This window comes from Rhamphochromis longiceps, linkage group LG7 (assembly GCF_057381845.1).
Source record: "Rhamphochromis longiceps isolate RC_006_pf linkage group LG7, R_longiceps_female_GT1.1, whole genome shotgun sequence".
Lineage (NCBI taxonomy): Eukaryota > Metazoa > Chordata > Actinopteri > Cichliformes > Cichlidae > Rhamphochromis > Rhamphochromis longiceps.
Genome location: NC_140563.1, coordinates 30640522 through 30784700, shown reverse-complemented (window position 1 = coordinate 30784700; position 144179 = coordinate 30640522). Strand labels below are relative to the sequence as shown.

Here is a 144179-nt window from a genome sequence, read left to right as displayed (position 1 = left end):
CAATCTCTCAAGAAGTGGTCGGAATAAAGAAGCACCATCATAAAGAATGGATCACAGCTGAGACCTTGGATAGGATAGCCATGTCTGGGCCCAAACTCCACTGCAGGTCCCTAAGTCAAACGATCACTGCAGCATTACTGAGAGTTGAAAAACTGTCTAAATCCTGCAATAAAATGATCAGCGTTGCTGCTTTACCAGGTGTAACAATTAAGTTCAACATCCAGGCAAAAAAACAACAACAGAATTTATGAAATTTAACGGAGTTAGAAGTTAGCAGGGAGTTAGCTCGCTAGCTTCCTTAATACACCATGTTCTGACTGAGAAATTGCTGAAACAAATTAAGACGTACAGCTCTGCTATCACTTCCGACATAAATGAAGACAGGAAACTAAACAGCAGTGACGTTTGTAGGATTACTGAAGTTGGTTTAGCTGGAATATAATGATATGCTAGTGACAAAGCTATGTTAGCATACGACTGTGCAGTTTTACGACTGCACAGCCACTAACAACTCCAACATCATTGTGAAGTTTGCGGACGACACTACAGTGGTGGGTCTTATCACCAATGGTGATGAGACGGCTTACAGGGAGGAGGTCAGCGCCCTGACCCACTGGTGTCAAGACAACCATCTCACCCTCAGCGTCGCAAAGGCAAAGGAGTTGATAGTGGACTTCCGGAGGTGCAGAGAAGTACACACCCCTATCACCATCAACGGCGCTGCTGTGGAGAGAGTGAGCAGCTTCCGGTTCCTTGGTGTACATCTGGCTGAGGATCTTACGTGGTCAGTACACACAAACAAAACAGTGAAGAAGGCACAGCAGCGCCTCTTCTTTCTCAGGAGACTGAAAAGATTCGGCATGAGCCCCCGCATCCTCAGGACCTTCTATCACTGTGCCATTGAGAGCATCCTCACTGGATGCATCACCACCTGGTATGGCAACAGCACCGCCTACAACTGCAAAGCTCTCCAGCGAGTAGTGTGGTGCTCTGAACGGATAATTGGAGGTGAGCTTCCCTCCCTCCAAGACATCTACAGGAAGCGGTGCCTGAGGAAAGCGGGGAGGATCATCAAGGACTCCAGTCACCCCAGCCATAAACTGTTCAGACTACTTCCATCAGGAAGGAGGTTCTGCAGCATCCGGTCCCGTACCAGCAGACTGAGAGACAGCTTCTTCCACCAGGCCATCAGACTGCTGAACACGTCATAGACACCTCACCTTCACTACTGGAACTTTAACATTATGCACTCCATACTGTACAGTAATGCCACTGTTTTGCACATGTCTCACTCTGTATATTTTATATATTGTTTACTCTATTTAATTTGTAAAATATGTGTACACACACACACACACACACACACACACACACATATTGTATCTTTCTCCACCTCTGAGTGAAGATAGCTCTTTCTTTTCTCTCCCTGTGAAAACAGCAGCTGGACCTTTAGCTAGAGAAAACTGATAGAAACGTTTGAAATGACCTGCTAAGACATGTTACATCTTGATGTTCACTTGTCTGCAGTAAGGCAGAGTACCTAACTTTCAGACTCCTGCAGTCATTCAAGTGCTGTGCCAGAAAAAGAAGCAAAGAAAAAACAAACAAACATTCCGAGTAGGGATGGGTACTGGTAATGGCACCGGTTCTGACATAAACGGTAGTAACCAGACCGAAAAGCAGCTCACATTTCGTTGCTTTATTTCTGTGCTTTTTTTTCCTGAGATGTCACACACTTTGAATTCTTGTTACGGCCGAGACCGTTTTGGACGAGTGACAGGACTCAAACGCGGGACGCCGAACAGCTCGTAAGTAGATTTTAAAAATAATGTTTAATGTTTCCAAAAATATTCATAAACAAAAAGGTGAGAGTGGACAAGTACGACGTTCCACCACTGAAACTAAGTAATGATCTGGTCCGGGTCAGAGAGGACAGCTATTCCGGGGATTGGACTGGAAAGCAAGTCACATTCGATCCAGGAAAAGGTCGGGGTCACTGTAACAGAGTGCAGATGTTCAGATACGGATAAGGAGACATATGAATATGTTGCTGGTTCAGAATCCTTCTTCGTACTGCGTACTTGCCAAAGGAGGTCGAAGATGACGTAGAGGGGTGAGTAGTCCGGGTGTGAAATCCAAAAAACTCCTGGCGTGGAGGCAGAGAGGCAGGTAGATAATTCGGGTATAGCCTGTGGGACTGCCAGATGGTCCAGCATCCAAATAGGTGCTCTTCAACAGGGGTTGACAGTTGGGTGTAACTGAGAGAGAGGCGCACAAAAAACAAACATACAGTGAGGCAAGGTGATTCACAAAATAAATAGGGAATGATGGTGGTGGCCTGCACTGACTGATGTTAGCAGAGAATCTGGCGAAGAGAGATTGAGTACGCTGGCCTTAAGAGTCCCCGGCTAAATTACCCACAGGTGTAAGCGATCAGCAAAAACACTGAGGCCCCTCCCCGGGGTGGAGACGCCGGCTCGGAGGGAGACACACTGGCACACACCCGGACCATGACAATTCTAGCCAATCATTTTACCTTTCCGAGGATAGTAGGCGGGTCCAGGTACGTACGTTCTTTTAGAGCAGAGCTACAGATTAAAAATGCCCAAAGGAGGCTAAGCTGTCAAAAGTCTGGCTGTACTTCACAGCCAAAGATGCAAACTCAGCAGCCTGCAACAAGTGCTTTAAGGTGATACTGTGCAAAGGAGGTAACACCTCAAATCTGATGAAACACCTGGCGACGCATTGCGGGGTTTTTTTTTAAAGCCGAGAAATGCACCGTATTTGATAGCTTTCTGCGAGACCTCACACCGAGCACATCTACTGCGGGTGTGGTGCCTGTTATCAGACCCGGAGTTAGCAACATCCCCCAAGAACCCGAAGAGTAGAGTCCTGGCCCCTAGCCCTGCCAGTGTAGCAGAAATGATGACGGATGATGACGGCAAAACAGCTGTTCTTCTCTGGGTGAGTAGCTTAATGTTGTTTGTTGTGTACTCTAACCACGTTATTAAATTAATGCAGGTAAGGTGAACTAGCAAACACTGTCGTAGTTACATGCGGCTGTCTTCTTGTTTGATGGCAGATACTCCCTTCACCCTGGCCAAAAAGGCTAAAATGACCAAAGAAAAAGAGGGAAACAGTTAAACATGAGAGGTTTTTGGGCAAAGTTTGTGGGTTTTTTTCCCCATTGTTTAAGCACCGCTTCCAGCCAAGAGTGATGCCATAAATCCCCTATAGCTGCAGAAAAGGCTAACATTGTTATCTTTTTACAAAAAAACAGCTGAACATGAGAGGTTTTAGGACAAAGTGTGTGTTCTCCATTCTTTAAGCACCGGTTCGAGCGCCGTTTAAGCACCAGCACCGTTTCAAAAGTACCGGTTTGGTACTGGTATCGGATAAAACCTAAACGATACCCATCCCTAATCCCGAGTGATTAACACACAGAGGATTTCCTTTCATGTGTTACCATTTAGGCTCAAAGTGATTTGATGTTTGAAGGCTTACAGTGACAAAATAATAACTTCCCTCAAATATATGTTAAACGAGCCAATTTAGAAAACATAAGGAGTTGGAAGTACAAATATTTGTTTAATAATGCAGGGAATAAAAATAAAAAGCAGTCAGAAAAAAAAACCCCACATACTTGAGAATTCTGCTTAAGTACTGCACTTAAGTACAGTAACAAAGTCATTTGTTACTTCTCACCTTCACCTCCTTTAAGCAAATTTTAGTGTAAGTGTACTTTGACACTTGCTTTTTAAAGCCACCAACGGTGTCACGGTTCTGGTTCAGTGAGCCAGGGTTTTGTATTTTGAATCATTATACATTCTTTTGAGTTCATTATTTATAATTTCCAGTCTTTTGGTTTCAGCGTTATTTAGAGTTCTTAAGCTGGGCACACTGTGTTTGGGGGGACCGGCCTGAGTTTCGCCTTAATCGTGTGTCCTGCATCGTGTAGTAAACATGGGGTAATGAGAAGCAATTAACACCTCATGTCCAGCTCCCAATCAGCAGTCGTATGGTTGCAAGAAAATCAAACCTGTTTGAATTCCCCTTGGTCTCATCATGTTTAAAAACTCCCTGTGCTCTCTTCCTCTACCTCATTTCCCTTGTTATCATTCTGTGTATTTAAGCCCTGTGTTGTTTTTTGCTGGTTCGCCTGTGTGCAATCTGCTGTGTCTCATCCCTGGTGTCTATGTCTCAGGCTCCTTGTTCAGGTTTTTGTGACGATTACTACTTTCCTCGTGTTCTTTTGTTAGTTTATCCCAGTTTAGGTTTTGTTAGTCTAAAGTCTAAACTAAAGTTAGTTTAGTTTCACTAAATAAATTCACTCACAGCTTGGCACTTGGGTCTGCTTTCTCTTCTGTCCATGCGGTTGCTTCACTAACCGTGACAAAAGATGTACTGTATTTTCCACACTATAAGGCACACTTAAAATCTCTATTCATCACTGATGAGTGTAACACAAACACATTACACAGTATTAAAAAACCTGCTTACCCTCTGCACAGATGTCTGAGAGACCACCCAGGAATGGTGACACTGTTTTCCAGAGAACTTATTATTCATTATGTTAGGAGCTTAATTTTGCATGGTGGTGTACACTGGTAAGAAGTTAAAAACCTTCATAGTGGAGAAAACCCAGGGTTATTCATGAAGTTACCTGGATAAGACCAATCCTGCTTCGCGGTACAGGTCTTAAACTTTTACAGGAAGGAAATGATAAAATCTCATTATTCAGTTTCAATTTTTTCAATTTTATATACTGTATACAACGCCAAAATAACAACAGTTGCATCAAGGCGCTTTATTTTATTGAGGTAAAGGCCCAAAAATAATACAAAGAAAACAAACATTTATTGACCACTTATCAGCAGGCACTTTGACACTGATAGAATCCGCGTTTTCATTTTTCTTTTATGAAATTATGTTTTTAATGTAGCGCTTGCATTAGTTCTGCCTGTTTCAATTCCGGCCAACTCTTCCAAGCTTCTTTAGTTTAAAATTGAGTTTAATTCAAAAACAAAATTAATGCTGCAAATTAGGGCTGCTCAATTAATCGAATTTTAATCACGATTACGATCTGGGCTTTCAACGATCATTAAAAATGACTGAGCCGATTATTAGCCCCTCCCTCATGCTTTACTCTCGCGCTGCTCCGTGTGGCAAATCAAGCGCACCGCTCTGCATTCCGAACACCCGTCACAACAATTAAGAGGACCCGAGGGAAGCTCGGGAAGCTAAGCAGAAGTTATTTGGAGAGGAGTGGACTGCCGTTGGTTGAAAAGAGAGGTAAAAAAAAAAAAAACTTCAGTGGTGTGGAAACATTATGGGTTCGCGGAGTCAGACGTGGATCAAGTAGACACAGTGTGTAAACTTTGCTATGGTGTCGTAGCTGCACCACAGAGCAACACTGCAAAGTTTAAATTTTTCATTTATTTCTTATATTGCAAACATTTGCACTGTTATCAGTATTTGCACACTATTTTATATTATTTTTTAAAGTCATTATTCAATACATTGTTATTGTTAACCCTTTAAAGCCGGTCAGAGCAGCATGCTCGTTTTGTATAACTATTTTTAAATCCCTGTAGAACCTGAACGCTAAGCTAGCACAATAAAATTTTTTCCATATGAAACCGGAGGAGTTGTACTTACATCTTATGCCATCAGCTTGTCCTAGGTCACGGTTTCCTTCCACATATAGCTTTGCAAAAATTGCATAAAAAGCGCTTGCAGGAACAAAAACATAATATTCCAGAAACACGCTTTGCCGATCTGATCAGCTGTTCTTAACACTTCCCACATTGAAAAAGACGTCAACGCGAACTATCGCAAGTGACGTCATTTTCGCGGAAAATGTAGTTTTTTTACTTGTAGGCCTTAGAACTCGAATTGCACTGCTGGAAATAGTTTATTTTGATGCACATGCACATTCTTTGCAAATTTTTGTTTTTCCTGCAGTATATAAAAATTGCTGTATCTCCAAAAATAAAACTATGAAGACACTCAAAATAAATTTCCTGTTGTTGTAAACTATTTTTTGCAATTTTTTTGTATTTAAAGTTTTGAGGGATAAACCTCTTAAATTTCTCCAAGTAGAAATATATGTAAAAAAAACAAAACAAAAACGATTTTCAATTTTTTTGTAGTTTATTGCACTTTTTTGCAATTAATGTAGTTACTATGGACTTAATACATACACATTTTTAAAATATGGGCTATAACAGTTGTATTGATGTATAGCAACTTGAAATGCTCCCACAAATGGCACTACAGCATGTAAAAAAAAATAATAATATAAGCTCTGGCGGACTTGGTTCTATGGTAGATCTTAAAGGGTTAAATAAATATCGTCAAATAATCGTGATCTCAATTTCAGTGAAAATAATCGTGATTATCATTTTTGCCATAATCGAGCAGCCCTACTGCAAATTCATCCAGCAAATTTCCAAAAAGAATAAGTTCAATACACTGCCAAAATATTTTGTTTCAGGGTATTTATATATTTTACAGCTAAGCTATGTTATATATAGTATTTCTATCTTGTGCAATATAATACTTTTATAATCCATGTAATATAGTGGAGTATGTCTTGCACATGCTAAAGTAATTTTGTTGTTGTGCTGCCTTACTTTACAATAACAAAATGTCCTTTTACTGCCAACACTGCGGCCAACTGAGTGAGAGGCAGTTAGATTGAATGCCTGGCAAATATCTGAGCTAAGGTAATGTAGCTACGACGGCCAAAACATTTGTTCACTCTCACTTTTTTTTAAATTCCAAAAATGTGTTTATGGATTTGCTTTAACCATATATGGATATATACATACACACAAGGTGCCAAATAGACAGGTAAAATGCACTGAGGCAATATGTTTTAAAACTGTAACATCAGAGCAACAAATTTAGTCAAAACATTCAGAGTAGATCAGCTAATTTGACTGCAGTAATAAACAGTCTCCTCGTCAATCTTGGGTAGTTTAATGTCATGAAGTCCATTTCTTACTTTTTATTAAGCAATCATGTGTATGTGGGTTCCTTGAGTTTTCCATAGAAATACCAAAAATACATCTCCCATATAAATGAAATGACTATGATTACGTTTGTTCATCATTTCTTTATATTTCAAAAACAACAAAAGGTTTCCCCACATCTTTTCAAAGGCAGAGTACCAATAATCATAAAAGTAAGGACAACATAGACAAACAGGCTTTCAGATGTGGTCTGGTAATGGATTTCCATGATTTGGCAATGCTGTATTTTACCTGTAACGATCAATAGATTGTGTTGTTTTGGTGAACTTTGCTTAATTGATTTTATACACATAAGGATTCATGAATAAGTATTGTGTAAAGAGAAGGAGCCTGAAAACACCTAGGCCGAGTGATTTCACTCACATGTAGGTGTGTTTTTTGAATAAACACACCTACATGTGAGTGGGTGATATTGTTTGAGTCTATTCATTACTTAATTTCCTCAGGCCTCTTACATTCCAGGAGATTAGTTCAAGATTGGAGTCACTGCTCATTCAGTTAATGCCCCATGTAACTTAACCCTGACTGCTTTTTATCTTAACTCTAAGAGCTTGAAATTACAACTAGAAAAACACTGCACCTTGAAAACAATGAACTCTTATAAACAAAAAAACAATCCTAGGCTTTCCAACATGTGGAAATCTTGTATTTCTCCCTCCCGTCCTCATTACAACTTGGTTACACTGCTGGTCTGTTACAAGGAGCAGAAAAAACATCCTGTTGTTGACTTAAAGGTTTAAACTTCACTCCAATCATATTAACTGAAAACAGTGGCTAACTAACATTTATCAGAATAAAATTAGTTGAATGTAACGTGTCTAAGGCCGCCTGTATTATAACTGTACATCTATGGCCACAGCATATTGTTTGCTCTGAAGTGAGATCATTCATCAAAACTGCACCTTTCAGATGTTGCAATAACCTGGAGTCAATGTGAGTTTATCTGTCATTTTGTTGTCCGTTTCTCCGTATGAATTCTTCCACCTCCGCTGGTGTGTGGAACAGATGCCTGTTGAGGGAAAATCCTCATCGTTCCTGAGAAGATCGGTCCAAATTTTATTTTTAGTTCAAGGAGCTGCTGTTTTACCTGGTTTCCGCTGTTTCTGAACCTCCCCCAACAGGTCAGGAAAAAACATCACATGTTGCAGTCTAGTTGACAGTCATTGTGTAACCAGGTACCGTAGTCCTCTGCAACGTCCACGACAACTCCTCTGATGGTGACAGGGGTAGGAGGAGGAGCATGCTTCCTAAAGTTCATGATCAGTTCCTTTGTCTTTGTGATGTTAAATTGTAAATGGTTTAACTCACCACTCAACAAAGCTGTCCACCACCATCCCTGATACAGCCCACAACGGCAGAGTCATCAGAGAATTTCTGTAGATGACATGACTGAGACTTGTACCTGAAATCAGACGTGTAGAGGGTGAAGAGGAAGGGTGATAGGGCAGTCCCCTGGGGTGCCCCCTTGCCGCTCAGGATGTTGTGCTGTGGTCGATTTGTTAAATAGTCTGTAATCCAAGCTACCAGTGGGCCATCCACCTGCATTTCCGTGAGCTTATTCCTCAGCAGTGATGATCAGAATGTGTTATAAGCACGAGAGAAGTCAAAGAACATGACCCTCACAGTGCTCCCAACAATGTCCAGGTGAGAATAAGCCTGGTTCAGCAGGTAGATGATGGCATCTTCCACACCGATACGGGGTCAATAAGCAAACTGTAGGGGCAAGCCAAGGCTCCACTCCCAGATGCAGGTGTTTCAGGATGAGTCTCTCGATCGTCTTCATGACGTGTGAAGTCAGAGCCACTGGCCTTTAGTCACTGGGGATCAACGGGTTGATGTTTTTGGGGAAAGGAACCAGGCAGCATGTCTTCCAGAGTGATGGGGCTACAGTTTCACATTAACGTTAAAGATCCGTAGAAATTCAGACAGCTGGGCAGCACAACACCTGAGGGCCCGTGGACTGACACCATCAGGGCCAGCAGCTTTACTAGAGTGGAGTCTGCACAGTTCCCTTTTGATGTCATCTGCTGAGGGGGCAGGAGACTTCCCCAACCATCCCAACACCTCTCTTTTGTCTCAGGCCAGTAATGGCCCGCATTCCATTCCACACCTTCCTGGTATTGTTTTCTTGCAGTTTGCTTTCCAGCTTCCTTCTGTAGGACTCTTTTCCCTCTGCAATCTTGGCATTCAGCTCCTTCTGCACCAGTTTCAACTGTTCTTTGATACTGTTTCTGAAAGCTCTTTTTCCTGGTGTATTGTGTATTGTTTTATTGTCTCTTGTTTTGCAGTCCACATATTGCTTGAACGTAGATAGAACAGTGGAGAGGGTTGTGTGGTAAAAATCGTCCGTTACAGCCACAAACGTGGACGGGCTTCGATTCAGGAGGTCCACTGTTGCAGAGCTGATGATGTCATACGCCTGCGCCATGTTAGCATCAGTGGCGACGTAAACAATGATGATTATGGGAAGGGAAAACTCTTGCAGTAAATATTATAAATAATAATACTAACAGTTCAATGTGTTTATTACACACCTTAACCTTACTGGGGGAACATCAATGGTTGTAGACATAAAGCTGCCCTGCTGCCAGGGTCCCTGTCTGCTCTCACCCACGTAAATCCGTTTAGATCCACCACCTGATCCGGGATGTTTTTATGCAGCAATGTCTCCGTGAAATACATAACACAGCATTCTCTGAAAACTTTCTCTGTCCTTGTTAGCATCGCAATCTCGTCCATCTTATTTACCAGCGATCTGATGTTACCAGTCACTACTGATGGGAAAGCAGGACAAAATCTTTTCATCTTCAGTCGTTCTGCTTTTCAGGCTCTGCAGCCATGGTAGTTCCTCTTGAACACCGTAGGTATCTTGTGCTGAACACCAGTGCGACTGTGCTGTCGGAGTCCCATAAAGTTACGTTGAAACCAAGCACACCATTGTTTTTCTTGTGACATTACCAATAAGTTTGATGTGTCACATGGCCCTCTTCCTATTGAAAAAACAAAAGTTGTATCCAAGATGGCCGACTTCTAAATGGCCACCATGGTCACCACCCATCTTGAGGAGTTTGCCCCCTCACATATACTAATGTGCCACAAACAGGACTTTAATATCACCAACCATTCCCATGTTATTATGGTGTATCCATATAAATGGCCCACCCTGTACTTTGGTGTATTGAGAAGTCCTTTGGTGTCCCATTGTTAGGGCTTGCATGTCAGAGTGCAGTGATTCAGTCTCTGTCTGGAGACACCACGTTTAAGTTTAAGAGAAATATCTTGTGCAATGAAATGCTTGGTTATGTAATATATTCAGAGTGACACATGAGAAGGATTGTGTAAACAGTTGCTTTTGTACTGATGACACATTTGTTGTTCATAATCCCCTGAGATCACACTTTCTTAGTTTATTAAAACTGAACATCTGTGTCTCTGTAATAGTGATGGGATTTCCAGCTCTTCAGGTTGTTTTGTTGCTTTAATTAATTTATTATTAACAATAATATCTTTTTTTTTTTTTTTTTTTTTTTTTTGGTGTGGGAAATGCTTTTATTTCTTTTCTTTTTTTTCTTTTGCCTGTCCCGTTTGGCTCTTTTGCCATCAGAATTATTGTCTAAAGGCAAAGAAAGATGCCCAACGGATTTACTTTACCAAATTGACCATCCCAGCCTTGCCGTAATGGTCCATTGGATTCACCTTTTATTGTTTATTTTATTTTCACTTACTGAATACGGGACAGACTTGACTGGGGGAAAGAAGGGGAGAAAGAAAGAGGGAAAGAGAAACAGCTGAGAAGAGGGACGGGGGAGAAGGGCAAAAGACAAAAACCAACAGAATGAGCAGAAAAAAAATGCACATATCAATCACCTGGATCACCTGCTGAGAAAGAAAAAAGAAAACAAGCAGAAGAGAACAAGAGTAATAGAATAAACAACATCACAATGATATATGGGAATATGACAGTAAATACTAAATATTAAACATTATTGTGCAGCACATAAGATCAACAGAACACAGTGTGCTTTGAGGTAGCAGCCAAAAGGGTGTAGTTTGTGGGTGTGATCACCCGTGTGTACACCTGTGAGCATGGACGCGCTTGTTTTTTTTTTTTTAAAAGGTTCCTTCATGTAATAATCTGCTCGAAGGTGTGGCCACAGCCCCATCCTCCAGGGCATAAAGCAGGTATGGAGGAGATCAAAACTCCAGACATCCAGAGGCCCCCAGAACACAAGAGACCAAGGAAGACCAACAGAGGGGCAGCTGCGCCACTGTCCCGGAAAGAGCTGAGGAGAGTCCCAGATGAGGGCTCACTCAGCAGCCGCGGAGCAGAAGCCAGGGGGGGTTGCAGTGACGCGCCCGTGAGCTCCGCCGGCAGCCAGCCGTGCCTGAGTGACCGAGCCCCAGGCCGAGAGGCCGGGGGCACCCCACCTCCGAAGTGGCCCGAGCGAGCCCCAGGCTCCAGGCCCCGATAAGCGGCCGCCAAGGAGTGAGCCGGTGTGTACCTGGACGCCCATCCCCGGACACAAAGAACCACCAACGCACTGATGTCTGAGGGAGTCCGCCACTGGCAGGGGAAGTGGCAATAAAAAAATAATAATATAAAATTATGCACAAAAGGAATTAGTAATGTAAAAAAAACGTGGTTTTCTTTATGTATGTTTATATATAAATATTTATGGGGGCCCCTAGAGACGAAACACGTACAAACTCCAAAACACATCTCTAACTGAACTTCCAAAACAGAGCTACCTAGATCACTTAAATTACAAAATCGAATGCATATGTCTATTGTTTTTGGATTAATACACAAACAATCATATATATAATATATATATATATTCAAATAATTAAAAAAAAATTTAATTTACCTGTTACTACCACACACCCAATCCGATTGTTGGTACTTCCTGGCTTGTGTAGCCACTAGGTAACAAAAGCTCAACACGGCCCCTAGCATCCTGGAGCACTTCTGTTGTGTTTTGGAGTGTGTACGTGCTTTGTTTCTAGGGGCCACTGTAAATATACTTTTATTTATTCACTCCACATAAAATGTAATAAATAAATTATAAAATACAAAAACCAACTATTTACATTTCATAGATTTCAACTTTTAACTACTTAAATTTTTTCCTTTTAAACAAATTTAAAGTGAAACAATACAAAACACTGCAAACCACAACGCAATAAGATATGGGGGGAAAAGGGGGGCCAAGAACGCCCAGATCTTTAATTAAGGGAAAGGTTGGCATTTAGAAATATTAATATCACACTCAACTGACTGTGTTTTATCTTCCCATTGCACTGATGGGTGGACAGTTCTTAGGTGCCTGTGCATGTTGTTTGTGGAGCCGGCTCTATATGATATCCTTTTCATGGCTCAGGGGGTTGGGAAGCGTATCTGTAACCGGAAGGTCGCCGGTTCAATCCCCGGACTCTCTGTCCTGGTTGTTGTGTCCTTGGGCAAGACACTTTACCCTACCGCCTACTGGTGATGGCCAGAGGGGCCGATGGCACGATATGGCAGCCTCGCTTCTGTCAGTCTGCCCCAGGGCAGCTGTGGCTACAACTGTAGCTGCCTCCACCAGTGTGTGAATGTGAGAGTGAATGAATAGTGGCATTGTAAAGCGCTTTGGGTGCCTTGAAAAGCGCTATATCAATCCAATCCATTATTATTATTATTATTTTCTTGTAGACTCTACACTCTGCATTTGTTTTGTCAATAAGATTGAAATGGTTCCAGACTTTGCTACTTTTCTTGGTGTTACTCATTTTCTTTACTGTACCTTTCCAATGTGACGATGTTGTCTCTTGTTCCCGGCTGTCTTTCTTTCCCTCTCCCTCCTGCTCTTGTTGTGTGCTACGGCTGTTGCAAGTGTAACTACCGCCCTGCCCCCTCAGCTCAGCGCTGAGCAGAGGGGGGAGGGGCGCAAACGCAAGGCTCTGTTTGCCGTCTCTGCTCAGCGCAAACACAAGGGTGACTTGCTGCGTGAAGCGAAAAAAAAAGTGAAAGAGAGGGGAAGAAGAAAGAGAGAAAGAAAGAAAAAAAACCCACGGCTCCCAATAAGGAGCCGGCTCGCATCGTTCACTTCAAAGATCCGGCTCTAAGAGCCATTTCGTCCGCGACCAACCCATCACTACTCTGTAACTTGATGTTATTGTGTCCTCCGTTAAACTGAAGCATTTTTAAGCACATCAGCTATCTAATTACAGATCCACAGAAACACTGGTGGAAATAATGGTTTCATAAAACAATGATGTGATAATCTTTCTCAATCTGTTTAAATGATATGAAAGCTCACAGCAGAAGATTGGAAATGCGCTCCAAACTTGTTGTTTCTGAGATAAATCTAGATTATTCGTAAAAATAGACATGTTACACAAAGATTTAAATTTTTTTGGAAGTAGTTATGGTGATGTTTAGATATAATTTCACAGTTTTCTCCCTGGTTTCCAATTAACAATGAACAAAAATTAATGAACCCTTTTTCTGGGAATTTCACCAAAACATTGAGTTTGTTTTTAAGGTAACATCTTTTTCCTCTACACAACTAAATGCCCTGACTGACACCTGTTCCGCTTTAAAGTCAAGAAGGCCAGGGCCCTATTTCAGGAAGCCGGTTTAGAGCAAAATCTGAGTAAGTATACCCTGAGTTAACGAAAACTCTGGGTTTTCGGTTTCACAAAGCGAGTTTAGATTAATTCTGAGCGAGTTACTATGACAACACACTCCGTGAAGCTAACCTGCCCCCTAGCAGGTTTACTTCAACTAACCCTGACGTTCTCCGCCTCTTTGTCGGAAACCTGACTGTAGGAAGTGTCAGACATGGCGTGTCCCTTCCTTGAAGAGCCAGTAGATGTTGAAGCCCAAATTCTCCGCAGAGCTCTCCGCCGGGAGAGAGTGATTAGAGCGCGTTTGGACATTTTATCATTTCCTGATGATTTCCTGTGTGAACGTTACCGTTTTTCAGCACAATCTATAATTTATTTGAATAACATCCTCAGGCCTAATATTGCTCATGTGACACATCGCGGACATCCTCTCAGTCCTGTACATATTATTTGTATTGCACTTCGGTTTTTTGCAAACGGGAGCTTTCTGTATAATATTGGTGACGCTGAGCACGTTTCCAAGGCTACCGTCTGTCGGGCAGTCAGGAATGTTACAGTTGCACTGAAACGTCTCCTGTACTCGTTTGTGGTGTTCCCCGGTCATAGACCCACAAGATTTATCAAAGAGGGATGCCACAAAATTGCAGGTATCAGGATGAACAAAACTTAATTCATGATGTGGTGATACTTGAACTACTACTTAAATTTTACATTTATTCCCACGGTTCCCAGGCGTGATTGGCTGTATAGATGGCACTCACATTCCAATCATTGCTCCTTCAGTAAATGAAGGAGACTATGTGAACAGGAAGTCTTTCCACAGCATTAATGTGCAGGTACATAGTTCCCTGTAGCATTTCAAACTAACAAATTATTTCATTATAGTAATGGATGCTAATTTGTGTTCTCTGCACTGTGAAGATCATATGTGATGCTGCCAACATTATCACAAATGTGGAAGCCAACTGCTCAGCCTCTGTGAGTGGTGGTGGTGGAGGACCCCCACCTGTTTTTCAGGCCTCCGCTTTTTTTCTGTTGGCTATAACGGGTCACATTTGAGCATACAGAGTAAGCAAATATGTACTTGTAATGTGCTCAGATAATTTCAATAAGTGCTTACAGAGGGGAAATTAATGTAGCCTCTAACTGCAATTGATTTATATAGGACAAACAGACCAAGCACTATGGCTCATAATACAATTACACCTTACCTGTTTGGACTATATTTTTATATTTCATTTTTACTTGCTGCCAGGAACGTTTGGGGCCTGTTGGGTTGCACCTGCGCTCAAATCACATCACAAAATCAAATGTATGAAATAAAAAATAAAATAAAATATAATAAAATAACGTGTTAAATGGGTGGAAATCCCTAGATCAATGTTTAAATTAACACTCATGCATTGACTCTGTCGGCCATGTTTTGCCATGCATGCTCCCTTTCTTTTGCAGCTGAGGCTGTGTTACTTTTTTTCCGCAAAATTTGCATGTTATCGCCCACCCCCGTGACATCACGCTCCAAAGCCCTATACTGCCATCAGAATTTCGGTCTCAAGCGCTGTAAAATACATTGACCGCGCCTTCTTTCCCTCCGTCTCCATGGTGACTCGCTTAATCTGTGCTCCACTGATCAGGGCTTTATGTATCCTCGTGCGCCCGCGTAACTTGGGGTTAAAGCAACTCCGCGTTGATTGAACTAATTGTTATCAGCCTTTCTGAAACCGAATATTCCGAGTTGGACAGTTCGGGGTTACTCAACCCTGAGTATCGTTTTTCACTCTGAGTTTTCTAAACCGGCTTCCTGAAATAGGGCCCAGAAGCTTACTGACACCAGTTTAACTGTGGAGTTTTGCCATAATGAAGAACCAGACACGCTTTACGGTAAAACACATGCAGGTTTTTTGCACATCAAACGGGTGGCCCCTACAGGAGGATGATAACACTCTGAAATCATCGATATCTGGACAAAAACATCAAAGAAACTTTGAAGGATAACTTGAAATATCACTAACCAAATAACACACCTCCTAAAAGACCTCAATCTATTTACACACATATATGTTTTGCGCTTCACATAAAGAACGAAGAGGCTTTCAGCTTTATCTCATTTTGGTCATAACTTGTTTTCTTCACATTGTGTTACCAACAGTCAACAATCTGTGGGAGTAAACCTAAACCAAACTACAAACCTAGATTGGGTTGTTGGTGACCTGTTTGTATTACACATCTGTAGGTACAGTACCTATGAATCGTTAGGATAACACCAACTGAATGTCTCTCCATCACATTAATCCAGGGCCGTGCAGAGAGGTTTAAAGGGGCGGGTGCTCAAAGTTAAAAAGGGGCACATTGAACCAGGCTGAATAACAACAACACACATTCATCAAGAATCTAATATGGGAAGGGCAGGGCTGTGTTGATCTGAGACTGTAGACATTAAAAAGTTCATAGGAGAGATGGTAGCTGATTAAACAAGTGTCATGAGATAATAACAAAATGCAAAGATTGGTGACAGCACTTGGAACCATAAGGCAACAAAAAACTGTGAGAAATAATTTAGGCTCTGCCTGTGATTCACTCTTTGCTTCTCTTCTTCCTTCCATCCCATCATTTCATATATCACTCTCCACTTGCTATGTGAGAACAAGGCACAACTTGCTATTGCAATAAACTACAATCTAATTATCCACACCTAACAACTCTTGCACTTAATCTAAATGATGACAGAAAAATGTTATAGCACTGCCTTTAGTAGCCTCACACAGCTCCTACTGTTTCCTCCTCATGTCCTTACCAGGCATGTCTGGACAATGTTATATCATGAGTAATTTTTTTATTTTAATTCCATCTAAATAAAACACACACACACATGCACACACAGTGACATTTTAGACCTTCTTCAGAATACTGTATATACTATGGGCATCATGGTGCTGATCCAGAATCTTTTTTTTAAATTATTTATTACTAGAGCTACAATAATAAAGCAATGAGGAGGGGGAAGTAATAAATATGAAATAATGTCATTATGATGATTCCATTTGTTTCACTATCCACTCTGTGCAGGGGCAAAGCTTATTACATTTTTAAACTGTAGAGATACAATCATTTTACTGCTGTAAAATCCAAATTTTGTCTTATCTAGAATATAAATCTAATATAATCTGCTTCTTAATTTATGTTCTTTAAAATACAGCTTGTGTTTTAATATATTATAATTATAATAATTATTATGTGGACATGCATATTAGATCATTTTTTAGTGAAATATAATCCCTCCAGAAAGGCAGGAAAAGCCCGGAAACTTACTTTAAAACTAAATATGTTCCCTAAAACGGTGACAGATAGTGATGTGCGATACCACTGATTTCCTTTCCGATCCGATACCAAGTAATATTCAGGGTGGTATCGACGATACTGATCCGATACCGATACTTTGTACTAAAATGTATTTTATTTATTGTATCTCAAATTATAGCGTCATAATGATTACAGGGCATCAGATTACTTGTTCTTATCACTTAATAATGCAGAGTTCATCATATAGAAATAAAAAAACTGAAGTTGTGCCTATTTGAACACCTTGCCTGCCTGCAGCACTAAAGGACTCCGTGAGAGACGTCTGTCTCGCCCTAGCAGCACCTGTCCCTGTCCTTCTCTTCAGTTCGCCTCAACATACACTCCTCATATTCTGTGATATGATTTACTCTGAGGTGTTTGACAAGGTTAGTGATGTTGCCATATGTGTTATCATACATGCCAACCCTCCCGATTTTTCCGGGAGAATACCGAATTTCAGTGCCCTTCCCGAAAATCTCCCGGAGCCACCATTCTCCTGAATTTCTCCCGATTTTCCACCCGGACAACAAAATTGAAAAACCATATCGCAGAATTCATAGCGGGCCCAGCCAATTCCAGTTTCCAACAATGGCGGCAGCTACTTAGTTTTAATATCACTCTTATTTCTCTTTCTGGGTCGCAAAAAACTTTTAACATATTTTCAGGTGAGAATGTAGCTGTGTAAACTTCAAATATCTGAGCCAACTGACACATTGTTTTCAAACCCCCGCGGTCTTTCGCTACTCGGGTTAAACATGATATACAAGTCACTTTGATAACTTAAAAATGTTCTTGTTTGGCTTTTTCAGTGTTTTATTTGTTCGTGAGTAAATCGGTTTGGCTGAGATTAAAGTTATTAGATTAGATTAAATTAAACTTTATTAATCCCTCAGGAGGGTTCCTCCGGGGTTTTCACACAGCTGAAAAACATCAAACAGAAAATGATTAAACAGAAGTGTGAGACGGTCGAGAGTTTACGTCAGCGCCCAGTTGTATTCACCCTCCACCGAGGGGGCTCGTGATGTACAACCCGGCTTTCCTTAGACCGCGAAGGCCGGGTCCTCAGGTGGAAGCAGCCTCTGAATTTGGACACCCCCGCTGTTTCCGGGCCGGCCAATAATAACGGTGATTTAACGTATTTTAACCGATAAATAAACCCTGTAAAATGTATTTACTACACCCCCCCCCCCCCCCCCCAAACAGACCTTTTGAATGTCTCCCTAGTAGGCTACGGCCACAACACCTCACTCTTGGAGCACTTTTTTGCCACATGTATCGCAATCCACATCTCAGCTGTTTGTGGAGGTAAAATACGTCCGCACAATTACGCTCAGCCATTGTTGTGAGTGCGCACGCCAAGGCGCTGCGAGACATTTATACATCCGTATTTCGCACATGACTATGAAAGGCGGAAGAGGAAGTAGTTCCTTTGAATGTAGACAATCCGAATGTTATAGTTTCTTTCCACTGTGTTCCTGTTAATGATAAACTACAAATTTACTCTAAATTACTAAAATATCGATATTTTAATGTGAGAATCGATTCTAGAACATAAATGATTGGTATCGGAGGAATCGATATTTCAGGATCGATCTGCACATCACTAGTGACAGAGCTACAGACCCATGACAGCCTTACACAGGTAGCCAGCAGCTATGACCAGCACTACTTGTGCAGTTAATAAAAGGACAGGTAATGTTTGTCGCGCTGTTGCACACACAGCACGCTCGTTTGTTTCAGTTCGTCAGTTGCAACAAGACAGCTTACCAACGTGTACGTAATAAGCTAATACTCCTGGGTGCTACACACTACAGTGTACGCTGTACACCTACTTACTGGTTTTGTCGCATCAGTCTGTGTCTCTGAGTTAACTTGTGTTTCTCCTACAGCTCCGGACGGCTAAAAATGCGCGTGCTCTTTGTGAGCTCGTTCGCGGCTCGTAACCAGCGCGTTCTGCCGTCAAGGGCGATCATTGGTTAAATGTGATCATGTGACTGATGCAAGCCAGATCCTTTTATTTAGCAAAACTGTGATTAATAGTTAAATATTATTGTTGAGGGGCACAGACAGGACTCCGCACGCACACACACATTAAAAAAATAATAATAATAATTTTTTTTTTTTAAAAGTTGCCTCAACAAAAGGGCACTTTGGGAACCCACCAGGAAAGGGGCGGGTGCTCAAGCCCCTCTAGCCCCCCCCCCTCTACACGTGCCTGCATTAATCCCCATCTGAGGTTTTGTTATTCTGCCTCTTCACTTTCTTTTCCTTTTCTGATAATGAGGCTGTTTTTTGGGGTAGATTTGCCACATTAGCTCTGATTGTGAATTTATCCCTTACACCATGAGATAAAATAAACCAAACAACACAAACTCTAATTTTTGTGATTTTGTTGGCGTTCATGTAGGAAATCCGCTCTTTCACATGGGAAGGAAAATACTTCTAAAGGTGAATACTGCTGGACCTCACACCATGAAGTAGCAATGTTGTTAGTTTTCATTTATAATTGCATCTGCATATCTTTCCTTAGTTATCATCCTTAAAGTCCTTAAAGTTATCGTCTTGCATCTGAAGCCAAAATCTTGCGTAACAGTTACTTTTACTGAAAGAGGGGGAAAAGAGAAGACTTAAGGCTAGCTAAAATTAGAGCCTTTTACATTCAGTTTCATAGATGTGTTGTCCTTGTGCTAATGTTCATACCAAAAAGACCTGTCATAGTTGTTAACCACCCAGTGATGACATGGACTTGGGCTATAGTTTAGGAGCTGTGGTGTAGGGGCTCAAGTTGTTCAATCATCCATCCATTTTGATTATGAATTAATGAGTTGGCCTAAACCTAATCATACATTACATTTTGGAAATCAACGCTATGATGTAATTATTGTGTAGCTGTAAGGTGTAACTATGGTGTAGGAGCTACAGTGTAGCGAGGGTATAAGACTATGGTGCAAAATATATGGTAAAGATGTAGCGATGTAATGCGGTACTATGTAATGCATTATATGATCAGCTGAATAAAAAGTATTATTTAACAGTGCAGCTGAAGGAAAGCTTAATAAGAGTCTTAAGAGCTCAATAAGTATTGCTAGCAGCATCAGACACTGCAGGTGATTGTTACTGAGGGGTTAAACACATGGTTTGGAGTGCAGAGTCCAAACTCTTTTTTTTCCTGGGGATTCTCAGTCAATAAGTTTCTTTTCTTATGAACTAAAGCATATTTGACCTGATATTCAGGTGTCACAGAAACTACAGCAGGCACATAGAAATATGCCAGGGCCAGTTTCATTGAGCGACTTTAAATTAGGTTTCTATTGTTATTCTATGGCAGCCATGAAAGCTCATGGGGATTCCCCTTGTGATAGTGCACGCAGGTCTGGTATGCATGTTTCACTGCTGATGTAACCCATGCATAAGCACTTTTCATCATTTACTGTGACTTACAGATTACAAACAAAGGGATGTGCAAGACTTCAGTTTCACAAGATGAGTCACCTCTTTTACCTTTTTATGTAAAGCTTTGTTGACACATGTACTGCATACCAACTTTGCATATGAAACTCCCTGTCACAGCTGCTGGGGCAGTGTTGCCAGATTGGCTGGTTTTGTACCTGTAGGGCTGCTTTTGAGTTTAATTTACTGGTAGGGTAAATTGATTATGGCTAATCTGTGAAGCAATATTTCTGCTGCTATTCAGAGATCTTCAGGATGTAAATTTCTAGGAATCAGAGGTCTCATAGAAAAGAGTATAATATTTGATTATCATATTCTTCCACCAAAATTATTATGGGTCGTGACTGAGCTGGAATCTATTCCAGCACAAAAAAACTTGATTGGTGACTGGTGGTTAAGAGGTTCAGTTGCTGTGAGATTGTTTAAAAGAATATCTCAATAATAGGCTTATTAGTTGACTAAACAGACTATTAACCCTAAAAGGTGAATGCTTTATTGATGTGTGTTCATCCATTCAGTCATTTCGCTGCTGGTTCAAACAGAATTTTACCTCCACTAGCTTTTCTGGAGGGTTCACAAGCTCGCCAAGACACATGAGCTCTTCAGTGTATCCTGGTCCTGCTTGCTTTCTCATTTAGATGTGAGAGATCAGGGTTTTAATAGTTTTGCAATTTTCATTCGTTTTTATTATTTAGTTTTGACTTCAGATTTTCAATTTTATATCAGTTTTAATTAGTTTTTACTAATTGTTTGCTAGTTTAGTTTAGTTTTTATTTTTTTGAAAATCCTTGGTTTCAGTTTAGTTTTGATTAGTTTCAGTTATAGTTTTAGTTGTGTTTGCAATAATTACGTGCAGCAAAATCCCAGTTTCATCATATCAGTCATGCTCTTCTGCTTATCCTCGGGTATGTTGCTATTCCAGCTACCATACCCTGCACCCTGGACAGGTCACTTGTCTGTCGCAGGGCTAACACGCAGAGACAGACAACTCACATTCCCACCTATGGGTTCTTTAAATAAATAAATAAATAAATTAGGGCAGATGAACAACCATTGATACCAGGCAACTATAAAATGTATATCTTGGCCCCACTGAGACTATTAACTCTTGCAGCACCGGGTGTTCGTAATTTTGGTTCAAGTGAATTGATAAACTTTTTGAAGGCAGTTGACTCACACAGTTATGTAGACATCCCAGTCCTGTTGTCTCGGGATGAATCACGCTGCCTTGCCTGGGGTTAGCTTCTGTTTTCTGGGGATGAGGGTTGAGTGCGCTCCCTTACCTTCTCAAGGTAAGCTAGGTTAGCCTTCTTGTGTGAGCTTTTCAAGTGCACTTTAAGGTTTGTGGGATTTTTTTTCCCTTTAGAAATGTCCCTCATAATTTGTCTCTTTCCACTACAAGACAATTGCTTTATCCAAAACACAGTCATATTCAAAGTAATCCCAAATTGGACTCAGGCGCTTTCTCCCGACTTTTCCTGACATGATTCTGCGCGAGGACGGAGCAACACAGACGACTCGACTAACATACTGCCACCTGCAGGCATAATGAGACAGCAAGACAAAAATCTGGAAACTCAACTTCATTTTCACTCTTGACTATTGTATGACACGCACACATCAATGAAACTAAACACATTTTTGTTATGAATTCAGTTAATTTTAGTTAGTTTTGTGAACACTCATTACAGTTTTAGTTAGTTTTCCTTTTTTTGTTTTTATTTCTGTTAATGAAAATGTTTTTTCACTTCTAGTTTTCGTTATTTCGTTAGTTTTCGTTAACGATAATAACCTTGTGAGAGATCCTGAACAACCGAGCTCGGCACCCTGCCTGTGCACCTGAAGCCAGACACCCTTCTGAGGAAGCTTATTTCCGCTCCTTGTATGCATGAAACTCATTCTTTCAGCTAGTTCCTGAAGTTGACAGGTACAGATGAGGGTGGGAATGTAGATCAACAGGTACATTAACAGTTTCTGTCATATCAGACAGTGCACGCATGCATTTCAGTTTCCTGTTTGAAGCTCTCTGAATTTGATTGAATTCTCTCTCAAATACCTGACTGACAGATACCCAATGCTCTAGGAATAGCATATGCTTAGGTGTTACAGTCGCAGCCTACAGCACGAGTCAGTGAATGTTGTGAAATATTACACCTTTGTTTGCTTTGCTGTTTTTCTTTTAAATAACAATTCAAACTAGCAAATTACATACACACTTAGTATTTTAGATGTGTGCTTTGCTCAAATGTTTCTCCAGAACTGATGGAAAGAAGTTAGAGAAAGTGGAATATGCTAAGACTTCCAGCCTCTGTCTGCCTCTTGATAAAGAAAAAGGGAAGTCATTTGTTATATTTAAGACTCAGTAATCAAATGATACAACACTTAAATGTGGGTTCTCTCTCAGTATGTTTCCATTATATTCATGCAACCAACACACTGAGTACAGCTGTGCCACTAACACTTGAAGAAAACAAAGATGCGATCAGAGTGAAATCAGATGGATTCTACAGGAGAGCATTTATTTTATTAACTGACTTTGTTGCAGGTTTAAACAGAGCCTTAATATGATATTCAGCCCAAAATTCCTACACACCTCAGAAAATGCTCATAGCGTGGATGTAAAATGTTGCATCACATGATTAAATAAACTGAAGTAACAGAAGAAAAATAATGAGCTGGTTCTTATCGGGGTCTTGTTTTCTTTTTAGAAGGTGGAATCGCTGTCATGAAGTGCTGCATGACAAACATGAAAATGGGAACTTTTGAGCTTCCACGTGTGTGACACAGCTTTACGGCAAACTAGAAAGCCCTGCTGAGCAAATAGTAGATGATGTAATTCATCAAGCACGACAATATCCAGGAAAGCATCATTCTGCACCATTAAACCTTGTATTCTTAATAGGAAACCCGCTTTATTTGCTTAACTGTAAATTTAGTGGAAATTTGAGCTCCTGATTTTGTTTGTGAAGTTCTTTTTTTTCTTTCCCAGCATCAAGTAGGTGTAACAGTACCAGAGTGCAAGTACGGACACCTGCATTTACTGTAATCCAGCTTTATTTAAAGCAGAAGGGCCCGTAAAGACAAACTGACATGTTGGTCAATGTTGCCTCAGTGACTTAAGTTACCTTAAATGTTATTGCTGCAGGCTGCGGGCTAGCACTAAACTGGACACTGAATTAATTTTTTCTTTTTAACTGAAAAAAATTCAAACAAATATAGAAATGTGTGACTGTCCTTTATCTACATGCTTGAGAAGTTATAATTGGTTGTATAGTATTGTTTAGTACTTCCAGTCCACTCACACCTCATTAAAGTTACTGCACTTTTGTTTATACACACTCAAGATTTTCCAATATGTTTCAAATTAAAAGCCCTAATCTGTGGATTGAAATGCTTCATTTTCTACAAGGATTTTTATTGTGAAACAGCTGAAAGAAAATTGTGGAGAAAAAATGTAGTTAGAGCTGATAAAATGTGCAAAATTATGACTCACATTGTAATAATTATTGCATGGAATTTTTCTTTAATGGATCAAACAAGGCCTGGGTCTTTGAAGTTTTCACAGATGTCAGAGTATTTGCCAGAACTGTGTAAGATTCCACACAACAACAGACACGTTTGCGCAGTCAACAAACTGTGCGCTTCATTACACTCTGTGTACACATTACGAAATAAGAGGAAATCTAAGTAATAGGCCACATCAACATAACCTGACTCGTACAGTCACAGGTTTCTTTCTGATAATCATCAGTATTACTAGAAATGAGTCAAACAGGCAGTTTTGCATAAGTTTTTTCACACAGCCTCAGATCAGGAGATGGGAAGCCAGCTGCAGTTTGGTCTCTGCGTATAACAGAGGGGACCGTCACACTGATTTCTCTGGTCTCATAAAAATTAAAATACCGTAGCTGTGCAGGTATTTCCAGAATTAGGTTCAATCTCTTGAAATGGCAGGACACCTACAGAGATCATCATGAAAACCTCAAGACTCCCATCCACATGGTCGACATAAGCACACAAAACATTGGTGCCTACTAAAGAGGCTTTTGCTTTCATCTGAAATCGAAAGTTACCAGGACTGGCTTTTGATACTCAACAAATGCTGTGTGGAGATTAAAGCATTCACTAACTCCTTTGTACCATAACAAAGGAGCTACGAGAACATCTGGTGTAAATAAAATTTGTGTCATAATGAAGTGTAGGCTCATTTTAGTTTTTCAGCACTCCTTTTCTTTTCTATGTGCTCCTTCATAAAAGTCCAAATTTAAATGACTCAACTTTTTTCTTCTTTTTTGAGTTGAATAAACTGAAAAATGTAATAAAATAACTGTATCATTATTGCCATTCTGTAGAGTTAATTGTATCAAAAGACTGTCCAAGAACATCTGAGCTCTGGGGGAATTTATTAGCCTGGTAATTGGCACTAATTATCAGATACAGTCTATGGATAGAGCTTGCTAACTAAGTTCTCCACTATCTCACCTTGATAAATCTTTATATTATTTTATCCAGGTGGTTAGAAGATACCTGCACAGCATTTTCAAACAGTGCTGGGTTATTAGCATAGAAGTCAGTGCAGGGGTTCCCTCTGTGAGCTGAACCAATACACAAGGAGCACAAACTGGGGCCAACAGCAGGTCTACCCAGTCCACATGTGTGACGGTGGATAGAGGTTTTTGCAGGGGTGTGTGTGTGTGTGTGTGTGTGTGTGTGTGTGTGTGTTGCTTGGTCCATTAGCTCAGCAGTTCTAGGTAGGTGACGGGTACTTTGCCCTTTTCGTTTCCTCGTTCTCCGATCAGCCAGTCGGGGTCCATTCCTGGTACGGTGTAGACGGTAATGAGCTGAAGAGAGAGAGACAAAAATAAAAAACTAAAAACATACACACATACAGGTTACAGTGACCAATGTTACGTTAAGAGGAAAGAAAATAATAGCTAGTGACGTAGCATAACTGCAATCCCGTTGCTGCTCGTGCTCACGTTTTTCATGCCAGCCCATTATCAGGAATTTCCCTGACTTCATCTCTGTGTTATCATCTTTAAACACTTCCTCCAATTAGCACCTGTGCCAGCATTTCTAAAGGTCTGCTAAGGGAAACCCATGTGTGAACAAAAGGGGGCAAACTGAAAACAGCATTACATAATTATTGTACCATAACAAAGGAGGGCATCGATGCTTTTTCATACCTGCTGCTGGGCGTTTGGCTTTTTGTCAGACTCTGGGACCATGGTGATTTTTGTGAAGCCATTTTTCTCATTGTCAGGTTTTAAAAGTTGTGATTTTGATTTTTATGAAGGAGACGCTCTCATGACTCATCAAGTGACATCACTGAGAGGCCAGTCTGTGGCATGCAGTCTGCTGGATCGCTTGGAAACCTGGCTGAGTAGGTCCTAAAAAGTACCTGGTACCAGATACTACCACCTAATGAAAAACCCTTAAAAATTACCTACACCCAGCTAAACTGAGTAGGATGCCACTTTTATGTTTATGTGTGTTTTATTACCAAATTTTCCTAATTTGACTTTTTAAAAGTCTTACATTGAGAACAGCTCAGATGATTGCAGGTGTTCATAATTTTTTTGTGAGTTGCGTCTGTAGTCACTGAAAATCTCTTTCCTCTCCACAAGGTGTTATATGGAAGCTTGAATGTTTATGAGTTTATAGTTGAGTTAAACTCAAAGGAAATCTGACACAACCCACCGCAAGTCTAAAATATTACCCAACTGTGACCGAGGCCAGGGAAGTGCTAGAAAAGTACTTTAAATACATGAATCACACTTTTTGTTTTCCATACATGCTGATATTACAGATAATGTCTTGTAGCCTGTAAGAGAATATGCTGTCAAGTCTTCCCACACAAACATACAGTACAACATTGCATGAGAAGAGGAAGTGAGGCTGAACTTCTCCCTGGAAAATAAACTGGATGACAGGATTAACTTAACTCCCTGCAGATGTGCTGTTGTTACAGTTAACATCCAGCTGTTACTGATTCATTTGTCATGTGGGATGTCAATGTTGTTGTGGTGTTGTTTTGTGGTTTTATTCTTGTTTAGGGCGGCAGCTAGGCCAGACAAATGTTCTACATCCAGCAGTGTGAAGGTGGGGGCTGATGGTGACTACTAGTCCTCACCTGCTTTACTTGTAATGATCAAAGTGGACCTCTCCACTGTGTTTATGGGTCATTGTTACCAATCTGTGCCATTTAATGACATTAACCTTTAAGAAAAATACACTCGTCAAGTTCAGGATATTCTGCTTTGTCCAAATTCTCCACATGTGACGAGTGTCAAAATGTCGTGTCCATTACAGTCATTATACTCTATTAAAGTATTCTGAATGCAGTCACTTTCATAATTACATTTTCTATGTATGTATGGAAGGAGTCATTCAAGTTTTATATTGATTCTACTATTTGACATGACAGGTATACCAGTCCACTGACTGAATTGAATTATTCATGTCCATATTTAAAAGTGAGCTGCGAAACGTTTTAAATGGGGGTCCTCTGGATATTGAAAAATTGTTTTCACGTAAAATGTGTAAAAGACTGGGTAGAGAAGATTGCACTTCATTCTCGACTCCTTTACTGAGAAACAAAGACTTCGTTCCAGGAATGTCTCACAGTATTTTCGATAAGTGGCACAAAAATGGATTAAGGGTAATTGGCGATTTGTTTCAAAACAACACACTGATGAACTTTGAGCAATTGCAGTCAAATTTTAATATTCCTAGAGACGACGTTTTTGGCTTTCTCCAGGTTTGTAACTTTGTTCATTCTAAAATTCCAAAGTCTTCAGAAATAGTTATATATGATGATATTGAGACATTTCTTATTAGGCGAAAAGACAGAACTCATTTTATTTCAGCCTTTTATTCTCCCCTATATACTCTCAGTAGCAACACATTGAGCGCTATTCATAAATGGGAGAGAGATCTTAATAATCAATATGCCAAAGAGGAGTGGAAAGGAGCCATTAACATAGGTAGTTCCACTTTTACTTGCAACCGCTTGCGAGAAACTCAATACAAAATCATACATCGCCTTTATATAGCTCCTAATGTCTTGCATAAGATTGCACCTCATATTCACCCCTTCTGTAGCAAATGTCAAAAAGAAACTGTCACTTTTTTCATTATTTCTGGGAATGTAAATTAATCAAAAGATTTTGGAGCTCCATATGTCAAGAACTAAGTAATATTTTTAAGAATCGGCTCCAAAGGGACCCCGGATATTTTCTTCTTGGCCTATCCTCAAAAGGAGTAACACTAAATCACTTGCAGCGCAAATTATGTGACAAACTATTGCTGGTAGCTAGGAAATGTATTCTCATTAACTGGGTTAAGGATAAACCTCCCTCTGTGACTTTGTGGTACAGGGAATTATTAAAAGTTATTCCTCATGAAAGAACTGCTGCTATTTTAGGAGGAAATGAGGGTCTCTTTCTCAATGTTTGGTCCCCTTTGCTTTTTTATTTGCCAACTGATTTGTCCCAACTGTTGAGGGGGTTGGTTGCTTTTTATTTTTTCTGCCTGTCCCATTTGGTTCTTTAGCTGTCAGAATTGTTGTCTGAAGACCAACAAGGATACCCAATGGATTTACTTTGCCAAATGGATCATCACGGCCTTGCCGTATTGGTCCATTTGATAGACCTTTGTTGTTATTATTTATTTTATTATATTTTCAGTTGTTACAGATGGGACAGACATGACTGAGGGATAGGAAAGGGAGAAAGAAAGATGAAGGAAAAGAAAAACAGAAGGGAAGAGGGACAGTGAGAAAGGGCACTTAAAAAGAGAAAGAAGAGGGAAAAAGAAAAAAAAAATCTCCTGGATCACCTGTTGAGAGAAAAAGAAGAGAAAACAAGCAAAAAAACAAAAAAACAAAACAAAAAAAAAACAGAGCAACATACTAAACACAACATTATATAAGGTCGTACATTAATGCCCTGTAAGGTAACTAAAATAGTGTCATTTAATGTAAATGGTCTGGGGAGCCATATTAAAAGAAGTAAAATTATGTCAAAAATAAAAAGAGAACAAATAGAAGTCGCCTTTATACAGGAATCTCACTTATCGAAGCTCGAACATGATAAATTAAAGAAATGGAAATTTAATCAGTATTCCTCTTCCTGCCCTCAGAGCTCTAAAAGGGGTGTGGTAATTCTAATCTCTAGTAGGTTCAATTTTGAATGCATCCAAGAAATCAGTGATAAGGAGGGGAGGTTTGTGTTAGTCAAAGGGTACCTGGAGGGTATACTGATTACTCTTATAAATGTATATGCTCCCCCAGGATCAGAGATAAAACTTTTCAAAAAGGTTTTTGAATTGATTGTTGGAGAAGCACAAGGTACTCTGATTTTGGGAGGAGATTGGAATGTTCGCTTCAACCCGTCCTTGGACTCATCAAACCCACACGCCCCGGGATTGAATAAAATAACCAAAAACATCAAATTAATCTTAAAGGATGTAGGGCTCATAGATGTATGGAGAGAACTAAACCCCAACAAGAAGGACTATACCTTTTTTTCTCACCCTCATTCATTTTATTCTAGACTGGATTATTTTTTTATGTACCAAAAAGACTTTAACAGGATGATCAATTGCAGGATAGGAGTGATGGATTTATCGGACCATGCCCCACTGTACCTGGAAGTAGTGCTTGGATACGAAAGAAGAGTTACATCCTGGAGATTAAATACAAGTATTCTAAGCACGATGAAAGAACAAATTAGTCAAGATATAATAGATTATATAGCGGAAAATAATAATGAAGAAGTTTCCCCGAGTATTCTATGGGATGCCCTAAAAGCAGTGATAAGAGGAAAACTCATAGGTTACAGCGCTAACTTAAAAAAGAAGAGAAATGAGCATTTAAGAAAACTCCAGACACAACTACAATATCTTGAAGATGCCCATAAAATAACCGCAGTTACAAATTTACAATTAGAAATACAAAAGAAGAAAAACGAAATCGATGAAATTTTTTCAAGTGAAATACAAAAAAATATGGTTTTTTTTAAAACAAAGATACTATGAGGTAGGAGGCAAATCTGCTAAATTACTGGCCTATAAATTAAAAAAACAACAATTAGAAAATACAATATATAAAATAAAGGACCCTCAAACAAATAACATTGTCTATAAACTTGAAGATATTCAGTCAACCTTCCTAAAAATTCTACAAAGAACTATATACACAACCTAGAGTGGACACTAAAGGTATGATATCTTTTTTAGATTCATTCGACTTACCAAAGTTGAATGAAAAACAGAATATAACCCTAATCGAGGACATATCTGAATTTGAAATTAAAAAAGCTATTACAAAATTGAAACCGAATAAATCCCCAGGCCCAGATGGATTCCCATCAGACTGGTATAAAGAAATGAAAGAGGTACTGATTCCTTTGATGAGAACATCATTCAACTATATTTTAAAGACGGGAGTAATTCCCCCATCTTGGAATGAGGCTTCTATTTCTATAATAGCTAAAGAAGGAAAGGACAGGCTTGACTGTGGAAACTACCGCCCCATTAGTGTTCTTAACCAGGACTTTAAGATATTTACATACATTCTTGCCAAAAGAATTGAAAATATTCTTGTTCAGATAATTAGTTTGGATCAGACTGGTTTTATTAAGCAGAGACAAACGCAAGATAATATTCGCCGAACACTACATGTTATTGATTATGTTAGGAAAAATAAAATTCAGATGGTCCTTATGAGTTTAGATGCAGAAAAGGCCTTCGATCGGGTTAATTGGGAATTTTTATACAAAGTCATGGGTAAATTCGGATTCCATCAATCGTTTATCAGGATTATACAAGCATTATATAAATCACCAAGGGCAAGAATCAAAGTTAATGGGGTGCTTTCGAATGTTTTTAACCTACAGAGAGGGACACGTCAGGGTTGTCCTCTAAGCCCCTCACTCTTTGCTCTCTTCATAGAGGCCCTGAGTCAAAGTGTAATACAAAGCAATACTATTACTGGAGTCAAGATCATGGGTCGAGAGCATAAGATTTCCTTGTTTGCTGACGATATTTTGATTTATTTCACAAATCCAAACACTACTTTCCCCAAGCTATTGTCACTTCTGGAGATCTTTAGTTCAATATCAGGTTATAAACTAAATATATCGAAGACTCAGATATTAACTTTTAACTATTATGAATTTAAGGCTAAAGCCAATTTGAAATGGGAGACGGAGCAGATGAAGTATCTTGGAGTAAATATTACTAAAGATCTATCTAAGATATACAATGCAAACTTTAATCCTTTAAATTATAAAATAAATGAGGATATTAAAAGATGGAATTTATTACCATTTTTAAATTTTGAATCATGTATAGATACAGTTAAAATGAATATCTTGCCTAGGATGCTCTACCTGTTCCAAACACTCCCTGTAGAAATAACTGACAAACAATTTCGGGAATCGGACAAAATAATCTCTAGGTTTATATGGCAGGGGAAAAAACCACGGATTAAGTACCAAACTATTCAGTTGGCTAAAGACAAAGGAGGGTTGGGGTTCCCATGTTTGAAAGACTATTATATTTCTGCTCAATTGAGGACATTAGTGTGTTGGTGTAATGTAGATTATCAAGCGAGATGGAAAGAACTAGAACTAGAAACAGTGACCTTAAAAGATTCACCAATTCAGGCAATTCTAGGGGATGTGACACTTATTAAAAAACAAATTCATCAAGGAAACCAATGGATTAACCTACCTTTAAAACTCTGGTTACAATTTCTTAATAAGAATGATTGGATTGAAGAGGTTAGGATTTTAAGATGGTGCGCTTTTGACAGTGATTTTTTACACAAAAAAGAGCCAGTACTTTAAACTGGATGCCTAAAACTGCATTTTTCAATCTTAACATGAGGTTGGTTGATAAGCTCCTACACTGACAGACTCACTGAGTCTTTTAGCTTTAATCCTGTGAAAACACCGGCCCCCTACCCCCTGGAGTTTTTAACCCTTTGACATAATCACCCTTTTCTGTCATCTTTTTGGACATTTTAGACTTGTATCATAGATCTACACCATAAATATGCCAAACCAAAAACCCTTTCATAATTAAAGCTGCAACTTGGCGTGCAACTCGCTACAAACACATCGGGCTCATGCAACCCACAGTCCCACACTTTCCTTTGTTACCCACAGCCTGTCACAAAAACAAGTAAAAGTCTTCCATTTCTTTATTTGAAACCATGAAAATGCCAAATAAACACAGTTACAGAGATTAAAAAATGTTTAATCAACACCTATCAGCTAAAAACCTGGCATCTCTCAGCATGGTGTGCAGGGTGTCCTTGAAAAGATTTTGAGGAAACTGGAAAGCATTCGAAGCCCTTTATACAACATATCTCATTCGCACATTCACAGATGCAGTTTTTTCTACGATTAAGTGCTTTCTTTTTAGCATTCACACTCGGCTGGATTCACCGGAGAGTAACTTGAGGTTAGTATCCTGTCCAGAGATAAAAATAAATAAATAAATGAATTTAAAAAATTCAATTTTCTGATTACTACATGACCTGCCCTATGTCCTGAGCTACATAGAGGATTCTGAGGATCATAGATCAGAGGAAAATAAGTTAACTGGCAGCCATAAAAAAAAAGCTATGTACAGCAGATGAACAGTATCTGAAAGCCATGTCCTTAAGAAACAGGAAAAATCCAGCAAAGACCTGAATCAGGACTGGAGAGGCACATCTGGACTTTCAGCTGATCCATCCATCATCCTCTTATCTGTTACCTTATCAGGGTTTGGGTTGGAGGGGCAGTAGTTTAAGCAGGCCAGTGCTTCCAGCAAATCATTCCCAATCATTAAAGGATACATAGAATCAAAGCAAAGCTATGTATATACATGTTTGAATGGAAAACAAACACAGTAACTGCATGTCCTTCCCATTTTCCACAGATATGAGTGGTGGCAATGCAAAAGCATAAACTGAGTTTCAGTCTTCACTCTGTCATTTCCTTCCCATAATAATGACCTCGTCACAAACCCAACACTTAGTGGTTCAAAAGTTTTTTATCTTCCCATACTCACTCTGCGGCTTCTCTAGACCACCACACGTCTGAATACTGAACAAAGCGCAGCAAATGCTTGGAAAACTATGAGGCTGTTTGCAGCATACAAAATGATTCAACACGGGAGCTGAAGCTTTGTTGGTGCTATCCAACTGTTCCACTTTCAGCTTCAGAGGATGCATGTGTGTCTCCAAAAGCGAGACAGTCGGGTGTCTTCCACAGTTGCATGAAATATTTACAAAATTTTTCCAGACCCATGCTCAGAAGATCTAGATTAAGAAGCTCGGTCTCTGATTCTAATCATCTACAATCGTAGAGTCATGTTCTCTTGGCTCCTTGTGTCACATAAATCAAGTCAATACAGAGCAGACATGCTCTCCCAGAGTAATGACGGGTTATCCGTCATTACTCTGCGAGACAAGTTCCTCTGTGAGGTAATCCAAGATCGTACAGGATAGAAGGGTCAAAGTGCCAATGTCTATCCCGGGAGGGCAGATTCCTGACGTTGCAATGAATGAAAACCGCTTCCTTTATCCGTGTCTCGTGGTCCTCCAGCTGCTTTCCTTGCACTTGTAAAAGCAGAGAGACCGGTCCGAGTTTATCTTCAATGACTCTAGTGAGGTTCACAGTTACTTCCCGGATCACCTCGTGGACCGCTGGTTCCGATCTAATATCCAACTCTGCGTCGGCTCCCATGCTAGTCTCCTCATTAGCTTCTCTGCTCTGTAGGTTGGGGCCCTCCGTGGTGTCAGACATTACAACTTTCCTTTGCGGCATGTAGTCAGACTGTTTCAAAAAGTAGTTGCTGATGCTCATCCCAGACTTACAAATAGTTAATATCCATGTTGTAGCTTTAAATGCGGGTTATCAGTGTAAAATCAGCGAACTTGTGTGCTAGCACTCTCTGCTACAACCATACTTCAAGCCACCATCTTGAAAAACCCAGAAAAGCTGCATTTAATCACATATATATTTTTCATTTCATCATTCTTTCTCATCGAGACACGAGGTCTCATTTCTAAGAGTGACCGGTTTTAAATATCCATACAAAACTGCAGCATGTTAAAACATACTACAGTCAATTCTACAGTATTCCTAAGTACTCAATGAGTTGTTGCTGTGGTCACTGAAAATCTCTCTTCCTGCCCACCAAAGGTTAAGTGTAAGTTTGGCAAACAGAGGTCGAGATTATGAGCTTATGTGCTGCATCCTGCTTGTGGTCAAGCACCCACACGAGTGTAGTAATACTGAGGAAAGACTGTGGTTTAGAAAAAGCCCTGAGGAAGTTTACACATCCTGCAGCTGCTCAAACAGATCATCCAAATATAAAAATATTGCATGGAAACTGTCCACTTGGACAAGTTCCTAAAACACGCTTGGCACACAACCAGAGTGAAATCAGACGGCTTCAGCAGGAAAACATTTATTGTATTGCAACCGAGCAGCCCAAAGCAGGGAGTCATTCCAAGAAGAATCAGTTTGTGCCTTCCACTCCCAACACTTATAAAAATCTGCTGTGATTTGTATTCCTCAGCCAGGTACTCTGTGGAGGGTGGAAACAAGTGTCAGGTTTAATTTGTGACACAAGGACAGCAGCAAGAGTGAAAGAGAGGTTTAAAGATGGCAGTGAGACCTGCTGTCATGGTTTGGAGACGGTGACACTGAAACATTCTTCTTCTTCCTCACTGGCAGAACTCAGGTGGTGAGGGTGGGCAGGTGCTTCTCCAACAGCATCACCATCAACACAGGAGCACCTCAGGGATGTGTCCTCTCGCCACTGCTCTACTCCCTCTACACTTCAGACTGTGTGGCCACCCATGGCTCCAACACCATTGTGAAGTTTGCTGACGACACAGTGGTGTTGGGTGCCATCTCCAACAACGATGAGACGGCCTACATGGATGAAGTGAAGAATCTGGCATCGTGGTGCCAGGACAACCACCTCCAGCTGAACGTCGGCAAGACCAAGGAGCTGGTGGTGGACTTCAGAAGGGGTCAGCACAGAGACTACAAGCCCATCATCATCAATGGAGCTCCAGTGGAGAGGGTGCAGTCCTTCAAGTATCTTGGTGTCCACATCTCCTCAGACCTGACATGGGCTGCCCACATTCAGGTCCAGACCAAAAAGGCTAGGCAGCGCCTGTATCACCTACGACAACTGAGGAAGTTCAGGGTCTCTCCAAAGATCCTCAGGATTTTCTATACAGGCGCTGTGGAGAGCATCCTCACACAGAACATGACATCGTGGTTTGGGAACAGCTGTGTGAAGGACCAAAAAGCTCTCCAGAGAGTGATCCGTACAGCAGAACGCTGCTGCAGGATTGCTCTCGCCCCGCTTCAGGACACCTACACCAGGAGATGCCGGACTAGAGCAGCGCAGATACTGAAGGACCCGTCTCATCCTGGCAACAAACTGTTCCAACTTCTGCAATCTGGTAGAAGGTTCCGCATCTTCCGGGCAAGGACAGAGAGACTCAAGAGGAGCTTCTATCCCCAAGCCATCCGTGCCCTAAACACACACACCCGCCCTCTCACATCATCTATAATTGACTGAGACAGGACTCTTCCAGACACTAAACCAAGGCACAATGTACATTTCAAATTCCTTTAATTTTAAATATGTTTATATTGTCTATCCTGTAAAATAGTCAGATGTCTATTCATATTAATGTACAGAATTCACCTGCTTGCTGCTACTACTGCACATTCACCCAATGTATATACTAATATACACATATATATACATACATATATACATATACACATATATACATATATATATATATATATATATATATATATATACACATACATATATATACACATATATATACACATACACATACACATATATATATATATATACATACACATATATATATATATATATATATATACATACACATATATATATATATATATATATATACATACACATATATATATATATATATATACATACACATACATATATATATATATATATACATACACATACATATATATATATATATATACATACACATACATATATATATATATATATACATACACATACATATATATATATATATATACATACACATACATATATATATATATATATACACATACACATATATATATATATATATATATATATATATATATATATATATATATATATATACATACACATACATATATATATATATATATATATATATATATATATATATATATATATATATATATATATATATATATATATATATGTTCTTCCTCTACAGCCCCCCCCCCCAATTTTTGCACATGTCGAGAAGCGTGTCAGGCTACATTTCACTGTATGTTATACTTGTATAACTATGCATGTGACAAATAAAGAAACTTGAATCCCTTGAACCCTTGAACGTAGACAGGAGGCCAAGCTGGAGGTGTTCTGATGTTCATTTGGAGTGAGCGGGACAGATGTGACTGCATGGAAGTTGTTCAGCTGTTTGAGTTGTGGCCTGTAAGTTGAATACACCCTCAGGTCTTCCATGCATTGGCACGTACACCTGAGTATAAACACTTAAATGCAGCGGGGCAGCAGTCAAAGCAGTGTGTTAGGCTACGTCCACACGTACATGGGTATTTTTGTAAATGGACATTTTCTGTTTTCACTTTTTTTTAAAAACCCGTCCACACATGCAGTTTTGAAAAAATATCTCTGTCCACATGTAAACACAAAAAACAAAGTCAAGAACATGCCAAAGCAACAGGTGGTGACATAATCCTAGTCATGTTGGCCAATCAGAAGTCAAGGAGCCTGCGATGAAAAGAGTAAAAAAGATGGCACATAGAAGCAGTCTTTCTAAATGGAGAGACAGTAACTGCGTGTGTATATGTAAGTGTGTAAAAACTGCAAATAAGATTAACAGCAACAGTATTTTGTCTCTATCCGCCACTGTAGAAATTCCTCTCATGTAAACAATAACGTGGGGCACAGCGTGACGTCAAAAAAGGCACACACCTTTGACGTTGCGTGACTAGTTCTACATTTTCCTCGACCACACAAACACAAAAACTGAGTTTTTTAAAATCTCCATTTTCAGTGATCCAAAACGCCGCTTACGTGTGGGCGAAAAGCCCAAAAGCATAGAAAAAGCTGCATTTTTCAAAAATACCCCACCCGATCTGTGGGTGTGTGACACCTCTCACAGTAAGTATCTGTGTATTTTCTAATATATGTGTTGCTGGTGCTGTATGTTTATTGATGACTAATGCCATTATAGGAGGTTATGGTGTGTTGCTACAGCTTAAATCTTTCCCAAGGCATCAACTTAGGCATTAGTGCCAGTGATCAGTTACAATATCCAGTACTGTGGGCTCACAGACACACAAGGTCACGAAAAACTAAAGAGAAAACCACAAATGAAAAGGTCACAGCTCTCACTGATCTAGCCACTGCGCTTTGATGCGTTTACTGCTGTTCTCCAGACTTAAATGTCACTCAGCTTGTCCTGTTGTGGAAAAGATCTTAGCTCTTTGGACAAACTTGGCTCCAAACCCTGAACTGAATGAGCGGTTGAGTGGTTGACTAACGGGGTTTTTTTATAAAGATTTATTTATTGCCTTTCCATCAACAAAAAAAATTTGAGTGTAATAGTAATGTATGTGCATCGTAAATGAATAATGTTAGGAGGACACATAGATACAGGCATAGCAAACCAAAATAACCCCCCCCCCCCCCCCCCAAACGAAATAAAAAAAAAAAAACAAAGAAAACAGAAAAAACAAAACAAAAACAAAAGGTTAACAGATAGTGCTCCAGAGAAAAAAAACAAACAGGTATAACATAGTGAGACATTAGGTTTAAGTGCATTGTTCCAGGGGTTCGGGCTGAAGTTTAGTCCAAGGGTGTCAAGTTAGTTAGAGAGGCATCCAAATTAGTGGTTGCAATGATAAGCTGCGTCCTCTTCAGTTCCAGTCCATTTAATTTCACATCCCTTCTCCTGTCCTTCTATTTAGCAGTCCAGCACTCGCAGGGTCCCCAGGTTCTCTTTAACAGCTGCAGCACTACTTCTCCCATACAGGTTAAATGGATAGAATCATTTCTGTTCACTATCGATCATTTCCTCACTTTCCAAAAATAACAAAAAATTTCCCCACATTTTTTTAAAGGAAGCATGTTTACCCTTTATCATAGACGTAAGTTTCTCCAAAGCAAGGGATTTTGACAATGTCAATAACCAAGTTCTCGAGTGTGGTCTACTAGTGGATCTCCATGATTTGGCTATGCTGTATTTCGCCTGTAACAGGCAGAAGATTGTGGTTTTTTGGTTAACTTTGCTCAGCTGGATTTCAGCGGGGAAAATTCCTAGGATGCATAGTTTAGGACATAGATTCCATTTGACACTTGTAATATGTGCAATTACTTCTAAAACTTCTTTACAAAACTTTTGGATTTCTGAGCATTCCCACAGGCAGTGCATCAGTGTGCCTTTTTCCCCACATTTAACACATATGTCCGGAGTTTTGGGGTCAAATTTGTTTAATAATGTTGGGGTAATATATGTTCTCATTAACCATTTGTACTGGATTAGTTTAAATTGAGTGTTTATAGATTGTGTTTGGGCTTTCAAGCAAGCTTTTTGCCATTGCTCTGTAGTTATTCTACACTCTAAGTCTTGACACCATGCAAGTCTTTCTTTTTCTGAGGATGTTTGAGAGCCATCTCTGAGGTTACTGTAGAAGCGAGATATTAAACCCTTCCTCAGCTGATGGTTTATTGCTATGTCCTCTAATGAGTTTAGAGTGGGCAATGTTAGGGATTTTGGGGTTTTTGAAATGAAGCTTCTGATTTGAAGAAATTTAAAGAAATGTTTGGTTGGGATGCCAAATTTCTGTGTCAAGCCATTGAAACATAGTAAGGTGTCCTTGTCAAATAGGTCTGCAACTTTGCACAGGCCTCTGTCGGCCCACATTTTAAAGCCCAAATCTTTCCAACCGGGTTTAAAGGCCCTATTGCCCCAGATAGGTGAGAATTGGGATAGTGCTGGCGTTTCATTTTTAAACTTGAGTGCGTCAAACCACACACGAATGGTATTTTTAACAAAGAGGTTTGATGTATCTTTCATCAGATCTTTATACTTTGCAGAGTACAGGTAAGTGTTGAGTGGTAAGGGGGTAGTACTTGTCCTTTCTAAATTTACCCAGGGTAAGGTTGTTGTTGAAAACCAGCATGAGGCCGCAGAGAGCTGGGCAGCCCAGTAGTACCATTTGAGGTTTGGAACACAAAGACCTCCCCTGTCATACGGAAGATATAGTAGCGAAAGACGCAGTCTGGCTCGTCTGTTATTCCAAATGAATTTAATGAATATTGTTTTTGCCTTTGTGAAGAAGTCATCTGGAGGGCTGAGAGGAATGACTTGGAAGAAATATAGAAATTTTGGAAGGACGTTCATTTTGAGAATATTTACACGTCCAATCAACGAGATTGGCAGCATAGACCATCTATTGATTAAGTCAACAACAGAATTGATAGTAGGAGAGTAATTTGCATGTACCAAATCGTTAATTTTTGGAGTGATTTTTATACCTAGATAGGTAAGACTGTCTCTGGCAATTTGAAACGTTGTTTGAATAGGTGGTTTAGTTCTTTCAGAATGATTAAAGAAGAGGATGGCCGATTTGGATTCATTAATTTTATAACCGGAGATATTGCCAAAGAAGTTAATTGTTTTAAGTAGCTGGGGAATTGAGCTCATCCCAAAACCTTAAAGGCTTCCCATCTTACTGAGGCTGTGGTTTCGGATTTATTAAAGTAAAAATAGTCATCAATATTTTTGCCTACATATTCCAAAAATTTTTGATTGTGCAGTGTGGTTTTAAACGCCAAATAGGGTTACGTCTAAAAGCTGTTGTAACTGAGAAGTTAATCGTGGTTAATGAGTGGTCAGATATAAGCACACTTTTATATGAACAGCTGTTAATTCTGGAGATAAGAAAGTTTGAAATAAGAAAATAGTCTATGCGACTGCGGCTATTATGACTGGCTGAGTAGCAAGAGTATTCTCTCCCTGTTGGATTTTTTAATCTCCATATATCTTTAAGATTCAATTCAGACATAAAGTGTTGTATGGCTTGTCTAGATTTTGGGTGGGAAGAGTCTAAACCTGATGATCTATCAAGCCTAGGCTCTAGGGTACAATTAAAGTCCCCCCCAACAATTATCTCACCGTGGAGGGCTGCAATAGAGAGGAATAGATTATTATAAAAGCTGGGGTCGTCAATATTGGGGCCATATACATTAACTAATATTAAATCTTGGTTCAGCACGGAGCATTGTAGAATAATGAATCTCCCTGCAGGGTCCAAGATGGTTTTTTTAATACACATGGGCACTGATTTATGAATGAGTGTTGCCACTCCTCTAGCATGTGTTGAGAAGTGGCTAAAGAAAACCTGACCTGGCCATCTCCTCCTTATCCAGTCAGTTTCACTCGCGAGTAAGTGTGTTTCTTGAATAAAGACTATCTTTGGGTGATATTGTTTTATTCTATCCATTACTCTTTTCAGTTTAATATATTTCCTAAGGCCTCTTACATTCCAGGAAATTAGTTCAATATTTGAATAACTACTCATACAGTTTGTGCCCTTAGTAACCTGGGTTTGACTACATCTCGTCTCTCCTGTCGGAACTCACAAATTATTATTTCAAGAGCACTACACTTTAAAAACAATCTCTTATAAACAAAAAAAACAGAAAAAAAAAACAAAACAACCCAGAGACCTCCCGTCGGTGTAGATCTCAAAACCTTCCCCCCCAAAGTCATTGCAGCTTGGTTATGCATCAGATCCATGTAAAGGAGCTGATAAAGCGTCCTCAAGATTGAAGCTTTAAACTTAGGTCCGACCGTATTAACTAAAGAAGTGGCCACACAATGTAAATGAATGAAAAGATTTAAACATAACATATCTAAGGCCATCTACCGTATTTCCCGGACTACAAAGCACACCTGAATATTAGCCGCACAAGCTAAAATCAGGGGAAAATCCTGTTTTGTACATACATTAGCCGCACCTGACCAAAAGCCGCAGGTGTTTCAATATTGACTTATCATATGTAAGAGAATATGCACAAAGCGAATTGTCAGGAAAGAGATGGCTGTTTGGAGACACACCCCTTTTATTAATATTTTGAAAATCAAGTTATGGGTACATATTTGCACATGTGCTGTGCTTCATAAATGAGTAACAAATGTAGTACATAACAGTAACCTACAGCACACCAGAAAAATAGATTCAGACTACCTTTTAGGCTCAGGTGCAGTGACACGGCTTTAACAAGAAGAAAAGTCAGTCATTCACCACCATCTTCCTGCGCACTAAAACCACCAAAGTCCTCTTCTCCAGTGTCGGAAACGAACAGGCTCAGGATGGCTTCGTCATCCACTCTCAGCTTCTTTCCTTCATTGTCACTTTCAAAACCAAAGATAATCCTCATTGTCATTGTCAGTGTCGGAGTCGAACACCCTCTGAAGGGCCGTGGCGGTGTCCTCCTCTTCATCATGCAGCAGTCCAGCCCTTCGAAATCCGTTGGTGATCGTGGATGTTTGCACACTTTTCCACGCTGTCAGAATCCACCGGTAGAGTTGAGCACAACTTGCTTTTCGCAAGTTTATCGCCGCTCGTCATCCACGACTCCTGCTGAATGCGTAGCGCTACTTTGAAGTTTGTTTTTCGCGCTACTTGTACGGCACTATGTTGCCTGGCGGATGGACATGTGACCAACATACCACTCTTGAACCCCGATCCTTCCGCCAGGCAACGTAGTGCCGTACAACAGCGGAACAAACAAAACAAATCGTCTTACGATATCACAAAAATCATGGAAAATCTATAGAAAAGCCGCACCTGACTAAAAGCCGCAGGGTTCAAAGCTTGTGCAAAAAGTAGCGGCTTATAGCCCGACAATTACGGTATATCATACCTGTACACCAGCAGCCATTGTATGTCCGATTTGGAATTGTTCATCAGAGTTACACGTGTTTGATATGGTAGCGTTTCTGAGTGGGCGTGAAGTTTATCCCTCGTTTTGTTGCCGGACTTTTCGTATGAAATCTTCCACCTCCGCTGGTGTGTGGAAGAGGAGCCTGTTGTCATGGTGGAGAATCCTCATTTTTGCTGGAAAGATCAGTCCGAAGTTTATGTGCATTTCACGGAGTTGTTGTTTTACCTGGTTGTATTGTTTCTGCTGTTTCTGGACCTCCGTTGACAGATCAGGGAAAAACATAACGTGATGTCCGTTGTCAGACGTGCCGCTCTAATCACCCTTGTCTTGATAATTCAAGAATTTCATGATGATCACACGGGGTGGGCCATTTGGAGTGTTTCGGCCCTGTAGCCTGTGTGTTCAATGATAGGTGGGGATGGGAGCGCGTCCCGTCCCAAAACATCAATTAACCATGTTTGCAAGAATATTGTAATTTCTCCTTGTTCAGTGTTCTCGGGTAATCCGACGAGTCTCAGATTGGGTCTCCGGCTTCTATTTTCGAGGTCGTCCACCTTTAGCTGGAGATCCTGAAGTTTCTTATGAAGGGAAGCCTCTTTACTTGTGAGAGAAGAGACGTCGTCTTCAACTTTACTGATGCGAGTTTCTGCTGAGGTGAGCCTCTCCGAAAACACTCCAATTGCGTCTTTTATTTCTTGGTTTGATGTTATAACTTCTTGCAGTTGGGCAGTGAAGTGTATTTTCAGCGACTGAATTGCGGCCAAAACACTCGCCTCGGTCTGTTGGGCGCTAGCACTAGCTCCTTCCATCTTCTCGGTTTCAGGTTCGTTGCTAGGATTGTCGTCTGATCCATCCTTTCCGGCTGTTTTAGGCTTGGACCTATATTTAGTCGGCATTCTGGCTGTTTAGATCAAAGCAGAAGCTTAGGTCGGAGAGACAGCCGCTAAAAGGTTGGCTTTTAACCGCTGTTTAGGCGTACTTAAAGGACGTTGAGGTCAGAGCTCGAAGTCTCACTACCGTTCAGGTGGACGCCATAACCAATGTCATGCTGTACGGTTGACTTGTACCCAGGGGGTGACTCCCCTGGGTACAAGAAGAAGTCAGACTGTATAAAAGTTTATGAGAAAATAACAATATTGGTCTAATGCTACAGTCACAATAAGGAAAACAGTGACTTCACTGCAGAACAATCAAAATGATAGCAAAAGTGATTGTGTGTGCACTGAGCTCTCCTTGTTGAAAGCTGAAATGGGGATGGGAACCAGACCTTCAGTGGCGTGTCTAGAAAATTTTTGTTGGGGGGGCCAGGTAGGGGCACAGATTTGGAGAAGGGTGGCAGATTTAATTGGCAGATAATGTTTAAAAAAAAAATTCTACCAACCCTTAACCATAATTCAATAATCCTATAAACCTAATAACCAAATGCACTTTTAACTCTTATTAGAATGAGATTTTAACCACTACGGTGCAAAGTTTTTAGATACTGCGTTGATAAAGTACAAGAGATACAATCAGTGCTTTGTCAGTGTTTACTCAGCATTCAAGGACATCAATATTTGCATAGTATTTTTACTGACATGTAGTGCACATATGTTTTGGGCAAAAACATTTTTGAAAATTAAAATACGAACATTTGTAACAAACAATTGACAAATTAGCCAATGCCAATGCAAAACTTTATCTGCCTGTTAAAAAAAGAAGATAATCTTCTCACAAACTGGTGTTTGATTTTGAAACAGGAAAAAAGTGGGGAAACAAATGAAAAGACTAACATTTGAATAAAACCTGAAAGCAAGTAAATACTTTCTATGCTGCCTTATGGTAAACTTTGGTAATATTGATAAAGAACAACACTGGCTGATGATAAAATACAGTCAGCTGGCATGGTGACACTGCCAGTATTAACCTGCAGGGCTGGACTGGGACAAAAAAATTGGGCATTTTTACTACAGACCGACCCACCAGGTAGTAAAGCCATAAAGACTTTGAATGAAAACAAATGCTGTTGTGACAGTGATGTACAGTCTTGTTGGTATATGTATGATTTCTATACATTTTACGTCAGATAAAAACTTTGGTTGTAAGATTTAGATAATTATTTAATAAAAACTAGATATTTTAAATGAGAATAAGAAAGAAAAGTATTTCTTTGTGCCCACCTTTCCCTGTTAATGCCCTACCTGGCCCCCTGGCAAAACTTTGCTAGACCCGCCCCTGCACAGTTACCAGCTGTCAGCTACATAAAAAAGGATCCTGGTGTTATTTATCTCTCAGAAACAGTTGATAACTTCAACTCATTCATGTCACCTAAAAGGTAAACCTGTTTCTCCATCACCTGTTCAGCTCTGATGATTCAGTAAGGACATCTCCTGGTTTCATCTTCATGTTTCCCTCTCACCACATATCTAAACAGACATCATGACCAGCAGCTTTACAGCTGTGGCTCCAGCAAACATCAGCTGATACTAGAAATTAATATTAAATAAATTCTAACAACAGCTGATCAAGCTTAAACGTGCTGCTGTTGTTTAGCGCAATATCTGCTGGTTTCCTCTTTCTGGCGCAAAGTGGGCGATAAACAAACAAGAGAGAAAAGCCGATCAGCTGATCATTGATCAGTTTCATGATTGAAGTAGCAACAGGAGAGGGAGGGGGAGAGAATGAGAGAAGAGGCAGCTGTGCAGCATAAAGACAGAATAAATCCAGCTTTGTGTCTTTTTCCATTCTAGCTGAAGTTCGGGACAAACTGCGTCTCTTCTCAGCTCAATACGAAACGCGTAATATTTTCTCTGAATGAGGGACCATTCCATTTTTTTAAGGAGCCGTTGGCAACTCTACTAACCTTATGAATAAAATAAAGTTCACTATCAGTAACATCATAGCAACCGAACAGCTGTATAAAAACTCCAAGCTGGCTAGAACGCAGTATGAGTTATTGCAACTGACAGTAAAAAGTCAGCAACATGAAAATAAACTCCACCTAAACTTGGTTTATATCTGACCCAGATAGACTGCAGGTCATAACTTCTTACCTGAAGTTCAGTTCACCTGACACTCGGACTGGCGGCTGCTTCGGGTCTCTCCTCCTGCCTCCCCTTCCCTCATCCACCTGTTGCCTCTGTGGAAGCCCCGTCATAGCCACCACCAAACAACGGAGTTATTTCTACACATCGACCTGCATCTGGCCAATCCACCACCTCTCATTGTTCATGCCCTTACAAAATAAAAATAAAAAATAAGTCACCGGGCATATGCCCGGTATGCCCGATGGCCAGTCCAGCTATGTTAACCTGCAACCAAATTTGCAGCTCCATACAGCAATGTTACGACTTAGATTATATCTTATAACTCATAACTCTTATGTTAGCTGCCCTCAGTAGCATACTGTCTGAAATATTCCACAGCTGCAATAATTCTTTAAGTGTTATTTTTTTCCTTGGTATTCTAATTTCACCGAAGTTTACTAAACTCAACAAACTTAATATTACTTACCGGGACATTTATTCTGTCCTCATTTTCTTTCACCGAAAAATTGTTTCCTGCAGTGCCGTCTTTCGTGCTTGGCTCTCCTGCCTTTGCTAACGTGATGCGCATAGCGCAGAAGCGATGCTGCATTCACTTACACTCGGATATCTGAGCGTCACCGTGAAAACATAATCGGACATTTGATATTTGATTGAATTTTATTGTTTTGCCTTTGGGGTGGCACCTGGGGTGGCCAGTCTGGTTTGGGGGGTGGCCTGTGCCCCCCCAGGCCACCCCGCTGGACACGCCATTGCAGACCTTTGACCACTCATAGCTAGTTACCATCTTCAAAATGACCTCATTGTAACACAGGAATAAGAAGAACTCAGTCTGCGATTAGTTTGGACTGAATGGAGCCATGTTTGCAATCCATCAGCGATAAATCAGGGTATAATCCCAAATCTGTCTACAAAAGAAAACATACATACTTCAAGCAAGAACCTCAGATATGAAACAGAAATTTAAACAGTGACTTAGCTGCTGCAGGACAGCAATTTAAGTGCAAACATGAGTGCTCAGTAACTTTGGTTTGATATAGCAATGTAACCAAAACACAGGTTGCTAACTGAGTCGAGTCCTGTACTGCAGAAAGAGAAGACGAGTTGAGCTCATCGGTTTAGACTGACTCAGACTGACTGTAACATTTGGCAATCTGTGTTTATAAATTAGTGACTGCGGTCGGTCTGAGTCATGATAGTTTGCAGACTTTTTGACGCTCATACAATAACCAGTTGGTCACAGTAAACACTGTGCAAATACTTCTTTAATATTAAAAAAATAGTTCATTCTGTAAATGACGGTTATAATTAATGGAAATGGGATGATATAGATGGAGTGGTTTAGGGCTACTAAAAACTCTTTACTGTAAGCAGTGTTTCCAGTTCAAAACAAAAGATGGTGAAAAACAGTAAATGTGACGTTCTCTTAGTGTTGCTCACACTATTTCTGTTCATACGTTAACCATAGTGAGAGACGTTAGTGTTTATTGTGCTTAGGAAATTCTGTATTTTGAGTCGAGGGTCCATGTGCTTTCATTTAAGTTTCTGAGTGAATCTTTGGTTTCGTAATTTCCTCAGAAGAGCTAGAAACTGAGACAGTTGTTTAGCGTGCTCACTTTAAGTTCTCGTTTATTCATTGTGTTATTTTTTCATCTTGTGTAAATAAAGTCCCTTTCACTTCACACGTGCTTCTCCGCGTGCTGTCTGCATTAGACTATGTCCACACTAACCCAGATAGATTTGAAAACGCCGTTTTCATCTGAAAACGCTCTGCTTCCACACTAGTGTTTTCAGTCGTTTTCACAAAGTTATGCGTCCACACTGAAACGGCCGAAAACGCTTATGTTCCAGTACTGTGCATGCGTGAAGCGCAAGAAGATTCGGCCTGCCTCATTTCTGTCTGACGTTTATTTACTTTCTGGCTCTTTGAAACGTCGCAGCAAAAGGTTGAGGAAAAGCACCAAGTTTTTTTAAATAGACTAACAATGAGGTGGAGTTGTTGCTGCGAGTAACACAAAAGTACAAAGTTGCAAAAGCAAGTGAGAATTAAAGAATTTGAAGAAAAGCTATCTGGAGCATGTACAGACTGATATTAATCTTTAATAGGGCTGTCCAAGTTGAGAGCAAACAAAACAACTGCTGTATAATGCCCTTTATAACAATACAAGCATCACATGACTAAAATGCGTCACCGTTTTACAAAGTCTGCGTTTTCACTGTCCACACTGCGATGCAAACGCACCGTCTTCAAATGTATTCTTTTTCGAGAGCATTTTCAAAACGCGGCGTTTTCCTTGAGCAAAAACGTAGTCTCAGTGTGGACGGGAGGCCAAAACGGAGAGAAAACGATGCGTTTTCAAACGAAAACACATTAGTGTGGACGTAGCCTTAGAGTCCTCCCTTACCGCGCTCTCAGCCGTGAAAGCTTTGTTCTTCTAAAGCCAGCTACCCATATCAAGACAGGCCATTATTTCCTCACACCCAAAACATTAAAGATTTTTCTTCCTAGACCAGAACAGAACATCAAAAATGCTCAACCCCGGGCTTCTGCTTCCGGCCGATGGAGTAAGTAGCAGCGAAAGGCAGCTCCGCTAAGATTTTTGATTATCCAAACCTCCTGGGACACATATTGACTTTGATTTGGACCAAGATTCAACTGTACAAACTCCTCCTGACCAAAGCGAGTCATGAAGAGTAGTCGGAAATACACGCAAAAAACTTTGTCGTCAGCTTCTGCTACATCTGGCGGCGAAGAGCCACAACACGATATGGCGGACGAGAACTCGAACGATATTAAGATGCAGATAGATAACATGCATGAAAACTTACGTGAGGACATTTCCTCGCTAAGAGAAGAAGCTAAAGCAGACACCAATAAGCTTCGACATGAGCTATCACAGAAAATAGAGGCACTGCACGAAACTCATGCAGAAACAACAAGTATACAGAAGGACATGGAGCGGGCCCTCTGCGACACTACAGACAGGTTAACAGCCTTGGAGAAAGATCACGAAACCCTAAAGAAAGATTACAACAAGCTACACGACAAATGCCTGGATTTAGAAAATAGAAGCCGCAGAAACAATCTGCGTGTGGTGGGCATTAATGAGGACGCAGAGGGGGGAAACCCCAGCCGTTTCATGGCAGAATTTTTCTCAGAAGTGCTCGGGAAAGAAAATGATGATTCGCTTATCATGATAGACCGAGCCCACAGAACCCTCGCCCCGAAACCACGGACAGGGGAGCGCCCAAGAGCCATGATAGTCCGCCTGCACTACTACACCGACAGAGAGAAGATTTTACGATTGTCCAGGGAAAAAGGTCGCCTCTTCTACAAAGGATCACCTGTACACATCTTCCCGGACATGAATCCTGAGGTCAGCAAACTTCGAGCGTCATTCAACCCCGTGAAAGGGAAACTGCGGAATGCTGGCGTCCCGTACAGTCTGTACTACCCCGCGAAGCTGACTATAACGGTGAACAACGCTAAGCACTCATTCACAGATCCGCGCGAAGCAGAGAAGTTCGTCAGTACCCACGTCCAGAACCCAGCCACATCTACCGCTTAGCCACATCTTTACAAACATGACCCAGGAGGGAATAGCATATAATAATAGACAATCTTAAGGAGTTTAGTGGTGAGTCTGATGTCTACAGCCTGTAAAAAGCTGGACAAAAATTGTTTTTCTTTTCTTTGCAAATGAAGAAAGGGTTCCGGTTTGAGTTCATGAGGTTGTTCTTTAGTTTGGTTCAAGAAAGTTGTGAATTTCAGAGGATCACTTTTAGAAAGCTCAGAGTAAGATCCATCAACCACTCAGTAACAGTTAATAACTATTGGTACCTCTACTGAGAGAGCACCACAAAATCTTGTCAACTTTGTAACATGGAACTGTATGGGACTCAGGGGACCAGTGAAACGAGGAAACATTTTAGCTCACTTAAAAAAAGTAAACGCGGATATAATCTTTTTGCAAGAAACGCATCTATAAGTACAAGACCACAACAGATTACGATGCAAATGGATAGAACAAATATTTCACTCTGCGTTTAAAGCTGGAAGCAGAGGCACAGCCATACTGATCAAAAAATCGGTACCATTTACAGCAGCAAAAATACTACCAGACACTCAGGGTAGGTATGTTATTGTAACTGGCAAACTTTATGGTCATTTAGTTATGTTAGTAAATATTTACGCTCCGAATGTGGACGATGAGCAATTTATACGGTCGATAATATCAAAGCTTCCGGATATCGATACTCATCAATTAATCATAGGAGGTGATTTTAACTTGGTGTTAAATACTAACCTTGATAGATCATCGAGTAAACCTGCCAAAATATCTAAATCGGCAAAGGCCATCCAGGAATTTATGGGAAATTATGGAATAATTGATCCGTGGAGAGTTCAGAATCCTAATGTGCGACAATATTCATTCTATTCTCCGGTCCACCAGACATATACCAGGACTTTTTTTTAATCGATTCTAAATTTCTGCCATCAGTAAAGCACTGTGAATATGGCACAATAATGTTGTCAGATCACAGCCCCCTCCTTTTGCAACTAGCCCTCGGGTTCAATCACACAACAAAGATATGGAGATTTGATAATAGTTTATTATCAAATAAACAGGGGATAGAAGACATTAAGAACCAAATTGATTTCTACCTGTCAATTAACAACACTCCGGATATTACCAAGTCTACCTTGTGGGAAGCACTAAAAGCGTACATTTGGGGGCAGTTAATTTCGCGGAAGAGTCTAATGAATAAACAACAAAGAGAAGAAGAGAGACGTATAAAAGACAAGATACAGGAAGTAGATAGACAACACACAGCGCGGCCCTCAACAGTCTTGCACAAGAAGAAACTGTCCCTGCAAGCTGATTTAGAATTGATGTATACCGCAAGAACAGTCAAGCTTCTAACCAGGGCAAAATATAAATATTATGAACAGGGGGAAAGGATGGGTAAAGTTCTAGCACAACAAATCAAGAGACAAGCAGCAACAAGATTGATCACAGAAATTCGCACCAATACGGGACAAATAACGAGGGACCCAAAGGAGATAAATAGTATATTCAGAAGTTTCTATGTAGACTTATACGCCTCAGAATCAAAAAAGAACCCCGCACTATTTGAGATTTTCTTTAACAAGTTTAGTGTACCTGTGATCAACCCAGACAAAGTAGAACAACTCGAAAAATCCATAACTATACAAGAGCTACAGCAAGCAATAGATAATTTACAGAACTCCAAAGCTCCAGGTCCAGACAGTTATACTTCGGAATTTTACAAGGCCTTTAAAGACCATATCTCACCCCTGTTACTAGAAGTATATAATGAGGCGCTGGACAAAAAAGCCCTACCGCCGACTTTATATCAGGCAAGCATCTCTTTGATCTATAAAAAAGAAAAAGATCCTTTAGACCCGGCTTCATATAGACCGATCAGCTTAATTAATGTAGATAATAAGATACTTGCAAAGATTTTGGCAACACGCCTGGAAACTGTTCTGCCAACAATTATATCTCAGGACCAAACAGGATTCATTAAAGACAGGCAGCTGTTTTTTAATATTAGAAGACTTTTAAACATTATCTATACGCAAGACAAGCACAATCCTAGTCCTGAAATTTTGCTTTCTTTGGACATGGAGAAGGCCTTCGACAGGGTCGAGTGGGATTATCTCTTCTCGACCCTGTCGAGGTTCGGATTTGGCCCTAAATTTATTTCTCTGGTTAAACTACTATACATCCAACCAAAAGTGTCGGTACAAACAAACAATGTCCACTCCGACTATTTCGATCTGAATCGTTCAACAAGACAAGGCTGTCCTCTTTCACCTCTGCTTTTTGCGTTGGCTATTGAACCTTTAGCTCTTCTACTGCGCTCAACAGACGAATATACAGGGATCAGAAGGGGAAAAGCAGAACATAAAGTCTCGCTTTATGCAGATGATTTACTACTGTATATTTCTAACCCTGCAAAATCAGTCCCAGTCATCATGGAAATTTTGCAGAATTTTGGAGAAGTGTCAGGATACAAATTGAATTTATCTAAAAGTGTGCTATTCCCAGTCAACTCTAAAGCAATAGGTAACCCAAGTTGTTTCAATACCTTGCCATTTCGGGTTTCTAATCAGTTCCAATATCTTGGAATAAATATCACTCAGGATTATTATGGTTTATTTAAACACAATCTCTCTAAACTATATGATGAAACCAAAAATAACATAGACAAATGGATTAATCTACCAATTTCACTAGCAGGGAGGATAAACATTGTTAGAATGAATATTCTTCCCAAATTCTTATTTTTATTTCAGTGTATCCCTATTGTGATTAATAAAGCCTGTTTTAATAAATTAGGCTCCTTAATATCCTATTTCATATGGAACAGAAAGAATCCAAGAATCAAGAAAAGCTACCTACAGAGACCGACATGTCAGGGGGGGATGGGGTTACCATGCTTCCGTCTATATTATTGGTCATGTAATGTTCGTTCCATGTCGTTTTGGTTGCAGACTAAGGGGGCCGACTGGACAACGATGGAGAATGAAAGCTTCTCCTCATTAGAAGCTATGATCTATTCAGCTCTCCCTATCCCTAAACATGACTTTAAAAATCCTGTAGTCTCTCATACAATTAAAATCTGGACACAGATAAGGAAACATTTCGGGTGGAGGGAAGCTTCCATACTAACTCCACTCATGAATAACGCAACATTCACACCATCACTTTCAAACATTTCATTTCTCCAATGGAACCACAAGGGGCTGCACTCAATAAAGGATTTATTCATCAACAAGGTTTTTCCCACATTCCGGCAACTGCAAGAAAAATTTGACTTGCATAGTAATGACTTTTTCAAATACTTACAGAGCAGAAGCTTTGTAAGGAGGCTTTTTCCATCTTTTCCAGGTCGGCCCCCAGACTCTGCCTTAGATAACTTATTTCAGTTTGATCCACTCAAGAAAGGACTAATAACAAAAATTCACAACGCACTCACAACTGGATGGAACTGTCACACTTGACTATCTGAGAGAGGCCTGGCAGTGTGACCTTGGTACGAGAATTACAGATAATCAATGGACAAAAGCCCAGGAAAATGTACACTCTTCCTCTGTTTGCATTCGTCATGGACTCTTACAGTTTAAAGTGCTACATAGACTCCATTTATCAAAGTTGAAACTGTCAAAAATGTTCCCCAATGTAAACTCGTCCTGCGAAAGATGTAAACAGCAACCTGCTTCACTGGCGCATATGTTTTGGAATTGTCCCTGTATAACAACATATTGGAATAATGTCTTTCATATCTTGTCTAAAATTCTAAAAAAACCACTTAAGCCAGACCCAATCTGTGCTTTATTTGGAGTGAAGCCGGTTGTTGTAGACCTATCAGCCACCCAAAATAATGTGATACGTTTTGTGACGCTGCTGGCACGCCGTTTGATTCTACTAAATTGGAAACAAAAGGTGCCTCCTACCACATCAGCGTTAATACAAGATGTATTGAGACACTTGCAGCTGGAAAGAATTAAACTCCTACTAAAGGGGAGGTTGGAGGAATTCCATTCAACCTGGCAATCTTTTATAGATTTCTTCAATACTGTACAGATATAAATGGTCACTGAGCCTCATTGTTAGTTCGATAAATAGCATCCTCTGTCCAACGTTGTTTGTTGTTGCCTTTTTTTTTTTTTTTTACTGTGTTTAATTTCTATTGTATATATGTAATCATTTATATTTGAATCTTAGTTGCCTTTTATGATAAAGAACACTGGAAAACCAAATAAAGAGATTTGAGAAAAAAAAAAAATGCTCAACCCCAAATCAGAAAAGACAGACAGAAATGGTGCTACATGGCTCAGTCCACGACATCTGCTGGAAAAATAACCAAAAATATGTTCAAGGTCACGGCGTGTCCAAGGGGTTTTTAGGTTTTGGAAAGTTGTTCTCTCAAATCTTTGAAACATCAACATTTTTTCTTTAGGACTTTTTCAGAAATATAGGGTTGTGGTTTGTGTGGCCTGAACTTTAGAAGTTAAACTACAAATGTCTGATCTGACATTAGACACTCTTTCAAGTTCCGTCTCTTTAGTGCAAACCCTGCGTGATAATAATGACTGCACTATTGCAATCGGGGGATTCACAGCCTGTCAATAGATATCTTTTTAAAAGTTGAGAATCATGTCTCGACCTGACGTCGGGATTTTAGGCCAATGAGTTTTCAAAGGGATCACAAAAAAATGCTACACATGCCCATGCGCTCTTTCTATTCATACTCGTAGCCTTAGGCTCAGGAGTGTCTGAGACGAAGGCAGGTGCTGGTTTGTCTCACATGCCATTGAAACAAACACTAACAGTTTGCATTGTTTTGGACAGCTTATATCTGTATTTTGTGTGGAAACATTGAAAGCTGCAAAAAGATTCCAAAAAAAGGCGACCTATAGCAATAAGGCATTTGAAGAGCCACACTTCACTTACAAGTGAAGTGAAGTGAAGTGTGTGTATGTGGTGACTCAGCTTGACTCTGCTGTACCTCATCAGCCAACAATGACAGCTCACTGGTGTCGTGGGCATCATAATCATACAGGACCCTGGCCTTCCTGGCACCCGTGACGGGCAGCTGTGACTGCTCCATGGCGAGCGTGACCGGCTTCTGGCTGGATGAGGAGGAGGCGGCAGGGACAGCGGCTCCGGAGGATGCCGGTCCAGACAGAAAGGCGGGGGACACAGGGTTGGGGCAGACGGAGGCAGAGGAGTGGGGTGCACTGACAGCATTAGCACATCTGTGTGAAGACACATACATGGTAGGTATGGTTTACTTACTGTAAACAAACATTTTATGCCTTCCAAAAAGGAAGAAATAAAAATTATTATTTACAAAAAATAATTTAAAGCCTATTTTTATTGAAAGAATCTCAAAAACTTTAAGGCTTTATTGGTGTTTCTTTTTTTCTTCTAGTGTATGCAATTATTTCGGGGGGGGGGGGGGGGGGGGGGGCAGTTGGACTTTTAGCAACAGTTTTATAAGCAAAAAGCTTTCATCTCTCACTTCATAACCTCATACACGACCCCAGGATCCACTGCTTCAGAATTACTGGCAGGCCTGTTTAGAAGCTGGGCTGTCCTGATGTGGAGTCATGCAGCTGAAATACGTACAAAATGTTAAAACCACATTTTGCTGATGGCCATTCCCCCAAAATCTCCTCATATCTTCCATCCTCCAGCTCCTCTGAGGAGACTGAAGTGTTCCCAAGCCGGCCAAGAGATGTAACCCCCCCACAGTTACAACTTTCCCCACGATGGCTTAAATCAGGGGTGTCAAACTCAAATACACAGTGGGCCAAAATTCAAAACTGGAACAAGGTCGCGGGCTAACATCAATATTTATTGTAAAAAAAAATCTTCCTCCAGATTTAAGAATGAATCTCTTCTTATGGACTCAAACAAGTTTTGCTGAAAAACTGAATATGAAACAAGCAAAGCTTAATACTAAACAATATATATATTATCTGTATAATACCAGTAGGCCAGCTCTAATAATAATTTGGTATGGCCAAATGTAATTAGGCCAGAGTTTGACACCTATGGCTTAAATGAACGTGGGGTCCAGTGAAAGCAGCAGTTTTGTTTACATGGTTTGGCATGAGCTCTAAAACTCATAGACCAGGGTCAGCATTAATGCGAGCATCACTGATGATGATGTAAACAAGCATAACAAGACAACATCAAAAAAAGTTTTTTCCAGTTTAAACTATGTTACCGGAGGTTACGAAAAAGACGGCAGCTCAGTGTCTGGACCTCGTGTACATGTTTTGACACCATCCTGGTTTCTGATATGATTGAGTCCACATGAGAGAGATACTCCCATACAGCTTATGACAAAATTTAATCCGAAGTGATTGATGGCCCTAATCACGACCTTTTGACCTCCCCCCTCCCCCCCGGAAGTGTGTAATGAGCGTGACGAATCGCATCCGGAGAAGGGGGGGTGAACCCCGGAAGCGCGCCATCTGTTGCTAAGCGTGACGAATTGCATCCTGAAAAGGGAGGGGGGAAACCTCCGGAAGCGCGCCATCTGTTGCTAAGCATGTCGAATTGCATCCTGAGAAGGGAGGGGGGAAACCTCCGGAAGAGCGCCATCTGTTGTTGGGAAAAAAAGTTTTTAGTGGGAGGGAGTGCAGCAGGGGAGGAGAATAAAAAAGCAGAGAGGTGGAGTCCGTCACAATTTCTAAGGCACAGACGCAAGATGGATTTCCTTCTGCAGCCCAGCAGCGTTCCTGTGTCCGATGAGATCTGCTCTCCCAAAGAAGAAGGCTTTGAATATGACATATTCAAATACAGCATATTTACTATGGAAGGCCTCGATCCGGACCTTATGACCCTACCGGAAATACTCCGGAAGTGTCTAGTCATTTTCAGACCTGATGCGTCATGTTCCCTAAGCACAGTGGTGATGCAGCAGCTGATTCTGTGCTGTATAGAGAGACAGAGCGGCAGCTAGTTTTCTGCAAACTCATAGTCTGAATTCTGTTTCAATATTATGACAATTTTCTCTGTTTTTTTTTTTACAATAGCGGGTGTAATTTTACTTTCTTAAGCTGCACCGGCGTTTGTAATGGAAATAAAGAGTGACTTCCTGTAGAGATTTCAATAGTATTTTTATTTTCCTATAATACAGACGCTGTAAAAAACCTTTAAGATACACCATAGCTTGTGATGAAAAGAAGAACTTTCTATCCGTTTGTAACCTACAGGCTGCCTATGTGTAAAAAACGAATAAATATCCCTTAGTGAATACTACTTTTCCTTTTGAGAGACTGAAAAACAAACCATAATTGCAGCGACAGGCGATCTTGTTTCACACACACACACACACACACACACACACACACACACACACACACACACACACACACACACACACACACACACACACACACACACACACACACCCCGCGGGTCAAGGAGGAGTTTTTTCCTTCATTACTTTTACAATGGGTTTTCTCAATAGATAGAAAATGATGACGTTGAGGAGTCAACAGCCGATATTATCATTGCTTGTAACCCGGTAAATAATTTCGTACATCTCCTCCCCTAAAATAAGCCTTAGCGGAAAAAAAAGCTCATATTCGAATAAGTTTATTCCCCTCTGTGGGAAAGAGTTTTTTTCTCAGAGTCAACCATGAGGCGAGTTTTGTCAACAGCAAGAACAACTGTTGCCCATAAAGTAAAACAAATATCCGCCTCTAAGTCGTATTTTACCGTTGCAGAATGTGGAAAACAGACAGCCCTCACAGGAGGCACCATAGTTAAAATATTTAAATTTCAACTAAATTTGTAGTAATGATCGGATTTCCTCACTTATCTACACCACACTCCTTGTCCTTGATTTCTTATCGTTTCTTATCGTTCCTCTGTCCCTTAATAGAAACCACATATATAGAAACTATCCTCCCTTTCAGTTGTCTTTTGCACTTCCATATCGCAAAGCAGTTACTGTAGGTTATTTTCTGCTTATGCATTAATGTAATTAATTAACTTATTTATCCTTAAGTAAGGTAATGACTTGAGTTCTAATGCTTTTTGTCTCTTGAGTTAGCTGTCAATGTGGGATTTTTTTCCCCTTTTGTCCAGTTAAAGCTGCCTTTCATTCTTCAACACAGCTTAAACTCTAATAGGTAAGCTTTCTTGTAATTTCTTAGTTCTGCAGGCTTCTTGAAAGACATCCGAGACTCTTCTTTGGATGCTGGCTGCCTTTTGTTTTGTTTTCTGTCAAGATGATCCCACACTGCTTCGATTATCTTGAGGTTCGAACCCTGGAGAGATCAATCCATGACTGATGCGTTGTTTCATCCAGGCATACTTTGACTACATTGGCAGTATGTTTGCGATCATTGTCGTACTGAAAAATGAAGTTGAAGCCAATCAGACACTACGTGGTATTACATGGTCGATCAAAATCTGGTGGAACTTTTCTACATTCATAATTTGATTAATTTGGATAAGAGCTCCAACAACACTGGCTGAAATCCATCCTCAAAGCACGGTAGAGTATCCACGCTGTGTTAAAGACAGCTATAGACATTCACTGTTGTATCTCTCTTCGGACCTCTTCCATGCATATTTCAAATTTGGATTCATTACTCCATAAGACATATTACAGCTGATTTCTTTTTCCAGTCAATTTCTTGTGTAATTTGGCACACCTCAGCCTTATTTTTCTCTGTTCTCCTTCCTTAAGAATGGCTTATTAACAGTCACCCTTCCAACTCAGATAACTTTTGATGAGGTTTCATGAAATGTTTACAGCACTTGAGTTACTCGCCACGGCCATCCTAAATGCTAAAAACACTAAACTTTAATTCTAAATTACGTAATTAACGTTAACCAGAAAAAACAAGCCAAAGTCGAAATGTTGCTGAGCTGACCTGTGGTATGCTATGTCTTCTAAAGCACGTATAATGTAAACAGAACTGGTCTTTGCACAGAAGCCTGTGGAGCTTCATAATTAACCTCAGTGTGTGAAGAGGACTCTCCATTTAATAATAGCTGTAATAAAATGTTCTGGCCGACGGTGTTAAACGCTGCACTTGGGTCTAGCAGGGAAGATTTCAACTTTTCAATATGAATGAAGGCTGAAAACTGATTAGATTAATGTCTGATGATCTTTTCCGTGCTTCTTCAAGTTTGTAACACCAAACATATTAAAGGATGATGTAAGGCTCACAGGAAGAGTTTAATTAGACACACATTTACTATTTTCTTTATACTCTTTCTTTCTTGACATGTTTAATATGATTACTATCAGAGGAGAAAATGAACCTTGTGTAGTCTAAAAACTTTTTTATTTAATCAAACTGTAATGTTGTTGAACTCTGACGGACGTGTCTTTTAATCTTGTCAACAAATCCTTAATCATCTAAATCTGCCATTTATCATCTTGTAAAATGTTCCCTCTGCTTCTGTTGCACATCTCCCCCGACACTCTCTGCTTCACCTGTCCTGTGCAGGTGGTCCAACCCCTGCCTGCCTCCTTAAACTGGGGTGTTTAAATCTCTTTACCTGTGTTGTGAACTTCACACAAAGTTTGTGGTAACAAAATCAAACTGACGAGGATCTCGTTTGAAAAACACACACACTCACGAGACAAAATAAAAACAGACTGCTCAAAGCAAAAGCAGAGCCCTCACAGCTGGTAGTACAAACACAGTGACAACATGCGTATTAGATACCCTCAGTGCCAAAAGCATAAATATGAAAAAAATGTGATCACCAAGAATATCCTAAAAATGGCATTGAGGTGCGTGTTACAGTAAAGAAAAAAAAAAAGTAGCCAAATTTTCATCGGAAAATGTTGAATTTTAGTAAAAACAATGCTCTGTAGTTTGATACTGTCGTTACAGACAAAGCAGATGTTTAAAGCCTTTGGACGCACATTTGAAATGCACTCATTCTCCTTATCAGCTGGAAACATTAAAGCCGTAAAATGACTTTTTCAAACGGATAAAAACTATTGAACAGCAGCAATGTTGAGCCTGTTCCAAAATTTGAATGTACATGTGTTGAAGGTGCGGGTCTTGTTGAATTATTAAACATACTTTCTTTAATTTTTCGAGCCACAAAAACAACAACTTTTAATTTCTTCTGCTTGAGTCTCGGCCTCGGGTAGCTCTACTTATCATTGCTCAGTCAGTTGTCTGTTTGCGCTACTTTTTCAAGGAGCAGCGGATTATTGGTAAGGGTGACTTTATGTGTTTAGCTACTTAAGTGGAAGTACTGTGGATAGTTTTACCTTACATACATAAGGCTGACAGTACAGCTTCTGAGGTAACTGTTTACAAAATGTTATATTCTATCCACAAATTCTTTGCAATTTTACATTGATAAACATTATCCTTAACACATTTGGCCCACATAAAGTACTATGGCCATCACACTGTCATTTAGAATTGTTTAAATAACTCGTGTCTTAAGTCCTTCCATCAAACAGAAAAAAAAAAAAGTCGCATGGTTCACTTTATATTTCTAACATTTTGTGATATAAAGTCGTTCATAACAAACTGAAAGGCCGGGAGTTTAAAATGCAAACCGATGGAAGCAGAAGTAGAAGACTATAATGTCTCAGAGCACACGGTGTCTATTAATGTGTAGACATGTATAAATAAGAGCTTAATAAAGATGCTTAATTTCTTAAGAAATAAACAGGTGGAGTGATCTTTATCAAAAGTGGATGTTGCATCTGTGGCTAAACCACTGTACCCAAAAAAAACTTTAAAAATCTACTGTGTGTGAGGCTGTGTAAGTAAAGCTTGCCCTTCACACCTGCGTGTAATAAACCATTTGTTGGGGGTTGTGGATTTGGCACCTCAGCATTGTGAAAGTGGGGAAACATGTTTCTGGCTGTGCATAAGATTCCTCCTTACAACTTAGAATCTCAGTTCTAAATGAAATTCAGATTTTTTTTAAGTATGGCTAATGTATTATTTGACTTCTAAGGCACACACACACACACACACACACACACACACACACACACACACACACACACAAGAACAACACAGAGAAGAAGAAGAGGGGGTCGTTTTACTACACATCATAAAAACGCAATCATTCATCTTCCAACTGTATCTTTCTGTTCTGTCTTTAGAATCATAGGTTGTTTACTGAGCCGTACTTTGGGAGTCATACTATTGTGATACTGGGGAGAAAAGGGTAAGGTTTGATAGACTAAACCCTTACACACACACACACACATAACTTGAAAAACCTAAAGAGTGTGTGAGACTGCTAGCTGTGTTGTTCAGCATTAAACTCATCTACAAATGTGTTAGTAAAGAGTGACTTGTACTTCTGTCCCATTAAGCAACGGTTTAACAAATTTCACTGCAAACTATAAAAGGAATCTGGATTTATATAGAACATAGTAGTGATGGATTAAGTGCAGGAAACACTAGTATAAGGTGTCTATTGAACAAATCTCCTTCAGCGTTCAAAATGACCAAAGTGAGGCCTACAGGCGTTTCTCTCGGTTGGTTGTGTTCAGGGAAAAAGCAGCTAAATACACTGAGATTGCTCCCCATTGTTAGTGAGTTAACTCTGGATATCTGTAGGTTTTGTCAAACTTGGAGTGAACAAAAGCAGAAAAACAGTAAAAGATGCAGACAGTGAAAGTCTGGTTTATTTCATGAACACAATGAAACATTTTACAGTCCACAGAGCAAAGTAGCATACATGATAAATAGATACACATAACATGAGAAGTAAAACTCGTCGTCTTACCACATGTTATATTCTGTAAACTTAAAATAACCACAGAAATTAGAGTTTAGTGTTTTAAGTCATCTATTAAAAAACATGAGTCAACATTACTGAAGTGACGCTTTAACGATGCGTCTTATCACCGTGTTTATGATGATAAAACATGTTCTCTCGTTAGTAGATGTCAGCGCTGTCACTTGTCATGAAAATGTCCAGAGCCAGGGTTCCTCTTTAATTACCATTGATCATTAATAGGGTCACAAAAGATTTGTCACATTATCCCCATAAACAAAATGCTTTTATAGAAATCATTGTGATACAAATATTTAGATTCTTGATTCACAATGTGCACGAACTCAAAATCTTTAGAGGTTCATATTTATAAAGTATCGCAAATAATACATTTATACCATTGTATGAGCTACACTTCTTGTAAAAACTGATTGAAAAAAGCTCCTGTCGTGACCTTCCTTCTGTGAGGACACACACACACACACACACAGAGAGAGAGAGAGAGGGGGAAGATCATTAGGATTGGAGGCGTTTTTGGATTTTCACTTATTGTTGGCTTTACAGTCACATAAAATTCATTCCAATTTTTTTGCCTTTGCTTCAATTAAGGTGTTTCTTTAAATCTACAGCAGCTTCCTTTTCAAAAAGTTTACTGACATAGTAAGGAAGTAGCTAGGGAACTCAGTAAGTATGAGCAACAACAGCTTAGGGGCTGTTTCTACAATAAAGAGGAATTCATCATCATCTGCAGTTCATCAAAAAAAACAAAAAAACAACAACAATTCAGCAGATCCTCAAAGTATGGATACAATCTGTTTTCAGCTGTAGAGGTACGCTTCATGTACTTATCAACATGCAGTTTAGAGGCTTGCATTAGAGTGCTTTGGTACTTGGGCCTCTTTTATTTAGCACGGTTATACCATTGTGTATTTAGCTATATAAATATGCTCAAGAGTCTATTGTATGTTTGTCATGCAATTAAAAATTCAAAAATATAATTTTTAAATCAGTAACTTTGCAAATTTAGAGGAAATGTTTTTGGATAACAAATGTGTCACATTTTCAACAGGGTTTGAATAATCAGCGTTAACACAGAGACATTTATGCGCTGGGTATAACAGACATCCTTACCTTGGAGCAGAGAAACACGGTGTATTGTTGCTTTTCTCTATTGTATAAGCAGCGCCCGACTGTCAGAAACGCTCTGTGCGGGTAGCAAAGTCGGATCCGACGCACATCCAGGAATCCGTGTGAAAGAAAGGTCTCACTGCAGCTAGGCTCTCAGGATAGTCAGGCTTTTATTTATATTTGCATTCTGGTGCGTTAAAGCAGCCTTTGTGTCCCGCTTGGATCCTCATTCCGAAAATTCAGATATTTAAATAAAATGGTGAATTGGCTAGTGATGAGGAGCCACTTAGATCCGTAAAATGAGGTTTGATTAAATTAAACTCTTATGAACAGCTATGAACTCTACCTCTCTGCTGATGTGTTCCAAACAAGCAATGTTTTCTACAAGTCCAAACTGTGTGCTAACTACCTCACACCGCTGTGTCTGGGATCCGAAAAAAAAAGTTAAAACGCTATACCTTGCGGCAGTTGTGAAGTGCTGAGGAAACTACTGTGTGTCTGATGGGGTGTTTTTATATAGGTGGACTTGGTTTCAGTTGGCCTCTGACATGATAAGATAAAATAAAGGAAACTGATTGTAATGGAACTACAGTGCTGGGATGCTCTTGATAAGGGAGCCTCTTTTATTGTTTTATGACTTGTTTTGCTGACTGTTGAGGGCCTAACTGTAACCAACTCTGTCTAACTGTTGCAGAGTTAAGAATCTGTAGTTTTTAGAAGTAACACAAGAAAAGTTTATTTCTAAAGGAATACCTGTTGTTTGTGGTGCTCTATTTAAAACTATTAGTGTCATGAACCGAAGTTCAGCGCACAAGCTGGACCCAGAAGCAGAGCCAACACACACAGGAGTACGAGAAAATAAACTTTATTTTAACTGAAGGTGTCCCGGGAGGGTAGAAGGAAAACACGCGTGAAACTCGAGAAACCAAGGACCGGGAGATGAGTCGCGCAGGAACGCCGAAAACGGGACTGTGGGAGGCTGCAACAGAAACAGGACAAGAATTATTGGGGCGCGGGGAAATAGCAGCATACGTGGGGGAAGAGTATGAGTCTTACGGTGACAGCGGGGCCGTGGGAGCCGGAGGGAGGGGTGAGGGTCCGCGCTAAATTTGCAAAGTTACTGATTTAAAAATTATATTTTTGAATTTTTAATTGCATGACAAACATACAATAGACTCTTGAGCATATTTATATAGCTAAATACACAATGGTATAACCGTGCTAAATAAAAGAGGCCCAAGTACCAAAGCACTCTAATGCAAGCCTCTAAACTGCATGTTGATAAGTACATGAAGCGTACCTCTACAGCTGAAAACAGATTGTATCCATACTTTGAGGATCTGCTGAATTGTTGTTTTTTTTTTTTTTTTTTGATGAACTGCAGATGATGATGAATTCCTCTTTATTGTAGAAACAGTCCCTAAGCTGTTGTTGCTCATACTTACTGAGTTCCCTAGCTACTTCCTTACTATGTCAGTAAACTTTTTGAAAAGGAAGCTGCTGTAGATTTAAAGAAACACCTTAATTGAAGCAAAGGCAAAAAAATTGGAATGAATTTTATGTGACTGTAAAGCCAACAATAAGTGAAAATCCAAAAACGCCTCCAATCCTAATGATCTTCCCCCTCTCTCTCTCTCTCTCTCTCTGTGTGTGTGTGTGTGTGTGTCCTCACAGAAGGAAGGTCACGACAGGAGCTTTTTTCAATCAGTTTTTTACAAGAAGTGTAGCTCATACAATGGTATAAATGTATTATTTGCGATACTTTATAAATATGAACCTCTAAAGATTTTGAGTTCGTGCACATTGTGAATCAAGAATCTAAATATTTGTATCACAATGATTTCTATAAAAGCATTTTGTTTATGGGGATAATGTGACAAATCTTTTGTGACCCTATTAATGATCAATGGTGATTAAAGAGGAACCCTGGCTCTGGACATTTTCATGACAAGTGACAGCGCTGACATCTACTAACGAGAGAACATGTTTTATCATCATAAACACGGTGATAAGACGCATCGTTAAAGCGTCACTTCAGTAATGTTGACTCATGTTTTTTAATAGATGACTTAAAACACTAAACTCTAATTTCTGTGGTTATTTTAAGTTTACAGAATATAACATGTGGTAAGACGACGAGTTTTACTTCTCATGTTATGTGTATCTATTTATCATGTATGCTACTTTGCTCTGTGGACTGTAAAATGTTTCATTGTGTTCATGAAATAAACCAGACTTTCACTGTCTGCATCTTTTACTGTTTTTCTGCTTTTGTTCACTCCAAGTTTGACAAAACCTACAGATATCCAGAGTTAACTCACTAACAATGGGGAGCAATCTCAGTGTATTTAGCTGCTTTTTCCCTGAACACAACCAACCGAGAGAAACGCCTGTAGGCCTCACTTTGGTCATTTTGAACGCTGAAGGAGATTTGTTCAATAGACACCTTATACTAGTGTTTCCTGCACTTAATCCATCACTACTATGTTCTATATAAATCCAGATTCCTTTTATAGTTTGCAGTGAAATTTGTTAAACCGTTGCTTAATGGGACAGAAGTACAAGTCACTCTTTACTAACACATTTGTAGATGAGTTTAATGCTGAACAACACAGCTAGCAGTCTCACACACTCTTTAGGTTTTTCAAGTTATGTGTGTGTGTGTGTGTAAGGGTTTAGTCTATCAAACCTTACCCTTTTCTCCCCAGTATCACAATAGTATGACTCCCAAAGTACGGCTCAGTAAACAACCTATGATTCTAAAGACAGAACAGAAAGATACAGTTGGAAGATGAATGATTGCGTTTTTATGATGTGTAGTAAAACGACCCCCTCTTCTTCTTCTCTGTGTTGTTCTTGTGTGTGTGTGTGTGTGTGTGTGTGTGTGTGTGTGTGTGTGTGTGTGTGTGTGTGTGTGTGTGTGTGTGTGTGTGTGTGTGCCTTAGAAGTCAAATAATACATTAGCCATACTTAAAAAAAATCTGAATTTCATTTAGAACTGAGATTCTAAGTTGTAAGGAGGAATCTTATGCACAGCCAGAAACATGTTTCCCCACTTTCACAATGCTGAGGTGCCAAATCCACAACCCCCAACAAATGGTTTATTACACGCAGGTGTGAAGGGCAAGCTTTACTTACACAGCCTCACACACAGTAGATTTTTAAAGTTTTTTTTGGGTACAGTGGTTTAGCCACAGATGCAACATCCACTTTTGATAAAGATCACTCCACCTGTTTATTTCTTAAGAAATTAAGCATCTTTATTAAGCTCTTATTTATACATGTCTACACATTAATAGACACCGTGTGCTCTGAGACATTATAGTCTTCTACTTCTGCTTCCATCGGTTTGCATTTTAAACTCCCGGCCTTTCAGTTTGTTATGAACGACTTTATATCACAAAATGTTAGAAATATAAAGTGAACCATGCGACTTTTTTTTTTTTCTGTTTGATGGAAGGACTTAAGACACGAGTTATTTAAACAATTCTAAATGACAGTGTGATGGCCATAGTACTTTATGTGGGCCAAATGTGTTAAGGATAATGTTTATCAATGTAAAATTGCAAAGAATTTGTGGATAGAATATAACATTTTGTAAACAGTTACCTCAGAAGCTGTACTGTCAGCCTTATGTATGTAAGGTAAAACTATCCACAGTACTTCCACTTAAGTAGCTAAACACATAAAGTCACCCTTACCAATAATCCGCTGCTCCTTGAAAAAGTAGCGCAAACAGACAACTGACTGAGCAATGATAAGTAGAGCTACCCGAGGCCGAGACTCAAGCAGAAGAAATTAAAAGTTGTTGTTTTTGTGGCTCGAAAAATTAAAGAAAGTATGTTTAATAATTCAACAAGACCCGCACCTTCAACACATGTACATTCAAATTTTGGAACAGGCTCAACATTGCTGCTGTTCAATAGTTTTTATCCGTTTGAAAAAGTCATTTTACGGCTTTAATGTTTCCAGCTGATAAGGAGAATGAGTGCATTTCAAATGTGCGTCCAAAGGCTTTAAACATCTGCTTTGTCTGTAACGACAGTATCAAACTACAGAGCATTGTTTTTACTAAAATTCAACATTTTCCGATGAAAATTTGGCTACTTTTTTTTTTTCTTTACTGTAACACGCACCTCAATGCCATTTTTAGGATATTCTTGGTGATCACATTTTTTCATATTTATGCTTTTGGCACTGAGGGTATCTAATACGCATGTTGTCACTGTGTTTGTACTACCAGCTGTGAGGGCTCTGCTTTTGCTTTGAGCAGTCTGTTTTTATTTTGTCTCGTGAGTGTGTGTGTTTTTCAAACGAGATCCTCGTCAGTTTGATTTTGTTACCACAAACTTTGTGTGAAGTTCACAACAGAGGTAAAGAGATTTAAACACCCCAGTTTAAGGAGGCAGGCAGGGGTTGGACCACCTGCACAGGACAGGTGAAGCAGAGAGTGTCGGGGGAGATGTGCAACAGAAGCAGAGGGAACATTTTACAAGATGATAAATGGCAGATTTAGATGATTAAGGATTTGTTGACAAGATTAAAAGACACGTCCGTCAGAGTTCAACAACATTACAGTTTGATTAAATAAAAAAGTTTTTAGACTACACAAGGTTCATTTTTTCCTCTGATAGTAATCATATTAAACATGTCAAGAAAGAAAGAGTATAAAGAAAATAGTAAATGTGTGTCTAATTAAACTCTTCCTGTGAGCCTTACATCATCCTTTAATATGTTTGGTGTTACAAACTTGAAGAAGCACAGAAAAGATCATCAGACATTAATCTAATCGGTTTTCAGCCTTCATTCGTATTGAAAAGTTGAAATCTTCCCTGCTAGACCCAAGTGCAGCGTTTAACACCGTCGGCCAGAACATTTTATTACAGCTATTATTAAATGGAGAGTCCTCTTCACACACTGAGGTTAATTATGAAGCTCCACAGGCTTCTGTGCAAAGACCAGTTCTGTTTACATTATACGTGCTTTAGAAGACATAGCATACCACAGGTCAGCTCAGCAACATTTCGACTTTGGCTTGTTTTTTCTGGTTAACGTTAATTACGTAATTTAGAATTAAAGTTTAGTGTTTTTAGCATTTAGGATGGCCGTGGCGAGTAACTCAAGTGCTGTAAACATTTCATGAAACCTCATCAAAAGTTATCTGAGTTGGAAGGGTGGCTGTTAATAAGCCATTCTTAAGGAAGGAGAACAGAGAAAAATAAGGCTGAGGTGTGCCAAATTACACAAGAAATTGACTGGAAAAAGAAATCAGCTGTAATATGTCTTATGGAGTAATGAATCCAAATTTGAAATATGCATGGAAGAGGTCCGAAGAGAGATACAACAGTGAATGTCTATAGCCGTCTTTAACACAGCGTGGATACTCTACCGTGCTTTGAGGCTGGATTTCAGCCAGTGTTGTTGGAGCTCTTATCCAAATTAATCAAATTATGAATGTAGAAAAGTTCCACCAGATTTTGATCGACCATGTAATACCACGTAGTGTCTGATTGGCTTCAACTTCATTTTTCAGTACGACAATGATCGCAAACATACTGCCAATGTAGTCAAAGTATGCCTGGATGAAACAACGCATCAGTCATGGATTGATCTCTCCAGGGTTCGAACCTCAAGATAATCGAAGCAGTGTGGGATCATCTTGACAGAAAACAAAACAAAAGGCAGCCAGCATCCAAAGAAGAGTCTCGGATGTCTTTCAAGAAGCCTGCAGAACTAAGAAATTACAAGAAAGCTTACCTATTAGAGTTTAAGCTGTGTTGAAGAATGAAAGGCAGCTTTAACTGGACAAAAGGGGAAAAAAATCCCACATTGACAGCTAACTCAAGAGACAAAAAGCATTAGAACTCAAGTCATTACCTTACTTAAGGATAAATAAGTTAATTAATTACATTAATGCATAAGCAGAAAATAACCTACAGTAACTGCTTTGCGATATGGAAGTGCAAAAGACAACTGAAAGGGAGGATAGTTTCTATATATGTGGTTTCTATTAAGGGACAGAGGAACGATAAGAAACGATAAGAAATCAAGGACAAGGAGTGTGGTGTAGATAAGTGAGGAAATCCGATCATTACTACAAATTTAGTTGAAATTTAAATATTTTAACTATGGTGTGTGAGGTGGGCCCCTGGGTGCCTCCTGTGAGGGCTGTCTGTTTTCCACATTCTGCAACGGTAAAATACGACTTAGAGGCGGATATTTGTTTTACTTTATGGGCAACAGTTGTTCTTGCTGTTGACAAAACTCGCCTCATGGTTGACTCTGAGAAAAAAACTCTTTCCCACAGAGGGGAATAAACTTATTCGAATATGAGCTTTTTTTTCCGCTAAGGCTTATTTTAGGGGAGGAGATGTACGAAATTATTTACCGGGTTACAAGCAATGATAATATCGGCTGTTGACTCCTCAACGTCATCATTTTCTATCTATTGAGAAAACCCATTGTAAAAGTAATGAAGGAAAAAACTCCTCCTTGACCCGCGGGGTGTGTGTGTGTGTGTGTGTGTGTGTGTGTGTGTGTGTGTGTGTGTGTGTGTGTGTGTGTGAAACAAGATCGCCTGTCGCTGCAATTATGGTTTGTTTTTCAGTCTCTCAAAAGGAAAAGTAGTATTCACTAAGGGATATTTATTCGTTTTTTACACATAGGCAGCCTGTAGGTTACAAACGGATAGAAAGTTCTTCTTTTCATCACAAGCTATGGTGTATCTTAAAGGTTTTTTACAGCGTCTGTATTATAGGAAAATAAAATACTATTGAAATCTCTACAGGAAGTCACTCTTTATTTCCATTACAAACGCCGGTGCAGCTTAAGAAAGTAAAATTACACCCGCTATTGTAAAAAAAAAAAACAGAGAAAATTGTCATAATATTGAAACAGAATTCAGACTATGAGTTTGCGGAAAACTAGCTGCCGCTCTGTCTCTCTATACAGCACAGAATCATCTGCTGCATCACCGCTGTGCTTAGGGAACATGACGCATCAGGTCTGAAAATGACTAGACACTTCCGGAGTATTTCCGGTAGGGTCATAAGGTCCGGATCGAGGCCTTCCATAGTAAATATGCTGTATTTGAATATGTCATATTCAAAGCCTTCTTCTTTGGGAGAGCAGATCTCATCGGACACAGGAACGCTGCTGGGCTGCAGAAGGAAATCCATCTTGCGTCTGTGCCTTAGAAATTGTGACGGACTCCACCTCTCTGCTTTTTTATTCTCCTCCCCTGCTGCACTCCCTCCCACTAAAAACTTTTTTTCCCAACAACAGATGGCGCTCTTCCGGAGGTTTCCCCCCTCCCTTCTCAGGATGCAATTCGTCACGCTTAGCAACAGATGGCGCGCTTCCGGAGGTTTCCCCCCGCCCTTCTCCGGATGCGATTCGTCACGCTCATTACACACTTCCGGGGGGGAGGGGGGAGGTCAAAAGGTCGTGATTAGGGCCATCAATCACTTCGGATTAAATTTTGTCATAAGCTGTATGGGAGTATCTCTCTCACATGCTGTCTGAATACTGAAACCAACAAGTATTAGTTTTCAGATTTGAACCAGATCTCAAGATTACTATGAATCAAGTCTTTCCAACTTGGTCTTGAGGGAACGTCTTTCTGTTTTTTTGGCTCAGTATGGCATATTTCAAAACGTTTTACAAACGTAAACACTCCATTTTAATGTCATTTGATGATCTCTTATTTTTAATCAGATACTGGCATTTAATGATTTCCAAAACACTGCATGGCTCTTTTATTTACATTTTCACATCAGTGGGAACAAACGGAGAGCAGTGTGTTCAGTGACCTCTGACCTTCACTGACACAAACGCCTCCAGATTCTGGCCAATGACGGGTCCAGCTTCATAAATCAGCCTCCCTGTCATGCGCTACGTCCACACGTACCCGGGTATTTTTGAAAATGCAGATTTTTCTATGCGTTTGCACCTTTCGTCCACACGTAAACGGCGTTTTTGGTCACTGAAAACGGAGATTTTTAAAAACTCCGGCCAGGGTGGATATTTTCGAAAACTCAGTTTTTGCATTTATGTGTGGACTAGAAAAATGGAGAAAACGCAGCGTCAAAGGTGTGCACATTTTTTGACGTCACACTGTGCGCCACGTTATTGTTTCGGTGAAATGAATTTCTACAATACTGTTACTGTTAATTCTACTCTCTGCAGTGTTTAAATGCTTACATATACACACAGTTACTGTCCCTCCACACATACGACTCGGTTCTGCTTCTATGCCCCAGCTTTGTTTACTTTTTCCCACCAAGGCTTCTAGACTTCTGATTGGTCAACATTTCTACAGGTTAGGAATATATCGCCACCTGTTGCTTTGGCATGTTCATAGCAGCGTTTTTCTTCATTTCTGCCTTTACGTGTGGACGGGATTATTTTTTAAAACGAAAACGGAAAATCTCCGTTTTCAAAAATACCCGTGTACGTGTGGACGTAGCCATGGATGCCAGGATTTTATTCCAACACCCGAGACATCAGCCAAAGTCATTTCACTGCAGTGGAAATAATTTGGACCACTTTTGACTCTTTTTGACATTAGACTGAACAGGCAAAGAGTGACATTACTAAAGGATGATGCAGGTTAGCTCAAGTTACTACAAGTAGGTGAAGAGTAAAGTGCTTAGTTTAAATAGTAGCTATTTTGAGGTCTTTAAGCTACACTGTATTGCCAAAGGTTTTTACTCAGTCATCCAAATGATTGCGTTCAGGTGTTTCAATCACTTCCATGTCCACAGGTGTATAGAATCAAGCATCAAGGCATGTAGACTGCTTCTACAAACATTTGTCAATGAATGGGTCGCTCACAGAAGCTCAGTGAATTCCAGCGTGGTACTATGATAGGAGCTCACCAGTGCAACAAGTCCAGCTTTGAAATTTCCTGAATACTAAATATTCCACAGTCAGCTGTTAGTGGTATTATAACAAAGTGGAAATGACAGCAACTCTGCCATGAAGTGGTAGGCCATGTAAACTCAAAGTGGGGTCAATGGGTGCTGAGGCACATAGAGTGCACGTCCAAGCTTCATGTGCCCCTCAGATTAGCTCTAGTGATGTGTCGGTCGCGAACGAAATGGCTCTTAGAGCCAGTGTTGCCAATTCCTCAGTAAGGAAAGTCGCTATTGGCCACCGCATATATTTATATATAAACATATATAAATAAAACCACTTCTTTTTTTTACATTAGTAATTCCTTTTGTAAATAATTAAATATTATTGTTAATAATAAATTAATTAAAGCAACAAAACAACCTGAAGAGTCAGTTCGGAGCCGAAACAGACGGTTCTCTAAAAAGAGCTAGAAATCCCATCACTAATTAGCTCCAGGGCAGTGCATAGAGAACTTTATTGAATTGGTTTCCATGGTGACCAGCTGTATCCAACCCTTCCATTACCAAAGTGTTCACTGTTCTGTGTGCAGATGTGTTCTCTGGAGTGATCAGTGTTGGGGAGTAACGTAATACATGTACCGCCGTTACGTATTTAAAATACAAAATATGAGTAACTGTATTCCGTTAGTTACCGTTTAAAAGGGTGGTATTCAGAATACAGTTTCTTTGTTGAAATAAATGGATTACACTGCGGTACTTTCCTGTTTCATTTTGTCGCGGGTCAGGACTGTTTCGGTTTTGTTTGACAGCTACGCTCTTTGTTCCAGGCGGCAGCGTTACGGTTGCCATGGTTACAGGGCGACGCTCTCTCTCTGCGACTGTGTGTTTCCTGGGTGAGAGAGCGCCTTTTCGTTGTTGTTGTTGTTGTGCTAAGCTAACAGGCAGAACGCTACAAGCATAGCTCTAAAGAATGTAGCATCATGGGCAGTGTAGTCCGTGTTGCAGGGAGAATGGACTGCCATACACGTTATGGGTCTGTGAGCGCGAGGAGGTAGAAAAAGGGGAGTGGAAAGGTACGAGTTGTCGTCGAGGAAAAACGGGAGCTGGAAGCATGTAAATATAATAATAACCACTGCAGCCAAGAAGAGAGCCTGACGAGCCCAGTTGTAAGTAAGCTATTAAGACTCGACTGTACACCGTGTTCCTGTTTTCCTCCGAAAACAATAAGTTCCGTTGGAGCAGCCTTTCAACGCCTCTCTCTGTCTCTCGCAAGAAAAGTTGACCCAGACAACAAAGTAAAGCTATTTTTCGGCTACGAGCCGACAGGGACCCCGCCGTTTCAGTCAGAGGTCCCTTTACTACAGTTCGGAGTCGCGGACCTTCAGTAACAGTAATAAATCACACAGCAATAGTACATTCACGTTGTTGTAAAAAGCATGATAATATATTAAGTAATCCAAAGTATTCAGAATATGTTACTGTCATTGAGTAACGTAACGGAATACGTTACAGAATACATTCTGGGGCATGTATTCTGTATTCTGTAATGGAATACATTTTAAAAGTAACCTTCCCAACACTGGGAGTGATGAATCACACGTCTCCATCTGGCAATCCGATGGGCAAGTCAGGGTTTGGCGTTTGAGAGGAGAACAGTACTTGTCTGACTTTACTGTGCCAAGTGTAAAGTTTGTTGGATTATGGTGGAGGGTTGTTTTTCAGGAGTTGGTTAGTTTCAGTGAAAGGAATTCATGATGCTTCAGCACACCAAGATATCTTGGAGAAGTTCATGCTCCCAGCTTTGTGGGAAGAGTTTGGGGACCATCCCTTTCTACTAATATCTTTAGTTCCTGTAAGTAGCAGCATTTTGGATGACCCTGAGGTCAGTAAGGACTGGACTAGTTTTGGGTATCTCTTTGAGTCTGGATGTTTCTCTGGATGTTTTTTTATTGCTAACATTATTCAGGTACCCAGGAGAAATCTCAGTGTTTAAGGCAGAGTGACTGTGTACCTGTTTTCTGCTTGTAGATGGTGTGAAAACCTCTGTGACTATATCCTCCCCTTTAGAGGTGATTTATATTGTAAGGTCAAAACCCTCCAATAACACAGAGAAAATCATAGTCATGAACTATTGATCATTGTGATTGCTTAGTTGAAGGCCTTACTGATAAGTCAGACATTGGATCCGAGTTAATTATTGGAAACAAAGCCATCATGGGTCCTTGAGAGACTGCACCAACTCCCAGCTGCACATAACCAGACCCAGACTATGTGGTCATTTTCAGTATTTTATGATGTGACTAACTCTGATCTTTCCCCATAACTTAAACAATTCAAGAAAAGGTAAAAATGTTTCTGATTCAAGAAATATTACGGTCAGTGGGAGTCCTAGCAGTCTCTGCAAATAAATGCCGACCTGTTGAGCTCCCGCTGAAGGTCCTGCATGTAGTGATGACACTGAGCGTAGTATGTGGCCTGAGCTTCAGCGAAGTCCTGCAAACAGCGCAGGTGGTTGAGCTGGTGGGAAAAGAAAGGAGATGATTTACTCAACAGGAGTGAAGGACACCAAAGATTTTATAAATCATCATGCACCTTTTACAGCCAGTTTTCCCACTCATGGATGAAGATGGGACTGAAATATTTAGCTCTAGAAATGACCACTGACAGTCAAACAGTAGAATCAAAGCTGTACAGTCACCATTTACTGCCCAGCTTTGTGCCATGATTAAAGGCACAAAAATGCTTTAATCATGGCGGCCTGATAATATTCCACAGGATGCTTATATTCACAGCATTACAGTAGGATAGACACATTAAAAGAGTCCCCCTGTGTGTTTTAGTCACGGCTCTTTTTTTTTTTTTTAACTTTTGATTATAAGGAAAATGTATACTGCATAAACTGGTAATGGTTCAAAAGGAAAATGGTTATGTTGGAAGGGCATGCTGGGAAAAATATCGCTTGTGTTTCCCTGTCGTCTGTGCAAAACAGCGGTGAACCCGTAGACGTTAACTGTGCAACAGCTTTTTTTTCAGTGAGTGTCTTATCAAGCAGTCAGCCGGCATTTTAAATTATGCTTAATGAGTGTCGCACACCTGAGAGATGAAGCTGTGATGATACTGAAACATTGTTACCACCGATGTGTTTCGTATGTTTCCACTCATACTGTAATACTGAGACATATCTACAAGCTGGTCGTCTGGAAACAATGAGGTGTGAGTGTGTTTGTGTTAGTGAGAGGGTGTGTATGTGTGTGTACTGGTTTAGAAGTCTTTGTGAAAATTGGCATGCCACAATACTTGTGGGGACAAAATGCCCGTCCGCACGAATTTGAAGGCATTTTTGAGGCTCAAAATGTGGTTTTAGTTTCAGGGTTACAGTTAGTTTATGATCAGGTTTATGCTAAGGGTTAGGGTAAGTGGCTAGAGAAAGCATTATGTCAATTAGATGTCCACACCAAGATATGAAAACAAGTGTGTGTGTGTGTGTGTGTGTGTGTGTGTGTGTGTGTGTGTGTGTGTGTGTGTGTGTGTGTACTTTTATTAAAAATAAACACATATATTACAATATAAACACACAGACAAAGATGACGTCAGGCCACTGAAATGCTCCCAAACTCCCACACAAACCTCTCCGCCTGAAGGGTGGGCTCACATAAAAGTTTCTCAGCACCATCGACTGGATAAAAATCCAGACAGTTCAAAAGTTTTCTAAAGCCTGCCAGCTTCGTTGATGTGTAAACATATGTAAACATCAACAAAGCTTTATCTGGCACCTAAAAGCTGTCTGCCTTCATGCATTTCATTTCAAGCTTATTTAAAACCAATTTAAGATCACCGTGAGAATAACATGATTTGGTTCCCATGTGTTCATCTGCAATATTTTGACAAAAACATTGAAGTGATTTACACCGCCAGGCCTTTAACAGGAGCCCAGTGGGGTGACTGGCCTGCGGTGACTCACATGTGTGCTGCTGATGCCTTCAAGCAGCAGCCTGGTGACCTCAGCCTGGCGATCGAACTCCGTCTGGGCTACGCGAAGCTCGTGTTCTGCCTGGAAAACAAGACGAGAGGAAGGAAGGAAGCTGACAACACGAGTCATGCTTTAAATCTAGAGAGCGCTTCCTGCTGGTGACGGTACTCACTTTGTCCACTTCCTCACTGAGCAGCTGAGACGAGTGTGGCAAGGACAGAAAGAAAGAAAAAGTCAGGAAGAGCAGATTATCTTGGTAGACACAACTAAATCTACATTAGGGCTTTAGTTTCACACAGGGAAGGGGGAAAGCAGCCATCAGGGTAGATTTAAGGTGGATTTAAAGTAATTTTTATTGGCAATTTTTAGGCACAAACTATGGAAGAAAAGTATACTTTAATTAAGTTTATTTAGCCCACTTAACTTTAACTTCTATCTTCTCAGAACATCCCATCTTTTACTTGGGGTCAAGCCTGCATTACATTGCATTACATACCAAAACAAAAATTTATTTCAGTTACTTAGCGAGACGCAGTGGGACTCTGAGGATTTTTGCAGGTTTTAAATGTTCCCATGTTGGAAAATAATGCTCAAGTTTCATCATCCAGCACACAGAGCTATAAAAAGATGCCAAGGCAGGAATCTCCGTTTGTAAATAAGACTGGTGGGTGGGGTTATCCTGTGCTGTGGGAGAAGTGAGATGGATTACAAAGGGAAAGGATAAAATCGTGTGAGTCACCTTCCAAATGAGAAACAACAAATTGCTTTTTGTTGTTTGCATTGAAAGCAGAAATCACAGGGGAAACCCCGCTGCTGAACAATTCCACTACAGAAAGGAAACATTTAAATCAAATAAAAGCAGTTTTTTGTTTGTGTTAGTAATGCCAAACCCTGCATTAGCGACCTTTACACACTTTGCTTTACAAACACTTTTTGGTTCGTTGGGATCTGGTCTCCCTGTGAAATGATCCCAAATTCATGCCCTTCTACCCGGGCTATGACGACAGCATGCGATATAAACTGTGCTAATGTTTATAATTAAGACTCAAACGCATCATTTCATTGAGTGAACCTGAGTTACAGGAGATGCTGAGTAAAGGGAAAGCATGACCTCAAATGCACTGTAAACACAGCGATGACGCGCCTCTTGCAGCTGCTGCTGAACTTCACACGACCTTTACTCTGCATTCTGCAGATGCTGAAGACTGGAGGAACTAGTGTGGAGCTGCGCCCCCCGGTGGTAAACATGCAGTATTGTAGCAGGGAGGGAGCATCTTTCGCTTTGAAAAGACTTTATGGACAGATACTTCATGTTTAACCATCCTAAATGTAGATGTGTATCCCTGTGTGCAGGTTTATACTAGTTTATGTGAAAAATTGTGAGTTCTTTGGTCTTCACGATGCAGTTTGTTCTCTAATGTTCCTCTGAGGCTGTCACAGAACCGTGTTCTGTATTTAGACTGAGATTAAAGGACATACTCTGGACTCTGTTTATTTATTAGACGACCTCTTTTATTTAGGGCTGTTAGAGTAAAGGGGCCTGAATACATACGCAGGCCACACAGATTTTTATTTGTAAAACATTTTGAACAACGTGTTGGTCTGAATGTGAAAAATTTAAAGAGGCTATGATATATTTTTTTTTAAAACACTGCATGTCTGTTATAATGTTATTAACATTAAAATAAAAAATTCCCCTGTCCATTTGGGATGAATGAAACGGTAACCTTGAGGCTCTTTTTGTGAATAAAAGGTACGGTCCTTCCTATCTTGTGTCACACAAAGAATACAATTTATTGCATTTCTCCAGCTTCACAGATTTTTATAAAGTTAATTTATTTCCCAAATTTACCAGAAAAGTCTCCAGTGGAAACTGTGTGACATCTCTTTGGTCTAGTTTGCTGATTCAATCTGCAAAAGTAATCAGTGAATTTCCTAAAATCTGATCTTCTGAGAGTGTCCTAACCGATGCCTAGTTTATCTCTGTGTTCTGTGCGCTCTAAAAATAACAAAGGGAGGGAACAAAACAACTGTGAATTCTAAACAGGGGGGGAAATAACCATGAAACACCCTAAAAAACATGTCTTTTCTACCCAAACTACTAAACAAACACGGGACTTCTAGTCTCTCCACGTGTCCAACCTTCCTCTGCTCTGACACGACCGGGTCGGGCTCCACGTCCCAGCTCTCCCAGCCGCTCTGCAGCTGATTTAATGAAACCACAGAGGGGGTCAAAAAATCAAAAATAAATAAAAAAATCATACGCTGCATAAACACTGTAACTGTCTGAAATAACATAACAGATTATTTCCTGTCACATACATTTCCAGCACTAATATTAAACACGGCCAATAAATAACAACATGAAGGTATAACCTCAGGTTTCAGTCGACTCTAAACCAGGTATTTGAAGCTCCAACCACTTCTGCTTAAATCAGAAGAAAGCCCTCTGAAAGGGGGAGGAGCTAAAAAGGCTTGTTTCAGACTGAGCATGAACTGAGGCTTTGCACAGAGGCTCTTTAAGGATATTTTAATTTTATGGTAAAATAAATGGTAAATGGCCTGTATTTGTATAGCGCTTCACTAGTCCCTAAGGACCCAAAGCGCTTTACATATCCAGTCATCCACCCAGTGGTGATGGCAAGCTACATTGTAGCCACAGCCACCCTGGGGCGCACTGACAGAGGCGAGGCTGCCGGACACTGGCGCCACCGGGCCCTCTGACCACCACCAGTAGGCAACGGGTGAAGTGTCTTGCCCAAGGACACAACAACCAAGACTGTCCAAGCCAGGGCTCGAACCGGCAACCTTCCGATTACAAGGCGAACTCCCAACTCTTGAGCCACGATCGTAAGTGAAGCCATAAAAATCAGGCAGGTTACAAATACAAGATAGTTGAATATAAAGTGACAAGGATCCCAGGGACTGTATTTATCAGGGAATGTGATTTGATCATAAAAATAATTAAGAACTTATGACTCCAATGAATTACAGTGATTTTTCAAAATAAAAGTCCATGCTTCTTCCAGGTTCTGCTGAGCGGTGTTTCTGTTTGAGCTGAAGCTGCCGTTTTTGTTTTATTTCACATGGACATACAATAAACTTCAACAAGGCCTCATTTAAAAAGCATCAGAGCCAAAACTAAACAATAATAACCATGCTCAAACATGCTTGTGTCATCTGTAACACGTCATGCACAAACACAGTTATCTCATGGCTAACACGACATGCTTGACTAAACATTCAAAACACAGCCCTGAAAGATCACTCATGCTGTGAAATCTGCAATCTGACAACTTTTTATTTTCTAGGTGTTAGCACAAAATAAAGGAGCCAGTGAAGTGTAAACTCCAGAGCCCTGATGGGTTCAGCTGAGATAAAACAAATCTCACTTTCAGATCTTTGTGTTCCTCATCTGTGCTCACAGACTTCTGTAAACAGCTTTTCTTCTGAGAAGACACGGCCAGGTTTAGATTACATGCTGTGTTGTGTTTTCATTTTTATACCTTCCTATTGTTCATCCCTGAGCTTTCTTTGAAATTATAAACGTTCCAGCAGAAGTAAAGAAATAAACTCTTGTGTTGTCCTCTAAAAACAACAGGTCAGGATCTCACTGGGTTAAAAAGCTGTCACGTGTGCGTTTCAGTCTAAAAAAAAAAAAAACTTTTTGAGTGCGATTTGCAGAAAAATGCTGCTCAGATTAAAAATCTGAGATCCTGGTAATGAAATTAGATTTTTTTCCCCTTTTCTGTTTATTTAACTTTCATTTAAGCAGCAAATTGTTAGTGACAGCAGCAGCCTGCAGTGTTCGCTAATACAGCTGTGGCAAAACTACATTTTGATTTGAACAGTTTTTTAATACATCTGAGAACCATTAAAAAAACTGAAGCAGTGAAACACAAAATCTTTAGCTTATTGGGTTTCCTTTTCTCAAGCAAGCAAAAAAAAAAAAGAATACATAAATAATAATAATAAAAAAAGAATAATAAATAGTATTTCTGCCCATTATTGGGAAATTCTATTTTACAGTAGCTGAAATCATATTGATAGCAAGACTGGTAGCAGAAGCAGTAGCAGCACTAATAACAGTAGCAGTACTAGTATCAGGGGAGTGATAGTTCATTTCCGTTTTATTTCACCACAATAACAGCGGCCTCGACGTTCTTTACACTGTAAATTAAAGACACATTAATACGGAGAAACCCCAACAATCAGATCACCCACCATGAGCAACACTTTGGCGAGAGTGGGAAGGAAAAACTCCCTTTTAATAGGAAGAAACCTCCATCAGAACAAGGCTTGTTTCATTGTTGTTATTATCATTATCATTAATAACAATAATGATAATAATAATAATAATAATAATAATTTAAAACTAAGAGAGTAAATCAGACTTTTACGTTTCTGCACCTACATTATGGATACAATTGATTTCATTTGGCTTTTTTCTGTTTGTCAATGTAACCTTTGTGTAACCTGATGAGTCATTAATTATAAATTCATATTTAATGTGACAGAATGGCTGTTTTTTTAATGACGGCTCACTTTCCTCACCTCAGGTTATTTTTGTTTATTTGACTAGTGAGGTTGCTTTCTCAAAAAGAAAATAAATAAAAATACAATTAAAAATCCATTTTCATATATTTCCAACATATGCAGAAATTGTTGCATTTTGGTTTTTTTTTTTTTTAGAAAAATCATATGGCTGTTTTTCCCCCACTGTCCTCACTTCCGGTTCACTTTGTTCATTTGTGATTGCCATGAAATTAGTATATTTTAATATAAAAAGAAAGAAAAACTAAATTTTTGATAATAAGTAAAACCAAAGAAAATACATAAACAGGTTGATGGTAAATGGAAACCCGGTTGTTAAACAAGCCTGTGTTAACAGCTTCAGCTGCCAGTCAGACTTAAAGATGCTGCTGTTAGCTTCTTATGGAGTTGTTTGCATATGACATGTTAAAAATGCAGTTTCTTGATTGTCATGTGAGCCATGAGCTCTGCGGTGCTGCTCGTTTCTCTTACCGCAGATGCACTGGCAGAAAGAACATAATTTCGAGGCCGAGTCTCCTGAAAATCAGGTGTAGCCTACAGCAAAGGAGAGCAAGGAGGAGGAAACAAACACAGGTTGTCATGCAGTTACAAACCGTGAGCAGACAAAGAAAAACATGTTAGCAGGAAGCACAAAGCAACCACAACGAGAGCGGATCATTGAGCCTGAAGCTAGAAGCATCCACAGCATTTAACCTGTGACTCCTGCTGACCCCAAAGAGACGTCACAGTGAATAATTTATCTCCTTTTAAAGCTGCTGTGTGGTTTTATTTTTTAAAGTTTACTAAAAGGACACTTTTGATTTGATTTTTTTTTCACAAACAGAGGAAGGTCTGATCATGCTGGTAGATTTTTCTTCCACTTTAAAAATTTTGTGTTTTATTGGAAATAGAAGTTTTTCAGCTTCTATGATTTTAGAAATCCTATCGTCCTCCATGAAAAACCTCATTCATGCCTGTAATTCTCTACAGGTGTGTCTTGAAAACTCATCTGTAGTTTGTCCAAAATACTGCTGCTCATCTTTTAACAGGTGTTAGAAACATGATCACATCACTGCGGTTTTAGCAGGTTTACACCAACTCTACCTCTGTTCAGGTTTCTAGATTTAAAGCAGCTAAAGTTCCTCTGACTGCTGAGGCCTCGAGTTGAAGCCCTGAGACTCTGGAATAACCTGAAACTCCATATTTGTGCTGGAGATTCTTTTAAATCCTGTCTTCAAACTCACTTCGTTTACCTTTGCTTTAAATTAAGTTTCACGTTGAGTCCCATCTGGCTTTTTTTTTTATCTTGTAGTGTCTTTTTTTAGCTTGTTGTAAGTTAAATTTATTGTTTGTTTTCACGACTTACTTTATAATATTTATTTATTGGTCTATGGTCTTTTCTTGTTTGTTTTAAACTAACTTGTAAAGAACTTCCATCAACTTTGTTGCTTTTAAATATGCTGTAGAAATAAAATTGAACTTAAAGTATCTTGTGTTAAAATATCTGAATTACTAACATCAATGACATTGATTGGATTGATTGGACCTTCCATTTTTAAGCTTAAATATGTTTTGTGGCCCCATTAAGATTTTTGAGGATCAAAAATCCCCATAAAATGTCTCTTGTGATGTAAAAGATTATTAATCCCTGTCATAAATCTACTACTGAAGGGCTCATTTGATCGGAGTAAACCGGTACTGATGTTTTGTTTTGTGACACGGGCGCCCCCTGCTGTTCCCGATTCAGAGTTGTTGGTACCACAGGCGTCTGAGATAGCTCACCAGCATCAACTAATATCAGGTTTACCGTGTTTGTTTTCTTACATTCCTGCATGCATAGGATAATCTGAGGTAGCTGTGTTAGATTAAATCACTTTAAAATCAATGCGATGGTGAACAGATGAACTCTGAAGGCTCCCAGTGATCACTGAACTGGACTTTAGTTCTGATAATCCGGTCATGGCTGAGACATCTGCTGCTCTACGAGTGTTAACAGAGCAGCCATCAACCCGTCTGCTAACGAGGCGTCCACTGCATCTGTTGGAGTTTTTAAAGACTAAACCAAAAGACTGTTTGTAATATTTCCATGCAGAGTTGGTGCATAAAGAAGCGTTAGGAACTTTTCCTTCATGAATCTGACAAACATGCGACAAGCAGCGCAGCCAGCCAGTAAGCTCTCCAACATGTCAGAGGTGAATCTGCACACATGCACTCTGAACATGTGACCAAAACAAGAACAAAATGAGCACCTGACTGACTTCACTTAAAGCTGTCTGAGTCTGGCTGTGCTCTGATGGTTTCTGATCTTAGGGTAGAAGAAGAACTGTTGAAATTTGATCTCACCGCCGCTTTGGCTTCTGCCAGCTTGGCTTTTTTCAGGCGTGCCTTACAGATGTCCAGATCCAGCCGGCGATTCTCCAGCAGCCGCCTCTCTTTCTGCACGAGGAAGAAAAATGATTCATTCAGGAACAACCGCGAGGATCAAACCTGCAGCAAACCTGTGCAACACATCATCACCCTGAAGACCTCCAGCAGCGAGTACATCACTCTGACTCTGAGTTCAGGATTTGTGTTTTGATCACCATTTTATTTTTACTGATATTCTTTCCCTTCTTTATCTTTGCGTTAGGAACATTTTCTTCTTTCTTTCAGCTTCCCGCTTTATTTTGGTAAGCACTTTTTCCTATGTATTGCTTTCCTTTCCCACTTTCCCTTTCCCAGTCACTCTTTTTTTGTGGAAAAAGTCATGAGGTTAGGGAAAAATGTGAAGAAGAACTGGTCAGGACAGAGGAAAGGAGAGGTTTGCTGCTCAGAGAGCCTGACTGCTCTCAATACGATACGATATTATCACAAATCACAATATGATATTACTGCGATTTTTAACATTTTGAGACTTGCTGAGATTTCCAATAAGTGCAAATTACAAGTTAAACTTTGTCAGTAGTTTAACTTTGTCCAAATTCTCACTTCAGGTATGCTTGAGATCATCATGCATGCCAACGCTGTCAGTGAAACCTACTCATCTGTTATTGCAGCTGTGTAAAGGTCAGAGTTCAGCTGCGGTTTTAAAGGTTCAAACATATCAGCAGGTTATGGCATTAAATGAAAAACACACTATTAATGAACATTTTCATGATATTCACCACACAGCCATGTTGACTGTTTGTTTTTTAGTGATGGGATTTCCAGCTCTTTTTAGAGAGCCGGCTCTTTCGACTCCCAACCGGCTCTTCAGGTTGTTTTGTTGCTTTCATTAATTTATTATTAACAACAATATGAAATTATGCACAAAAGGAATTACTAATCTAAAAAAACGTGGTTTTATTTATATATAAATATATACGGTGGCCCCTAGAGACAAGGCACACGCAAACTCCAAAACACATTCCTAGAGTTAACTGAACTTCCTAAACAGAGCTACCTAGATCACTTAAATAACACAATTGAAAGCATATGTGTATGGTTTGTGTATTTATACACAAGCACTCATATATATACAAAAAATAGAATAAAAAAATGTTCATTTACATGTTACTACCACACACCAAATCCGGTCGTTGGTACTTCCTGGCTTGTGTAGCCACCAGGTAACAAAAGCTCAACACTGCGCCCAGCATCCTAGAGCACTTCTGTTGTATTTTGTGCGTGTTTTGAGTTTTTACGTGTTTTGGAGTTTTTATGTGCTTTGTCTGTACGGGCCACCGTAAATATACTTTTATTTATTCACTCCACATAAAATGTAATAAATAAATCATATAATACAAAAACCAACTATTCACATTTCAACTTTTAACTATTTAAATTTTCAGCTTTTTCCTTTTACAAATTTAAACTGAAACAACACAAAACACTGCAAACCACAACACAATTAAATATAAATTAAAATATGAAAATAAAAAGAAGATGCACATTCTCTGTCATATGGGCCTGCATGAATAAACTTTCTGAATCCTTTATCATCCGCAACTGAAAATAGTTGTGGATGATTACTATACCTTTCTAATGTGACGTTGTTGTCCCTGGCTCTCTTTCTCTCTCTCTCTCTCTCTCTCTCTCCCTCCCGCTCTGTTCCTGTGCTACTGTGAGTGTAATTACTGCCCCTCCCCCTCTGCCCAGCGCAAGCACAAGGCTCGCATGCAGAGTGAAGCGGAAAAAAGTGCGAGAGAGAGGCTGAGAGAAAGAAAAAAAAAAACAAACAACCCACGGCTCGCATCATTCACTTCAAAGAGCCGGCTCTAAGAGCAGTTTCATTCGCGACCGACACATCACTGTTGTTTTTAATGATGCTGTGAATTCTGGGACGGCACTTTCTCTTTTGCTTTCCTAAAGGATGTAATAAGGATGCTTACAGCTGCAAAGACTTCATTCCTATTTTGTATCAGCACGTCCGTATTTACATATACTACCATATTTTCATACTACACACTCACTGATATGGTCCTCCAGTCTCCCTCCAGGAAGTTGCGCAGAGGTGAGAGGAAAGTGACGGCTGAAGTGTGGAGGAACTCGCGCTCGGCTCCTCCGAGCCTCTTCTGGTATTCCGCTACTGTGATCAGGGTCTTGCCTACAGTTACAACAGCACAGCAGCACACTCAGGTTCAAACCACAGGTTTGATGGAGACAAAACAATCAAATCGGTTTTTAAATACAATTTGGACTAAAGTGTGTTTTAGCTGTTTAAGCAGCATCCACATCCACATTTTTTTTTTTGTTTTCTCGAAAATGTTGTAAAATGGTGTGCTCTTTAACTGCTAACAGAAAGAGAGCTGCTTCAGAGGAGCATTTAGAGCTTCATGAGTCATTAGCTGCAGCAGTGTCAGTTTCAGCTGCAGGTCCACTCACCGTATGGCGTGTCTGAACCGAATTCGATGGCGGCGTCCAGCATGTACTGACCCAGCAGCTCCGCGTTGGTCGTCCTGGAGGGAAGCTTCTTGTCCAGCTTGTCATAGATGAACTCCTCGATCCGAGCACCTGGATACAAGGTGATAAAAAGACAACTGTGACCAACACATTAAAAGGAATATCCCACACTGTTTATTATCCTACATTTAAGAGTCCAATTGTACGAAAGGTGTTATTAATCTCTCTGAACAAAGAGAGTTTAACAAAAGGTAATTTGCTGTCATTTTTGTCTTGAATTTATCCATAGTTTACTCTTAATACCAAAGGTTATCTTTGCTTCTAAAATAAGTTTTTTTTTAAATGGGGAAACATTCCTCCAAATTCCTCTGATACGCTATGTGTAAACACCAGTTCACTGCAGATGCTTAATCTTCAGTTAATCTTCAGTAAGTGCAGACATGTTGGCGGTTCTGAAAAACATTCACTTATGCACAGATGTAACCTTGGTTATTAATAATTCAAGCTGCATCAGAGCTGGCAGGAGGTGGTTGGGGTCGGTGGTGGGCGTGTACAGCTCTTGAAGCGTTTTTTAGTGGGAACCCACTAGTGTCATAATCTTCTATCTGATATTTTATCTGACATTGCCACATAAGTGGTCTTCCTATGGTATCACATTTATGTTTCTCTGGGACCAGAATTGCAACTGACCAATCCCACCAACAGGGCTATCCAGGGGTAGGAGTGGATCGGCGTCTTTGATCATTAAATATTGGCAGCAAGATCAAAGCTGCAGCCCAATGTTCCGTTCAGCTAATGAAAGTATAGCCTTTGCTTTCCATGGCAGCTGGATCACAAATGGATCTGTAATCTAGACTTCAACCTGTTTTTAACGACAGCATATAACAGCAGATAAATGTTGTGGGTGGCATCATATCTGTCGTGACATGATTGGTTGAAGTGGCCCATGAAAAGCAGTGACAGACAGATGGTTCAATCGCCTGCTAATCATTATATCAAAGAACCAGCCCTTCTCCAAATAGTTTCCAGGATGACTTCAAACCATCTGATGGGTCTGATTGGTATAATGTGTGATGGGAAATAAAAATACAAGTACATACAATTGTACCCGAGTATGGTATTTGAATCAACCAGGCCTCACGAAGGTATCAATGGCTGTATCCCATCAAAAGTTGGCAGCTGTCTTCCTGAATAGAAGGTCATTAGTAATTCAACACCTGTTTGTATCTACAAGCTCCAGTTCAGACCTTAAACAGCACAGCAGACGGTGCCTGAAGCTTAAAATGTGGGGCCGTACTGTAGGTCTGTGGTATGTGCTAGACTACAGATGTCGTCAGAAGTTTATGTGCATGAAAAACCAGAGTAATTTTGGGCTTTTAATAAACTATCTAGAGCGTTACACCACCTTGGATTGAGAGGGTACCAACCCACAACGAAGCCCCTGCTCTAAAATGAACACCGCTATTTGGCCACAATGACAATATGTGTGTTTGGAGGAGTAAATGTGAGGCTTTCCAACCTTATGCCACTACACCACCTCTCAAGCCCAAGATTACTTTGACATTCCTGCCCATGATGAGTTTATGGAAACTTTTGACCACAGCTATGTATGTATAATCTGTAGTCACATCACAATGCTGAGGAGGCTTTTTACACAAAGCACTCTGGGAAACAAGGCCAAGACTTACCAGTGTGGTCAACTGAAGCATGGAGGGTACAAAATACACAGGTCAAAGGTTAGGCATTACTCCCAAAAACCCAATCATGTTCACGTTTAACTATAGAAGCTTCTAAAAGGCACATTTCCAGAGAAAGTTCCCAAAACACCCAGGAACTAACATCCAGGAACCTTCCCCAGGGTAAAGGTTCCTCCAGCAAGTTAAACTGATTAAACTAAAATTAATTTGGGAAATTGTCTCAAATTCTGACCTAACAACCTCAGAAGCTTCGACTTTCTTGTTAGTCCAAACACAAAATCCCCCTGGCTAATTATTTTTCAATTACTGTCAGACACTAAAAACAAATCCTGCTTTTAGTAGTGGTTTCTCAGAAATGTAGAGCATTAAAAAATTGCAAGATTAAAAAGCTTTTATACATGACCACTTAGCATTAGTTGTTAACACGGGAAGGTTGTCAATCTTCAGAAAATACTAGCTCCTGAGCAAAGACTTATTACATATACAGTTCAACAAAAGGGGAAAGGGGGAAATAATCTATCGCTGGAATTCGGGAACTTCTGGTGGAAATGATAGAGCTCAACCGGTTTCTGCTTCCCAGGGAAATTTCTTTAGTAGAAACCTTAACTTTTAGTTTCAAAGCTTAATGTTACTGAGCAACAATTAGCAAAACACGTATGAACAGATCTTTTGTCAACAAGTTTAAGAACTACATCTTCTTTAAACCCCGTGCGCAGAGTTGAAGATGCGACTTTATACAGGGAGTGCAGAATTATTAGGCAAGTTGTATTTTTGAGGAATCATTTTATTATTGAACAACAACCATGTTCTCAATGAACCCAAAAAACTCATTAATATCAAAGCTGAATGTTTTTGGAAGTAGTTTTTAGTTTGATTTTAGTTTTAGCTATTTTAGGGGGATATCTGTGTGTGCAGGTGACTATTACTGTGCATAATTATTAGGAAACTTAACAAAAAACAAATATATACCCATTTGAATTATTTATTTTTACCAGTGAAACCAATATAACATCTCCACATTCACAAATATACATTTCTGACATTCAAAAACAAAACAAAAACAAATCAATGACCAATATAGCCACCTTTCTTTGCAAGGACACTCAAAAGCCTGCCATCCATGGATTCTGTCAGTGTTTTGATCTGTTCACCATCAACATTGCGTGCAGCAGCAACCACAGCCTCCCAGACACTGTTTTTGACATTTGATGATGGACCACAGGTTCTCAATGGGGTTCAGATCAGGTGAACAAGGAGGCCATGTCATTAGTTTTTCTTCTTTTATACCCTTTCTTGCCAGCCACGCTGTGGAGTACTTGGACGCGTGTGATGGAGCATTGTCCTGCATGAAAATCATGTTTTTCTTGAAGGATGCAGACTTCTTCCTGTACCACTGCTTGAAGAAGGTGTCTTCCAGAAACTGGCAGTAGGACTGGGAGTTGAGCTTGACTCCATCCTCAACCCGAAAAGGCCCCACAAGCTCATCTTTGATGATACCAGCCCAAACCAGTACTCCACCTCCACCTTGCTGGTGTCTGAGTCGGACTGGAGCTCTCTGCCCTTTACCAATCCAGCCACGGGCCCATCCATCTGGCCCATCAAGACTCACTCTCATTTCATCAGTCCATAAAACCTTAGAAAAACCAGTCTTGAGATATTTCTTGGCCCAGTCTTGACGTTTCAGCTTGTGTGTCTTGTTCAGTGGTGGTCGTCTTTCAGCCTTTCTTACCTTGGCCATGTCTCTGAGTATTGCACACCTTGTGCTTTTGGGCACTCCAGTGATGTTGCAGCTCTGAAATATGGCCAAACTGGTGGCAAGTGGCATCTTGGCAGCTGCACGCTTGACTTTTCTCAGTTCATGGGCAGTTATTTTGCGCCTTGGTTTTTCCACACGCTTCTTGCGACCCTGTTGACTATTTTGAATGAAACGCTTGATTGTTCGATGATCACGCTTCAGAAGCTTTGCAATTTTGAGACTGCTGCATCCCTCTGCAAGATATCTCACTATTTTTGACTTTTCTGAGCCTGTCAAGTCCTTCTTTTGACCCATTTTGCCAAAGGAAAGGACGTTGCCTAATAATTATGCACACCTGATATAGGGTGTTGATGTCATTAGACCACACCCCTTCTCATTACAGACATGCACATCACCTAATATGCTTAATTGGTAGTAGGCTTTCGAGCCTATACAGCTTGGAGTAAGACAACATGCATGAAGAGGATGATGTGGACAAAATACTCATTTGCCTAATAATTCTGCACTCCCTGTATATGTAGGGGAACTTCCGCGATGTATAGAACTTACTTGGATTGGGCTGCAGTAGCACCTCTGTTTGTTTTAAGATCTTTTCAGTCCAATTCTTGGTGGAGTCGGCACGAGTGATCAGGTTCTCCAAGTGTGGATCCAACTCAGTCTTCTCAGCCTGGCCAAGCTTCTCTTCTGTGAACTAAGAGTGAAAAGCCACAGGTAGATGACACTGATAACAGGCAAACAAGCTCTAGAAGAACAACGACTGTATGAATCTAAACCAGGTCATCCACTGCCCATCACCACACAGTTCTAGTGCCGGTTTGGATTATGAAAACCAGCTGATATTTTGACAGTTTTGAGAGTTGATCATCACATAGCATTTTTACAGAAGTTGGGGTAACTTCATGGGGAATATTCTGATCTGCATCTGCCAAAAGCTTTGTAGGGGTCCAATAGCCACTTCAACATCATTCCAACTTTGCTGGCACCAATTGTTTTTTTGGTGGAATCCATTCTCGTTTGGGCCACGGGCCCACGTAGGTGGAGAGGGACTGCATGGGGCTGATGTTTGGAGCTTTGAGTGAACATCTCAACAGTTATTGCCTAGATTTCTATGGAATACTATATCAGAATCAGAATCAGAAAGGGTTTTATTGCCAAATGTTGAGCAGGTTTACAACATTAGGAAATTGCTGCGGTGCTTCAGTGCAAACATACTGTCATAAATTACGCTTAAATAGACATGAAAATAAAAATAAGAATAAGAATTAAAAGTGCTAAGTAGATAGATATATACATGATATATACATGAGTGCAGGTGGTGATCAGTGCCAAACATGGAATGATGCAGTGAACACAGCGTACATATCGTAAAATCTCTAATAATGCTTAATCTGTGATCATATTAGAAGAAGTGCGACATAATCAACAAGTCACAGATTGAATTACTTACTTAACAGAATGAATTATCTACCAACAAACCACCAAATCAATAGAGTTTGTCACTGTTCGGTTGGCATTCCCAAGATTAAAAGGTAATCCTTGACTAAGTCCAAAGGTTCTCTTCATCTACTTCAAAAGGATGTTCATTAAAAAAAAAAAAAAAAAAAGGATCACATGGCATTTTAGTTTTTATTTATACAGAAATTACAGAAAATCTCAAAGGTTTTACAAACCAATGTGAAAATATCTTAATTTTTAAAGTTGTCCTCATGCTCTTCATCCACCGTTTACTCGATCTTTATGATCGCAATTCTATAATAATCAGAACAAACCCATCATATTTTAAGACCCAGACAAATTATCTTAAACCTCAGTTTCTAACTTACACATAAGTTTTTATTCTCACTAACTGGAACTTTGAAGCATGTCTTATGCAATCAAAGATGAGAAGGCCCAGTTCTGCTCTCTAATAACTGAGGCCAAAGATCACCATCTGTGGTATCAGGCCGGGCTGTCAGATGATTTCTTTCATTCAAATCTGACTGACATACAGCGACGGCGGCCAGCTGGACTTCAGAGGCAGGCTGAGGAATTCACCGTCACTGTCACCAAGCAGCAGGGAGAAGCTCTGACTGACAGCAGCTTCATGGGCCAGATCGGTTCTTTAAAAGGCAAAAGTACTGGCAGGTATTCAGGAGCTCTACGATGGACAGTCTCTTATTCAGGGCTGGATTACTGGACTCCACTTAGGGCCTTAGGGACTGTAAAAGCCGTAGGTCCACCAAGTTTTAATTAATTTGTGGGTATTTAATTAACCGTTCCCATCCTTTACAGCAGAGCAATTTAAGGACTATGCAAAATACATTAACTCAGCACTTTGCAATTTCTAGTTTTATATCTCTTGGAGTTATATCTTTTATGCACCATGGGTGGCTTGGGATGAAACAGAATTTCTGTATACTGTGTATACTGCTGTATTGACAATAAAGCTTTTGAATCTTGAATCTTGAAGAGTCAAACTGGGATAAATTTGAGTGTTTATCCAAATACAAAATTTAATCTAACGGTCTTTAAATTTGCTTATTAAGTTTTTTGCTTGGTCACTGGCACCACTAAAACACAACATCCAGTACTGTAGTTGCATTGTGTCAAAATCTGCACCCAGACGCAGCACCCAGAAACGGCCCTAACCAATCTGGCGCCCTAGGCAAGATTTTAGGTGGCGCCCCCCTACATCAGCAGTGTAGTGTAATGTTGTAACAAATAATATTTCTATTAAATAAGCTTTACTTTGCATTTTAATTAACGTGGGATTATTTTTTGTATTTAGAAATAATAGTACCAACTTTTTCTTTTTTTTTTTCAACATTTGTGGCACTGGCGTGGCGCCCCCTGATGGACGGCGCCCTTAGCATTTGCCTATACGGCCTATGCCACGGGCCGGCCCTGGCAGCACCAACCACAAAGAGACACAGAACAACGACTGAGTCTCTTTCTCTCCCTCTCTCTCTTAGTGTCTCACTAATGGTTGGTCAGACTTTTCAAGTCAGTGTGCAGGAACCCTTTCACTCCCAGTCCGTGAGTCATATATGACACGTGTAGACATGTAAAATACAGAAACAGTTAATGGTTTTCTGGTGTTGTGCAGAGCTGTTTTTTTGTTTGTTTTTTATCCCGCTTCCTGCCTTCATTGGTTTCCTGTGTTTTCCCACAATGCACTTGGACAACCTCCAGGAAAGCAGTCTGACCTTGTTGCATTCATGGGTTCATTTTTTCCAATAGGAGCAGCAGTGTGCAGAATAAACCAGTTAATATGCTTCACTGGACTTTTCTCCTTTTATTGATTAATATTATTCTTAAATGATTTAAAATACATTATTTTAATCTTTGAATTATACTGTGAACATTCATGTTTGGTGAAGTCAGAAGAGCCTCTGTCTGGATAGGATGAAGTGTCACTCTTCAAATAAAGAAATCTTTAACAGCATAATAACTTAGCAATAAATTCAATGATTTCTGACTAGAAACCCCCCCCAGAAAAAATGCATTCATGCATTGTTCATGCATTGGTCAGACCACAAGTTTTTAAGCTCATGGACAACATCCAGCTCTAACTGCAGAGTTGGTGTGACGTGGATCCATGTTCAGGATTTTAACAGAAACAGTGAAAATAAGCAGCTGTTGTGCTCGACTTGCTCAGAAACAATGAGGCAACTTGTTGAATTTTTGTTGCGTCATTGAGGCTTTTATGCAGATTAAATTCTATCCACAATGTTCAACAATATTATACAGAAGACCCTGTTTTTATGTGGCCCTTGATGTGATCCCAAACCGACTTCAGCCTTTAATGAAAGTCAGTTTGACCTCCTGCACTGTAGACTATTGTCTTTACAGGTGACAGACAACTGCAACTCACCCACTAATGCCCAAAGGGGATCCCAAGAACCCAGCTCTTAGTCTACGCAGCACTAAATGAACTTGGGTATAGATGCATGTGAATTTACTTGCGACAAATGGGAACTAAACAAAGTGAAGTAGCTTTCAGTTTTCATGCTCTCCAGCTGTGGAACAAACATCCTGAAAATATGGTGAGTTAGTTTGAAACAGGGCTTAAAAACTTGACTCTTTGAAGTGCCCTCATTTTTTTTTTTACTTTAATCTTATATTTGCTTCTTACTGTAACAATTCAATGTATCCTGATTATAACGTTTTAAATACAGTTTTGATGTCTTCTCTTTCTTTGTTGAGTGAGATGGGAGACCTTTTTAAGCTTTTAATAAAAAGTGTATCATATGGCTGCCGAATTTCTTACTGAAGCCTAAAGATCCAGTATTGTTCTGCTCATTACCTGACTCGTAGCACAGACTTTATCAATGAATTTCCAATTTTTCGAATGAGGTTTGGTGTACAAGTTCTCGAGAGTGAAGGATTTAATGCTGTTTACTGCTGGTGAGCCAGATAAATGAATGAATCTCTATGTTGGGGAGTTGGAGGGGAGCAGGACAGAGTCTGCTGGAGTCACATGGGTGATGCACCCGATCACAGCCATCAATAATGGATCGAGGCTAGACAAACCTTTATCGGCTTACACGCAGCGGGCTGCTCGGTCTGCATGGAAAACACGCCACACAAATACACTCCGTTATACCCACAGACCTCACGAAGAAAACGCAAGGCTTCAGCTGCTTTCATCGAGCTCCAGGCCCAACGGGATGCAGTGAGAGCCTAGCAGTAAATCGGTCCACACATCACCGCCTGCAGCTGGAGGGAGGTCCGGTCTTACCTGCACTGCCCGGGTGAAGAAGACCCCCGCATCAGAAGCCAGTTTTTTCACGTTGAAGTCCATGATGGAGGCGAGCGGAGGCGAGCATACAGGCGGGGCTGTGCTGAGTGTCCCCGCAGAGGGAATCCTCCGGATCAGCTGAGCAGCAGGAACAGGAGGAAGAGGAGGAGGATGAGGAGGACTGATGTCAGGGACTGTAATCCGCTTCGTGCACGATCGGAAATCTGCTCACCGCCCTGCGCTTAAAGAGACACCGCACCGGGCTGCAAGTCACGACTCCTCCGGTTCCCCTGCAGCGGTACTGAATCTCCACATGACCTCCCCTGACACCTTTACCGGCAGCTGAGTACAAAAGCACTGCGGAAATATCACAAATCTGCATTAAAAAACGCATTCAAAGCGGACCTGTCTGCTTTTCATGTCTTCTCCAGTCACATCCATCATTCAGGGGCGTTTCTACGGTTTTTTGATGGGGTGGCTGCAGACAAAACACCAAAACCTGCAGTCCCTCTAGTGTCCACTAGTGGCTCTTAACAGTGAGCTGGTCCCCGTGTTAAAGTATCCAAATAAATATGTTTACGGATATATCATTTAGTTCAGACCTTGCCACAGTGTGGGGCCCGCCCCCTGGGGGGGGGGGGGGGGGGGGGGCAGAGCCATGGCAGGGGGGGCACGGTATGAAAGGGAGGGGGGGGGACAAAACGCTTGGACACTGCTAGCACGGGGCGCCTACAAAAACGCAAAGCAGGAGATTAAGCATAGCTGATTATGTTTCCAAACCAACTTCATTCCAAGCCAAAGACTAGAAAATATGGTGAAGCATGTCTTCCCTTTGGTCTCCCCTGCAGCATTGGTTTCCCCTTCATTGGGTGCACATGCTGGGCTGTTTAAATCACGGACAAACAGTATCCCACATTCTTGATTTTTAGAATGTCAGAACTACTCCTGACATTTTGGAGATGTTAGCTCTTTATACAGTAAAGTTACAGTGAGAACATTTTTCTTGTAAAACAAAGGGGGGCCTAGCAAAAAGAGTTTGGAAACCACTGATTTAGTTGAAAGCAGGTGAAGACTGAAATGTCTGCCTGTATATTTCAGATTGAGATCAAATACATATAAAATGCAGAGTTTTTTAACTTGCAAAAGGTAAATACTTAAGAAGTGTGCACATATACTCTTAGCACTGGATCCCAGGCCTGGAGAAATGGGGAGGGCTGCATCAGGAATACAGCAAGTTTTAGCCAATGATCATTATTTAAATCTTAAGGTACAGACAGACGAACTTTACATTACTGTATTTGAAGGTGGTACAATCACAGCAGTTTTTGACTGTGTAAAATATTTTTGTTTGTTTGAATTTCAGTCCTCTGATAAAGATGATTTAATGCTGATTTATTTATTTTTTAATAAAAAATTAATTTGTTATAATAGATTTGTAAGGAGTTGCTAATGTCACATATAAGGCAAGCTTCTTTTTCTTGGGCAGACAAAATGCCCCTATTACTGAATTGCAGTTTGTTATCTACATGAGGAAAGGCCCTCGAATTTGGACTGTTCTAAATCAGTGGTCCCCAACCACCAGTCCGTGAGGCGTTTGGTACCGGGTATGAAATTCATGGTTTTAAGGGGTTTTATCGTTAACTCTGTTTCCCTGGCTCTTTTCCCGTGTGTTATGAAGAAATCCTTTTTTTATTTATTTTTTTATTTTGTTGTATTTATCCGTGACACCTTAAAGACCAGTCCGTGAAAATATTGTCAGACATAAAAGGGTCTGTGGCGCAAAAAAGGTTGAGGACCGCTGGTCTAAATGTTTGAGGATTTAAAACAAACAAACAAACAAGCAAAGAAAAAAAAAAACACATTATTTTTTAAACCACTCCATCTTTATTGCTTTGTCATATTTTTACACCGATGTCCTGGAACTACTGTGATCAGGAAAACGTGGAACTCCAAACTGTCTGGATCCAAAGTTCTTCACTTCAGTTTGGACTAAACTTATCAGCAGTTACAAAACAAATTGAGAACAGAGTGTGGACAAACAGGAAACCTAGTGGATGAAATCTGAAAGGCTTTGCCACACAGCAGTTCTCTCTCTCTGTGTTTTTTTTTTATTATTATTATCAGTACATACATCTTCATAAATAAAGAACAGTTAAACCCAAAGAATAATGTTGTGTCCAGAAAGCATAAATGGAGACATTCAATGAACAGAACAGGCGACTGAGAAAGAAGATCTGTGCGACTCTAAAGAGCTTTGATCATGCATCAAGTCCTCCTCATATTCAACTTCCACACACACTGAATCATCATGATCATAATGGTGACCGTGAGAAAGCAACAGAGACCTGCACCAATCTGATCCCTGAAATCACACAAAGAAAAACTGTACACGAGAACCAGGAAGCGCGTTTGGTTGGAAAACCGACGCGGCTGATATGAAGTAGCTTAAATCCATCAGTCAGGCACCGCTCATGAGCATGAGGACTGTAACGTTAAACCACAGGAAACAGGACAGCTGGTGATGTGTTCCTTCACTGGCGTCATCTGGGAGGGAAGCCCAGCGTCAGAAGCCTGGTGAATCAAACTGCACTCCAACTAAATCCTGTTAACAGCATCAGCGCCGCTTTCACCCCATGAAGTGAAGACAGTACTTAATCCCTGTTCCTCCAGCCCCGCGCAGGCAATTTATTAAAGTGGCATCAAATCAATTCTGAGAATTAACGAATCACTGACGTAAAACTGCATTCAAAGAATAAATAAGTGTTTGGGGGCATTACATAAGGTTTAAAAAGAGGAGCCGAGGAAGGGCGATTATCCTCAGAGGAAAAGTCTGAAGCTAAAGTCGCAACGTTGTGGGAACAAACTGTAATATTCTTAAAACGAGAGGCATAATCTGTAAGGACTACTCTTATATTCTGAGGTATTATGAAATTATAGATTTTAATGTTAAGGAAAACAAACATTTCTGAGATGGTTGAAAAAAAAATGTGAGAAAAACTGCAATTTTATTGAAATCAAACTTGTAAAAATATCAAAAATGCTGTGAGATTAAAGCTGTTAATTCACTGGATACGACTGATCTCTGAGACAAAAAGTCAAAAAAAGAAAAAGAAATGAAAATCTAATATTGTTTCCTAGGTTTGCTGTTTATTTGCAAACCAAAAAAACTACATTGATATTCTGTGAAAATATAAAAATCACAGGAAGGACAAAACTTTAATATAAATTAGTAAAAAAAAATTCTTTTGATACAATAAAATCAAATTTAAATTAAAAGAAAATAAACTAATATGTATTTAGGTCATAAAGTTTGAATTTCTAAATTTGAGATGGAAAAACTAATATTCTTTGATGGTTAAAAACAAAGTCTCTCAGTACACTTCTAAGAAAGCACTGAAGTATTTGTTGAGGTTATAAAACTCAAATGTCCAATAAAAACCTCAGAAATGTCTTAAATTTGCAAGAAACATTATGAAACAGAGATTACGGTTGTAAAAACCTTTGAAATTTTCCTTTCAAAGTTTTACATTTTTGGAAATGAACAAATAAACTATGGACTATATTATATATAGCTTCAGGTTATTAAAGTCACACTGACCAATGTTAAACTGAGGTAGGAACCAATTTTGCTTTAAAAACTTGATTTAAAGACTAAAGGAGAGAAAAAAAAAAAAAAAAAAAACCTGTAATATCCTCTGACATTAAACTGGTTAGTTTATGATAGAAAATTATAGATTTAGAACCTATTTATTTATTTATTTTCGATTAAAGAGCCACAGTCCTCCATCCTGTACTGTTTGTAGTTCTGGCAGTTTAACAGATATTTTTGAAGGTTCAAAGTTTTTCCTCAGAACCCCCCCCAAAAAAACAACAACAAAAAACACACACATCAGAGGCGAGTGCGAGGAGGAGCAGAACTGATGTGACAGAAGATACCGAAGGATTTATTCACAACTTCGTGCTAGAGGAGCAGCACCAATCGAGCAGGAAAAAAGGAAACGAATGCCAACTGTCCTGTTCACACTAAAATCAAACAGCCAGATGTAACCAGGTGGTTTGTGACGTTGCCAAAGCTGTTGGTCTTACTTGGTTGGTTCTGCTAATGGTGATTAATGTAATTTTAAAAAAACAAACAAACAAACAAACAAAAAACTACAACAACCTGAAACTGCAGTTTAGAAATAAATAATTACATTAAATCTGTAAACACTAAAATTCTTTAGAATTATCTGCATTTGGAAGTTTCCACCTACTAAGCTAAAAGCAACTTTTCGGAATTGAGATTGACATATTTTTTTTAAATTTTTTTAATAAAGTAAAGTTTTAGTTACTTAATAAATTAAGAATATCGTTTAAAAGAGGAAATTCCTGTAGTCATCTTTAAAGCTACAAGACGAAAAATGCCAGTGAAGGAACTTTTTAAACTCAAAGACATCTTCAAGGTGCCCTGTGGAGGTTTTTCCTTTCTTTTTTCCACCACTAGGGGTGCTGTTGAGCTAAGAAAGAACACTTTTCCTGGATTTCTGATTCAGGTGTTCAAGATATTCAGCTTTTGAATGTTTATTGTGAAACAAACAAATTGACCATGGGACCTCCACAGGGCATCTTCAGGGACACTACAGCAAACAGAGAGGAGAAATTAAGAGTCTGGTTGTTGTTAATGTGTTTAAATGTGTTAAAGTGTTAAGTTTAACCGTAACCTGGTCAGCAGGGGTGGGGATTAAACATGAAACTTAACCTCCCTTCCTTCTGGATGACTAAACCTTAATTTGAAACAAGTCAGATGTGATTTTCTTTTTGTCTTTTTTTAAAGATCCCATCACCAGTTTTGAACATACAAGTGAACACGCAGTTTTATTTTCCTCCCCTTAGCTTTTCAAAATAAAACTGTTTGATTTAAGTGAAGGAGTTATTTTAGTAGCAAGCTGAACGACCAATAAACATGATGGGCCGTCAGGTGTCCTCAAAGGATAACCGTTTATCTTCCAACCTCCTCTCTTTTAGTATCATCTGGACCACTGGAAGCACCAGGGAGTTCAGAGGGTTCTGGGCTTTTAACACCACAGAGAGAGCAGTACGAAGCATCAAAGCTCTAGTAAAGGCCAAGTATGTGGACACGTGAGTAGACCTGTAGAGGAACTCCAAAGGCTTTCCATTAGCCTGCGTTTCCAGGTGTTTAGGTGTCCAGCTGTACTGGATTATTGTTGTTTCATTTAATTTAGTGTTGGGCTTCCAGAAGACTCAACTCTGTTAATAATGAAATGAAAATTGCTGAATATTTTACTGAGTTGAGTAGAGCTGTACTGACACTGATGGAGATTCTCATCATGTAGAACCGCTGAATGTGACACCACTGAGGTCTGGCATTTGACAGTCCATGTTTAGTGCTGTAAAACAAAGCATGAGAATCGAGGTCTGCATGTCTGGGTCTTTTTTCCATTAGACTTCTATAATCTGACTTCACAGGAGTCACCCCCTGCTGGACATTAGAAGTAACACATGTCTGCCCAAAAGGCTATGTGAATCTTTTGATATACAGTATATGTCCAAGTCAATTCACCCAGAGCCTGTGCAGGGATCAATTCTTACTGTCTGTCATCAGTAGCTCTTTGTTTGTATAGAGGCTTTATCACTTTGTATCCAGAAGCCTTAATGTCCACATACATTTGTCCATGAAGTGTATTTGCTTTGATTAATTTCACCTCCCTCTTAGTTTAAAGCTCACCGCTGCTTCCAGTAAGAGTTACCAGACTGGTTAAAGGTACTTTTTTGTTGTAAGTCTTTGTTTAAAAAGAGTTTAAAACCTAAACAAAAATCACAAACACCAACAGAATGAGAAGAAATTACTACGTTGTTACGTATGGACCTGCAGAGATATCAACTCAAGTTTGACTTCTATACAACCAGAAGCCTTTTCCCCCCAACCCAAGAAGCTGCCCCCTGCTGGTCACTAGAAAGAATGTAGGCTTTATAATGTTAGAAAAAAAGGATGCTACACTGGCCGACTGCACTTTTTGGTTCAAAGTATTGCACAACAGTACAGCCTGTCCCCATTAAAACCTCAGCTGATATCTCTGTAGCTCAGCACACAGACGCGTTGGACATAATGTCAGAACTGCTGTTTCTTTACAGTCTGTTGTTACCTTGAGTTAACTTTAAACTCATTTTAAAAGCTGGAATCTGCAGTTTGAGTACCTTTAAGACGGGAGGCTGAATTACATGTGAATGGTCCTTTAAAGAGTTTACAGGACTGCTATGAATGATTCTGTGTATAGTTTCTTAGCACTGACTGCAATCAGCCAGACCTAAAGAGATTTAAATACAGCGTAAAGTCATGAGTGTTTACAGTTGTATTATAAAACATACACACAGTAAAAGGATGAGACCCACACATAATATTTACATATATAAACAAAGAAGTCCATCACAGAGCCGCGAGGTCTGCAGCCCGCACACTTAATGGCTAATATTCACTGTACATGTGTCCCACGGCTCCGCGGCCTTCGCTAGCACGAGCGAGTGTGAGCTGAGGCCTCCGACTCGCCACGCGGCCTTTTTTTTTTTTTTGTTCGGTTACCGACAGCGAGCTGGGGGCGGCTGGCGCTGCCGTCCGCTGAGAACCGAGCATCACTACGGCTGTTTTGTTCTGGTTTAAACCTTTGACACGCAAACACACTCACACTGAGAAATAACAGTCACCCAACCCCACAAACCTGCCCCCAACAGAAGAGATGTGCAGCAGATGTAAACACCCTCACGACAAAATACCATGCACCACGTCTTAAGTTCTATGTGTCAAATATCAAACTGCTGTGAGGAGGGTCAGAGACACTGTTCTAACTCTACAAAAGAAGAATTATAAGAATAATGCACACAATTGACCCTTGTGGTGATGATGGTGGGAGGGGCCTCAGGTTGGTTTTCTGGATATTTACTGGGAATTTCGGCTCCCTTGGCGTCACCCTCTCTGTCCAAAGTTTGCATCCTGTCCGGGATTTGTTTCCATCGGGTCTTCTTTGAAGTTTTCACAGTGCTCCATTACTTTTCTGCAAGAAGACAACAGTCACAGGTTGGAATTTTGACCAAGACGTTCTTAATTCGTAAAAATATTATATATATCTATTTTATTTCCATGGAAATCATCTGTGAAGCCACATCAGCATTAGTTTCTTTGCTGTGCTGGGAGCTGGTCATGACTGGTGGGCTTTATTTCTCAGCTAGCGTTAGTTTGACTCAGGAAAGATCCCATTTTTAAAAAATTGAATTACCATCTATTAAGGTAATGGCATTAAAGCACCTAACAGTAGAAAAATGTCACCTGATACATGTTTTAAAAAAAGGGCTTGTGATATCTGACCTGCTGTGTTTGTAAGAAAAAAAAATACAGAAATATGTGATTCAGCCTCAAACACTCGGTGATCAGCCCCAACAACTCTTATCATCCTCTCTGCTGAATGCAACAGAGGGCTTCTAAAAGCAGGAAAATGAGGCTTTCTGACTGCTGCCCAGCCTCTGACTCAGTTACCACATCATCCTACAGTTTGTTCAGAGCCGTCAGTCTCACCGGGCCATGTCCTTTGTGTCCGGATGTGAACTCTCCAGCTCCAGAACTTTCTCCAGAAGAGTCATTCCTCCTTCTTTTATCAGCAGAGGACAATACTTGCTTGCTGCAGAGTAGGAAAAATGCAAATGGAACAAGTGTGAGATTCCCAGAGAGTGGACTGGATAGAACATTAGGCCCAAAAGAAGCAGGTAAAGAAAATAAAAAAAATTAAATAAAAAAAAAACAAAAAAAACAAAGCAGTTTGGAGACAAGTAAACAAGTAAAGATAATAGCCATGTCCAAATTCATGGGCTGCATCCTCCTGAGGACCCGGCCTTTGCGGTCTACGTGGGCCGGGTCCTCAGGAGGTCGGGTAGGCCGGAAGTGCGCGGCTGTGAAATTGGACGGTCTAGCCTTCTGATTTGCGTCATTGCTGTGTCGGAGGAGTTTAATAAACTCGGCCGTCTACTCCTTTCTACCCAAAATATAACAGGACACTGATGCAAATTCTCGATCATCTCACACTTCTGTTTGATGTTTATTCAGCTGTGTGAAAACTATAACTTTAATCTCAGCCAAACCGATTTACTTAGGAGGATGCAGCCCATGAATTTGGACACCCCCAATGTTTCACATATGTCAGGTGACATATAAACCCTTCAGGACAGCTTTAGGGGTAAACGACACACGCTGCGCTCTCAAAGCCTCTTGATACTCACGGTAAACTGACACCAGGTTGTAAAGAGCCCATGTGGCCCAGTGCTGACTGACAGGAGAGATGCTCTGAGGCAGCAGTCGGAGGATCGGCTCGAATGACCTGAGAGAGGACCGTCGCTTTGTTAATACATTCAGACAGGACAAGCCACCAGCAGCTGTGGAAGTTCACTGTAGAGGGGAAACGGTAATCGATCACCTGTAGTTGATGTTGCGCCGCGAGCTGACGTCCCAGCTCTGGATGGCTTCCCACATCTTCTCCATCACCATGTCTCTCCGCGGCTCCTCCATCTTCCAAACCTCAGGCCCGTCAAACATGATGTGCGACAGCACTCCACAGGCGTTGTACGACACCTCAATCCCATCGGCCTTACTGTCCAGCAGGTTACTGCAAAGAAAACAGACGGAGAAGAGGACATGAAGAGGCTGAGTGGAGAGACTGTGCGGACCAATAGTAACCACCAACAGAGTCTCAGTCCAGGTGTTTCTGCCTCTGGTACCTGAACACTGTGATGAACTGTGGGGTGAGCAGCTGTGGCCTCAGAGCTTTGACCTCAGCCACGTTTCCCAGAAGACCCAACATATTGCGATGAAGCTCCTGCTTGTCTGGAAACTCCTGCAGACAGAAATCATACAACATGAGATGAAAACATTTAGAAATGATGGCACAGCGAAATTCTCCATGACGATTGCAGAACTGTATAGTTAAGTGATAATTGTATCCCCTCAAATCCACTCAGTGTTTACAGGTGAAGACAAATTTCAGACCAAACTTACAGCAGAAAAAAAAACCCCCATAAAAAGCAAAAATGTAACGACTCTTTGAAAGGAACATAACAGCAAAATAAAGGTACACACTAAGTTTAAGGATAATGGTGAACTTTTTTTTAAAAACTGTTTCCTCCGACACAAAATTAATTTTGACAGAAATATTTATTTTAGTATTTTTCAATTATTACACTTATCATCACCTTAACAGTGTGTGGACACGAGCTGTACACGAGTAGCAAAAGGACGGCTGCACTTTATTTTATACTCCTAACAGCTCCTTTCATGGTTTTGGCTTTAATAACAAAAGCGATCGTTGTTCTCGAGTCATTTCTTGTGAATCGAGCAACTTCCTATATCAGTTCAGTTTCTATATCAGTTCTGAAGAATAACGAGCAGCCTGGCTCATCTTCATCACCATAGACACAGATGGGTGCAGCCTGGACTCACCTGCAGACACTCCAGGAACAGGCTCATGCCCCGACAGTTCAGGAACATCTGACAGTTGTCGGGCGTCTCGTCTGTGATGTTCCACAGGGCGCTCCAGGAAAACTCCATCACCTGGTCACACTGAGACACACACGCAAACACAAAACATCTGCTTTAAACAACAAAACAAAATAAAGTATAACTGAATAAAGGTTAGTTTTCATTTAAACGATGATGATGAGGATCTGTTTCCTGCTTCCAGCAGGTGGAAGTGTTATGTTTTCAGTGCTGCTTGTTTGCCTGCTTCTCACCAAGAATAAATAAAAAAAACAAAAACTGGGCTTCAGGAGATTTGGTGGAGCACAGACAAAGGAAGAGACGCTGTAACACTGTAACACCTTCTCAGTCATTATAAATGTCTGGGAATTTTCAAAATTAAACACCTCCACATTTGTTTCACTAAGAGGGAGAGTATACTACATTCAAGACATAAAATGCTACAAACACTCTGGCATATCAATTTAGTCACATGATTACTGAGCTGAGTTTAGTAATCATGGTTTTAATAGTAAAGCAGGGCTCATTTTGATGTATACAGTAGTATTAAAAATAAGCATGAATATTTCTCTAAAATGAGCCAGTGTCACTAGCCTGTAGGCCGTGAAAAGATGATTAAACGGGGCGCTATTAGTGAGAGAGAGTGCATCGGCCTTTGTGAGCACTCTTTCAGTTTCTAAAAGCCACATATAAATCTGTAAAGCACTTAAACTCACCATTCTGTCCTGTAACTTCTTCTGAATTAAATTCAGCATTGTCTGAGAATGAGAAAAGAGTCAGGAATGAATTTATCACCTGTATAATCAGCAGCTGATTTCAGTCAAAATGCAACACAAACATGAGAAAATGCAGCTTTGCTACAGAGAAACAATCCTGAATCCACTTTGAAGGTAGGACACCAGCAACAGACTCCTGAAGGCTACTTTTACTATAACGTTTGCTTTAAGTTATCGTAAATCAGACTAAATAATGCTGCTGCAGCCATATATCACACCATAGATGTAGTACAATTTTAGCATGTTAGCCCATAGTGAGTGCGATGGCATGTTGGTATAAAATTCAAATTACAGAGCACGTTCTTTTTCCAAACATGGCTAAAGCGCTGAGATTGGATCTGAAATATCTGCACTGCTGTCATCACATGCTCTCAGTGTGTTCACACAGCTTTCCTCTGGGTGCTCTGGTTTCCTGCCACACCAAAAATAAGCTTGTTAGATAATAGGAACTCCTGCTGCTGACCTTGACTGGCAATAAGTAACAGGCCTGAGATCTGAAGCGGATCACCGACTTCTACACTAAGGAGGAAATTTATCCAAGACTTTCCAAGGTTTCTTTACCCTCACAAATCCCATCTTGCCCACAGCCTCCTTATGGTGGTTGTCCACCTGGCAGACCAAAGCATTGCAGAGGTGCACGGCGATTCTCTGGATGGACTCATCCTGCCGGGCCGGCTCCAGGATCTTCAGCAGCAGCTGGTTGACGCGGCTGTACTGGAACTCGAGCTCCTCTGGGATGCTGAAGTTGCACAGAGTCAGGCAGCAGTTCCTCTGGACCTGGTGAGGAAACAGGAACTCACAGATTCACAAATCAAATGTAATCGAAGAGCGTGATTCTAAATATATGATGGCCTTTGATAATAATCAACTGAAGGCTAAGATGCATAGTCAAGGTTTCCTATCAAATAGTGGACCTGAACAATTTCTGAGCCCTTTCTGATCTCCCAATCCTGCCCCCAGTTCTGAAGACGCCGTTTTATACATACTTCAGTCCTACAATAAAAACGCAACTGAAGGTTTTAGAGCTTCACATAACACAAAATCTGCCCTTCTGCTTTAATTCTGTTAGTGTGGCCACTGACCATAACACTCTGCTCAGCTTATTTATGCAGCAGCTGGTTCATGGGGATGATATCAGACTTACAGTGACCTCCTGGTAGTGCTCCATCCCATTCAGCACCACCTGAATGACCTCCCGCCGTAACCGCACACTCTGATCGCTGCGGTACTCGGTGTTGGTCAGGTAGAAAAGAGCAGCGCTGCCCGTCACCTGGATGCTCTTATCGTATTTATGGCACTTCAGTGCTGCGATGACAAGCTGCAAACAAGGAAACAAAGGTTTCAGGGGAGGAATGAGAAGCAGTCAGGAGAGATGATCACAGGAAGTAATTGAAGGAGAACTTTAAGTCCTACCTGCAGAGCGCGGAGCAGCTGGCTGCAATGTTGTATCCTGGCGATGTCAAACAGCTGATTGATGGCTCTGTGGGCGAGCTCAGGGCGAAACTCTGTGTAAGCCTCGATAGCGTTCAGGACCTGGTCTTCATTCTTTGATCCAGTCACCTGAAAAAGTCCAGAAACACAAAGATTTAACCAACAAAACAAACCTTGAATAAAGCGCTATAGATTGTATTAATCTGCAGTTCAGCCTGGTGTGATCAGCTGAAAGAAACCCAGGTTCAGGTACCTTATAGGCAGGGATGTGCGTCACATTACAGAGGGTGGTGTCGTACAAGCCCAGAAACTGCAGGGCCCTCTTCAGCTCCTGGAAAGGGTAGATGCTGCTCTTGCACGGTTCAGTGCTAATGGAGAGAAAAACACAGCTTGTTAAGAACCTCATTTATCATCTGAGGGTCAATAAAGGGAGATTCCAGCCTCAGCTCATCGTTACCCACCTCGGACGCCCCATCGCTTCTTCAAAGTGTGGAACTGTGCAGTTGTCTAGCATGATGTGACCCGAGATGTCCAGGGACATCAGGTGTACCAGACGCTGGACGATGGCCGTCAGGATTTTCTTGGTCATCTTAAACTTTGAGATCCGCCTGCTCTCCTGGGAGATGTCGAGGTGCCTGAAGAAGGAGGGAGTGTCATCAGTGACTATTTTTCAAGTGATCAGTGGGCATACAAGGGGAGCTACACATGTACTAAAATGACAACATGCAAACTGCTCTCAGTTTATCACAGTTTTTTTTCCTTCTCTTGGCTCAGGATGATGTCACCATTTAGCCAAAATGACAGGGAGTCTGTTTTGACAAATAAAGATGACGCTTTAAAATCTAAGAACACTGCATCAGGTGTGAAGCACAGCAGTGGTAACATGATGCTGCACGGCTGTTTTGCTGCCAGTGGTACTGCTACAATGAAAACCGACTACCTCCAAATTCATCAACTTTAACTCAGCATCTAGATGGCTTAAACTTAGACATAGTTTGATGTTCCAACAGGACAGTGATCCCAAACACATCAAAACTGGTCTTAGAATAAATAAAGCAGGCAAACATTAAGCTTCTGGAATTCCCTTCCTGCTTAAATGCCAGAGTTCGTGCCAGGACACCAAACAATTTAAATGTGATCAAATATCCAGCCAGAATTATCAGGGAAGCTTGTTGATGGCTACCAAAGCATCTGGTTGCTAAGGACTCCTCAGCAATTTGCTAAGGGACATTTAAATATTAGTGGAGATATATCTTTTAACCCTGTGTGGATTAGAGAAAATCCAAAATAAAATCAAACTTGTGCACTCAGTTCTTGTTTGTTTGTTTGGCTTTTTTTACAGCCCTTACAGATGTATGCGGTACAGTCATTTCACAGAACAGTTTAAAGATATCATTAAAAGCCCAAGATTCCCCATCATTCATGCCCATGATTAGTTTATGGAAACTTCAGTGTCTGATGAAAGGTCTCCTTTTACCTACAAGAGATGACCACAGCAGATAGATCTGAATTTTTGATTTGGCACTGATTTTCACACTGGTTGCCCTCTTTGACCCTTCTGTGGATTTAGGTCTCCTCCCAGTCTTGAACCAGACATTAATACTTTTTATTTGATGCGTTAAATGAACGTTAACCTCTCATCCCCCACCCCCAGAGCTTACCTGAGATTAACGAGCTCCAAAACTGTGCTGATCAACTCCTCGGATAGGTCCACATTGTAGAGAACAAGAGAGGCCAGTCTGTCCCTCCACTGGGTGAGAAAAGATGTCCCCAGTAACTGTACATTGGACAGATCTAGCGAGGTGAGCGACTTCAGGGGTTTGAGCAGTGTCTCGGGGTCCAGCTCTTTCGGCATGCCACCCAGGTTGAGCAGCCTGAGCCGGTTGAATCCCTGGAAGTTAAAGTCTGTTTCTAAAGCATGCCGAGAGGAGGGGCTCTCCTCCTCGTCCTCGTCTGTGTCCTCGTTGCAGGCGAGTGGGGCGCCGCACTTCCTGTAGAAGATGTTGCTGCAGCCGAAAAGACAGAGAGACACCAAAGTGTCGCGGAAGCAGGACAGTGCTTTCAAGCTGCGGGACGACAGGTTGTTGCAGTAGGTGAGGTGGAGCTCGATCAGGTCCTGCACACAAAGGCAGTGATTAGTGGGGCCAAGAGAAGAAACCACTGACATTAACTTCTCACTGTCTCTATATCATGAAATTCCTGTCAGACGGGGTTTTCCCAGGCTTGAGACATGAATTCTCTCCTTCCTCCGGTTTTGTGTATTTACTTCAAATAATTAGCATTTTTGATGATAACAAGGTCAGAAAAATACATCAGAGTTCTGTTAAACAAGGCATTCATTCACTTGACTTTACACTCTAATCGTGCTTACTGCCATGCAAAGCCTTGTTCTGAGCTCATGTTTCCTTCACACAGGCTTTATTTGTGCGGGCCACCAGTGAGGACAATGCCAGTCACACTTAATTTACTAGCAAACATTTCCCTCAGTCCTATTTTGAAAATTCAGTTGCTGTCAGCTCTAGCACTTCGTGTCTCCACTGGCTGGCTCTCTGGGAACGTTGCTGCTGTGCCAGTCCTCAATATAAATCCTCAGAGAGGATGTCATCCAGCAGTCAGATAGACTCCAGCTCCTCCATCTTGGTCTGCAGCTGCTAGTGCTCGCTCTGCAGCCTCGGTTTGTTTAGATTAGAAGCACATAGACCACTTCTCCACCTGCTGCAGGTTCTCCTTAAAGTGACCCACCACCAACTACAGTCAAGAAGGTAAAGCTGGAGTCTGTCCAACAACAGAATGAGAGACATGGGGAATCCTGATTTTATAGCTGCATGTTCGGCATTTTTTCCCCCAGCTTTTTAGTTTATTAATAACCTGTGGGTGAAACCTCATGGCAGATCTGAAACACAGGGACACTGTGTGATCACACAATAGCAACCTACCAATCACAAGTTAGCCCCACCCTAAATCCTCCCTGCCTTGATGCCCTTTTTCACTCTACTTTTCTGAATTATGGTCCCATTAGAGTCTGAGATCATAAACTCATCGGGAAAGTCTCTACTGAGGTCAAAGGTCAAGTAACAAACAGATTTATACACTGACTTGTTTTTAAAACCAGGGCAGTTCACATCAGAGCATACAACACTACAGTGGGAGCTGAAAATAGTTTTTGCTGTTGTTAGTCTTTTATTTGTAGTGTTATCACTATTTAGGACAAACAGTCCAGAATCCACACACAGTAACACTGTGATCCAGGAGGGGAACGAGCAGCCACGTCTCCATGGGACACATGAAACTCTGCTCACTGTGCTCCCTCAAGCTCGTCTATCTCAGTGCCCAAGGTTGTGCTTAATGTTTTGCTGCTGTAACGCAGGAATTTATGGATAAATACAGTTTATATAACTTCATCTTATCTAAATTATACAGTTATTTTCTGCTTAGAGACATTTTAGGAGAATTCCCTTGTCACTTATAATTTTATTTAAATCTGATTTGTTCAGTTTTGTGAGAAACACACTGCAGGTGTAATGCCTGAGACTCCCCATCAACTTTTAGAACTGAAGAAACCTTTTGGATCACAGGCGAGACATCTTCAAGAACCCACCGGAAGCTCAGCTGCCTTAAACTCAAGCATTTTAAACTATCCAGTGTTTAAATGTTAATCAAATCAAAATGTATTTATATAGCACATATTAAAACAACAGTTTTGACCATAGTGCTTCACAGTCAATAAAAACATGAGACAGTTAAAACAAACAATAAGAGGACAACAAACAATAGGTAACAACGCAACAAGCTAAAACAGCCAACTAGACAGAATCAAAAGCCAAAGTAAAAAAATAAGTTTTAAGACGTAATTTAAAAGACTGGATAGACTCCGTCACATGCTCTGTCAGCTACACCATCCACCTTCAATGCAGTTTTTCTTCCATGATTTCTGATACTTTATGGATAGTTTATCTCAAAACAGAGATTTTATTTTTTAGAATAAGTACCAACCAGAAATTAGAAGCAGCACTGGCTGAACAAAAACAAATTTTCTTAATTTTTGGTGGGTTTCGATGGTCATATCTCCTGCCAAAAGCTTAAACTGGTGTGGTTACTCTTACCACCTTGTTGCCTCCCACCTGTTTTTTGATGGCTTCCAGGTCTCTGTCACGGACAAAGTCCTCTCTGAGCTGCACCCGGGTCAGTCTGGTGCTCCGGGGATCTGAGAAGAGCTGGAAGAAGCTCTCCTCTGGTTCAAAGTTACTGTCTGTGTGGACCAGTTCCATGTATCTGTAAAAAAAACAACAACAACAAAAAGCAATTAAAAGTCCATGGCTACTGACATGACAGGCTGAACCCTTTAGACTGTTACTCACGTGTTGACCAGCTTGTCGCAGATCTCACTGGGGAGGAAGATGTCTGAGCGCAGGCACAGCTTGTTCCTGAAGCCCTGGTAGCACATCGTCTTCTTCAGGTTCCTCAGGCAGAAGACAGTCGCCAGAGTCATGAGGCTGTCGGGGTTGTCTCCTGCTTTGGCTGCCATGTTCGCCTCTTCTTCTCTGGCTCAGATCAAGACGGGGCAGTGCAGGGGACCTGTGAGAATAAAACGAGTGAAGCATTTCTAATGAAACAGAAGAAAAAAAATAGTTCCCTTTTCTAAGCCTTTAAACCCAACTAAACAGCACCCAAATTTACTCAGGAACAGCTGTAAGAGACAGATCAGTTTAGCCTCGGATCGCTCGTGCAAATAAATTCACTGGAGATTTCTGGGCTATTTCAACCCATAAATATTCAGGCAATAGAAGAACTACTTCCTTCCAAAGTATGACCATAATGATCCCACCACATACACTTTACTCGGAAAATTAGGTATATTTAGCAAGTAAATTTAGCATTTTTATGTTACGGTCAGGGTTTTTACACTGCTCAGAAAAACAACTGGCCCACAAGTAATTTAGACAATGAATGAGGGGGATCACATGAGCATTTTCCTGTTAATTTTGGCCATTTGATTAAGAAAATTGGTGACTTTCTTTAGGCGGAAGGCCAAAGCGCTTCTATGCGTTAGCAACCTTGGTACTATATTTGATATATCAGGTAACTATACGGTTTTACAGGTAATAACATTGTTTATTCTAGAAGCCCTATGTTACTTTTAGAGCAATTCGAGTGGTGTGCTTGCAACCTTTCAAGCCTTCCTCTTGTGGTGAAATGATTATCATCAGAGCTATGTGCATATGCAAAAACATTTCTTATTTCTTATCAAATAGACAAGCAGACTGCGCCTGCAGACCTCGACCAACGCTGAAAGTTAACTCCACTCAAAACTCGGTCCCTGTCCCATTCATGACACAATAATTATTTAAACAGTTATAATCATATTTTTATAGATGCTGACACTTTTATTTTGAGTTTAATTGGTGAAAATCACAATAAACAGAAGTACTTTGATCGTGAAACTGCTATTATCCCCCCCAAACACACACAAATTTTCTGTACTTTTTACATTAACATCACGATTTTTTTTACCACCATAACCTCACATTGTGACTGCTCTGATCACTGCTATTACAAATGTTAAAATAAGATAATACCTGCGACTTAGCATTAACTGCTGCCTGAAACTGAATATATAACCAAATTATTTTTTGTAAACTCCACTAAAGGTTCAAACACTTAATTCTGCAAGTTGATAAAATACTTTAAATGCAAAACTTTTCTGTGGCATAAGTTGGGAGCTGAAGTGAGCTGTCTGCCTACAAACTCGCTGAGTTTTTGTCCTGTCAGTTAAATGAACATGTTTCTGTTAAAGGGCCTAACTGCTGTCACACAGCGTGTTTACACTTATTTGCATACATGTTAGCATTTTACTTCTAACTGCTCTGTACCTCCTAACATTTTCTATAAACACATTTTTCGTGTTAATACCAAAAGGTGATCACTGCTCCTGTTGGACTGAAGCCAGAGGTCCAGCTTTCACTGTTTTTTTTTCTGTTGAGTTAGCCAAACACTCACACAGCAATGAATTCTGACTGTTACCAAGTTAGCAAGCTAGCTTAGCTAGCTACCTACACTGCAAAATAATTCCTTTTAACATCATTAACGCTGCGAGAAAACACACAACAGTCATGAGAGAGTCTCAACAGGCTCAAACACCGTGGATGAGCACTTGTTATTCAGAGTTTAGTTATAACTCGGGTCAGCAGTGGATTTCAGCGTCTGCATTAGCTCAAAGCTAACGATGACTTTCCCCCTGTGCTACGACGCTAGCAGACTTAGCCGGAGGAGCTAGCGCAGAGCTGTGCGTGTGTGAAGCCGGGATCCGAGCGCAGGGCAGCGGCATCTGAGTGCCAGGTTCCCCCGCTGGGGTCCTACCTTAGCTCTCGCCAAGGCTTCGCGTTCCGGTAGTAGCGACAAACTGATAATTATCAGCAGCCTTCACTCATCTGATTTTCGATTTCACCCGATGTCAACAAACAGGCTCCGCCTCCTGCTACTTCTACAACTCTTCTTCTTCGTCGTCTTTTTCTTCTCCGAGGTCGGTGGCATCCAGCAGCCAGGTGAACTTCCGCCAGTGGAGTGAGGCTGATTCCAAATCTGCAGAAATACTCCTATAAATATGGATTTCCAACAAAGTAATACATTAAACAATACCAATAACGGTTCATTATTAACCTGTAAAGTTTACGTAAATCGCCACAAGTAAAAAGATGTTTATAGTCACACATACTATTTGACGTGGACACCTATTTAAATTCTGTTAAACCCAAGATCGTTCGCAGATTAGTCCTTTATTTTCTTGCCTCTCAGCAGCCATCTTGGTCATCCCAGCAGTTCTTTTGAGTACTGGATCAAAAATCAAAATTAGACCCACCAAGATATTAAAAACATACAGGAAAAAAGGTAAATGTATCTATATTCCCTTGTATGGAGGACGAAATCTGATGAATTTTTAAAAAACAAAAACAAAACAAAACCTTGTCATTTCCACAAAAATGAGAAAAACTGACTTACCTTTGTATGTGGAAGACCCAAACTGCCACATGTTTAAGAAACAAAAATCAGAACTACGAACAAATGCTATTAAATAGGAAAAAAATGAAAAAAGAGAGAAAGTAGAGGTATTACTCAGTTAAATAATTAATTTCCCTTCCTTCCTACAGGAGGATTAAAAGCAAGACTGAGATTGTTGCAAAAGAATAGCGCAAAGGTTTTGGGTAATTAGAGGATGCTGTAGTGCAATTATATAATAAGAAGAACACTACAAAAAAGCTTCTTCTTTAAAAAAAAAAAAAAAAAAAGCAGGAACCATGGTAAAAGATTGAGTATTAATGTAAACATGACACGATACTTGAATTTCCTGTTTACGTCTATCTTATTTTTTATTATTTCCTGTTTACTTGTTTGGTGAGATTAGTGATGCCAGCCGAGTGACTTTCATCGTCTGTGTTAAATCTGTATGTTTTACATAATAACAAAATGAATAAATATTACTGATTGCATGACAACCTCCTCTAACTGTCCTTTGGAAAGGATAATCGTTTCAGACATTCAGCATGCTTAATAGTTCAGAATCAGACTGTCGTTTTTACAATAGTCTGTTGTTTATTATTTACAAAAAAATACAAAACATTTTCACCATGATTCATGGAGACAGTGTAGGATTATTTTGATTTGTTTCCTGATGTATGTGATGTATGTTTTGTGTCTGTAAAGCAAATTCCTGCAATCAACTACCTACATCTTATCTCTCACTCACTGCGCTGCAAAAACAGAAAGATCAAACAGTCGTATTACAGATGGTGTCACATATTTGTGAATCCATAACTACGTGTATTCAGGCATCTTGGCATGCAGAGACCCTGCAGCTGTTGAGGGGAGGACTGTCAGCGGGAGTGTATTTATGTCAGATCTATGCCAACATTTGTCAGTTACAAAGAAAGGTTTGGGCAGTAATTAACTGTCTTTTAATTTATTAATTAAAAGCTCAACTCGGACCTCAAAAGCTTTACTCAGAATGTATTCTCTGGAATAAATCTTCTCGAATTCTTCCGTTTAAAAATGTATTACTAACTGGTCTGCAGGAGGCAGCATTGCAGCCGACAGTGCATTACCTGTCGGATTTCCTTGGTAAAAGAAGAAGAGAAGTAGGAAGACTTCCCTGTGGCCAATAATTCATTCCTCTTTGGAAACAGTTAAAGGAAAGCACCGTCTCCTGCCTCGACATGTCTACAGCGTACAAAAACAGGTGAGAGGCATTCAAATCTCTGCCCTCGTGAGGGCTATAGGGCGCGCGCACATACTGAAGCTGTTTATTTCAGCAGCTAGCCTCCAAAGCGTAGAATTAGCATTAGCAGCCCCGCTGACCAGACACGAGCCCAGTTACAGCCGCTGGAACACGCGCATTGTGAACGCTAATATGGGTTTTTCAGCTAAAAAAAGAGTCACCGTTAGTATCGCAGATGGAAAGCGCGCAGGGTGCTTTGTAAACTCAAGTATTCAGGTATTATGCTACCTCCGTGTTAGCACATCAGGTGACACAACTTCCTCCACTCCCAAAAGGCTAACAATTAGCCACTGTCCGGCTAACGGTATGTGCTGACTTTGTTTGTGTCACCGAAAGATTGACAATAAATCAGCTGTTCACACATAAACACTAGACCTGAACGGAAATTCAAACACATGTGCTTACTACAAACGAACCCGGCCCTCTGACCTGATAACTGCTCGACAAAAAGACCTTAATAATGCCTTTTTATGGGGTTTTTTTCTCTTTTGCATAAAACATAAAAACATAAAAACAACAAATGTCTCAGGTTTTGTTGTTGCCGCAAAATGTTGTACTGCTTGAAATTCCGTCTCCACCGTTGCTCGACACTGCGTGTATAGAGCAGGTAGTGCAACAATAGAAAAACAGTTGCGGGACGGCACTGTGTAGCGTTTGTCTAGGGTGTTGATCATTTTCCTAAATCCCTCGTTTTGCACAGTGTTGATGGAGCCATATCTTTGGTCAGGTGATAAGTGATAGCCTCCGTAATTTCTTTGTGCCTGCGGGAGTTCGACGTGTATAGGGAAGCGCTGTATAAGGTTCCCGTTATTGATGTTTGGGTGGTTGACCGGGACGGATTTTCTCCTGTCACTTTCTCGTCATCCCTGACTTGCTCTCCGTTGTTTTTTCCCTGCTAATTTTAGCATCACACGGCACAGCTTCTGTATCACGTGGTATAAGGCTCCGCCCTTGTCATTTGTTGAGCAGGAAGAGTGAGCGCTTGTTTTCATGCAGATTACGTCCCGGATCAAAATGCGGTACAATCGTCGTCGTCTTTTTTTTTTTTTCTCTCTCTCTCTTTTTTTTTAAAAAATCGTTGTCATTTGGAAATGAGATCGCACATAAGTATGAATCGAGATCGCGATTTTCTAACGATTAATCGTGCAGCCCTAATTAAGACTTTTCAGTCGGGATTGAAAAGTGTTAATAGTGAGCGATGCCATTTCCCCATCTTCATATTTGACTCAGAGACAAGAGGCTGTCATCAATCTTCTTCTAAAATTCACTCTCTCCTGTTGTCTCTCTAACTCTGGTGAGTTAACATTTGGGTCAGAAATGAAACTGGCTCTAATCTCGCCTCCTTTTTTTCAGGATACAAGAGTTCAAAGTTGCCTTGGCTGAAGAAAAAATCAACTTGAAGACACTGAGGGAGCTGTGCTTTAATGGTAACTGGATTTTTTGAAGGGGTGGGACTGGTAATGTAATAGTACAATATTCTGTTAAGCTTTACTGACGGAACCTTTCTTTATTTAATGCAGGAATCCCTTTTGAAGGAGGCATACGAGCGCTGTGCTGGAAGGTGAGTCGCCCTGCCTCATGGGACCATTTTAGCTTTAGCTGGTTGTAATTGTATAAACTGGCGTCTCACTTTACAGACAAAAACATACCAGCAGACTCAAAGGTGTACTTTGAGGAAATGCCTCCAATACTTTATTACCTCATACTGTGAAAAGATGTGCTGCCCTTTTACGGCTGAACACTTTACAGTTTACTGGGCTGTTGGTGTCTAAGACAACTAACAATATCAGGGAACTGATTTTCTCTCCGTGAAATATCCAAACTCCAGGAAACACGGAAAAAATGCTGTCTAAGAGTTTCACTAATAGCTGCTGATCTGTTGTCTGCACTTTCTTTTTAATACTACAGCTTGTGTCTACATCCCTGCTGACACATGACACTTCCAACACTCCCACCACATGAGACCAAACTACAGACTGTATATAAAAGCTGGACATAGCCTCAGTGATGTCACCCAGTGGTTTTGGAGTGTGCAAGGAGCTTTGATCTGTTTGTAGGAGTGAAACAGCTTTAATTATGTTTTTAACACAGAGCGTCGTTCTTCTTGTGTTTTGTTTACCTCCTTCTCAGATCCTTCTTAATTACCTACCTGTTGATCAGACCCAGTGGGAGTCTTTCCTGAAAAAGCAAAGGTAAGTGGATCAGTTTAAAGCCCGATCAAAGAGCTGGTGCTTTGATTTTATTTAGGAGAACCCTTGTTTTGTGTCAGCTGCTCTGAGTCTGACTCACAAAACCTGATGCTGCTTATTATGATGCATTATGGTTGAAGTCGCAGCTCTGTTGTGGTTTCCTCTGTTTCACATGAGAGCACTGAGACCCAGTTTGGTCTTAACCACTCTTTCCTTCTACTGGGGTAATCAGTGAAATCTAAGAGTGTTGAAAAAGGACATTTTTAGTAAATGAATATGCAGCCTAAAGAAGATTGTCTTTTCCACCTCTGATTATTTAGATTTAGCAGTAAGTCTGCTCTGTGAGCTTCCCGATGTTCCATGTGCATAGATGGAAAGCTGGAGGCTTCTCGATTCTTATTCACTTTAAATGTGCCGAACTCACGAGTGGCCACACTACACTGTGGTTCTTTTGCTTTGTTTTGTGAATGCTGCTTAATTTGAAAAGATGAGTCAACCTAATTTTAAATGCTGCGGCTCAGTTGAGTAGTTCTTAAACTTTTTGCTTCACTTCAGTAGCTGGAAAAGGACACACAAGTTTTATCAGTCATCAGCAATCCAAATACAAGGACCCAAAGTAATCTTAAAACTTTTGGCCAGAGGGGCCGATGGCGCGATATGGCAGCCTCGCTTCTGTCAGTCTGCCCCAGGGCAGCTGTGGCTACAACTGTAGCTGCCTCCACCAGTGTGTGAATGTGAGAGTGAATGAATAGTGGCATTGTAAAGCGCTTTGGGTGCCTTGAAAAGTGCTATATAAATCCAATCCATTATTATTATTATTATTTAAAAAAGGTGACACATACACAGGGGGAAAAGCAAGCAAACTCAGAAGGGAAACGCTGACAAATTTACAAGAGGAAAAACTGTAGTCATTTTTCTTTTAGAGTTTAAACTATTTAATCAGTCAAACTTGTCAAAGAATAGAAAATCTAAAAAGAAACTTTATTTAACTTCAAAAACAGGACGTGAATCCTTCCATGTGATTCACTAATATATGAGAATCTGATGTGACTAATCAAATTCAGTGATTATTAATCAATTAATGTATTCTTTCCTTTTCTTCCATGGGTCTCACAGAGAGGTGTACTCCCAGTTCCTGAAGGAGATGATCATCCAGCCCGGCATTGCCAACGCCAACCTGGGCCTTTCCAGAGAAGACGTGACGATGGAGGATCACGTGAGTCATCCTCTGTCGTTCTCTCTTCGCTGCAGTGACGAGCTGAAAGAAATAATGAAACCAAATTGTGCTATGAGTGATAAATCGAAATGAAAATTAGCATCACCTCCCAACAGTTATACAAGTGTCAGATTGAGATAAACAGTGTGGATTCTCCTGCTGAGTGCCATTAAACTGTGTCAGGTGAATATAATTACAGAGTCTAAAGTCGTAAAACACTCACTGCTGCCGTTTTCAACTCGAGCACTCAGCAAGCAGGAGTTTGGTCTGATTCTGTTACAGATCTTTAGCTGAGGTCTGCATAATAAAGATTTTACTGGACTCGCAACATTAAATTTTATGGCTTGGCTTCATAAGGTTGTGCTTGAGTGAACCTTTAAACGTGTGAGTACTGAATAATACCTTTCACTTTGTGACTGCTGCCCACACTGGGCACAGACTGTGCAGTAATTTATATTTGAACGATGGCACACAGTGTAGCATAAACTAGAGCTGTTACAGAGGCTTTTTAAACAACCAAATCCATCACAATGAGTGCCTACCATGAATTAATTTGGGGGCGACTGTGGCTCAGGGGGTTGGGAATCGCATCTGTAACCGGAAGGTCGCTGGTTCGATCCCTGGGCTCTCTGTCCTGGTCGTTGTGTCCTTGGGCAAGACGCTTTACCCTACCGCCTACTGGTGATGGCCAGAGGGGCCGATGGCGCGACATGGCAGCCTGGCTTCTGTCAGTCCGTCCCAGGGCAGCTGTGGCTACAACTGTAGCTGCCTCCACCAGTGTGTGAATGTGAGAGTGACTGAATAGTCGTATTGTAAAGCACTTTGGCTGCCTTGAAAAGCGCTATGCAAATCCAATCCATTATTATTATTATTATCATTATTTATCACTCATATGCACATGGCTGTGCTTCATCTGTTTGACTCTAAAAACGTGGGAGTCAGAGTCTGAAGTGATAAGAAGCCAAGTTATCTCCATGCACACAGTGCACACACGCAGCAGCGTGATTCTGAAACTGTCGGATTTATATTTTGAAGTCACTTTAAAGTCAAATTTGCTCTGCAGTCAGATAAACGCTGAAGAGATGTACAGCACGTCCTTACAGATCACAGAAATATAGATCACCTTCTCCTGTGGCTCTTTGTCATGAGCCACTTGTCTTGACGAGTTTGATTGAATAGTTTTTATCTGATCTGATTCTTTTCAGCCTCTGAATCCAAACCCTGACAGCAGGTGGAACACCTACTTTAAAGATAATGAAATTCTGCTGCAGATCGACAAAGACGTGAGGTAAACACCTTTACCAGCTGTTCTGTTACTTCTGTTAAATAACAGTAATGTGAATGTGAGTGTTCACCTGCAGGCGGCTGTACCCGGACATGGCGTTCTTCCAGCGCCCCACAGAGTACCCCTGTCAGCTGATCCTGGACCCTCAGAACGACTACGAGACACTGCGTCGCCGAGTGGAGCAGACGACGCTGAAGGCACAAACGGTGAACTGCAACCGCAGCGGGGTCACCAATGTAAGCCTACATCCAGGGCATGAATGCGATTGTGGGGTCCAGCTCAGTTTTGCTGATTCAGGCCCATCTGTCGAATTTTGACTTTTCTGCCCCGCTTACAGTACAAACAGGTTAGTTCAGGTACAGTGACGCGCTGAAACAAAACCATCATCCTGGTATTAACAGCAGGAAGGGTTGAAGTTACTCACACGGCCTACATCAAAGCTGACACCGGTACAGCTGAGAAAACAAAACAGTTAATGACTAAGAATTCATCTCATTAGAAATGTAATAGGAATGTATAACTTATGATGGAATGATGATGGCCATCGTCAGCTATTTACATTCGTTTGTTGTACATGACTTTTCTGTAAACATTTATCCACCTATAAATCACAGACCTGAATTACTGCTTAATTACTGCAACATTACATAAAGTTTTTAAAACTACACGTTTACACAGTCACTTAAAGAGGAAATGGTGCAGCATTTTTTTACAGGTCAGGCATTTTAACCCTCAGGTTAATATCTGTAAAAGGGGTTTTAATTAACTTAGAAATTTAGATGTAAATGACTGAAAGGGCAATACTTTACCTCAAAGGAATGATCGTGGTTCTTTGGATAATATCTAGACAGATTCCTCTCTCTGCCGTGACAGTCTTTCAACCTCAGTTAATGGTGAAAAATGTAGATCATGTCCTGTACCAGGCAGGAAATAAAAACTTGGCAGTTGTTAAAACTTAAACCCCCTGATGACTGCTAAAACGTGCACATAATGTGTAAACGTTAAGTTTGAGTTATGTGCAGAAAAAGTGTGTGTTCACAAAGCAGCCTTGGTCACACAGTTTGTGTGTACAAAGAAACAGTAGTTTTATTCAGAGGGCAGCAAGATTATTTATGTAGTGGAGAAACCCTGCTCATGTGGATATGACTAATCAGCATGAGCACCATGTCTCCATTTGTTTCACATCTATTTGATATTTGGTAACATTTACAGACATAACTGGCATAAATCAGGTGTTTCCTTCGCCAGTAAACGATAATAACATGGGCACATGTCTAATTGTCATTAATAGCATGTGTTCTGTGATAATAAGAATATTTTATGTGTTTGGCATATTTGCATTACAGTTTTGTCTGTTAGCATAAAAAATTAGAAGCGGCGTTAATCCTTGCTTCCATGTGATTGGCTGATTAGATATTACTGTTGCTATGCAGTTGTACAGGTGTGCCTAACAAAGTGGCCATTGAGTGTATGTTACTTAAAATCTGTTTCGGATCAGCTGTGTCTTGTTTTCTCAGGTGAGTTCACCTGGAAAGGCGCTGAACCTGTATCCATCTAACGAGTACGAGGTGCTGCCCAATGGCAGTGAAGCCCACTGGGAGGTGGTAGAGCGGATCCTCTTCATTTATGCCAAACTGAACCCTGGCATCGCCTACGTCCAGGGCATGAATGAGATTGTGGGGCCAATTTACTACACGTTTGCCACAGATCCCAACAGCGAGTGGAAAGGTTTGTAACGTTTAAAAGGGGAAAAAAGCTTACATAAACTCTGTTTTCCTTTTGGTGATTTTTTTTTTTTTTTGTTTGTTTGTTTTTTTTACTGCGGCATCTCACAGAGCACGCTGAGGCAGACACCTTCTTCTGTTTCACCAATCTGATGTCGGAGAACAGAGATAACTTCATCAAGAGCCTGGACGACTCTCAGTGTGGCATTACCTACAAGATGGAGAGTGTGTACTCCATGCTCAAAGACAAAGACATGGAGCTATATCTTAAGCTGGTAAGGTTCACCTTTAACACATTTCTTGTTCCTTCCACTAAACACAGACGCAAACAAGTATTTTCTTCAATAACTCAATTACCAAATTGACTTGAATATGCTTTGTAACCAGGGTTTTAATAGTTTTGCAATTTTCATTAGTTTTTATTTTTATTTAGTTTTGACTTCAGATTTTCAATTTTATATCAGTTTTAGTTTTTACTAATTGTTTGCTAGTTTAGTTTTTATTTTTTTTGAAAATCCTTAGTTTCAGTTTAGTTTTGATTAGTTTCAGTTATAGTTTTAGTTGTGTTTGCAATAATTACGTGCAGCAAAATCCCAGTTTCATCATATCAGTCATGCTCTTCTGCTTATCCTTGGGTATGTTGCTATTCCAGCTACCATACCCTGCACCCTGGACAGGTCACTTGTCTGTCGCAGGGCTAACACGCAGAGACAGACAACTCACATTCCCACCTATGGGTTCTTTAAATAAATAAATAAATAAATTAGGGCAGATGAACAACCATTGATACCAGGCAACTATAAAATGTATATCTTGGCCCCACTGAGACTATTAACTCTTGCAGCACCGGGTGTTCGTAATTTTGGTTCAAGTGAATTGATAAACTTTTTGAAGGCAGTTGACTCACACAGTTATGTAGACATCCCCGTCCTGTTGTCTCGGGATGCATCACGCTGCCTTGCCTGGGGTTAGCTTCTGTTTTCTGGGGATGAGGGTTGAGTGTGCTCCCTTACCTTCTCAAGGTAAGCTAGGTTAGCCTTCTTGTGTGAGCTTTTCAAGTGCACTTTAAGGTTTGTGGGATTTTTTTTTCCCTTTAGAAATGTCCCTCATAATTTGTGTCTTTCCACTACAAGTCACTTTATCCAAAACACAGTCATATTCAAAGTAATCCCAAATTGGACTCGGGCGCTTTCTCCCGACTTTTCCTGACATGATTCTGCGCGAGGACGGAGCAACACAGACGACTCGACTAACATACTGCCACCTGCAGGCATAATGAGACAGCAAGACAAAAATCTGGAAACTCAACTTCATTTTCACTCTTGACTATTGTATGACACGCACACATCAATGAAAACTAAACACATTTTTGCTATAAATTCAGTTAATTTTAGTTAGTTTTGTGAGCACTCATTACAGTTTTAGTTAGTTTTCCTTTTTTTGTTTTTATTTCTGTTAATGAAAATGTTTTTTCACTTCTAGTTTTCGTTATTTCGTTAGTTTTCGTTAACGATGATAACCTTGTTTGTAACAGAGCTGCTTCCAGTCAGCCCTTTTCCAGTTTCTCTTATTGATAAGATATTTTAAAAAAGTAGAAAAGATCTCTCCTGTCCTTCCTCTTGTAGGATTTAAATAATTTTTGTCGGACAGTCAGCACTTTTCATGATGTTTCTTTTCAAGATAATCGCCTGTAACTGCTGTGATTCTTGGCTGTTTGACAGACTTTCTTCTCACTCATCAGGAATTTATTTCCTACAAAGCAGCAAAACAGAAACTCCCACAGGTTAAACTGGGCTGACCAGATACGTTTAAAGCCTACTGACTCTGAATTACTAAACATGAGCTCTCACAATCAAAGCAACTTGTAATTTTCATGTTAGATTGTATGTAAAAGATGATGATTTTTTTTTATTATTATTATTATTCATTTATTTTTTGGTAAGAATCAACCTCTGGGAATAAATATCAAAGCCAGTGCTGCAGCACCACAAGCTAATTTCTCTCGTGGTCTCTTGATGCTGGCTCTAAAAGCGAGTTAGTCCCCATACAGGGAGTGCAGAATTATTAGGCAAATGAGTATTTTGTCCACATCATCCTCTTCATGCATGTTGTCTTACTCCAAGCTGTATAGGATCGAAAGCCTACTACCAATTAAGCATATTAGGTGATGTGCATGTCTGTAATGAGAAGGGGTGTGGTCTAATGACATCAACACCCTATATCACGTGTGCATAATTATTAGGCAACGTCCTTTCCTTTGGCAAAATGGGTCAAAAGAAGGACTTGACAGGCTCAGAAAAGTCAAAAATAGTGAGATATCTTGCAGAGGGATGCAGCAGTCTCAAAATTGCAAAGCTTCTGAAGCGTGATCATCGAACAATCAAGCGTTTCATTCAAAATAGTCAACAGGGTCGCAAGAAGCGTGTGGAAAAACCAAGGCGCAAAATAACTGCCCATGAACTGAGAAAAGTCAAGCGTGCAGCTGCCAAGATGCCACTTGCCACCAGTTTGGCCATATTTCAGAGCTGCAACATCACTGGAGTGCCCAAAAGCACAAGGTGTGCAATACTCAGAGACATGGCCAAGGTAAGAAAGGCTGAAAGACGACCACCACTGAACAAGACACACAAGCTGAAACGTCAAGACTGGGCCAAGAAATATCTCAAGACTGGTTTTTCTAAGGTTTTATGGACTGATGAAATGAGAGTGAGTCTTGATGGGCCAGATGGATGGGCCCGTGGCTGGATTGGTAAAGGGCAGAGAGCTCCAGTCCGACTCAGACGCCAGCAAGGTGGAGGTGGAGTACTGGTTTGGGCTGGTATCATCAAAGATGAGCTTGTGGGGCCTTTTCGGGTTGAGGATGGAGTCAAGCTCAACTCCCAGTCCTACTGCCAGTTTCTGGAAGACACCTTCTTCAAGCAGTGGTACAGGAAGAAGTCTGCATCCTTCAAGAAAAACATGATTTCCATGCAGGACAATGCTCCATCACACGCGTCCAAGTACTCCACAGCGTGGCTGGCAAGAAAGGGTATAAAAGAAGAAAAACTAATGACATGGCCACCTTGTTCACCTGATCTGAACCCCATTGAGAACCTGTGGTCCATCATCAAATGTGAGATTTACAAGGAGGGAAAACAGTACACCTCTCTGAACAGTGTCTGGGAGGCTGTGGTTGCTGCTGCACGCAATGTTGATGGTGAACAGATCAAAACACTGACAGAATCCATGGATGGCAGGCTTTTGAGTGTCCTTGCAAAGAAAGGTGGCTATATTGGTCGCTGATTTGTTTTTGTTTTTGAATGTCAGAAATGTATATTTGTGAATGTGGAGATGTTATATTGGTTTCACTGGTAAAAATAAAAATTGAAATGGGTACCGTATTTTCACGACCATAAGGCGCACTGTGCTAAAAGGCGCAGTCTCAGTTATGTGTGCCCTTACTGTATTTAACACACACATAAGGCGCACTGGACCATAGGGCGCATACAAGTACCGTATGCGTATTTAAAAATAAAGCGGGAGCAAACCTGAATTCGGTACCTTACTCACATTTCTATTGCCGGTAATCGTCATCATCAACAACACACAAGCATACAAGTGTGCGTATTTAAAAATAAAGCAGGAGCAAAACAAAGTTTGGTACTCACATTTTTATCATCAATCAAACCCATCGAAGTCCTCATCCTCTGTGTCTGAATTGAACAGCTGCGCTAAATCTCCATCAAACATGCCAGGTTCACTTTCTTCACCGTCAGAGTCACTTTCCGTGCCGTGCGGCTCCTCGGAAACGATGCCGGCTTTTGCGAAAGCTCGAACAACAGTGCCAGCAGACATGTTAGCCCAAGCATCTACAATCCATTGGCAAATTGTGGCGTAACTCGCCTGGCGCTGCCTTCCACTCTTAGTGAAACAAACCACCTGGTCTCCTTACATACACCTCCCTCAGCCAGTCTTTCATCATTTCCTCATCCATCCAGCCCTTTTCATTTGCCTTAATGATGATTTCTGCTGGAAACTTCTCTTTAGGCAAAGTCTTTCGCTTAAAAATCACCATAGGCGGCAGTTTCTGTCCATTAGCATGGCAGCCAAGCACAACAGTAAAAGAAGACTTTTCATACCCCGTTGTGCGTATCGCTAGCGTGCTGGTCCCCTTCTTCTCCACAGTGTGACTCACCGGGATGTCAAAAGTGAGCGGGACCTCGTCCATGTTTGTGATGTGGCTGGGCTGGATGTTTTTGTCGCCGATGTGTTTGCTGCAGTAGGAGCGGAAGATGGCCAGCTTTTCATTATAATCCGCTGGAAGTTGCTGCGCTACCGTAGTCCTGGTCCGGATGGAAAAATGGCACCGTTTCATAAAACGAAAGCACCAAGACGGACCTCCTTGGAAATGTTCAATGTTCATCTCTTCAGCTAGTGAAACTGCTTTTAGCCGAATGGTGACCGTCGAAACGCTTCTCCCGCTCGCTCTTTGCTCGATGATCCACCGCTCGAGTCTTTCCTACAACTCGGGCCACCTCGCCTTATGTCCGCGGAAACTCAGCTGCGTTTTCTTGACTTGTCGGAGCTTGTTTTCCAGCTTCCTCCATTTGCGAACCATCGATTCGTTAATCTTAAATTCTCTCGCGGCTGCTCGATTTCCATGTTCCTCCGCGTAGCTGATGGCCTTCAGTTTAAACTGTGCTTCGTAAGCGTGTCTCTTTGCCATTTTCAGGGTTGTTAAAACAATGATGTCCTGCATAATGCACATACCTGTTCTTTTATACAGGTATGTGCGATTGTCCCGGTATATACCATCAACGCCCACACTTCACCCTTTAACGTTCTCATGGTGTTCTCTACTACGTCCTCCTTACAACACATAGGGCGCACCGCGCTATAGGGCGCGCCGCACTTTTTGAAGAAAATCTAAGACTTTTAAGTGCGCCTTATGGTCGTGAAAATACGGTATATATTTTTTTGTTAAGTTGCCTAATAATTATGCACAGTAATAGTCACCTGCACACACAGATATCCCCCTAAAATAGCTAAAACTAAAAACAAACTGTTACGCCCCTAGTCTAGGCGGGTAGGGACGCACATAAGGTTGGAGGAGAGAGAGACAAATCCCCGCCCTGGTTCCCAAGCCAAACGTCCAAACCAGTTGTGAGTAAAAAAAGTGATTTTATTTAAGGACAAGAAGCATAGCTCCAGGGTGAGCCCAGGCCAAAATAATAAACAAAACCAACTAAGTCCCACCAGAAAAGACTAACTAAACCCTAAGAAAGAAAAAAGAACAAACAAATGACAGAGCTATCCCTCGCTCCCTGACCAAGAAAACAGGAGAAAACGATTCCAAAAGAAAAGGCAGCTCACCCCTTCCGCTTCAGCCCACGAGTGCCTAAGCTCTCAGCTAATGCACTAGGAGCGGCTTTTACAATTCACACTCCCACAAATACACAAGATAAACACAGGCTGGGAAAACCAGGGTCAGGACTGCGACGGCTGTCAGGCTACTCGCTCGTTCCACACTCTCTCTCTCTCTCTCTCTCTCTGGAGCTGTCAGAGCGGCTTTTTGAATGTGGTCACCTGTTCCATGGTCCAATCAGCTGCTCACTACTCTTCATTAGGGGAGGGACCTGTAAAGAGTCTTAAACACAGTAAAGAGACACAGAACAAACAGCCCACACAGTGTTCTTATGGCCACAGCCGTAACACCCCCCTTCCCAAAATCAAAGACATCTCCTTTGTAGATGTTTTGGACAGTCATGTTTAAGGGAAAACACGGGATAGGGCATCCGCTAACACATTCTCTGTGCCCTTTTTATGACGGATTTCCAAATTGAAGTCCTGCACCAGGAGGGACCACCTCATCAGCCTTTGGTTCGAGTTCCGCATCCGCATTAGGAATACCAAGGGATTGTGGTCGGTATAAACAATCACAGGCGAGGGACTGCCACCGACATACACCTCGAAATGCTGCAATGCAAACAGCAGAGAGAGGGCCTCTTTCTCAATCGTGCTGTACCCTCGCTGATGGACATTGAATTTCTTTGAGAAATAGCCGATTGGGTGATCCACACCATGATGGTCTTCCTGCAGCAATACGGCACCTGCCCCGTTTGCACTGGCGTCCACTTCCAACTTAAAAGGGCGTGCAAAATCAGGGGCGGCCAGCACTGGCGCACTGCACAGGAGAGTCTTAACAGCCCGGAACGCACTCTGACACGCAGAGGTCCACACAAAAGGTCTCAACACACTAGTGAGGCTAGTGAGAGGTGCGACCACGTCCGCGAAGTTTTGACAGAAACTCCGGTAGTAGCCCACCATGCCGAGGAAACGGCGAAGCTCACGCCTAGTCTGAGGGGCAGGAAAATCCAGTATGGCCTGGATTTTGGCCGAGATAGGGCGCACTTGCCCCTGACCCACCTGCTTTCCTAAGTACGTTACCATGGCTTTACCAAAATCACACTTGGCGAGGTTGAGGGTGAGGGATGCCCTTTCCAAGCGATGGAACACATCAGTGAGTGTCTCCATATGCTCTGACCAGGTGTCTGAATAGACGACAATGTCATCCAAATACACTTCACACTTGCAGACGCCGCCCAGCACGATATTCATGAGCCGTTGAAATGTGGCGGGAGCGTTGCGCAACCTGAAAGGCATGACAGTGTACTGGAGAAAATGGTCAGGAGTAACAAAAGCAGAGATTTCGGCCGCACGTGATGTTAGGGGAACTTGCCAATAGCCCTTTAACAAGTCCAGCTTGGTAACGAAGGTCGCAGAACCGACCCTATCAACACAATCCTCCATTCTGGGCAGAGGATAGGAGTCAGGCTTGGTCACACTGTTCACCTTCCGAAAATCTGTACAAAACCGTGGGGTCTTATCCGCTTTAGGCACTAGGAGACATGGGGAACTCCACGCACTAGAGCTAGGGACAGCAAGACAATTCTCCAACAGATAAGAGACTTCTGTCTGGAAAAGAGCACGCTTAGTGGGATTCACCCGGTAGGCATGCTGTTTGATTGGAGGATGGTCCCCCACATCGATATCATGCTCCAACACGGTGGTACAGGATGGAGTGTCCGAGAAAAGATTAGGATGATTTTCAATCAACCGACACACGTCATTTCGGACATCATCGTCTACCCCAGTTAAATGTGACCTTAAATCACGTAGGATTTCAGAATTCCTAAGTCGTGCGCAGCCCACAGCACAACCGAAAACCAAATCGTCACCTACTGGGTCATACCGAGTTTCGGAAACCGGCACCCCCACAGTCGCAACTGTTGACACACCACCAGCAAAGTAGGGCTTCATCATATTAATATGACACACACGGCACTTTTTCCTTCGCTCTGGGGTGTCGATGACATAATCCGTGTCACTCAATTTCGCCTGCACTGTATACGGACCACTGAACTTGGCCTGGAGGGAAGATCCAGGGACCGGTAAAAGTGTTAAAACTTTATCACCAACCTCAAATTTTCGCTGCACAGCCTTCACATCAAACTTCCTCTTCATCCTACCTTGTGTTGCACTGAGAGCATCCCGTGCAATTGCGCACGCTTTATGCAAACGCTCTCTGAAAGAGCTCACATAGTCTAACACATTTTCCTTAGGGGCAACAGTGTCGGACAGGAAGTTCTCCTTAAGCAATCGCAAGGGGCCACGCACTGTGTGACCGAACACCAGCTCAGCAGGGCTAAATCCTAACGACTCCTGCACACTTTCTCTCACTGCTAAAAGAAGCAGCGGCAACCCCTCATCCCACTCCTTTTGAGACTCAAGGCAAAATTTCCGCATCATCGATTTCAATGTCTGATGAAACCGCTCGAGCGCACCTTGCGACTCCGGATGATAGGCACTAGATTTCCGATGTTTAATGCCAAGTGACTGCAAAACCTGAGCAAAAATCCTAGACATGAAATTAGAGCCTTGGTCAGTTTGAACAGCTTTTGGTAAACCAAAAATAGAGAAAAAGTTCACCAATGCCTTAACAACTGGTTTAACCTTAAGGGTGCGCAACGGAATTGCCTCGGGAAAACGGGTAGCAACACACATCAGAGTCAAGAGGTACTGGTGACCCGATTTTGTTTTAGGGAGCGGACCAACGCAGTCGATGAGGATGTGTTCAAAAGGTTCCCCTAAAACTGGAATAGGGTGTAATGGAGCGGGTGGAATGACTTGGTTAGGCTTACCACTAATCTGACAGGTGTGACAAGAACGACAATACTGAGCAACGTCATTCTTCAATCCTGGCCAAAAGAAATGACGCAGAATGCGGTGATAGGTTTTCCTAATACCTAAATGTCCAGAAAAACTGTCATGGGCAAGACCAAGAACTTTGGGTCGGTACTGTTGAGGCACCAGAACCTGTTTAAACACATTCCAACCCAAATCACCAGCTGTAGGCGGATACCAAGTACGCATCAACACGTCATCCTCGACACTATAAACACGAGGGTACTGGTCGCTAGAGTTGGCAGCGGAAAAACAACTCACAAGAGTTGGGTCACTCTGCTGTGCCGAAACCAACTCCTTTTTGTTGATTTCCAAAGACAGTTGAGGTGTCACTGATGGGCTAATAGGCAGCATCGCCTCAGAGTCGCCCGTCAGTGGAACACGGGTTTCAGATTCAGACTCCGGCCCACCACCAGCACAGAGAAAAGAATCAGATAAATCCACGTCACCGCGCAAGCAGGAAAAACAGAGGAGGAATGCTCCTCAGCGACAGGGTTAGGTAATGAAATATCAGGCACCGGTATCTCAACCACTCTCGGGGTAGAAAACACTTTTCCGTTAGCCAAATCATTCCCCAGAATCATCGCAACTCCGGGCACTGGCAACTGGTCGCGCACGCCAACCGGTACCGAACCCGAAACGAGCGGCGATTGAAGAAACACATTGTGCAGTGGCACACGCAGTACATCCATTTTTACACCCCAGACAAGAGCATCCGAACCACAAAAAGAGTCATCAGAAAAAGGTAGAATACCCTTCAAAATAAGAGTCTGCGCGGCCCCAGTGTCACGCAGAATCATGATCGGCACCCGATCCTCCTCTTTTTCATTCAACGAAACAAACCCCTCCGACACAAAAGGGCGGTAGCTCTCATCAAAGCCTTCACTTCCCACTCCATTGCTAGGTGAAGTGGAAGCTGACATAGAACGAACGAAACCCACACTTTTCGGCTTCCTCACCGTGTTGGCCTGCTCCCTGCGCTGTAGTGATGGGCAAGCAGCAACGAGGTGCCCGATTTCATGACAATAAAAACATTTGCGATCTGACATAGGAATAGCAGCAGAACGTGTCTGGCGCTTAGGGGAAACCCTATAACTTCTGACAGGACGAGGTGAGGAAGTGTACTCACGGCGCTCTGTCGAAAGTGCAGCACGATGAGTTAACACAAACTCGTCGGCAAAGACCGCGGCTTTAGACAGTAACCCCACCTTCTGCTCATTAAGATACACGACAATGTTTTCAGGGAGACATGTCTTGAACTCTTCCAGCAGGATCAACTCCTTTAGCTGAGTAAAGTCCTCCGCGTGACTGGCAGCCACCCACTTGTCAAATAAGACAGTTTTCTCACGTGCAAATTCCACAAACGTTTGACTATCAAACTTGCGACAGGCACAAAACTTCTGTCGATACGCCTCTGGGACAAGTTCATAAGCCCGCAAAATAGTGGATTTGACAACCTCATAATCCAAGCTGTCCGCAATAGAAAGACTCGCACAGACCTCCTGCGCTCTTCCTATTAATTTGCATTGCAGCAACAGACTCCAGACGTCCTTTGGCCATTTTAAAGTGGTTGCGATGCGCTCAAAAGCAGTGAAATATGAGTCAACCTCTCCTTCCCTAAAAGGAGGTACCAAAACAATCTGTTTGCTAGCGTTAAACTGGTCTATGGTGGGAGTGTCGGGGAGTGTACTTACAGGAACGGGAGCAGCGTCACTCGCTCGAGAACGATCAAGCTCCATAGCTCGAATGCGGAGATGCATGAGCTCGACTTCCTTAGCCTTAGCCGCCAACTCCACCTCCTTCAAGCGAAGGGCAAGCCTGAGATCCTCCGTCACCAAACCCGCCCCAACCTGGCCAGCCGGGTCAAATACAGGAGACTGAATGGCGACAGGAGCTTCCGCCCCCGACGGCATCCGCCCCTTGGAAGGCTTCGGGACGGCCCCAGCAGCTTCCGCCCCCACTGCCGTCTCCAAACTCCCAGACCCACTCGGCGAGGTTTTCTGCCCCCCAAACACTCCCCTGTCCACCAGTCTCTCCACCAAACAGTGTTTAATTTCCGCCTTCTTAGCATTCAACGGAACATCCACCCTGAATAAGTTAGCCACTACCAACAAATCTGCTTTTGTGCACCGCTCCAACTTTTCAATGGAGGGACGTTGCGCAAAATCATCCATGTCAAACGACATCACGAGCAAAGCGAAAAAGGAAAACACAACTCCGCAGACACCCAACCGCATCCGCGCACTCCAGAGCCGCAAAACTCGCGCACGACATTTCCCCCCCACCACAAACGCAAAAAGGAAACGAACCAATCACACGAACGAAAAGGGACGAGCCCCCATTTATGTTACGCCCCTAGTCTAGGCGGGTAGGGACGCACATAAGGTTGGAGGAGAGAGAGACAAATCCCCGCCCTGGTTCCCAAGCCAAACGTCCAAACCAGTTGTGAGTAAAAAAAGTGATTTTATTTAAGGACAAGAAGCATAGCTCCAGGGTGAGCCCAGGCCAAAATAATAAACAAAACCAACTAAGTCCCACCAGAAAAGACTAACTAAACCCTAAGAAAGAAAAAAGAACAAACAAATGACAGAGCTATCCCTCGCTCCCTGACCAAGAAAACAGGAGAAAACGATTCCAAAAGAAAAGGCAGCTCACCCCTTCCGCTTCAGCCCACGAGTGCCTAAGCTCTCAGCTAATGCACTAGGAGCGGCTTTTACAATTCACACTCCCACAAATACACAAGATAAACACAGGCTGGGAAAACCAGGGTCAGGACTGCGACGGCTGTCAGGCTACTCGCTCGTTCCACACTCTCTCTCTCTCTCTCTCTCTCTCTCTCTCTCTCTCTCTCTCTCTCTCTCTCTCTCTCTCTCTCTCTCTCTCTCTCTCTCTCTCTCTCTCTCTCTCTCTGGAGCTGTCAGAGCGGCTTTTTGAATGTGGTCACCTGTTCCATGGTCCAATCAGCTGCTCACTACTCTTCATTAGGGGAGGGACCTGTAAAGAGTCTTAAACACAGTAAAGAGACACAGAACAAACAGCCCACACAGTGTTCTTATGGCCACAGCCGTAACACAAACTAAAAACTACTTCCACAAACATTCAGCTTTGATATTACTGAGTTTTTTGGGTTCATTGAGAACATGGTTGTTGTTCAATAATAAAATTATTCCTCAAAAATACAACTTGCCTAATAATTCTGCACTCCCTGTAGACTCCCGGGTTTAAATGTCCAACTTTTCAGCAAAAATAAACACCTTTACAGCTTCTAGAATGTGACTGACAGGTGGATGGTGACACATTCATCTGTAGCTGCTAGCTGTCTATTAGGTTTCACCTCAGCTAACTGGAGTCTCAGAACTGGACCTCTGGACTGTATGGTGTTTGCATCTTCTGGGCCAATTTGCTGAGGATAGGCCTAGCAGACAGGTAAAAACTGCAGTCAAGACTGAAACTGTAGACCTGAGCGAAATCCAAATGGATACTAATAAACCTTCCAACTCCAAATAGATCTGGTGACAATGGCTGCCTGGGTGTGAGCCCACTGGGAAGTATTCTGAGTTACTTTCAACAACCCAAACTAAGCAGTTTCTGGGCAATACACCTAGTGCTCCCAAAGCAGCACCCATAGGGCATACTTCTAATTCACTGTCAAAATATTAAATTTTTTTCTTGATCAGCTGCAGGTGCAAGGAAAAAATAAACAGCCCTTGGAATTACCAAGATATCTACCGGTACTTTGATTATTCATAAATTCATAATTAGTCATAATTATAAACAAACACAAAATCAAAACAAACCAGTACTGCTGTGTTTTCTTTCATTTATGGAACAGCTTCATGTTCTCCCTGCAATAAAAATTTAAAAAAGTAAAATGCAGATTAAATTCTTGTTTAAAAATTGTTGCATTGACTTCCTGTGTGTCTTCCCCCCACAGGAAGAGCAGAACATCAAACCACAATATTTCACCTTCCGCTGGCTCACCCTGTTGTTATCTCAGGAGTTCCTCCTGCCAGATGTCATCCGCATCTGGGACACACTTTTTTCTGACCAGGACAGATTCCATTTCCTCATCCTGGTCTGCTGCGCCATGCTCATGTGAGTCTTTCAGACTGGATTGAATTTATTTCAGTTATTTTTATATGTCATCAATTGGACATGATTCTCCTGAGATTTTTAGAGCCAAATACAATAACTTTAGTTTACTTTAAATGTATAAATACAAACATGCAAGCAATCCAGGTCTTTGTCTTTAAGACATGACTCTAGTTTTATTAATTGATCTGTCATCTTCATAATTATAATTGGGTATCATCTGCATACAATAGAAACTGTGTTATTTTCTAATAGATTACCTGAAGAACGCGCACAGAGCATGAAATGTTAATTATTCAGGTGTAAAAGACTATGGGCAGACTAGGCTTTCAAAGTCCGAGTCAGGGTGCTATTTAGCATTACAGTGTTCTTTGCGAAGAGGAAAAATGACTCGGCAGTCTTTGCAGAAGTACTTGAGTTTTGTGTGAATTTAGAAGTAGGCATTAGTTGTCTTGCTTCATAGATGGATATAAGTGGGTGTCATCTGCATAGAAGTGTATGCACTTTGTTTTTTTTGTTTTTTAAATAACATTTCCTAAGGGAAGCATTCACACTGTGTCAACTCCTCCTTCTCACAGACTTATCCGGGATAACTTATTGGCTGGTGATTTCACAGTGAACATGAGATTACTGCAGGTACAACTCTAAAGCACACAGTGTTCATGTTCAGACATGCAGCTGATGCTACAGGGATTAATTGGGCTGGATATGTCTTTCAGGATTACCCCATCTCAGACGTCCACACCATCCTGACCAAAGCCAAAGACCTGCAGGATACATCCTAACCTGGTCCTCGTCCTCCCGCCTTCTCTGGTCATGTGTGGTAGGTGGTAGTCTAAAACAAAAAGGAGAAAAACAAAAAAAAAAACAACAAAAAAACATTTGTCATGTCAAATGTGTTGTGGATGGACCTGACCAATGAAGAGTCTGCACGGATGTTGGGGACAGCGTGCAAAACTTGGGAGGACATGCTGAAACTTCCTCGAAATGAGTGGAGGATGGAGGGGTGCCTTGTGTCATAATGCATTATGGGAAAAGGCTCCCTTGGTACGTGCCTGTCCTGCTTTCTCAGCCATCTCTCCCGTGGAGACAAATGAAGGTCTGTAGGGAGGCGGGGCCACAGTAATCCTACACTACCAATCGTAACCACATGTTCAACGAAGGAGCCAAGAATTCAAAGGAAACTCCCACTGCGATCACGTATGTAGTCCGATTGAGTTTAACTGTGTTGAGCAGTATGTGCATGTTTGTTCTTCTAAAAAAAAAAAAGTTAATTTTCAATGATTTTTGCTGATGTAAGAAACATGTATGCCTTACCTTTTGAAGGATGTGAAATGGGAGATGGCATTTCTGTGTATATATTCACTCTGACATCAGAAACATGAAGCGATAGTTTCCGCCTGTTATCATCTCAGCAATGCTTTCTAACCTTTTGGAGAATCACAGCAGAAGGAAACTGCTGTTGAAAGAATGGTGTTGTTTTTTCATACTGAACACTATTTTCACAGCAGTTTTATTTTTTTCTTCCTCTAGCCCAAAGAAGCAAGTCTCACAACTACGTTGGGACCAATGTGCACTTAATTTTAATAGTAATGAAATATTAACAGTATGGTTTAGTGAAGTTCTTAATTTTTGATCAGCAATCAGTCCAGCTTCTGGAAATTGCCAATGTCATCGACCAATCGGAGGAAATGTGTGAGGAGCTAAAATAGCTTGTTTGAGACAGAAGGATTAACTGAGCCCAGTGTAAGATAAAGAAGGATTATTCTTATCTATGAATCATGCACAGTTGCTCAAGTAACTTAAAATGAAAAGAGGGTGTTTTTTTTGTTTGTTTGATGTTTTTGGATAGTGAGGAATTATCTTTACATAGCAATGCATCAACCACACAGCTGCCTTTTAGGCAAACTTTCTAAAAGTTGGCATGAAACACTTCTTTTCTCCTCTTCTTTACAGAGTGCAGTTGTTCAGTCAGAAAGGAGGCTTGGCTGTTTATAACAAAATAATAGCCTTGCTAAATTTAAGTTAATCACTTTGGTTTAGACTGATGATGTTCAGTGTGAAAACGGCATCCTGGCTCATTGCACTTTTCTCTTCTGATGTGCACGTCTGTGTCCAGCCTTGAGCTTGTAACACGTCAGTGAGGAGAATCAATGCAGAATCAGAAAAGAAGCGAACTGTTGAAGCTTATTGAGTGATGACGCTCATATGAAGGCACTCTGTGTGGATATTTGATCTGAACACGAATGAAAAGAGGTCATTCTAACTCTAAGAATTTGTAATGTGGCCCTACATGCACAGGCCCAGGGCCATTAAAGTGCAGTGTTTATCGTCTTTACAAACACTTCTCAGAAGTTGGTTTGGGCATTAAATAATCTAAGCTTTCCCTGTCTGCTTTTTATTTTCTGCTTCTAAAAATTAAACCTAATCTTCCACACTATAGAAACATTACTTTTCTTCATTTACTTTTACCTACAGTCTGTAACAGTGCTGAACTTTGAGGAAGTGTTAAGTTGCTCTTTCACTTAAACTGAAAAGATTATTCTTGCTCAACTTATCATAATGAATCAAAGTGGACCTGTTCTTCTTTTCCTGTTTCCTGTCTCATAGTTCCTGCTCCAGTGGTGGATGTTCATATTAAACACGGCCAAAGTTAACAAATAACAAGGTCAGTGTACAGTTAGTCCCTCTGACACCAAAGCTCAGGCTGCAAAATGCTCCAAACACTCATTTTTTTCCTTTCTACTTTTGGACTTGCATGAAGTCACAGAGAAGGGACGTCCCTAATACAGCCATGTTAAGCACAGACGACCCACACACTTCAGTTGACAAGGGGCAGTCAGTCAGAATAAAGTTGGCTTAAAGGGGGAGGAGCTAAAATGGCTAGCTTGAGATCTAAAGGTCTGCCCCAAGGCTCCGTGTAAAATAAAGAAGTATTATTTTGAACTGTGAATTATGCAAAGCTCCTCTTGTAGAGTTCAGGAAAAAACTGGAGCTGGAAATTAGAACAATGCATCCACTTAAATCTAAAACCAGTAAAATCTCAGAACCTGAGAAATGGCTGTTTTGTTTTAGTTTTAGTGACCGCTTTTAACTGTCAGACTTAATATAACACTAACTGTTAATCTAACAATAGCTTCATATGTAGGGAAAAATTTATGAATTACACATAAACTGCTTTAACACTTTGAGACGATAAAGTCAACATTTGTGAGAAAAAGGTGATGAGGTGAATCCAGATAAAGTTTTTCCTGATGGGGGAAAAACACAAATCTTCTTGCAAAATTATGACTTTAAAATGTCATTTTGGCTTCTTTTTTTTTTTTTTTAAAGAACAAAAAAAACCAAAAAACTTTAATGCTTAACTTTTTTCTTTAAATATCACTCTTCTTTAAACCTGCAATGGCCCATACATTCTGCTGTAAAAGTGATCGTAAGGTGTTTTCCCACCAACGCTGTTTAGTCTGTTTAAATCGAGGATGTGTGAACATGGTGATCACAGCAAATCAACCACACCGAGACCCTTTGGAGGTGGTCACGCTGCGGTTCGTTTATGGTGGCTAAACCAACTACTAGATATACGCTACAAGTCTGAGCTAAAAAACTTAAAAGAGTAATATAAGGTTGGAGTCACAGTACAGACACATCTGGTCGCTGAGTGGACCGAACAGTTCACTTGTTTTCATCTCTGTGTGAAAACAGACCAAAACACAGGGAAAATCTACAAGTTTACAAACTCATCACTTATTTAGACCAGATTAAACGAACAATAGGTGTGAAATCCCCCTAAACTAACAATAGAAATCAATATTTAGTCAAGCTGGAGATGGTACGTCGCACTTTAAATGAAATGACAGATCTCCCAAAATCTGTATTTTCAGATTGTCTCAAATAATCTGAGCTGTTTTTGTGTTTTTATTAAGGAAAACTGGAATCATTTTTTTCTGTACAATAATTTCAGTTTATTTAATGAAGCTGTGCAAAATATTAGGCTGGAAAAACACATTTGAGCTCTGTTTTAAAAACTGCAACCAGATCAGTATTAGACCCACTACAGGTTTCATAATGTGAAGCCACAATCAGATCTTTAGTCAGCAAGATTTTTTTTTTCTAATCTTTCCTGACAATAAACTGCAGAAAACTTCAAAAAGTGCAGTTTGGGTAAAACTTTCAAGGCTCATATCACCATGTGAGATATATGGCTGCTTAAAACAAGTGATAACATATGACCGGCCTCCTTTCTACCTGCACTTTGATACCAGGGTTGTCCTCCAGCTGTGACTCCTGCTGTTTAAATGGGTTTTTCAACCACAAAAATATTTAGATCTCAGAAATTCTGGAAAGATTAAATAAATAAAAAAGCACCAAATTTCATCCCAGTTGCTGAGGTTCCATGTCCTGTTAGTGTACAAACAGCCATGGTGCTAAGATAAAATTATAAGTAGCTTCAATAAATGCACTGGCGTTATTGTACAAACAAAAATGAGCTGATTCTGAGGAGGTCCGCTGGGAACCTTTCTCATATTTTGCTGATTTTACATCAAATCTTCCGCACTTCTTGTTGTACTTTCTAACCTCTTACTGTCCATTGAGTAGTTAAGGGTTCAGTCAGATCTTCCTTTTCTGTTTTATGTTATAACAGACGAACGTTGAGGCCAAAGTTGCTTTGAGAGTTGAATTGAGAGGCCCACGTGCTGTTTAAGCATGTTTGTTAACATGCTTAAAATGCAACATCACTGTGACTGATACGAGGTTAAAGATCAGTAATCACGTTAAAAATCTGAGATTAGTTTTTCCCCCAAATAATCACAATTATGATTTTTACCATAAGTAGCCCTGCCACAGCTACACAGGTTGTTCACATTTCTGCTGACACTGTTAAATCGATCTTTCATGTTTCTGACTCCGCAAGGAACAAACGCACAACTACACTAATCTTTGTTTCCTGACAACCTGCAGCTGAAGTTAAATCTGCAGTTTTTGGGTTTTTTTGCATCTCAAGAAAAAGCCGGCATGAAAATGAAAGTATTGAAGTGTATTTTAGTCTCATTAAACCACTTCTGAACATCTGGAATATTCTGTTCAGTGTGAAAGAGCAAGTTTACGAAGACCAAAATTATTCTGTATTTTTACCATGTTGGGATTTTTACTTTTTTTATTTTGAGGGACTGTTACTAGTTAGATTCCCATGCTCCTCTTTTAATGTGTATTTATTTTTTATTTCGTGTGTGTGTGTGTGTGTGTGTGTGTGTGTGTGTGTGTGTGTGTGTGTGTGTGTGTGTGTGTGTGTGTGTGTGTGTGTGTGTGTGTGTGTGTGTGTGTTGAAGGGGGTGATGTTCTCTATACTCAGTCTTATATCAGTTATATGCATGGAATGGATTTTGTAAGATGATTTTTGTAAAACGTCTCCAGTGTTAAGACTTGTAAATATGTTTTTACATGTTTGCAGACGTGCATTAAAATATTAAAATGAACAATGGGATAAATCGCATGCCTCTTTCTTTCTGGTTTCAGAATAAGTCAGATTCTGTAAAATTCTGTCTATGAGGACCCTACTTCTCCGGTGGCCTCTGTAAATACTTTCATGATGAGTTTATGATCTCAGCTGCTAGTTTCAAGTCTTTGGTCAAATAATTATCATGTTTTATTTACAATCATGATCTCATTTACAGTAAAAGTAATGTATGCCTTAGATTGGGCCTACCCTGAGATTAAGTCATGTTTTACAGCAGACAGTTTCACACATCATTACTGATAAACCACATGTTTTTCTTATCACAGATCGAAACAAGCACCAGCCTCCAGCACTGAAGTATAAAAGCTGCAGTTGCTCTAATGTTATCTTGAGGCTGGTTCTCACTCCTTCAAACTGTACTTAAGCTTAAAGTTAGTATATTAGGGGAATGAGCTGGAGTGCCTGAATTGGACCTAAAGACCATGTTTGTTTTGTTGATGCCTTTTGAAGAATTAACAGAATTATCTAACATGGTGTGACAGCCACAACAAACACTGAAGCTCTAAAATGAGTTCTGAAATCAGTGGGTGGTATCACAGTAGCTATGTACGTACACACACACACACACACACACACACACACACACACACACTTGCAGGGTAAGAGTAAAACAAAAAGACTTAATTAATCAGACATCCTCGACCCACATTACTGTTTTGTTTTTGTTTTTTACTGCACAGAAAGTGTAGACAATTCATCAATAAATTTTTTTTTTTTTTTTTTTTTGCATAATTTAATTAGTTTTACTCAAGCGTTGTGGGCATTTGTGTATCGTATGGTCCTAAATAACAGGAAACACATTACTCTTCAGGTAAGGTGACAACAGCGCATTGCTTTTACTACGGGTGGTTTATTACATGCATAAATAACTTTGAAACAACTCCGATACAGAAAGGGCCTGCTGCTGCTCTCCCATACTGAACACCAGCGGGTGCTGTTCCATCCTCCCACCGCAGGGGGCAATAATGAGCTCAGTTCGCTGATGAAAATGCTGCTTATGGATAAATAAGCTTCACACAAAGTTCACATTTCTTCACTATTAGATGTGTTTAAAGTAGGGGTTTTTTTTCAGTTGAGCAAAAGAGGGACACTAAGAAAGAAGAGTAAGATGTTTTTGCATACACGCACCGGTTTCCCTCCCCTGCTCCGTAAAAAACGTTAAGCTAACGGACACTTCTCACTTCTCCCATCGTTTCTTCGGAACCCTGGAGACTGAAGGTAACTTGGCTAGTTTTAGCGGCTTTAAAAGCAAAAACTAACGGTTAAAATTAATGACTGCCTATTTTAGTGAACACAGAACCGCACACACTGCATGTTTGATGAGAATTCACTATGTTAAACTGATTTTTATTTATGAAGTCCTGATTGCTTTTTCTATTTTGGCTTGTGGTGAATGCAACCTTAGTCATGTGAAAACTGCTTTAGGAGCACCCCACTCAGCATATTAATATAGGTATAAACAGATTAGAAAACCCTGCAGAGGATAAACAAATGTTAGCTGACATGAAGTTACCGCTTTTGTTTACAAATATTCACTTAATCTAATTTCTTTGGCCTCAGGAGGTGTGGTGTTACCCGCACCTGTGTTCTTACCTGATCACAGGAGGCTGCCCTGTTCAAAAATCACCTAAACTCTTGTAGAGGTTCACTTAAACCTGCTGCTGCCGAAAGGGTTAATTTAAAAACAGTTGCATCACCAAAACTGATTCAGAATAATTTACCTTAAAAAAACTCAAATTAGTGGTAAAAAAAAAAAAAAAAAGTTTTAAAACAAATTTAAAACGGCAGACTTTCAAAAGAAGGATAACTTGAGCTTCAAGATTGATAATAGTTATAGTACCAGATTAATTTCATGTGTCTGATGGCTCTGATTTATTTGCCGCATTTTATTAAAATCACTGTTAGTGCACGGTTAACAGGTGGGTGTTTTGGTGCTTCACACTGTTCACGTGATAGAACAGTTAGATTTTATGTAACACAATCAAAATAATGAGAACCAAAGCTTATGTTAGAATCATGTGACGGTTATTCACTGTGTTTTATTTTCAGTGAATTCAGAAAATATTGCTGACATGGATGTGTGTGAAAACCTGGGAAAATCTTAGTTAGACTGACTTTATATTAAGTAAGTGTGTCCTGGTTTCAGGACGGTTGTTCCAAAGTCCAGGTTTTTTTCTTCCTGGTTAGTAGAGCCATGCCTCGAGGTTTAGAAAGCTTTGGTTAAAAAGCAACTCTGTGAGTTAGTTCTTCTGAATTATGAAAAAAGGACTGCAGCAGTTCTGCTCAGTGCGGAGCGGTAAGTGTGTGTTTTATAGTTGGCAGTGTGAAATGGGCTTTCTTTGTAGGAACAATATCTGCCACAAAATAATAATAAGTAAAATTTAAAGTGCTCATTTACTGCTTAATATAACTCATAAAGGTCACAACATGTTTGTGTTTACTCTAAAATCTGTTTATTCTGTGTCGCCACAGACAAAGCTGATTTGTTTTACACATGCACATTTACTCTTAGCGTTTTAGTCCTGCTTTCCAAGGATGTGTACAATGGCAGTCAAAACTTTCACCCATTCACATGTTGGTATTGTCTGTGTCAAGACTGCTGATGAACCTGTACCGATAACAACATAAAGTGTGGCTTAAATTCAAGCTTTTCTTATAAATTTTTGCTTTACAGAAAAACACACACACATAGTTTCAGAGAAGTGCACCCTGGCAGATGATGCAGAATGATGTCACAGAACTCAGACCAGGATATGATGACTGTTACCTTCCTTCACAGGCGTGTAGGATGCAGTACTGCAGTACTCGTGGGGGGGTCAGGGGCTGGGACTTCCGGGAGGTGCTGTTTTCGGGCTATGCCCCAGATGGAGGGATGTTCATGCCGGAGAGTTTGCCTCTGCTGAGCCCCGACACCCTGAGGAGCTGGAAGGGGCTGTCCTACACCAAAGTAGTGATGGAGGTTGCTTCACTGTTCATCCCTCCTCAGCTGATCCCCAGAGACCACCTGGAAGGTGAGCTGGGGGGAAAAATTCACCGTTGCATGCAGGTAGAACTGATCAGATAATCAGTGAGTCCTGTTTCCCGTGTTTCTCTCTCCCAGTTCTCGTGGGTGAAGCCCTGTCTGGCTTCTCTGTGCCGGAGGTAGTTCGAATTGCCCGGCTGAAGGGGGGTCTGTCTGTCCTGGAGCTCTTCCATGGAGACACCCTGGCCTTTAAGGACCTGGCTATGACCTGCACTGTACGCTTCCTAAACTACTTCCTGCAAAAAGAGAACCGCAGGGCGACTGTTCTCGTAGGTGAGAGGGAAACATGTTTTTATTATGGGTTAAAACCAGAGAACTAGATGCAGGTGAAAAACTGGCATAAATGTCATCCTCAGGTACGTCTGGGGACACCGGCGGCTCGGCCATCCAGAGTGCCAAAGGTCTCCCTGGGCTGGACATGGTGGTGGTTTACCCCCGTGGACGCATCACTCCAGTGCAAGAGAAGCACATGATCTCTTGCTTGAAGGATAACGTCCATGTTTTTGCAGGTACACGCAGAGAAGCTCAAACAGCCACGTTTTTTATGGTTATAAAGTTTCTCTGAATCAATCTCACTCCGTCTGTAGCCGACGGCAGCTCTGATGACATAGACCAGCCACTGCGCCGCCTGTTTGCCGACCAGGAGCTTGTTAAGTCTCACGGCCTTATGAGCCTCAACTCAGTGAACTGGTCCAGGGTCATGATCCAGCTCGCCCACTTCGTCTACGCCTACTTGGAGCTCAGTGGGGTGAAGCAGGACGATGTGGGCGCAGCGCTGCCGGAGCTAGAGGTGGTGGTTCCCACGGGAGGGGCAGGAAACATCGCAGGTGGGTTGATAATGTAAGATTTCTCATCCATGTGAGAAATCTTGGTCAGACTGATCTGAGAGCCAAAGTAAAATCACCAGCATTACTTTTTTAAAAACCATTTTTATTTAAAAAGGGAGATTTCAGTTACTCAGTTTTATTTATTATTTTGTCAAAAATAACATCCGCTTATCTGGGTCCTGGCTGCAGGTCAGTGTCCTCAGCATCCAGGAAACATCAAGAATTTTCCAAATATGACACAAATAATGTTTTTCTTTATCGTTACAATCCATCCCGAGCTCTTCCCAGTCGCACGTTCCCACAACGCCACATCTAGAAGGTGTTCAGGAGGCATCCTGGTCGGATGCTGCACCACCTTCACTGACTCTTTTGATGTGGAGGAGCATCGACTCCTCTCTAAGCTCCTTGTCCTGTTTCTTAAAGTGTGAAGTTTTTCCACAGTTCGATTTCATACCCATGAAATGAGGTAAATTGATGCAAATTTACCTGATGATGCAGAAAGAAATGGATTTATCTGCAGATACTATATCACAGACCGTCGATTCTCCTAACGCTACCATCAGTCAGAAAAGGAGGAGGAGCTTAGTGATGTTTGAGCTTGAACTTCATGGATCAACTTTTCTATCAAAACAGAAGCTCAGCTCTCTTCAATGCAGCAGACCTTTGCAATGTCCTGATCACTGCAGACACTCTGTTTGGTCCTGGGGAAAGTTTATCCTACGTCCTAAGTAGACTAAGTATGATCCAAAGACGTCTATGAAGAAAAGACCAAGCGAGCACATCACTTTGCTTTGTACAGAATTACTGGGACCTGAGTGGAAGCACTGGCGTGCAGATCTTGCAGATCTATGTGGCCCATCCACTATAGATCTGCAAGGTCCCATGGAAAAATTTGAAATAGTCACCAAAAAATCTTTCTCTCTTATTTTGAAACTGATGGTTTCCATTAGTCAGTATGTTTCCTGTCTGCAGCACATATATTTTGTTGAGTGTTAAGAAGAAAAGTGTCACCACAGCTGCCAGTAAGACTCTGAAAAGTCTTTTTCTAACACTAACCAAGTAGTTCTGTGATTTTGCTCAGTTCTCTCCAGACCCTTCTTTTCTTTCTCTTTCTTTTTCTGTATTAAAGTTAAATCATATACTCTTAGAATCTATGAACAGCTGTAATCATCTTGTCGTTTTGGTCCTCTTTTTTTCCTGTGTGTCTGTCTCTCTGTCCTTACACTAGTGCCTCCTTATAAAAGCTGTTCCTGTCTCTTTTCTTTTTGGTCAGCCGGCCTCATCGTAAAGCAGATGGGACTCCCCTTGAAACTGGTTGCCATGGTGAATTCCAATGACATCGTGCACAGGATGGTAACCAGCGGTGACTTTTCCATGGCGGCTAATGTCACACAGACGTTGGCCCCGGCTATAGACATCCAGGTAGAGACACTACACCTGCTCATGTGTGCAGAGTGTATCTATTTCCTCCAGTCCTCAGACAGCCTGATGGCTTAAGCATTTTATTACAGTGCAGTTCCTCTGATGTTCACTTGAAGCTCTGACAGTCAGTTAAAATGTCCAACTTTACAGCAGATTTCCTCCTTTATATCAGCTGCACAGGGGTAAATCTCACCTGGTCTCACCTGTTTAAATTGTATAAATGCTTAAAGTTTCCATTATTAGAGGCGTGGCCTCTTTGACTGACAGGTGGGTGGTAACACAGGTGACATGTCTCTGGTTTATTTGTCTCCTGCAGGACCCATACAACATGGAGCGAGTGTTCTGGCTGCTGCTGGGCAGAGACGGTGCCAAAGTGAAGACGATGATGGAGGGGTTTCAGCGCTCGCGCCGACACTTGCTGCCTGAAAACCACCGCAGACTGGTACCCGCCACCTAGCTGGTTCACGCCAGTGCTTCTCCTCTGAGCTTCTAATCTGATTTTTTCCTTTTTAGCTGTCACAGGTTCTGTCGACGGGGACAGTGACGGACGAGGGGATCCTGGAGACCATGAAGAGCTGCTGGGAGGAGAACCAGTATGTGCTGTGTCCTCACACAGCTGTGGCAGTTTGGCATCACTACCACTGTCCTCACAGTGCCCAGCTCAACAGGTCAGACATGCCAAGTTTAAATATTCAGTCATATCACCTGTGCTCCCGCTGTTCTTGAGGCTCTCCTCTGCAGATATTTTATTCTGTGACAGATAATAATCAGCTGATAGTTCACTGAGTTGCTCTAATAAAGTTAGTTAGCAGTAGTAATAACCTGCTGGGAGGCATGTGACATCTGCGTGTTAAGTCCACTTTTCTCTCGTTACAGATGTTACATTGCAACTGCTTCTCCGGCCAAGTTTCAGGCAGCAGTGGAGAAGGCAGCTTTGACCTTTGACCTTCCAGAGGCGGTGCTGGCTTTGGAAAAGCTGCCGACCCGTTATCAGGAGCTGGAGCGGTGCCAGAACTGGTGCGAAGACTGGGAGGACAGACTGAGAGAGACAATCCAGTCTGTGAGCGTGGCGAGGAAGAATGGCATGACTTACTACACCTGAGTGGACATTAAACAGTTTTCAGGTCAGGTGACTGTGGCAGCACGTCGCTGATCTCTGAACCTGCTTATCAGGATTTAGTGAATGATATTGATGGCAAAGGAATCACGTGAGCCCTCAGGTGGACTTTGGTCTGTGGTGTCATATGACTTTTGTGTTTTCACACCTGAAACGAAGCCGTCTCTCCACAGCTTCAAACTGTATGTGACAAATAAAATGAAGCTAAATTCTATGACTTTAACCGTCTCAGCTGCTGTTTTTATCACTGTAGTCATGCAGTCATGGAAACACTAAAAGGATGTTTGAGGCCTTTATGTATTTTTAAGTTATGAGTTGGTCAACAGATAAAAACAGTCTAGCTTTCATGACAGCTCACCCTGAAATGTCAAATCCACATATTTTTGTACAAATACATTTTTGGCATGTCATTCTTCATCATATTTTGGCACCTACATATCAGGATCAAGTACTTTTTGTACTTTTGGGGCCTGGAATAATTTTACAACTTTTGTTTTTGTGTGTCATGTTGAAGAGGAATCAGCTGACGAAACCTTTAAACACAGCCACTGGTAAAACACTGCCCTCTGCTGGGGAATGTATCAATTAAAATTTCCAGATGGCAATTACAAACACTACTTTAAATGTGAAAGTTTTCCAGATTTGAGGGAGGTTAAAAGAACACACACACACCAACAGATAAATATTCCTGTCACTATCACTTTTGTCAAAAATTATGGTAAGATTGCACATTTATTTTGATAAAATATACTCATTTTGGCTCCTTAAAGCTGCCCTGTGACCAAATGACTGAAAAAACATGTGGTTTAAAGTAAATACTAATATATGAATACAGAAAGGAAGGTGGAGGAACCTAAATAAATGTAGACATACATAAATATCCAAATATATTTATAAAAATGAGAAATATAGATTTATAAATTTCATTAATGAAATATAAAGATTTAGAAATAAATATAAAAATACAGGAATACATATGTGCAAAAATATAAATAAATTAGTTAATTAAACTGCTTACTGGATGTGGCTATAGATATACTTTATATTAGATAAATATCAGTGTAGTACAGCAAATTTTAAAATACAGATACAGGAATAAATACTTGCATCATGCCATAATAAATGAAGAAATAAATATTTAAAAATAAATCTTCATAAATAATCAACACAAAAAATACAGAATTAAACAAATTATTGTTAAAATATATTTAAAACAGATAACAATCAGTGTATACATACTGAAATAAATCAATCTAAACTATTAATTATGAAAATACAGGAATATATGAAATACAGACACATGAGTATAAAATTACATAAAGAATTTTTTTAAAGCTTACTCATCAAACATCAAAACTAACATTCATTCGTATTCTGGGGCCTGAATCTCCTCCATACCTGCTTCATGCCCTGAGGGGCGGGGCTATGGCTCCCCACACTCCCTAGCAGATCGTTACATGGAGAAACCTTTTGAATACAAGCGTGCTGATCCACACAGGTGTGCACACAGGTGTACACACGGGTGTTCACAGACACAAACTACACCTTTCTTGGCTGCTACCTCAAAGCACATTGTGCGCTCTCGATCTTGCGTACTGCACAATAACATGTAATATTTAGTATCTACCGTTAGCTAGTTTATTGTGATGATGTTGTATTTATTATGTTGCTCTTTCTTGTTTGTTTTCTCTTATCTCCATACAGGTGATCCAGGTGTTTTGTTTGTTTTTCTGTTTTTTTTCTTCCCCCCTTCCTCACCATCTCTTCTCCCCTCTATTTTTCTTTCTCTCCCTCTCTTTCTTTCATTCTTTCTCCCTGTCCTATCCCCCAGTCATGTCTGTAACAACCGAAAATCAAATTAAATAAATATAGAATTATAATAAAGGTCAATCAAACTGACCAATATGGCAAGGCCATGATGAATTGTTGCCTTCAGGCAACAATTCTGATGTCTAAAGATCCAAAGGAGACAGGCAAAAAGTTTTGATTTATTTAAATATTTATTCATTTTTGTGTGATATTGTACCCTTTTTGTATTTTATTTTATTCATTTGTTTTTAACAATCTTAATTCTTCTCGTATTACCGTGGTTATGTCTCGTTGTCGCGCCACAGAACTGCTGACCTTGATGTCCAAATAATACACATAATTTTAATTTCTTCATAAGTAAAAAAACAAATAAAGGGAATGTGGGAGGGGAAAATGGAAGAAAATATTAACTGGGCTGTCTTTACTCAAGTAAAAATGTCGAACTTGTTCCGTGAACGCCTCTCTGTCACGC

The 144179-nt window shown here is 40.7% G+C and overlaps 5 protein-coding genes and 2 long non-coding RNA genes across 11 annotated transcripts in view; 3 read left to right on the top strand and 4 right to left on the bottom strand.

The window, feature by feature from the left end:
• Nucleotides 1-12912: 12912 nt before the first annotated feature.
• Nucleotides 12913-19123, bottom strand: LOC146665604 (uncharacterized). The gene is made up of 2 exons (XR_014912633.1): nt 18822-19123; nt 12913-13019 (listed from the first exon to the last, which is right to left on the bottom strand). It is a non-coding gene; the product is annotated as an uncharacterized LOC146665604 (long non-coding RNA).
• Nucleotides 19124-23708: 4585 nt separating this feature from the next.
• On the bottom strand, nt 23709-91502 carry sh3glb2b (SH3-domain GRB2-like endophilin B2b). Of its 3 annotated transcripts, XM_085413325.1 has the most exons (11): nt 91280-91501; nt 87109-87250; nt 83089-83217; nt 82677-82810; nt 80590-80682; nt 78739-78801; nt 73886-73909; nt 73705-73794; nt 72160-72260; nt 53021-53270; nt 23711-25276 (listed from the first exon to the last, which is right to left on the bottom strand). In XM_085413325.1, the coding sequence occupies exons 1-11, from the start codon at nt 91340-91342 to the stop codon at nt 25169-25171; spliced, it is 1197 nt and encodes a 398-aa protein (XP_085269451.1). In that variant the 5' UTR covers nt 91343-91501; the 3' UTR covers nt 23711-25168. The 3 variants fall into 3 exon arrangements, with proteins under 3 accessions (XP_085269453.1, XP_085269452.1, XP_085269451.1); XM_085413326.1 differs by lacking the exon at nt 78739-78801 and having other exon boundaries at nt 23710-25276; nt 91280-91502; XM_085413327.1 differs by lacking the exons at nt 73886-73909; nt 78739-78801 and having other exon boundaries at nt 23709-25276; nt 91280-91502.
• Nucleotides 59639-63905, bottom strand: LOC146665603 (uncharacterized). The gene is made up of 2 exons (XR_014912631.1): nt 60889-63905; nt 59639-60218 (listed from the first exon to the last, which is right to left on the bottom strand). It is a non-coding gene; the product is annotated as an uncharacterized LOC146665603 (long non-coding RNA).
• A 1638-nt stretch (nt 91503-93140) lies between the features above and the next one.
• Nucleotides 93141-109536, bottom strand: zer1 (zyg-11 related, cell cycle regulator). The gene is made up of 16 exons (XM_085413324.1): nt 109355-109536; nt 107356-107572; nt 107119-107269; nt 104659-105113; nt 103459-103632; nt 103251-103365; nt 102980-103126; nt 102711-102884; nt 102128-102343; nt 101507-101548; nt 100755-100874; nt 100037-100152; nt 99736-99924; nt 99542-99639; nt 98844-98946; nt 93141-98325 (listed from the first exon to the last, which is right to left on the bottom strand). Exons 2-16 carry the CDS (start codon nt 107520-107522, stop codon nt 98238-98240), a joined length of 2355 nt encoding a protein of 784 aa, XP_085269450.1. The 5' UTR covers nt 107523-107572; nt 109355-109536; the 3' UTR covers nt 93141-98237.
• Nucleotides 109537-111092: 1556 nt separating this feature from the next.
• Nucleotides 111093-135481, top strand: tbc1d13 (TBC1 domain family, member 13). Of its 2 annotated transcripts, XR_014912632.1 has the most exons (13): nt 111093-111227; nt 112620-112693; nt 112787-112827; nt 113397-113458; nt 114572-114671; nt 115877-115959; nt 116033-116192; nt 117474-117684; nt 117792-117955; nt 129838-129998; nt 130574-130631; nt 130715-131195; nt 131529-135481. XR_014912632.1 is itself a non-coding variant. In XM_085413328.1 (12 exons), exons 1-12 carry the CDS (start codon nt 111205-111207, stop codon nt 130778-130780), a joined length of 1203 nt encoding a protein of 400 aa, XP_085269454.1. In that variant the 5' UTR covers nt 111093-111204; the 3' UTR covers nt 130781-135481. The 2 variants fall into 2 exon arrangements, 1 of the variants encoding a protein (XP_085269454.1); XM_085413328.1 differs by having other exon boundaries at nt 130715-135481.
• A 989-nt stretch (nt 135482-136470) lies between these two features.
• On the top strand, nt 136471-142116 carry thnsl2 (threonine synthase-like 2). The gene is made up of 9 exons (XM_085413323.1): nt 136471-136728; nt 138290-138521; nt 138611-138805; nt 138889-139041; nt 139120-139359; nt 140633-140781; nt 141098-141223; nt 141295-141449; nt 141658-142116. The coding sequence occupies exons 2-9, from the start codon at nt 138299-138301 to the stop codon at nt 141881-141883; spliced, it is 1467 nt and encodes a 488-aa protein (XP_085269449.1). The 5' UTR covers nt 136471-136728; nt 138290-138298; the 3' UTR covers nt 141884-142116.
• A 1959-nt stretch (nt 142117-144075) lies between these two features.
• The window catches only part of dqx1 (DEAQ box RNA-dependent ATPase 1), an 11012-nt gene continuing 10908 nt past the window's right edge, over nt 144076-144179 (top strand). The window contains exon 1 of one of the 2 annotated variants that reach the window (XM_085413320.1): nt 144076-144179. This exon is cut by the window's right edge and continues 297 nt beyond it. The gene's annotated coding sequence lies outside the window, so the exon portion shown is untranslated. The other variant, XM_085413319.1, reaches the window with a different exon arrangement.

Bases quoted from the DNA above. Each gene is read 5' to 3' on its own strand.
- zer1 (XM_085413324.1), bottom strand. From the start codon at position 107,522: ATGGCAGCCAAAGCAGGAGACAACCCCGACAGCCTCATGACTCTGGCG. The intron at 100,875-101,506 runs GTGAGTTTAAGT...TGTGTGTCTCAG, and splicing joins AGAAGTTACAGGACAGAATG to TGTGACCAGGTGATGGAGTT. The intron at 98,326-98,843 runs GTGAGACTGACG...GTCTTCTTGCAG, and splicing joins GACACAAAGGACATGGCCCG to AAAAGTAATGGAGCACTGTG.
- sh3glb2b (XM_085413325.1), bottom strand. From the start codon at position 91,342: ATGGACTTCAACGTGAAAAAACTGGCTTCTGATGCGGGGGTCTTCTTC. The intron at 83,218-87,108 runs GTAAGTTCTATA...CCTTGTATCCAG, and splicing joins GCTACTGCAGCCCAATCCAA to GTGCTCGGATCGAGGAGTTC. The intron at 82,811-83,088 runs GTGAGTGGACCT...TTGTAACTGTAG, and splicing joins CGGTTCAGACACGCCATACG to GCAAGACCCTGATCACAGTA.
- thnsl2 (XM_085413323.1), top strand. From the start codon at position 138,299: ATGCAGTACTGCAGTACTCGTGGGGGGGTCAGGGGCTGGGACTTCCGG. The intron at 140,782-141,097 runs GTAGAGACACTA...TGTCTCCTGCAG, and splicing joins CCCCGGCTATAGACATCCAG to GACCCATACAACATGGAGCG. The intron at 141,450-141,657 runs GTCAGACATGCC...CTCTCGTTACAG, and splicing joins CACAGTGCCCAGCTCAACAG to ATGTTACATTGCAACTGCTT.
- tbc1d13 (XM_085413328.1), top strand. From the start codon at position 111,205: ATGTCTACAGCGTACAAAAACAG. The intron at 115,960-116,032 runs GTAAACACCTTT...GTTCACCTGCAG, and splicing joins CAGATCGACAAAGACGTGAG to GCGGCTGTACCCGGACATGG. The intron at 129,999-130,573 runs GTGAGTCTTTCA...TCCTTCTCACAG, and splicing joins GTCTGCTGCGCCATGCTCAT to ACTTATCCGGGATAACTTAT.